General features: G+C 32.1%; 6 protein-coding genes across 6 annotated transcripts in view; 2 read left to right on the plus strand and 4 right to left on the minus strand.

The window, feature by feature from the left end:
- Positions 1-17,882, minus strand: part of LOC127153323 (adhesion G-protein coupled receptor D2) — a 109,346-nt gene extending 91,464 nt beyond the window's left edge. The window contains exons 1-19 of the mRNA XM_051094350.1: positions 17,756-17,882; positions 17,549-17,585; positions 17,375-17,402; positions 16,947-17,165; positions 16,221-16,859; positions 15,683-15,856; positions 13,446-13,516; positions 13,034-13,306; positions 12,808-12,919; positions 12,422-12,559; positions 9,605-9,707; positions 9,395-9,503; positions 8,987-9,036; positions 8,765-8,891; positions 6,373-6,476; positions 5,775-5,877; positions 3,424-3,577; positions 2,853-2,986; positions 762-877 (exon numbers count right to left, since the gene is read on the minus strand). Of these exons, the coding sequence (XP_050950307.1) occupies positions 762-877; positions 2,853-2,986; positions 3,424-3,577; positions 5,775-5,877; positions 6,373-6,476; positions 8,765-8,891; positions 8,987-9,036; positions 9,395-9,503; positions 9,605-9,707; positions 12,422-12,559; positions 12,808-12,919; positions 13,034-13,306; positions 13,446-13,516; positions 15,683-15,856; positions 16,221-16,859; positions 16,947-17,165; positions 17,375-17,402; positions 17,549-17,584 (2,690 nt within the window). The 5' untranslated portion in view covers position 17,585; positions 17,756-17,882. The remainder of the gene's footprint in view (positions 1-761; positions 878-2,852; positions 2,987-3,423; positions 3,578-5,774; positions 5,878-6,372; positions 6,477-8,764; positions 8,892-8,986; positions 9,037-9,394; positions 9,504-9,604; positions 9,708-12,421; positions 12,560-12,807; positions 12,920-13,033; positions 13,307-13,445; positions 13,517-15,682; positions 15,857-16,220; positions 16,860-16,946; positions 17,166-17,374; positions 17,403-17,548; positions 17,586-17,755) is intronic.
- Positions 17,883-20,263: 2,381 nt separating this feature from the next.
- Positions 20,264-48,637, minus strand: kif14 (kinesin family member 14). The gene is made up of 29 exons (XM_051095200.1): positions 47,501-48,637; positions 45,347-45,601; positions 45,151-45,238; positions 44,969-45,067; positions 44,806-44,858; positions 43,517-43,547; positions 43,312-43,419; positions 43,077-43,193; positions 42,784-42,902; positions 40,624-40,796; positions 40,091-40,238; positions 37,611-37,674; positions 37,280-37,464; positions 34,450-34,552; positions 34,197-34,351; positions 33,910-34,057; positions 33,678-33,830; positions 31,648-31,780; positions 31,458-31,551; positions 31,045-31,186; positions 28,344-28,447; positions 27,867-27,967; positions 25,415-25,648; positions 25,080-25,267; positions 23,242-23,394; positions 23,019-23,135; positions 22,815-22,880; positions 21,129-21,273; positions 20,264-21,041 (listed from the first exon to the last, which is right to left on the minus strand). The coding sequence occupies exons 1-29, from the start codon at positions 48,301-48,303 to the stop codon at positions 20,701-20,703; spliced, it is 4,620 nt and encodes a 1,539-aa protein (XP_050951157.1). The 5' UTR covers positions 48,304-48,637; the 3' UTR covers positions 20,264-20,700.
- Positions 48,638-50,544: 1,907 nt separating this feature from the next.
- On the minus strand, positions 50,545-59,759 carry ddx59 (DEAD (Asp-Glu-Ala-Asp) box polypeptide 59). The gene is made up of 7 exons (XM_051095201.1): positions 58,856-59,759; positions 55,293-55,475; positions 55,120-55,209; positions 53,200-53,451; positions 51,264-51,416; positions 50,988-51,116; positions 50,545-50,907 (listed from the first exon to the last, which is right to left on the minus strand). Exons 1-7 carry the CDS (start codon positions 59,597-59,599, stop codon positions 50,644-50,646), a joined length of 1,815 nt encoding a protein of 604 aa, XP_050951158.1. The 5' UTR covers positions 59,600-59,759; the 3' UTR covers positions 50,545-50,643.
- Positions 59,760-61,986: 2,227 nt separating this feature from the next.
- On the plus strand, positions 61,987-114,407 carry camsap2a (calmodulin regulated spectrin-associated protein family, member 2a). The gene is given in 20 exon segments (XM_051095311.1): positions 61,987-62,585; positions 73,324-73,583; positions 89,310-89,471; positions 91,318-91,401; positions 95,863-95,895; positions 96,176-96,317; positions 99,000-99,139; positions 102,617-102,707; positions 102,796-102,892; positions 103,384-103,421; positions 103,509-103,578; positions 103,669-105,618; positions 105,620-105,695; positions 106,715-106,851; positions 106,934-107,154; positions 107,539-107,605; positions 107,741-107,806; positions 108,830-108,948; positions 109,403-109,521; positions 110,325-114,407. Coding segments are annotated over 20 exon segments (4,317 nt in total). The 5' UTR covers positions 61,987-62,446; the 3' UTR covers positions 110,631-114,407.
- A 5,735-nt stretch (positions 114,408-120,142) lies between these two features.
- Positions 120,143-139,970, plus strand: si:ch211-129c21.1 (uncharacterized protein LOC563087 homolog). The gene is made up of 15 exons (XM_051095327.1): positions 120,143-120,291; positions 123,890-124,196; positions 129,106-129,251; positions 129,385-129,447; positions 129,558-129,656; positions 130,011-130,110; positions 130,200-130,310; positions 131,156-131,307; positions 131,391-131,563; positions 133,407-133,566; positions 135,063-135,285; positions 135,478-135,593; positions 136,228-136,391; positions 138,295-138,347; positions 139,126-139,970. The coding sequence occupies exons 2-15, from the start codon at positions 124,085-124,087 to the stop codon at positions 139,848-139,850; spliced, it is 2,397 nt and encodes a 798-aa protein (XP_050951284.1). The 5' UTR covers positions 120,143-120,291; positions 123,890-124,084; the 3' UTR covers positions 139,851-139,970.
- A 1,280-nt stretch (positions 139,971-141,250) lies between these two features.
- scamp4 (secretory carrier membrane protein 4) overlaps positions 141,251-144,179 on the minus strand; it is a 7,750-nt gene continuing 4,821 nt past the window's right edge. Inside the window, exons 6-7 of the mRNA XM_051095343.1 lie at positions 142,714-142,831; positions 141,251-142,639 (exon numbers count right to left, since the gene is read on the minus strand). Of these exons, the coding sequence (XP_050951300.1) occupies positions 142,457-142,639; positions 142,714-142,831 (301 nt within the window). The 3' untranslated portion in view covers positions 141,251-142,456. The remainder of the gene's footprint in view (positions 142,640-142,713; positions 142,832-144,179) is intronic.

Consider the following 144,179-nt stretch of genomic DNA (forward strand, 5'->3'; position numbering starts at 1 on the left):
CTGAAAGTGCAGAAAACACTTTATTTTAATACATTCGTGCACATATATGGCCGTCGACAGAGTTCGGGGTCATTCCCAGCACAACGGGAGCTGCTGCTTATTCTCACATTGTGACAATTTCCACGCTAAATCGCTTTTAATTCTGTTTAGTATAAAATTACCTCCCTATTCAGGTAACCGCTAAAGCGAACCAGCTGCCGGCCGAACGGGCCCTGCCAGGCGGAGGAAGCGTGTGTTTGATTTTCCTTGGATTCGACCACCGGCTTTCAAGAGTCACATTGATATTTTTTACACACGGGGGCCTCAGCGACTGATGCCGGAGGTCCAGACGCGTCGAAATGCCGGGTTACGTGTGGCAGCTTAATTTGCGTTGTGGTTATTTACGGTCTCAAGGAGAAGCTGATTCTATAAACCGACGTGTTTTTAAAAAACACATAACGCCAGGTTCCTGCAGTGACTGAGCTGTCTGAAAGTTTACTTTGAGAGGGAAAAAAAAAAAGGTCGGATCGTTCCATTAATGGGCTGAAAAACAAACAAAACATTTGATGTTGAAAGAGGCTGTAATGTGCAAATAGATCATTTTAATAGAAAGCCGAAATGACTGAGGATCAGTCGGACTCCACGGGCCGACGGGACCGGCGATCGCGAGCGCACAGCTGTGAAAGGGTGCCTCCATGTGGCGACTGAAGCGCTGAAGAGTGAGCTTGTGAGAAAGCGTACGGTTCCCGTGTCTAAATGTGAGAGGGAGAGAGATTTCCTACCTTATTTGTTCGGAGATTTGCTCTTCTGGGCTGGTGTTCAGAGTCATCATTAAAGATCTCCTCTTGGCTGTGGCGATGGTGATCACGACCACACGTGTCAGAATCATGATATTCACCTGAAACGATAAAAAATATAGAGAGAGATTTTATTATAAACATCAATATTAGAATCTATTAAAGGCATTATTATTATTATCAATATACACACACATGGAAGTGAATGTAAATAAAAGATAAAGAGTTACTACACGTGTGTGTAATGTCATTTTTTGTATTATATAAGAATACAAGATAAACTTAATACAAATGTGATATGTTTATGTAATAATTACTACATTATTATTATTATATAGCTTATATAGTAATGTAACAAAAATATAAATACTGACTGATAGATTGTTGTTGTTATTAAATATTAAATATACAGATATATGTAAGCACACATTTATAAATAAAATGTTACCACGTGTGTGTGTGTTGTCATTTTTCGTATTATATCAAAACACATAAAACAACTTTATAAAATATTATATATTAATGTTATAATTATTATATAGCTATATATGAACATAATAATACAATTATTAATGGTACTTTTTGTCATTCAAATTTTTAACTATATACCAAATATTAAAAAATATTGCATGTCGTAGCATTATTAAAAAATACAATAAATTTTAAAAAAAATGTTATATGATACGTTTTTGTACGAGTATTTATTTATTATTATTTTTTATTAAACACACATTTTTGTCATAAATTATTTATTTATTTATTACAAATAATAAATATACACATATATGTAAGTGCACATATATAAATGAATAAATAAAAATAACATTGCCACGTGTGTTTATGTATTTTTTGGATTACATAAAAATACATAAAACAATAATAATAAGAATAAAAAATACAAATGTTCTATATTATTGTAATAATTACTACATTATTACTATATAGCCTATATATATTAACATAACAATACAAATTATAAATAAAACTTTTTTGTCATTTAAATTGTTAACTGTATACCAAAAATAACACACTATATTATTCTAAAACTATTACACATTATAATATTATAAAACACACACACATGTACCTTTCATATTACATATTTTATACATGTTTGTATTTATTTTATTGTGTTTTTGTTTTGTTATTAAGCATACATAACAAAAGCTTTTTTATAATATGTTATTTATGTATTTATTTAAAAAACATGTTAGTGCACAAATAAAAAATAAAAATAATGTGTTGCCACATGTGTGTGTATTATGTCACTTTTTGTATTATATAAAAATACATAAAACAACATAAAGGTTATACAAATGCCATACATGAATGTAATAATTACTACATTATTATGATATAGCTTATATATTAACGTAATAATCTAAATTATAACACTTCTGTTGTAATTTATTTATTTTTTGTAATTGAGATTTTTAACTGTATATACCCAAAATAAGACACGATATTATTATAAAAAGATTGCATATTGTAACATAATAAAATAAAATGAAATATATGTGTTTTTAAAAAACATTGTATATATTTTCATGCATGTATTTATTTTATTTATATTATTAAGTACACACAACCAAAACTTTTTGTCATGTTATCTATTTACATATGTAATGTTGTTGTTATAAACATAAATATTAAATATATACATATATGTAAGTGCACATGTATAAAGGTTGCCACACATGTGAGTGTGTATTTTTTGCATTATATAAAAATACTTAAAACAATATAAACTTCATACAAATGTTACATATTAATGTATTAACTACTACATTATTATATAGCTTACATATTAACATTATCATAAATTATAATACTTTTTTGTAATTAAATTTGTAATTGCAGATACTAAAATAATAAAATAACATAGATAGATAGAAAGATAGATAGACAGATATAATACAAATTTTATATACGTTAAAGCATTAAACATGCTTTTGTTATTTTGTTTAAAAACATGCTTTTTTGCCATATATGTTTTATTCATTTATTCATTTCTTCTTCTTATTATTATTATTATTGTTATTATGAAAGACAATAATGACAGATGCAAAGACATACCATAATAATAAAGATGACTGGTCCTGCAAAGCCCCATATGACGCCGTTCTGAACACTGAGCCAGCAGTGGCCGTCCGCTGAGTAATTCCCAGAAGCAGAGGCCAGCGTGATGGTAACGATCAGCACAGGCAGACCTGTTAAACAACACATTTCTACATTACAGGTGTTGTTTTATAACCGAGCACATTTTTTTGAATGTGTGGCTTGTAAAGTATTTTTATTTCAATTAAATGGTTTGCGGTAACGGTGACACATTTTAAGGGTGACTTAAGCGTGTAGATACTTTGCTGTATAAGGTTGAATATAAATGTGACAGTTTACATGGCAGGTGTTGACCATCAGTGTTCAATTTTCTATCATTTGGATGTTAATTATAACTTTAGTTGTCCTTGTCTATTTTAAGAAAAAGCAGTGTAAATAAAACCATGAAGTACATAGGAATATTCAGTGCAACAATAAAGCACAAAGCCATCGAATCAACAGAAAACCTGCATTCCTGTACTCTTGAACCTAATCAATAACTGTGCAGTACAACAGATTGAAGAGGAGATTGTGGGCGGAGTCACATTACCCCAGCCAATCAGGTAGTAGTATTTCATGTGTCGGTCTTCGCTCAAATTAACGCTCACTACTTTGCTCCAGAGCAGCAGGCCCTCGACTAACATCCAGCTGAACGCTGCCATGAAGAACAGATGCATCAGAGCCGCCACAAGCATGCAGGCCACCTATGGGGCAAAGGTCAGAGAGCAGGCAGTCAGGGGTCAAAAGATCAAACAGCCACATAAACGTGGGCCGTACGTCAGCTTATCCAAAGCCAAATATGGTGACAACACTAACGTTGTTTTAAGACACTGTCAGACTGCTGCTATTAGGTTTGTTCTAGAAATAGACTGTGTTGTAATGTAATATTATAGTCCTAACAGCATTTAATAAAGCAATAAGCAACTAGAGGATGTGTGTTGCTTTGCTGTGGTTAAGAGGTGTTTTCAGACATTAGTAAAAATGTAGTAAAAACACTGTAACACATGACCTTGTATGGCATATGTTGATGTTAAACAGACTACTATGCATTAATATTATTAATACATCTATATCACAATTTCAATACACAATCTATTGTGTACAGCAGTGCTGTTTTTAACTAAAACTAATAAAAGATGTTTCAGGTAATAGAAATAAAACTGATGAATATTTAAACTTTAAACCTTAGAAAAAAGAAAAAAAAATAGACATAGCTTTGGCAACTAACTGAAAGTGAACTAAAATGAAAATGAATTACTATTGTGTATATTTTTTAAATGTATATATTGTTGTTGTTTTTTTATTTTAACACAGCAGTGTTGTTACCAAAGCTGAATCTATTATTATAAATAAATGTTTTAGGTAACTGAAAAAAAGTTTAAATACAATTAAAGAAATATTACATGAAAAACGTCTACTTAAAAATAAATAAATAAATAAATAAATGTTGCCTATAACTGAAATAAAAATAAATTACTATTACATAATTTTATTTATTAAATTAATTAATACACTTACACTAAATATTTTACATTTATTATATATACTGTATATATTATTATTTTTTTATTATTTACTATTAAATAAATAAATAAATATTACATGAAAACTAAAAGAAAAAATGGAAATGTTGCCTTCGCAAAAAAAAAAAAAAAAAAAAATGTTAAGTGTTGAAGTGCTAAATAACTAAACTAAAATAAAAATAAAGTAATCCTATAAAAAATAAACAGACTTAGCTTTGGCAACTAACTGAAATTGAATATCCTGAAGAACTGAAATTACTGAACTAAACTAACTATAACTAAAATAAAAATAAATTACTATTATATATATTTTTTAATAATTTAATTGTATTTTTATATTTATTTTATATACTGTGTATGCTATATTTAATATTAAAAAATATTAATTATAATATCATAAAAATATTCTTATGCATAGCAGTGCTGTTACCAACTAAATCTAAAAGCTAAATCTATAATTATTAAAAAAATGTTTTAGGTAATTGAGAAAAGTTGAAATAAAATTAAAGAAATATCACATGAAAAAACATCTACTTAAAAAATTAACATATAAATAAAAATGTAGCCTATAACTGAAATAAAAATAAATTAGTATTACATATTTTAATTTAAAAATTAATATACTTAAACTAAATATTTTATTTGCATTTTTTACATTTATTTTCTATACTGTATATATTATTATTTTATTATTAATTAATTGAATTACATTATTTACTACTAAATAAATAAATAAATATTACATGAAAAACAAAAAAACAGAAATGTTGCCTAAATTACTATTTATATATTTTATAATAGTTAAATTTGTTTTGTATTTATTTTAGATACTGTTTAAAAAATTACACCAGCTAAATTACCAACTAAAGCTAAAATAATTTTTAAAAAATGTTTTAGGCAACTAAAATAAAGTTGAAATAAAACTAAATAAATATTACATAAAAAACTTTAAAAAAAAAAAAAAAAGAAAAAAGAAAATTAAAAGATAACAATAATAACATTCACAATTAACTGAAATAAATATTTAAGTTGAAGTACTAACATAGCTAAAGCTATGTTAGCTATAGCTAAAAATAAATGAATCCTATACAGAAATATACATAAAAAAGCAATTTAAAAAACAGCAAACGCACATAACAAATTTAAAAACCAGAACTTAAACAAAAACTAAAATACTGGAAAAATAAAAATAATTCAAGCCAATTTAAAATATTAATAAATACTATAATCAAGCATACAAATAATTCTAAAATAACATACTAAAACAGCATCTAAATCATGAATTAATTACAATTAAAATATACCATTAAATGAAATAAACAACTACAGCCTAATTCTGTGTTTTATGCTTTCAAAAAAACAAAAACAAAAGACAGACCTTATTATGAACAGCAGAACCACTGCAGAGAAGGACAATTTGAGCACAAGTCAGAGACACAAAAAGATTCTTGTGGACTGAAGTCCGATCAGATTTCGGGATGCTGTTAAAACAAATAAACACTTTTAGTCATATGCATTTTTCGCCATCATTCAGACACATTTTGTGAATCTAACGGCAGGTGTTTATGAATGTTAAACTGTATTTTGGTAGCCCAAATGAAGTGTGTGTTGATTAGCAGCAAACAGGCCATCAATCTCTTAGAGCAATCAGCTTGGCTGATTAACCTCTCTTTGTGTGACCCTTCCCTTTAATTAACTCCCCTGTAATGTCACCATAAAACTTCAGCTTCGGCCTCATTTGGCGCAGAGCGCTAATTAGCCGATTAGTGGTTTTCAATACTTATTCAGCCTCACGACTGAGCGCTATTGACAGGCCGCGTGGTGCTGAGAGTCAAGCAAATGTTATGCTACGTCGTGACCCTTCTGAACTCGACGCTGGGAGTTAGACATCATAAAAAGCTAGCGATTTCCCCAACAGAAGCGCACGGCTCTTGTCATGCTGTCGGCGTGGTAGTGCATTGGTGAAAACCACTTACTCTAACACGGTAAACAGCATCAAGGTCACCACCAGTGCACAGAGAGACGCTCCGGATCCGATAAACGTCAGCTTCGTCAAAATGCTCTCCTCTTTAGCGCTCCACTGCGGGGAAAACACCCATCAAAACACAACGATCTCGTATTCCTAACGCTTCGTCTGTCTCTCAGTCTAACTGTCTGGAAATATACGTTAACTAGCGTGTGTATGAGGGTCGATGCCGTTACTGTGGTGGATGGTGATGAAGTGGCGCTTAGGCATTAATGTGAGATCACATTTGTTTCTTATGAAGTTCTACAGAGGAACTTCTCACATAATGATAAATACAAACCACAAAGGCTGCTGTTCAGGATCGCTTGCGTTTGTGAGCTAACACTGACCTCTATTGGACAGATTGTGTTATAACAGAAAATGTGATCAGTGAGGACAGTGTCTTTTTGTAAAAGGTAAAACGGCTAATTAACACTTTCCGGGCAATAACTTTAAGAATTTACATTTTGTACCATATTTATATTAGTATAAATAATACTGTATTTTGTAAATATTAGAATATGTATGTGTGTGTGATTACAACTAAAATAATAATAATTGTAATTTGTTTTATTTTTTTATTTATTATTATATTAATATTATATCAGTATAAATATTCTATAAAAATAAATAAATATATTATGTAATGCATTTAAGTAAACTGATATTTAATTTTTTGGATATTTTTCATAATATTTAATATATATATATATCATATATCCTTTATATACCATATTTTATAAATAAATTATGTATACTAATAAAATAAAATACTAATACTTATTATTGTTGTTGTTGTTGTTGTTGTTGACTTTTATTATTATTAACTACTAATTTATTAACTTATATTAAATATTTGTATCTATAAATAAATAAAATGCATATATTATGTAATGCAGTTATCTAAAATTATATTTTTTCATAATATTTAATACTATATTTTTATGAATAAATTATTTATACCAAAAATAAAAAAAAATAATAATACTTATTATTATTATTACTGTTATTGTTTAATTAATTTTATTATTAATTACTATTAATTTATTCACCAATATTAGGGTAAATATTTTTATCTATAAACAAAATAAATAAAAAGTATACATTATGTAATGCATTTAGCAAAAATTGTATTCAATTTTTTTCATAATATTTATTACCATATTTATATGAATAAATTATTTATTTTATTTTAAATTAAATTAATTGTATTATTATTATTATTATTATTATTATTATTATTATTACTATTTTTAATTTATTGATATTTATTTTACTATACGTATTTTATCTATAAAATGTATATATTTTAGACATTTTTTCATTATATTCTATATAATGTTCTATATAAATTATTATATTTATATTATATTATTTATATTATATATATATAATATTTATAATAAATAAAATATAATAAATAATGTATATAAATATATGGATATATGTAATGTGTGTACATAATAATAATTATTATTATAATTGTTGTTATTTTTGTTGAATTATTATTATTATCATTATTCTAACCAATAATTAGTGTTATATCACATTGTATCTTCTTATTCTACATTTATATTCATATATACAATTGTATACCATATTTCAATTGGTGTGTGTGTGTGTATTTGTTATATATACATGTATACATACATACACTACCAGTCAAAAGTTTTTGAACAGTAAGATTTTTAATGTTTTTAAAGAATTATAGAAATAAATACTTTTACTTAGCAAAGATGCTTTAAATTGATCAAGTTAAGATAAAGATTTTATAAATGATAAAGACATTTATCATGCTTCAAAATATTTCTATTTCAGATAAATGCTGTTCTTCTGAACTTTCTATTCATGAAAGAAACCTGAAAAAAATCTACTCCGCTGTATTCAACATAATAATAATAACAATAATAATAATAAATGTTTTTTGAACAGCAAATCAGCATATTAGAGTGATTTCCGAAGGATCGTGTGACACTGAAGACTGGAGTAATGATGCTGAAAATTCAGCTTTGAAATCACAGGAATAAATTAAATTTTAAAATATATTCAAATAGAAAACAGTTATTTAAAATAGTAAAAATATTTCACAATTTTAATGTTTTTGCTGTACTTTGAATCAAATAAATGCAGGCTTGGTGACCAGAAAAGACTTCTTTAAAAAACATGAAAAATCTTACTGTACAAAAACTTTGACTGGTAGTGTGTGTGTGTGTGTATATATATATATATATATATATATATATATATATATATATATATATATATATATATATATATACATAGTATAATAAACAAAATACATAAAATGTAAAAAATGTAAACAGATAAACAGAGTCTTGTTATATTTGAAAGTCTAAACATACCCTGTGCTCCATATAATTCATGAGGACAGCAAAATTGGTGGTGTGATTGCAAAAGCAGGAAGTGACTTCAGGAGCAGAAGGCAACACTCTGCACCCTTTATTGGACCAAGCACTGGCATGACCCGCCCTTTGGACATGAGACACTACATCAGACCCGAACAAGACACTGTAATATGACATAACATCTGTTAGCAGTTTTGTAACAGGATTACGTTCACTTACATGATATTCCAAAAGACACAGACAGGAGTCACTTGTCTGGAATACTCGATCTAAAGAAGAAAAAAGGAAAAATTATTATTCTTATACAACAATCACAGTTTTCTTTTATATTTTCTGTTTATTTTTTCACTTTGATTTTAATTAAACAGTATTTATTAGTCATTTTATTGTGTTTCTGTCATTTTTATTAGCTTTTTTATATAAATAGTTAATTATTATTACTTCATTTTCGTTTACACTAGTTACACTATAGTTACACTAAATGAAAATATAAAAAATACTTTTCCAGTTAACGTTTATTTTATTCCTATTTTTTATGGTTTTAGTTTTAGTTAATGATAATAACCCTGTATAGGAGGCTAATCGAAAGTATTCACTCCTTTAAACATTTTAAAAGAGTCTTTTTACCATAATCACAGATAGGGTGTACTGCACAGAGACAGGAACATTTTCTCCCCTGGAAACATCCCGCACCGTTGCTGAAATTACTGCTGTGGACAGCTGACCAGTGTGATGCCTGCAAATAAATGTAAAAAAAAATACAGTGTTACAATAGTGCATCATGACGGCAGTCAAATGTTAATATTGGTGTAGACAATTCATCAGGCTCATGCTAACCTCTTGTCCGCCTGTTGGTCAGCAAGGGTTTTCACCTCCAGCCTTGACAAGATGTCTAACAGGTTACTGTAGTAGGTATGAATGAGCATCACTTCCTTGTGGCCTGTCAAGTAATATTAGCAAACAGTTGCTTATTATTAAAATGACAGTTCACCCTAAAATGAAAATTACCCCATGATTTACTCATCCTCAAACCATCTTAGGTGTATATGACTTTATTCTTTCAGATGAATACATTCAAAGCTACAATAAAAAATGTCCTGGCTCTTCCAAGCTTTATAATGGCAGTGAATGGCTGTTGAGATTTTGAAGCCCAAAAAAGTGCATCCATCCATCATAAAAGTACTCCACATGGGTTAATAAAGGCTTTCTGAAGCAAATCAATGCATTTGTGTGAGAAAAATATCCATATTTAAAACTTTATAAACTGTAATCTCTAGCTAACTGACGTATACGTGTTCAGAGAGTGGTGTTCCAGCGGATGACGCTGGACGTAGGCATAGCGTTAGCTCTGGTGAGAAGTAATTAACGTGGAAAGGTAAAGGAGAGCAAAACAAATCACCAGTCACAAATTAGAAGTACAAAACGAGGATTTGTATAGAAAACTGCAGGAGGATTTTAATATAAACCAAGAGGAGACTGGTTTTCCTTTGCTTTCCTTTGTGAGCATAGCCTACGTACTGCATCATCCACTTCAATGCCACTCTTTCGTGACCATGCGTACAACAGTTAGCGGAATCTACGCTCTAATAAATGCTGGGTTAAAAACAACCCAACTTGGGTTATTTGGCAACCCAGCGCTGGGTAAATATTGGACAGAACACATGCTGGGTTATTTTGACCCAGCTGGTTGGGCTAAATGTTTTTACCAAACATGCTGGGTTGTTTTATTTAAGTCAACTATTGCTGACAACTACTGTAAAATCCAGCTGCTCTGAAATGAAAAAGGGAGATTGGATTATGACGCATGATCAGATGCACAAGAAACACATCAAAACTCCACACAAAACAAAAAAAAAATAACAAATCACAAAACATAAATGCAGAAGATAACAAAATGCAACAAAACTCCACACAAAACACAACAAAAACTAAACAAAAAGTAACATAAAACACAAAACAAAAATGTAAACGATAACAAAACACAACAAAAACAAAACAAAACGACACAACAAAAAAAACACAAAACAAAAAAGCAAAAGATAAACTTCACACAAAACACAACAAAAACAAAACTAAACTAAACAAAAATTAACATAAAACACAAAACAAAAATGTAAACGATAACAAAACACAACATAACAAAACGAAAAACAACAAAAAAACACAAAACAAAAAAGCAAAAGATAAACTTCACACAAAACACAAAAAAAAACAAACAAAGATAAACAAAACAAAATGCAAAAGTTAACAAAACACAACAAAAATGCAAAAGATAACAAAACACAATAAAAACTAAATTAAACAAAATGAAAAAAAAAAAAAAAAAAAACACAACAAAAATGCAAAAACAAAACAAAACCCAGCCTTTGGCAACCCAGCGCTGGGTAAATATTGGACAGAACACATGCTGGGTTATTTTGACCCAGCTGGTTGGGTTAAATGTTTTTACCAAACATGCTGGGTTATTTTTTTTAAGTCAACTATTGTTGACAACTACTGTAAAATTTATTATACTAATGGTATAAAATGGACTGAAACTTACAAAAACACACACAGAATTACTAGAGGCAAAAGCAATAATCAAAAGATAAACATTTATTATTAAGCAAGAACACGTGGACAAAAAAACAGACAAAATGAATTTATTTGGGTGAATACAGCATAGTTTACAATATTACATACATTTAAAGCATTTTAGACATAAAAAATGTAACACTTAAAAGTAGAAGTTTAATTTTAGTGTATTCAACCGTTCTCGTGCCGGTGTGTCGCCGAAATCGGTTCTGTTTGCCGAGGTATCTGCGAACTTCAGACCACGGCCTCACGTTTCACTTGTAGCTGAAAGATGCCGTGGCTGACTCCAAAATCTGCCCGTAAACAAACAGTACTGACATTAGAGAACATATTTTAACAGCAAACTGACATCTCGTTCTTTTGTTGCGTTGCATAAAATAATACAATTTACAGTACAGGAAAGACTTTATAAATGAAATAAAATGTATACAAACCTTTATTTGGCTAAAGAAGTGCACCAAATTGGTGGCGCTGAGAACCGCTTTCTTCTGTAGTGGACACAAAAAGCCTGCGTTCTGACTGTAACTCAGCAGCTGGGTTGAGACAGGCTCAACCCAGCAGTTGCTGGGTAGAAAAAAATAAATCTCCATTAAAAATGACCCAGCAACTTAGTTACAAAAAAACTACCTAGCACCTTTTTATTAAAAATAACACAATAAAATGACCCAACAAGTTGAACCCAGCATCTGGGTTTAAAAAATAACCCAGCACCTGGGTAAAAATATTAAAAATAACCCAATAAAATGACCCAACTGGCCATTTTTTAAATACAATTGCACTGATTCACTTCAGAAGGGGTTTATTAACCCCCATGCCATGTGGAGCATTTTTTATGATGGATGGATGCATTTTACGGGGCTGCAAAATTTCAACAGCCATTCACTGCCATTATAAAGCTTGGAAGACCCAGGACATTTTTAACATAACTCTAACTGTATTCATCTAAAAGAAGAAAGTCATATACATCTAGTACGGTTTGAGAGTGAGTAAATCATGGTGTAATATTCATTTTTGAGCGAACTATCCTTTTAAGATGTCTATAGAAATAAACAAACTACCCAAAAGCCCTTCTTAGCTCACCCAGAGAAAAGATTCTCTGCATTTCTGACTCTGGTATAAGGATCTCATCTTGGCTGCCGAACTGACCGCCGTGAATCGAGGGCTTGAACACACAACCGCAGGTCATCTGCGTCAGACTCCGGGGCTCCAGATGAATATCTGAGGAAGCAATTGATCTCATGACTCTCAGTATAATAAAAACTCATCACTGTTTGTATAGTTTTTATGGCGGGACAACCAAAATTGCCATTGCAAAATGGTAATAACTGCTTGAAAACAATGACAGACAGTTTATTTTTATTACTCTACCTTTTAAGAAAACAAATATTGACTCTAAAAGACGGATTTTTCAGAGGTCAGAGATGACACTACCTAGTTATGCTAATTAAGGGGAAAAAACACTGTACCCATGTTTTTTGTTGACATTGTGAAGCTTTTGCGCTCGTTCCAGAGAGCATCAGCCAGCGTACAAAGGAGCTTGTCAATGTTCTCCACCATTGTCAATGGTCCAAAGTGATTCTAAGAAAATACAGGAAACAGACACATAAACTTGACAGAAAAATCACCGCCTACTTTTCAGAGGATTTAGTTCTAGAAGAGCAGGTTAGGACCTATTTGAAACTCTCAACATACCCCTTGTGCAATCAAATCCTCCCATTGTTCGGCCATATCAGGGTTGATGAGCCTGCTGACCAGTTCTAAGCAATTGCGGATCAGAGATATGAAGACTTCAGTGGGAACGGCTATTTTATTGAGTTCAGTGGCCTTCTCGATAGTCTCTGTGAGGTATAGAAGATCAGAATGTGTGAGGATGTCTGCTTTGCTGTCCATAACTTTTAATATGGCACTCAAAAGGGATACATGACGAGTCAGATCATTCTCAGGGAGTAAGGTTGCATTTGTATCCTGTGAAGAAAGAGGAAGATAATGTAAGTTCAAGTCATTAGACAATGTCTATGTGTCAGTAGTGAATGTTTTTGGATCTTTGTAGTGTATGTTTATAGTGAATCTAATGAAAACCAGCCATGAGCTCTGTCTAACTCACAGGTTTGGAATGAATCTCATCACTGACTTGTGAGAAGAACGAGGTTCCAGGAAAACCAAAGTCCAGCTGCTCTGAAATGAAAAAGGAAGATTGGATTATGAAACATGGTCAGATGCACAAGAAACATAACAAAACTTCACACAAAACACAACAAAAACAAAACTAAACTAAACAAAAATTAACATAAAACACAAAACAAAAATGTAAAAGATAACAAAACAATACAACAACAAAATAAATAACAAAAAAAGCAAAAAAAAACTTCACACAAAACACAACAAAAACAAAATAAGACTAAACAAAATTAACATAAAACAAAACAAAATGTAAACGATAACAAAAACAAAAAAACAAAACAAAAAAGCAAAAGATAACTTCACACAAAACAACAAAACAACAAAACAAAAATTAACATAAAACAAAACAAAATGCAAAAGATAACAAAACACAACAAAACAAAATTAAACAACAAAAATGTGCAAAAGATAACAAAGCCAAAATTAATACGAACCAAAAATGCAAAAGATAACAAAACACAACAGTAACAAAACAACAAAACAAAAAATAACAAAGCACAAAACAAAAATGCTAAAGATAACAAAACACAAGAAAAAAAATGCACAAAACAAAACAAAAATAATCATAAAACACAAAACAAAAATGCTAAAGATAACTCAACAAGACACAAAATGGCAAAAACAAAACAACAAGCAGAACAAAACAGAAATGCAAAAGATAACAAAACTCCACATAAAACAACAAAATCAAAACAACACAACAAAATAACCAAACAAAAACAAAGATTCAAAAGGCAACAAAACACAACAAAACTTTACACAAAACACAACAAAAACAAAACAACAAAAATGAACATTAAACACAAAATAACATGCTACAGATAAAAAAAACACAACAGAAACAAAATGAAACAACAAAAAAAATAACAAAACACAACAAAAATGCAAAAGGTAACAAAACAACAAAACAAAAATTTACATAAAACACAAAACAAAAATGCAAAAAAAACATTGCACAAAACATTACAAAATAAACCCAAACCGAAACAACAACAAAATCACAAAACAAATAAAGATAGCAAACAAAAATTTACATAAAACACAAAACAAAAATGCTAAAGATAACAAAACAACAAAACTCCACACAAAATACAACAAAAACAACACAACAAAAAATAACATAAAACACAAAACAAAAATGCAAAATATAACAAAACTCGACACAAAACATCAATAAAAGAACAGAACAAAAAAAAACAAAACAAAACACAAAACAAAGATTTAAAAGATAACAAAACACAACAAAACTTCACACAAAACAAAAAGAAAACAACAAAACAAAAATTAATACAAAACAAAACAAAAATGCAAAAGAAAAAACACAACAAAATGCACACAAAATGCAACAAAAGCACAAAACAAAATTTAACATGAAACAAAGCAAAAATGCAAAAGATAACAAAACACAACAAAAGCAAAAAAAACAACAAAAAATAACATAAAAGCAAAAGCTAGCAAAATCAAAACAACAAAACACACAAACCAATAAAAGAGGGAGTCACTAGCTCTTAAAACACAATATATAGTGAATATATATATGCTTTACCTACAGATTTTCATATGAACAAACAGTGAATAAATAATGTCTCACAAACTAAAAGCATAATTCACAATAACGGTTCCTATTTAATTTTTAATAGGACATAACTAAAAAAAAAAAAAAAAAAAAAAAAAGACCACAGTAATATTCTAAACAATTCACTAAGAGAGCCTGATTCACACTGCAAGCTCACAAGCGTGTTCAGAGTTTGTTTAGCAAATTTTTTTGATGGCCTCAATTAAAAATACAGGTTCATAAGAATAATTTTCAATGAATCGTACACATGTTGTTGCATGCATTGTAAAGCACTGTGCATGCACTGTAAATCTTAAAATAATTTGCATAAAATAATTTGCATTCGCAACCTTTTACGCTGCAGTTTGGAGCACCGAAATGTCCTTATAATGATATATATATATATATTATTTATAATTATATAATTATGTATTTTAAATGCATGTAGCATTATCTATACATTTCTTTTATTTTTTAAAGCTGATATTTTTTATTTTTTAAGTCCCACCCTACATTTTATTTATTTTTTGCTAATCCGCTTTACTCAAGAAAAGATTAACGCACTACTTGCGTTACACTGGATCTTTAATAGAGCAGGTGATCACCTTTTGGGAAGAGGCAAACACTTCCTCTGTGTGTTGTACATGAGTCATTAATGGTTTTTCCACTTGTGGGGTCAAAGGTTACACAGGTCTTGTGAGAAAGGCTGGAAAAATTGTGATGCAAACTCAGATCCAACCCAGAAATGACAAGCTGGTCTTGTGGTCGGATTTTGGAACCTATTAAGAAATGAGAACAAAAACTAGTTTAGCAGAAAATTAATCTTTTGCAGCCAATTCATCTGTCTGGTGCCGAGCAGCCGGAAACCCAAGTTTGCTTCTAGTCTGCCAATTTGAAGACGTCATCATGAGTCATAGTTCTCAAGCTTTCCAAGTCTTTAAAGACCATGAGTCCTCTTTTCAGAAAAGAGTAAGGAACTCTAGATCCATGACTCATGTGATGAAGAATATATTATGAAGGGTGGGTCTCAGCATTACCACACAGATGAAATATTTACAACTGTCTCAGTGTCCAATCGCACTTGCGGGAGAGTGGATGTTATTATGCAAAGACGTGAGGGTGCAAAACCAGCACCGACTCTACCTTGACATGGCGAGCTTCCTCGGTTTGTCTGCAGGGACGTCTCTATTTCCAGTGAGGACTCGTTCCACTTGAAGAACAAACCAGAAGGGACTGGTGAGCAATGTTTTTCCATGCTTTGGATTTCAGAGTCGACCAGCAAACGATCCCACATGTACAGCTGCGTAACGTTTCCACAAAGCGCCTTGTCCCCACCGTAGCCTCCATAGGTGTCCTGGTCTTGTCCAATCATGAAAAGTCCATCGCCTCCAATGTGACTGGTCGAGTTGAGGTCAATTCCAGAACCCACAACCATTCCATCCACCCAGATGACCCACTTCCCGCTATTCCCGTCCCAACTCGTGCATATAAAGTGCCAGGCGGCATCATTGGGAAAGCCAGGTATGTATGAGCTGTTCAAACCATGCACCAACAATGCAAGCTGGACCGATTCGTTCCCAGTGATTCGCACTTGGAGTTGGAATTCTTTAATAAACAATTTAACGGCGTACGAGAAGACTGTGGAAAGTCCGCGGCAACTGGGATCAAGCTGGAGGTGAGCGCAAACCGTAAGCGCTTTCATTTTGGGGAAATTGTGGCGGAGGCGAGTCGATTTGCGGTGCGGACGCACTGGAAATTCCAATATGTATATGTCTGGAGGACCTGGAAAACAATCTGTAATGTTTATTAAAGAACGACATTGCCATTGTAGCAAATATTAGGCGTGCAGGGAATATAGTCGGTGCTCACCACGTTTTTGGAACTTGCGTGCACTTTCTATCCATACGGGTTGGGTGATATTTAGGGATCGTAGAAAAGTGTTCAGCTTTTGAATCTCTTCAGCGTTGGATACCATCACCAACGTCCCTGAACGCTGGAGGCAGAGGCTGCTGGCAACTTGCCACGGCTGTCGATCTGGCACGTATTCAGGGTAATAGTCATCATGCGTAAGCTGGGTTTTGCTCTCCGCTGTAAACACAGGAGTATTTTTGTTGACAAACGCAAATAGCCTTATACATTAAATCTGTCCATGTGATTTCAAACTCTCCTTTGGATTGAGTTACAGATCATATCTTTCATTTTAACATCTGTTAGTAAGAGGATTATAACATAAATCAGTCCTGCATGATTATCTGACATGTTTTATTTAATCAGTTACACTTTGAATAAGTGATTACCTTTTTCCATGCAGTGATGAATGAGGACCTTGGAAAAAAAAAGGTTTGTGATTATATAAAAATAATATTAATTCAATTCAAATAGGTATTTATTACATCATATGAGCATATCAAGTTATTTACATAAGGAAAACGTTAAATATTCAAATGTATTTTGTGTTATGGATTACTTACAATCACGTTGGAGCAAATAATTTTCAACAGATTCATCCTGCGGACAAAATACTTATTAAAAGTGACACAAATTGAACTTTTCATGAGGAAAATTGTTAAAAACGTTCAACGAAACAGTTCATAGAGCATTACTTCACTTCATCTCGAGCAGAAACGTCAAATATTTCATGAATGTGTATATAAAAACTGAATAAAACAGCCTATTACCTGATAATGAGGTAAAGTTATAGTCGGAGGTCATACATGTACTATTTTATCCCGAAGAGTGAAGTTTAGCAAACCGTTCAGCCGTTTTCCGTTAGAAGTGTTGTGAGGAACTCCTGAGTGAGATCATGAGCGGCAGCGCGCGCCTCCCGCTCTACAACAGAAAGCAGTTCCCGCCACTCCCCTCAGCATCAACACAACTTTTACATTTGCGTTTTTGTGGTCAGTTCTATATCTTTATAGATATAATATAGATAGATTATAGATATAATATCTTTGACTTTGAGTTTATGTCAATTTATTAAGTTTACAGTGTATAAAAAATCAATTTTTATTGGCCACAGTATGCCAAAACAGTGACAATAAACTAAAATAAGAAAAATTATGGAATTTTACATGTTACAGTATTGGCTTTTAGGATTTCAACACTATTTTAATAACTAATATTAATAATAAATAATCTTGTGAAGTCTAGGGTTATTATAGGAAACTAAAAGTAAAACCATAAATATTTTATATAAATGATATAATAGCAAAACATACACCAAAAAAATACAAACATATCCACCTTATTTTTGCATTAAGAGTGGCCATTTCTACATTTTATGGGTGTGGCTTCCGGTCTCCTCTGCATCCAGCTATTTTTAACTGTACAAAACAGCTTGTTTTGCTGCGTGATATTGCAGATTGGTGTGGCTTACCATATTATCTTGATGTATTATCTTAATTATGAACACACTGGTTTGCAGTGCAAACAGTTTTACCGTTTACTGCACATTGTTATTCTTCTCGTTGTTTCCCTATTGCCCTATAGGGGTTAATGAACTGGAAGATTTTCCCATAGGCTTAGTTTTATGTTGAAGATTACGAGTGTTGCCAAGTCTGTGTTTTTTTCCACGGAATTTGGGCTACTTTAAGACTGTTGCCGCGGGTCGTTTTTCATGTCTGCAAGTTGAAGCGACCCCAATAACGTGATATTTAGCCCCTGGAATGCGAATTTTACCAGGGAACACTGCCAAAAGCGTGTATTTTAGCCCCCAAAACAAGATTTTTACCAGGAGACCCCCCTCGAAACGCAATTGGGCTAGTTTTAGACTAGTTTTAAGCAGCAATTGGCCGGGCTTTGTTGTGACAATCTGGCAACCCTGGTCTGGCTTCCAGTCTCATTCGTGTCCAGCTATTTTTAGCTGTACAAAACAGCTCGTTTTGCTGCGTGATATTGCAGATTGGTGCGGCTTACCATATTATCTTGATGTATTATCTTAATTATGAACACACTGGTTTGCAGTGCAAACAGTTTTACCGTTTACTGCACATTGTTATCCTTCTCGTTCTTTCCCTATAGCAACTATTGAACCAGAAGTCTTGCTCATAGGCTTACTTCCACATTGAAAAATAAGGTGGATACCAGTGTTGCCAAGTCCGTGGTTTTCCTGCGGAATTGGGCTACTTAACACTATTGAATCGACTCAACATAATATTTAGTCCCTGGAATGCTAATTTTACCAGGGGAACCCTACCAAAAAACATGGATTTTACCTCCGTAATGCAATTTTTAACAGAGGACCCCCCTCAAAACACGATTGGGCTAGTTTTGAGTAGCAATTGTTGCGAGTTTTGACTTACAGACTTACTCGGTCCAGCTATTTTTAGCTGGATACCAGTGTTGCCAAGTCAGCGGTTTTCCCAAGGAATTGGGCTACTTAAATACGGTTGCTGCAGGTTGTTTTTCATGTTTGTGGGTTGAAGCGACTCCAATAATGATATTTAGCCCCCGGAATGTGAATTTCACCAGGGGGACCCCCTCAGAACGAAACTGGGCTACTTTTGAGTAGCAATCGGGCAGGTTTTATTGTGAAAATCTGGCAACCCCGATGGATACTCCATATTTTTTGACTGAATGTAACTTTTCACTGACATTAAATTAGACGCTTTAAATAGCAAATTCTGGTCATCAGAACACATGAAAATAATGTGTAATTTGATGGTAATTAAAGTATGGACCTATGATGTTGCAGTTACGTTGCCAGTAAGTCATGAAATTACTAAAGTATTAAGAATAAAGTACATATCAGGGATGTTTTTAGTTATCCTATGACCATAAGAGTTCGTACTGTCGACACTGTAAGTTCGTAATTTAATGGAAATGAAATTACAAGCATGATACGTCCTATTTACATTAGTAAGTCATGAAATTACTAAAAAGTACCAATAAATTACGTAACTGGTAAAATCAAATACAACATCATACAACACATCTGTCAAGAAACTGAAACAAAAAAAAAAAATACTATACAATGTGACTTTGTAAATTAACCGTTTTCCAATGGATTCCAGTTTTGACAGAGAAAAAAAATATTATTCTAACCCTTAAAAGAAAAAAAATATATATATATATATATATATATATATATATATATATATATATATATATATATATATATATATATATACATATATAAAAATGGAAAAGGCATGCAATGTGGAGTATGTTTAAACAGGACACCGGACTTCTTTTCCCAGTGAGTGTTTATTATTGAAAGTATAAATTAGTGTGGAACAATTACATGATCCAAAGTAAACGGCACTGCAAATGCTAAAAATCATGTCTCCATGCAAATGACATTGTGAAAATACCAGTACATCCAAGCCTGTGCAAAGGTTTCAAGTGCAAATATATATCCAGAAGAAGTATTTTCTGCATGAGTAATAAAAGACTTAGGTGCTTGATCACTTGCAAAATACACAGAAACCCCACTTCATAAGTTATACACTTAAGCCCTTCTTTAAAATCCTACAGTTAAATCTACAGGTCGTACAAAATAATGTAGGCCTGAATGAGTGCATACTGTAAATACATCAAAACGTGAGCCAACTTTAGCGTTAACCATTATATCAAATATAGTTATATACATAACTAGTACCCTTTCAGTCTGTGGCTATCCAAATCACACCCAGCGGGCATCTCTGGAACATGCGCTAATGCCTGAGGAAAGAGAATACACAACTTTAGGGACTGTTCGATTTCTGCTGCCATAACCTGGTTGAGCAAACTCTCTATCTGTGTCCAGCATCTTGATTCCGTCTGTGCTTTTATCAAACGCCGTTGTCAAAGCCTGCAGCGCTGAGTGCACTTGATCACGGGCAGCCATGATGTTCTTCTCACAGGGAAGCTGAAGACTGTCGGAACGTCTTCCAGCCATTTCGCGTGGAATGCCGTTGATGATATCATCAATCGTCTTGGACAGGAACTGTATGGTCGGACTAAGGCCAGGGTCGCTGCCCCTCCCTGTATTAGACATTAATAAAATGAAGTCATGTAACATATTTGTCACAGCTGTGAAGTGTGTTTCATATTGTGGAAAGAATGTTGTACCCTTTAGAGAGCGCAACAGAGACGAGTGGAGATCTTTGATCGCCTGGTTTAGCGTGAGAAGTTTAGCGGTGGTGTTCTGAATGGCACACAAGTCTGAGCCTTCATCGTCCTCTGAACGATCCTCAGCAGAACAGCCTGACCTCTCCTGTGAAAGAGCAGATGTACACACATCTATTAAAGGGAAAGTTCACAAAAAACCCTCAAACAAATCAAACAAAAACTAAACATAAAACAAATAAAAAAATAAAAAATAAAACAACCAAACTGGACCAAAACCACACCAAACCAAACCAACCCCCATCAAATAAAATGAAAAAAAAAAAAGCCTAACAAAAACTAAGTCTAAAGCTAAATCAAATAAACCCAGAAAAGACTTAACAAAAAAAGAAAAATGACATTAAAAAAACAAACCAAACCAAAAAAAAAAAAAAAATTACCCAAAGCAAAAAACTAAATAAAAACTAAACAAAACCAAACCACACCAAACCAAACACCCAAAACAGAATACTAAAAAAAAACTAAATACAAACAAGGCAAAACCAAAACAATACTACACCAAACCAAACAAAACCACTAAAACAGAAAAAAAAACAATAAAAACAAAACCACACCAAATCAAACAAAGCTCCAAAACAAAACCAAACAAAAACCAAACAAAACCCCCAAAGCAGAATATTAAGAAACTAAAAACTAAATAAAAACAAAAACAAAACCAAAGCAAAAACTAAACAAAACCACAACAAACCAAACAACCCCCAAAACAGAATATTAAAAACAAAAAACTAAATAAAAACTAAAAACCAAACCACACCAAACCCCCAAAAACAGAATATTGAAAACAAAAAACTAAATAAACAAAGAAATAATAAAAACAAAAATTGAAACAAAACCAAAGCAAGCAAAACCCCCAAAACAAAATATTAAAAACAAAAACCAACAAACCAAACCAACACCAAACACAACCCCCAAAACAGAATATTAAAAACAGAAAACGAAATAAAAACTAAACAAAACCAAACCTCCCAAAAACAGAATACTGAAAACAAAAAACTAAATAAACAAAACTACACACAAAAAAAACTAAATACAAACAAAAAACCCCCAAACAAATCAAAACCACACCAAAAAAAAAAAAAAAAGAATATTAAAAACAAAAACTAAAAAATGAAACAAAAGCAAGACCAAACCAAACAACCTCCCCACCAAAAAAAATAAAAATAAATAAAAACAAACAGAAAATAGAAATAAAAACCATACAAATATTAAATAAATACTAAATAATTTAATATAAATAAATATTTTAATTAAATATATACATATTTATTGTTGACTATCTGATTTGTTTTATACTAAAGGGTTTAGGTATGGTGGGTGGGTTTGAGGAATGAGTGAGCAGGTGGGATGCATCCATTTTTCCTTATCCCAGCATCCCATTCTCTTGCTGAACAATAACAACGAGCCTGTAGTTTGTGTATCGAAGATAACAGTTACAGCCACATTAAGGTGACAGATTACACTCCACTCAAACCATTTATTTCGTAAACAGCAGAACAACCCAAGACGTGCGATAAGACCGCTCAGGTTTGGCGTTTTACAAGCGCCATCCCCCTCAGTCATTGTTGGGCCAGTCATCAATCCAAAACATTTTACCCTCAGCAACAAACAACAGCTGTTTGTAAGGCGTACCGACAAACAGCAGCAAAAGTAGCTCTGCAGAGTGCTGGCCACATCCATCACGTTGGATTTCTGAATCTGTGAAATATATGATAAAGTCATATTAAAATATACATTTATATCTGTTATAAACATGTTATACATTCATTTACAGTATTAAATGAATCAAAAAATATTCCATTTTATTTATAAAGTGGATTATTTAAGAGAGGTTACCGGTATATTAGTAGATGAAAGATCTCGACGCATGTCTGTAGTGATCCTCTGACCTATGAGGAGAAGATCAGTCACGCTCTGACGCATCCCGTCCCGCAACGAATCCACAACTGACCTCTAAAGAGAAAGAAAATGGTGCTGAATTTTTGATTCGGACTGGTTTGTAATATTAAAACTACTATTGGGATGTAAACATCAGCTATTGCAAAAGAAATACACCCACGTTGTTTATGGTTTCTGAACTGTGTTCAGTCAAATGAAGATCTGTCCCATTCACTGCCGCCAGAAAACCGATGGTTTTGAGAACTGTGTTCATACACTCAGCAACCCTCCTCTGGGCCTCCGTTACCATGGAGGAGATCTCAGAGTCACAGCCCTAAAAGATCAGAACGCAGAAAGACCAACGCTCCTGTAAGGCTTTTACCAAACATTCCAAAGAAAAAAAAAAAAAAAAAAAAAAAAAGCAAAACCAAACAAACCCACAAAACACTAAAGCTAAATAAAAACAAATAAACAAAACAAGCAAGTTTTATTAAATAAACCCAATTATCATCAAAACATTTAAATGAAATATAAATATATTTTATATTTTTTACGTAATATATATACATTACGTAAATTAAATTAAAACGTAAATTAAATTAAATTAAAATAAATAAATATAAAAAAAATAATAATAATAAAAACTAGAAAAAAGCTACAAGAAACAAAAAAATAAAAACAAAAAAAAAAGAACACACAAAACCAAGTAAAAGCCTTCAAAACAGAACAGTACAAATAAAAAAAAAAAAACTACACAAATCAACATAATAATAATAATAATAATAACAGTAAATATTATTATTATTATTGAGTGTATTTACAACCTTTAGGCATTATATTTTCAATTATATAAATTGATTGATTGGTTTAAATTTGCCTACATGTAGTAGTAAAATGCATGTTAAGGATTTGCATATTTCCTAAATTTGATTTATTAATTAATTTTTTAAATAAATATTAAGGTATACGAGTGATTAACAAATGCATTTTACTACTACATACAGGAAAATTTAAACCACTCAATGTCTAAATGTTTGTAAATAATAATAATAATAATAATAATAATAATATCAAAAACAATAACAACAACGTTATTTAAATAAACACTTAAAATTAAAGAATTTATGATTATGATTATTATTATTATTAATCATTTGTATAATTTGTTTGTTTAAAGAACATATTATTATTATTATTATTATTATTATTATTATTAAGTGTATTTACCAACATACAGGCATTTCATTATATTTTTAAATTGATATAAACTGATGAGTACATGAGTATATTTTAATTACTTGTATAATATTTTGTACTAATTAATTATTTTTTAAAGAAATATTAAGGTGTGCAAGTGATATTATTAAATAATACTGATAATAAATAATTTAATTATAATTGTTTAATTTAAATATTATTATTATTACTATTATTATTATTATATTTCATTACTATTATTAATTAATATTTAAATAAATTAAACAATTAAAATGTATTCTTTTTTATTGTTATTGTTGTTGCTGTTCTTATTATTATTATTATTAGGTGTATTTACCAACATATAGACATTTCATTATATTTTTTATTTGATATAAACTGATTGAGTATGTTAATCATTTGTGTAATATTTGTTAATTTAGTTTATTAAGTAATGCTTTAAGAAATATTAAGGTATACAAGCAACTGACAAATGCATTTTACTACTACATACAGGTAAATTTAAACCACTTAATCAGTTTAAATTAAATTTTAAAAAAATCAATATAATAATGTCAAAATGTTGATAAATATACTCAATAATATTTCTGGTAATAGTAGTAGTATTGTAAATGCCTTTAATTAAATGTTTAATTACTCTAAATTGAAGAAACAATATTATTATTACTAATAAATAATGATTACATTAGTTTAGTTAAGGATATTACATTTTTATTTTTTCTATGGTCCCCCTACAGAGTTAAAAGCATCACATAAATGCAGCTGCCATTTTATTATTTGACTATGAACAGTAATGAGCACCTGAATGAGTAACTGAAGGTAGCCTCCGATTTTCTTGACCTCCGTCTTAAGCTCCTCAGCTCTCTGAGACACTGAATCAGAGCTGGGCTTAATGCTGGAGACCCAGTGCATAGTAATGAACACAGCTCTTTCAACAGCAGACGTGGCCTTCACTACATGAGTCTGGGCTTCAGTACTGCAGGCAAACACTGCTCACATACACACAAACAGAACGAAATGAAGCTCTTTGTGAGCGCTGTGATGACACAGGTCTTGTGCATTCATATCGAGCTGAATATTGACACTGATGAACGGCTGTGTTGATTTAGGTTTGTTAAAGACGCTCTGATGCTTACAGTTCTCCTGACTGTCGTCGTCAAGGTGCTCGTAGAGGTCTGCGATGGACCTCACGGCGCGGTGAACCGCCAGCAGATCTAGGGTAAGTTGGTCGGCCAAGCTTTCACTCTCCTCGGCCGATTGGCAGGACGAGCGCAGACGAGCAACGGCAGAGCCAATCAGATCTTTGCAGATGGCTGGGAGGGCGGAGTCAGAGGTGCTGGAGTGCAGGGAGAGCGGCTTGTTCATCAGCCCTAAAAAGACACAGGTTATCAAAGATATGTAACACTTTCTAAAAGGGAAAAAAAGTCATATTTCTTAGGTTGAAAAACAAAATCAAACAAGTCGGTTATTCTATTATTTATTATATTGGTATTATTTATGTACTATTATAGCATTTATTAATATTTTGAATGAGCTTTTATTTTTATATTTTATGTTTTTATTTTAATTTGTTTATGTTTTAGTAATTTTGTTAAAAAAAAAACTAAAAAACAAAACAAGTGAAATGTTACAAAAATTAAAATCTAAATAAAAAACAAAGCAAGTGAGATGTTACAAAAAACAAATCTCTAAACAAAAATCAAAAGCCAGATGTTACACAAAATAAAGCTAAACAAAAACAAAAGTGAGATGAGATGTTACACAAAAATAAAACTTAAACCAAGATGTAACTCTAAACAAAAACAAAACTCTAAATAAAAATAAAATAAGTGATGTTACAAAAAACTAAAAAACAAAAAAAGTGAGATGTTACACAAAAAAAACTGAACAAAAACAAAACAAGTGAGATGTTACACAAAAATAAAACTAAAAACAATGTTACACAAAAACTTAACTCTAAACAAAAATAAAACAACTGATGTTACAAAAAAAATAAAAAACAAAAGTGAGATGCTACACAAAAACAAAACTGAACAAAAACAAGTGAGATGTTACACAAAAATAACAAAAACAAGTGAGATGTTACACAAAAATAACTAAAAAACAAGTGAGATGTTACACAAAAATAACTAAAAAACAAAAGTGAGATGTTACACAAAAAAAGAACTAAACAAAACAAGATGTTACACAAAAACTTAACTCTAAACAAAAACAAAACTCTAAACAAAAATAAAATAAGTGATGTTACAAAAAGCTAAAAAACAAGTGAGATGTTGCACAAACAAAACTGAACAAAAACAAGTGAGATGTTACACAAAAATAAAACTAAACAAAAACAATACAAGTGAAATGTTACAAAAAACAAAACTCCAAACGAAAAGCAAAAGTGAGATGTTACACAAAAATAAAACTAAAAACAATGTTACACAAAAATTTAACTCAACAATAACAAAAATAAAACAAGTGATATTACAAAAAAACTAAAAAACAAAAGTGAGATGTTACACAAAAACAAAACTGAACAAAAACAAGTGAGATGTTACACAAAAATAACTAAAAAAAAACAAGATGTTGCACAAAAATAAAACTAAAAACAAGATGTTAAACAAAAACTTAACTCTAAACAAAAACAAAACTTTAAACAAAAATAAAACAAGCGATATGTTACAAAAAAACTAAAAAACAAAAGTGAGATGTTACACAAATAAAACTGAACAAAAACAAGTGAAATGTTACAAAAACAAAACTCTAAATGAAAAGCAAAAGTGAGATGTTACACAAAAATAACTAAAAACAAAACAAGATGTTACACAAAAACTTAACTCTAAACAAAAACAAAACTCTAAACAAAAATAAAACAAGTGATGTTACAAAAAAACTCTAAACAAAAACAAGTGCAATGTTACACAAAAACAAAACTGAACAAAAACAAGCGAGATGTTACACAAAAATAACTAAAAAAAAAAAACCAAAAGTGAGATGTTAGAAAAAAACAAAACTCTAAACAAAAATAAAACAAGTGAGATGTTACACAAAAAATAAAACCAAAAAGACAAAACAAGTGAAATATTACAAAAAACTAAACTCTAAACAAAAAAGTGAGATGTTACACAAAATATTTTATTTCAATAATTCAATTTTTTTCAATTACTGAATTTTTTTTTAATAGTTTTGAATTAAAAATAAACAACACTGGTTTGAAAATATTTCAAAAACTAGTGAGCTGCCTTTTGTCCTTAAGTCATTGTTTGGACCCCATTGACTTTCATTGTATTAAAACAAAATCTTATTCTGAAGAAAGTCTGAAGAAAGTCCTACAGGAGTGCATTTCCCAAAAGCAACTATGGTCGCAAGTTCTGTCGCTACCAATAGAATTATTCAATTCAATTTAAGTAACAACCATAGTTAGCTAACGATGCTCTTGGGAAACGTGCCCCAGGTTTGAAATGACATAACGGTGAGTAAATGATGACAGAAACATAATTTTTGAGTGAATTATCTCTTCAAAACTACTCATCTGAATGTTGCCAAAATCATTTAAAGAGTCAAAGATCCACATATATATTTACAATATAAAGGCTACTTTACCAGTGGGCTGTGAGGGAGCACAGTGCAGGCTTTGAATAGGGTGCACTCGGATCTCGTAGAGACGCCCAGAAATCCTCCTGCTCTTTAACAAACTTCTACTCCTGAGCCACAAAAAAAAAAAAAATTAAATAAATAAATCCTTCTTTAAAAGCCTGTTACATGATGTACAGTTCGAGTTGAACATCGTTTACTGCTTTTTCCAAGGACTGAAAGTCAAAAGGTGAAAAGCAAAGTAATATCTATGAGCTGTGTGTTGTAGAAGGGGTTTAATGTCATACGCTCAATAAAAATGGGTTAAATATGCTGCAGAAATGTTCTCTTTCATAGGGCTTGGTTTATAAGGGGAAAAATATCATCATGGTGGAACACAAGAACCAGTGTTGGGCATAAAGCATAATTCTGTTCTTTCGTTCCTCAACACAAAAGTACAAAGTGCAGCATCGTGGTCTGCATAAGAAGACTAATAAATTCAAATACCTTCTGCGAGAGAAAGACGAGGTTGAGGAAGAGGCAGATAGGTCTGGTTCCCACTCATCATTAGGGTCATAAAACACGTCGTCATCTTTAGAGGCGCTCTCCCCCTACAGCCAATAAACATCAGACTTGATTTAGCCGCAGATTCTTTTACGATAATAAGAGCAAGTGCCAATACTACATGCTTCCTGCTTTTACTGGGTAATTACAAGGAAATAAACAGGCTTCAAACAGCCTCATATATTATTGTGTTCAAACAACTAAGCTCTGCGTTAAATACTCAGTGCTTTGTTCAAATCAAGTGTGGCACAAAGCGTCCAATGTAAAGTAAAAACTACCCAAGAAAGAAAGAAAGAAAGAAAAAGCTAAACACTAATCAAAATAAAATCCCCATTTGCATATAATGTAAACGTTCTCGTTAAAATAGCATCTTTTTCTCATAAAAATGACATTTTCTTACAATAACAAGATGCCGTCAAAGCTACATATTTTCTCATGAAAACGTGATGTTATCTTGTTAAAACAGCATCTTTTTCTCATTAAAATGATGTTTTCTCATAATAACAAGATGTTACACTTACATATTTTCTTGTAATAATGCAATGTTAAAATTGCATATTTTCTCGTAATTAAGTGACGTTATCTTGTTAAAACGGCATCTTTTTCTCGTAATAACAAAACGTCGTTAAAACTACATGTTTTGTTTCTTACAACTCAATGTTATCTCTTTAAAACGGCATCATTTTCTCATTAAAATGATGTTTTCTTGTAACAACAAAATGTTGTTAAAACTACATATTTTCTTGTAATAACGTGATGTTATCTTGTTAAAACAGCATCTTTTTCTTGTTAAAATTACATTTTCTCGTAATAACCAGATGCTACAATTACATATTTTCTTGTAATAACGCAATGTTGTTAAAATGACATTTTCTCATAATAAAGCGATGTTATCTTGTTAAAACAGCATCTTTTTCTCATTAAAAATGACATTTTCTCGTAATAACAAGATATCGTTAAAATGACATTTTCTCGTAATAACAAAATGTCATTAAAACTACATATTTTGTTGTAATAACGCAATGTTATCTTAAAACACCATCTCTTTCTCGTTAAAATTGCGTTTTCTCGTAATAATGACATTTCATTAAAATGACGTTTTCTTGTAATAAGAAAATGTCAGTAAAACTACATATTTTCTTGTAATAACGTGATGTTATCTTGTTAAAACAGCATCTTTTTCTCGTTAAAATAACGCTTTGTCGTAATAACGAGATTTCGTTTAAATGACACGTTTTCTTGTGATAAAATGTCGTTAAAACGACATATTTTGTTGTAATAACGCAATGTTATCTTAAACCGGCATCTTTTTCTCGTTAAAATTGCGTTTTCTCGTAATAACGAGATTTTATTAAAATGACGTTTTCTTGTAATAAGAAAATGTCATTAAAACTACATATTTTGTTGTAATAACGCAATGTTATCTTAAAACGCCATCTCTTTCTCGTTAAAACTGCATTTTCTCGTAATAATGACATTTCATTAAAATGACGTTTTCTTGTAATAAGAAAATGTCATTAAAACTACATATTTTCTTGTAATAACGTGATGTTATCTTGTTAAAACAGCATCTTTTTCTCGTTAAAATAATGCTTTCTCGCAATAAAGAGATTTTTTTAAATGACACGTTTTCTTGTAATAACAAAATGTCGTTAAAACTACATATTTTCTTGTTATCTTGTTAAAACATCTTTTTCTCATTAAAATTAAATTTTCTCATAATTACGAGATGTTACAATTACATATTTTCTTGTAATAATGCAATGTTGTTAAAATGACATATTTTCTCGTAATAAAACGATGTTATCTTGTTAAAATGGCATCTTTTTCTCGTTAAAATGACATTCTCGTAATAACGAGATTTCTTTAAAATGACGTTTTCTTGTAATAACAAAATGTCATTAAAACTACATATTTTCTTGTAATAACGTGAAGTCATTTTATTAAAACAAAATTTTTTTCTCATTAAAAAAATAAAAAATAAAATAAAAATCACATTTTCTCGGAATAACACAATGTTGTTAAAACTACATATATTCTCATAATAACAACATGTTATCTTGTTAAAACAGCTTCTTTTTTGTTAAAATTACGTTTTCTCATAATAAGATGTCATTAAAATGACAATTACCTTGTTAAAACAACAAATTTTTTCTCATAATAAAAACATACGTCATAAAAACGATACATTTTTTCCTATTACAGAAGTTACATAAGGTTTCATTATGTGAGCGAGGCGACCGTCAGCGCTGCTGGTGTTGCCACAGTCCTGAGATAAATGAGGTTTCTTTTTAAAAAGAAATAAAGAGAAATGGTCTGATTTTTCTTTTCCTTTTTTGTTTAAGAATTGAAAAAACTTTTCAAGACATTACATCTTGTTATTATGAGAAAATATATTGTTAAAACAATATAACGTCATTCTTACAGCATAATTGAGTGGAAAAAAAAAAAATACATGTGGCAGCAATCTAGTTACTGCCAAAACCCAAATTTACACTATAGAGGGTATCACTTGTCACTATTTGACACTGCAACTGGTTCGGACACATTGTAATGGAATGTACTTGGCTACAAAACCGTCACCATGCAGCTCAAGCTGCAGGTTTACAGCTATTAACTAGGTGAACATCTTTTATTAAGCCACCTGTTCGAGCTCCCTCATGGCCGCCAAGTTGCTCTGGAACTTCTCCAGACTCCAGAAGGTGGAAATTCCCAGTTTGGTGTTCTGAACTTGGACCTGCAGTTGGGCGTCTCCACCCTCGCTCTCTTTATCGTTCGCCTCATGTCTGTTATAAAAACACAAATCCTGATTCCATCCTACACTTCAATGATTAACAATCCAGAATTTACAAATTACTCACTCATCAATAAATTGACTAAACTCCAGTCATTGGATAATTAGTGATTAATGGATAGGGATTTCATTTTTTTTTTTATAGATGCTAATTTCTTAATAATACATTTTGATTGGTTGATTCTATAGCAATGTTATTCTAGGACCATCAAAGAAACTGATCCAGGAACATTAAATCTGTTACACCCGCTAAATGAATGTACCTGCTGAAGACTGTGTGTTTCCTGAGTTCAGCACTGATTTTGTTTGCTTCTTCAATCATCAAAGACAGCTTCAAGGCATCCCACTGTGGGTAGGCTACAAACATTGAGCAAAAATATGGTGAATAACACACAATTAAGGACATTACTGATGGGAAACCCCATGTATTTTCAATTTAAAGTGTACATGTACCCGTTTTAGGGGCCTGGGTCATTTTAAGAGCACGTTTTCTCTCAATCTGAGCAAGATCTTCTGCGATCTTCCTCTTCTCGGCTTCAAGCGCCTCCACAATTTTAGCATGCCGGACATCATGATCAGCCAACGCCTATGGAAAAAATTTTTTTTTTTTTTTTTTTTTTTTTTTTTTAAACAAAGTCATCTTTTGTATAAACTTTGCTAAATAAAGCAAGTACAAAAGTACAAAAAAAAAACAAAATAATATAAGTATGACTAAAACACATAAATAATATACTTAAGCTATATATAAAAAATATATATATAACTAACTAAACTGACTAAACAATAAATAACAGCTAACTGAATAAATAAACTGAAAATATTCTTAATAATAATATATTTAAATATATCTAAAACTAAAGCTAAATTAACAAAAATAATATCTACACAAAACTAAGTAACTAAATAAATAAGTACGCCTAGTTAAACTAATATAATAACTAAAACTAAATAAATAGTATAACCAACTAACTAAATGTAAGATAAAGTAACTGAATAACTAAAATAAATAAATGACTAAACTAAATAAATATTACAACTATAACTACAGCTAGTTATAGTTAGCTAAATAAATAAAACAACTAAACGAATCTAACTAATAGACAAAGAAAACTAAATAAATAAATTGAAAATATTCTAAAAACATACCATAACTAAAACTAAAGATTTAATTAAATTAACAGAAAAAAATGATATAGATAAACCCAAGTAACTGAAAAAAAAATAACGAAACCTAACTGAATATATTATAACTAAAAATAAACGAACTAAACATAAGATTTAGTAACTAACTGAATAACTAAACTAAATAAATAAATATAAAAAAAAAAAAAATTATACACAAACCTAAGTAACTGAATAAATAACTAAATCTAACTGAATAAATATTATAACTAAAAATAAACTAACTAAACATAAGAATAAGTAACTAACTGAATAACTAAAACTAATTAATCTGCATAAATATTACAACTACATCTAAAGCTTAAATAACTAACTAAATAAAATAACCAAACGAACTATCTTCAAAAATTACATAACTAACTGAATAAATAAACTAAAAATATTTTGTATTATTATAACATAAAACTAAAGCTAAAATAATATAACCAACTAACTAAACATAAGATTAAATAACTAACTTAGCTAAAAATAAATAACTTAAAGTAAATATTACAACTAAAACTATACCAAAATTAACTAAATAAAGACCAACATAACCAAATGTTAATGTAATGTTAACATAATGTTAATTTAATGTTAATCAAACTAATCTACAAAATAATAAATAACTGAATAAATAAACTAAAAATATTCTGAATAAATATAACTAAAATTAAGCTAAGTAAATTAAAACTGGAAAAAAGATATAAATATACCTAAGTTTATTATAACCAAAACTAAATAAATAATATAACCAACTAACTAAAACGTAAGATTAAGTAACTAATTGAATAAAAAAAACTAAATAACTAAACTAAATTAACATTATAACTATAGTCAAATTTAAAAAAAAAAAAAACTAAACTAAGCAAAATTAATAAACTGTAACAAAATAAATAAATATCATATATAATTCTAAATCAATAATAATCTAATCCAATGACTTTTTTTTTTTCCAAATCAGTGACATTTTATGAATCACCAAGTACTACAGTCAGGGTTGCCAGGTTTTCACAACAAAACCTGCCCAATTTCTACTCAAAATTAGCCCAATCATGTTTTGGTGGGGGGGTTACCCTGGTAAAATTTGCATTCCAGTGGTTAAATATAATGGTAGTGGGGTCGCTTCCACCCACAGACATAAAAAAGTTGTGCCAACTATGTTAAAGTAGCCCAATTTTGCAGAAAAACCATAGACATGGCAACACTGACCACGGTTTCAGCTAAAAAACACATTTACTGTTCTACTAAAGGGAAAAAAAAGGTGAGTATGAACAGCAAATGTTAATTTTGGGGTGAACGATCAACTGGTCTTTATGTACCTGTCTAGTAGCCTGGGCCTCCACCTGCAGACGTCTCTTATGGGTGCTGACTTCCTGCTCCAGACGACTCTTTGCTGTCTGCAGTTGCTCGATCTGGCTGACAACCCTCTTTTTATCCAGCTCCTGCTCTCTCTTCCGTTCACTCTCCTCCTCCTGAGGAAGCATTTGATTAGACACAAGCATTTAGATTAACACAAGCGTCACTCCTTGACAATGACTGCTAACAGCTTACCAGCTCTCGCTCCAGAGCTTTGATCCTCTCCTCGTACTGACTCTTCTGCTCGCTGAGCTCTTTCTGTGCCATCTCTTTCGCCACCTGAATGCCCTGCATCATCTCCTCTTTGGCCTTCAACCGAGCCGCCTCGATCTCTGCTTCAAGTCTATGAAGGAAAATCGAGACTGGACCTCTCAACATTTTGTTGAATTAATGGTGGGCAATTTTACAGTTCTTTAGCATTTTTTCCTTTAAAAACAAGTAAAATTAGTTCCTGTAAAGGTAAATATTGGACTTGTACTCACTGAGCTCTCTGTGCTGACAGCAGCTCGTTTTTAGCAAACTCAAAGTCTTTCTGACCATCTCCACTGTTCCAACAGGACGCACGTTTCCCGCTCTGAACCTCAGCGGGGTGGTTGAACCGAAAGTAGTGATCTCCTCCAAGAATCACACGGTCTCCCTAAAACACAGAAGTCAAAAGTGAATAAAGTAAACAACTTTATGATTTATGTGGAGGTTCTCAAAACATTGCACAAGTTTTCATTTCAAGGAACTCACGTGGTGGAGAACAGTGCACTCAGACACAAGATGACCATTCACGAAAGTCTTGGCGTTTGGCATCGGTTTAATGCTGACGGTACCTTTCGCGCTTGAGATGACACTGAAAACGTAAATTGACATTGGAAAATGTATTGATCAATATTAGCCCTTGTTTGACCTTTTGGACATGTTTGTCCTTTTCAGTTGTGTTTTGTTTTTTTTTATCATTTTGCCTGTGTTATTGCCAGCTGCACAAAGTTTGGCACAGGTGTGTATTTTAATTGGAATTTTACTATTTCACTCCCATTTCCTTTAGTAAATCTATTTTGCACTGGGTACACAAAATTGCTCCTCTCAGGACTTTAAAGACAAAAAAAAATGTCCCCATTGAAACCCATTAAAACCTATATTTTAAATCACAGTGCCATTTAACTGTAAAATGATGTCATTTTTGTTAAGAGATGTTCATTCTGTTGGCAAGGCTTCAAAATTAAACCTTTTATCGTTTTTTACCAGATGGTGCCTTTTTTTCAGATTAGGCCAATAAAGCTATAGTTTTCTGCTTCTGCATATTATAGAGCAAATTGGATAAATAATGAAGCTATAATTGTGTGCGTGTGTGTGTTGGTATGGATGTCAGAGTGTGGTTTGTACGTGTGTTGTAAAAAATAAATAGTGTGTGTGTTCTAGTGAAAGTGAAAAGCTAGAGTTTAACATGTTTCATAAAATACATATATAAAAAAATATAGTTGATAACTTTTTTGGTTTCACCTTTTCTAAACTTCAAACTTTTTCTACTTCAACAATAATCTGCCATGGGTCTTCTTTAAAATGAGACCAAACTTAAGTCTGTGCTCCCTAGCCTCAAATTTTTATGACAGTTTTTTGACAAGGACATTTTTGTCCACTAAGGACCTCTGTGTAACTTTTTCTTTATTGACGTACCAGAGTAAGATATTTAATTGTTTGTGCACAACATCTGTGAGTTATCTCACAATTCTTGAAGACTTTTTTTCTCATAACCACGACATAAACTCGCAATTGTGAGATAAAAACTTTCAATTCTGACTTTTTTTTTTTTTTTCTGAATTTCATGGTATAAACTCACAATTGCGAGAAAAACGTGCAGTTCAGATTTTTTTTTGGTGCAAATACGAGTTTACATCTGTTCTGACTTTTTTGCATGCAGTTCTGCCTTTTTTTTCCTCAGAATTTCATGATATAAATGTTAAAAAGTTAAAACTCGCAGTTCTGATTTTTTTTTTTGCACAAATGTGAGTTTATCTCGCAATTCTGACTTTTTGTCTCAGAATTTCATGATATAAACTCGCAATTGCAAGATAAAATTCGCAGTTCTTTTTTTTTTTGCGCAAATGCGAGTTTATATCTTACAATTCGGACTTTTTTGCCTGCAATTTGGACTTTTTTTTCTCAGAATTGTGAGATATAACCTTGCAATCACGAGTTATAAAGTCCAACTTTGAGGGGAAAATAAAATAACTGATATGTTCTCTGATTGCACGAGTTTATAAAGTCAGAATTCTGAGAAGAAAAGTCACAATTGCGAGTTTATATCACGCAATTCTGACTTAATTTCTCAGAATTACGAAACTATATTTTGCGATTCTGACTTTATAACATGCAACTGTAAATTTATCTCACAATTCTGATAAAAAAAGTCAGAATTGTGAGATATAAACTTGCATTTGCGAGAAAACGTCCAAATTGTAAGATGGAAAAGTCGCAATTACCTTTTTTTATTTTCATAGTCATCGTCCATAACACACAAAAAAATAAATAAATAAATAAATAAATAAAAATCCTGTATGTCAGCAAATATGTAAGCATTTTTACTTTTTTGTGTTTTTGTGTCTGTTTTGTGTGATTTTTGAAGGTTAATTCTAATTACTCATTTATTGTCACTGTGTGGAAAAGTGCAACCAGCCCATCATTCAAAATATCTTCTTTTGTGTTCTTTGGAACAGTGTTATTTATATACTATTATTAGTATTTAGTAATCATTTAAAAACAGCTTTTATATAAATTAGCTGAATAATTTTTTTATATTTTGAGTTTTCATTTTTAGTTTATGTTTAAGTAAATTTGCTATATTTACGTTTCCGCCACTAAATAAGACAAAAAAAATGGTAATTGTGACACTTTATCTCACAATTATGACTTTTCTCGCAATTCTGATTTTAAAACTCCAAAAAAAAAAAAAAAAAAAAAAAAACGTATATGATTAAAAAATAAAAAGTTTTTATTCAGTGGTGGAAATGGGCTACCATAGTTATGTGCTTTTGTCACTTATTTTTTTCCCCCTCTTTATAGCTTTTTTCAGTTTTAGTTATTTTAGTTCTTCAATTTAACAAATTGTAGTTCTACGTCAGTTTGTTAGCTGCCAAGACAAAGTCTTGTTTTCATTTTTTTAAGTTTAGGTATTTCATCTAATATTAATTTTATTTCAGCTTTACTTTAGTAGTTTCACCCAAAAATGCAAATTCTGTCATAATTTACTCACCCTCATGTTGTTGCCAAACTTGTATGAATTTCTTTTTTCTACTGAACACAAAAGAAGATATTTTTGAAGAATGTTGACTTTCACGGTATTGAAAAAAATACTATGCAAGTCAATGGCTACCAGCAACTGTTTGGTTGCCAAAATTCTTTAAAATATCTTCTTTTGTGTTCAGCAGAAGAAACAACTCATACAGGTTTAAAACAACTGACAGAATGTGCATTTTTGGGTGAAAACTGTTCCTTTAAATGTACAAATCCAATCTTTTTTAACACAAAATGCCTCTTGAATGATGGAGTGGTAGTAGACTGCGGACGTGACCCATCTCACCAGTGCTCGTCAGCGATGAGAGCTCCAGACAGCTGGATGTCGTGGGCCGACTCAGACTTGAGCTTGCCGACCTTGGTCTCGCCCTCTTTAATCATGTACAGCAGCATCTCTGACAGCTGCGGATCCTCATTCAGGTTCACAAGGTTAGGCAGCCGATTATCCACTTTAAAGGTGACGCCGGCGCGCTGAACGAGGCACGGCGAATAAACAGACGAAGAAAGCGAAGAAGAAAGAGACAGAAAACGGCCGTGAAACACATTTGAAAAGCTCATCGATCCATCACATACACTGAAGTCTGACTGTTATTTGCAAGTGTGGGGCGAATCATTACCTGCAGCTCTTTGGTTTCGTCGCGTTTTCTTCTCTCCGCCTCTTCCAGTTTTTCTTTCCAAGTTCTGCACATATTGAACGACATAAAACCTTGATACGAAGTGAGTGTATGTAATTCAAAAACATTTGTCAAAGGACTATTCAATTTATTATGTGTGAAACATCTTGCACTAACTGCAAATGTGTGGCAAAGTTTTATATTACATTAAAATATTCAAAAATATGATATGCATTTATATATAGTTTGTATTTAATCAGATTTTTTTTTAAAAGAATAGAATAGTATAAAAAAAAACTAAATACAGCAACCTTATAAAATGAAATATTCCATGTATTCAGCACATAATATAAAAATAATTGGAATTGTAATAAAATCACTTTTCCGTCTGAACAGCTTTACTTTTCCACTGATGTCGGCATGATGTCACAGGCTGGGAAAACAGCCAAACATGTTTCAACCTTTCAACATCCTGCGAGCTGCGACCACAGCAAACTACACAGAAGTGGCCAGGAAATGTGTTTTCAGCTTTTTCTAGTCCAAAACCACCTTCCCTAACCGCAAACTAACCTGGCTATGGGCCTGCTGGCTTGCTTTTTAAAGGAATGAGAAACATCAGAAAGGTTAGGGTTTTATTTGAGACATGTTACTCCTGTATGCATCTGTGATTTTAGTAAATATTTAATATTGGTGTTATATTGGTGTTTCTTAAAACGTCTTGTTAAATTGGTTTATGTAAAGGTAAAGGATTATGATCATGATTTTATAACATCTTGCGTTCACTTACTGGAAAACAGAACATGAAACATGATTCATCTAAAAAGTTTTTTTTTTTTTTTTTTTTAACTACACTACTGTCTAAATGCTTGGGGTCTGTAAGATTTGTGGGGGGTTTTTGTTTTTGTTTTTTTTGAGGAGAAGTCTCTTATGACTTATAATGTTAATATAATTTAAAAATAACTACAGTCTTTTAATGTACATTAAAATGTAATTTATTTCTGTGATGCAAAACTGAATTTTCAGCAACATTACTTCAGTCTTCTGTAATTCACATGAAACACTGTTATTATCAATGTTAAAAACAATTGTGCTGCTTAATATTTTTGTGGAAACAGTGATACTTTTTTTTTTAGGATTCTTTGATGAATAAAAAGTTCAAAAGAACAGCATTTATTTAAAATAGAAATGTTATTAATGTATCTACTGTCAATTTTTAGTTATTTATTTATTTATAGCCACTTTTGGGGAATTTTGTACCCTTGCTGAATTTGTTTGTTTGTTTGTCTTTTTGTTAAATGCTGGCTAACCCCACTAAATAAATAAATAAAATACACAATTTACAATAATATATTAATTATTGCATATAACTATATTACGCATAATGAAAATAATAATATGAATATTTATAAAATAATACAGTTCTAAATTATAATAATGGATTATTATAATAATAATTATTATTAATATTATTCATAATATATAATACACAACAATATATATTATATTAATTATTGTTTATTAATTATTATTATTTATTATATATTTACAATAATTTATTATGCATTATGTACAATAATAATAACAATAGCTATAAATTCTACTAATAAATAACTTTATAACTTATAAATTATTAGTATTATTACTATTATTCATAATATATTTACAATAACATTTTAATTATTATTTATAATTATGATGATGATTATTATTATAGTTCTAAATTATAACAAATTATTTTTTTACAATAACATTCATTATGATAATTAAGTTATAAATTATAATATTTCTAAATAATGATAAATAATAAAAATAATTATTATTTTTACTGTTATTATTATATTATTGTTCATAATATATTTAAAATAGTATATTAATTATTAATATATTATGTATAATAATATTAATAATAGTTAAATTAATATAGTTATAAATTATAATAAAGTGTCACTTGATCAAATTATCAAATTATTATTTTTCTTTTCATAATATATTCACAATAATACATCAATCATGTATTCACATGTTATGTATAATTATAATAATAATAGTGTGCATTGCATTACTCATTAAACATGTATATTTATATAAATTAAATGATTTTATAAGTTATATTGTTGTTATTATATTTAACAATCATTTTTTTACATGTTTTAATTTAACTTAACAATAATAAAAATAAACATAATAATAATAGCAGTAACAATTCAGTCTATCACGTCATTTCAAAGCCAGTCCACGAAAAACTGATTTTGTAAAAGTTTGTAAAATAAATAAATAAATAAATATATATATAAGTAGATGTTAAAAGAAATAAAATTGTGTGTGTATATATATATATATATATATTATTTTTTATATATTATTTTTGAACATCTACTTTTTATTTATTTATTTATTTATTTATTTATTTATTTAGCACTTTCATTATTTTCGTTGTATAATGCGAGTCATAACCCTGAGCTCTGCAGTTTCTATCCACACACCTGTGGGCCTCGGCCATTTCATGCTCCTGTTGACAGAGTTTAGTCTTAAGAGAGGCGATCTCTTGCTGAAACAGTCGCATTTTCTCTGGCTCGATGCCTTGAGAGCTCATCTGAGCCGAACGCAGCTTCTCCACCTCTGCTTTCAGCTCTGGACACACAGATTCAGGAAGTTATGTCATACACATGCTTAACAAAATACAAACAAAATAAACTGTGTAAATAAAGTAATAACGTATAATACAATAATTGACGATAATACAATATAATACAATATGATGATGATGATAATAATAATAAATATTATTATTATTATTATTATTATTATTATTATTATTATAGACATTTTAATTACTGTCTGAGGCTGTACACAAAGAAAAAACTAATTACTAAGGGCGTCCCATTAGTGCACATTCTGTCCTCTAGAGGAGAGGTGTGGTGCAATGTTTCTTATAACACACCCTTGATAATTATGATGACAGCTGACAGAACATAAACACAGACAGACAGAATGAGGAGATGTAACCGCTACTGACCTCGGATCAGTTTGGCGTTGGTGTCCTCATTGACTTTGGCTATGTTGATAATCATACGGGCCTGATGGGCGTAGCGTAATGTGCTCAGGGTCTCTTCCATGTTACTGGCCGCAGGGCTCAGGGTGGCGATCATAGCTGTCTTGGAGTTCCCACCAAGGCTTTCCTTGAGTAACCTGAACACAAGAGGGAGCTGAAGCACCTCTGCTACTTTTGTCAGAAATAAATGTAGCATGCTGTGCCACATTTTATATGTAATGAAAATTAAATAAATGTTGCTGGCATTATTGTGCACAATTCTTCATTACACATTTGTTAGTGCCCAACCTTTCATTAAATTATTACTTTTTCCATTTTTATTTCAATTCATATTTTTTATATTAATAAATGTAATATTTTTAAAAAAATATTATTTCATTTTGAATGTTATTTTGCTGCAATTCTGAAACAATTTCCCCCTTTTTTGCTGAGTAGACAAAGGCCACACTGGTGTGATTATTATTATTATTATTATTATTATTATTATTTCAATTATATATTATTTCAACTATATGAACTAAATAATATGAATATAATTCTATTCCATTACTTTATTACATTAGAAAATCATTTTATCTTTGTATTTTGTATGTTTGTATTAATTTTCAGCTCTTCTTAAATTATTTTGCACTTTGAGTAAACAAACGTATGTACAGAAATTTGTTAAATGTATAGAAAACGCATAACATTTAATTATTATAAACAAAATAACAAAATAAAAAAATACCAACACAAAAAATTAAATAAAACAAAACAACTAAATAAAAAACAAAATCACAAAAATCACAAGCAAAAAAAAAAAAAAAAAACACCATAACAAAATAAAACAAATTAATTAAATTAAACAAATAAATGAAACAAAATAAAATAAACTTTAAAACTAATTAAAACAATGAAACACAATGACATAAAATAAAAAATAAATAAATAAATAAAATGAAAGCAAACAAACACCACAAAATAACAAAACAAAAAAACCTAAATAAAATAATCATGATATAACAAAAACAAAATAAAATAAAACAAAACAAAAAAAAAACAAAATAAAAAACCAACCCTCCCCACCCCCCCAAAAAAATAAATAAAATAAAACACAACAAAAATAACCAATAAATATATGAATAAAAAAAGTCATGAAACAAAATAAAACATTAAAAAACAAAATAGAAAAACAACACACAAAAAACAAAATTAATTTAAAAAACAAAACAAAAACAGAAAAACAACAACACCACAACAAAATAACAAAAACCACACACATATTTTTTTTTTTACATTGAAATATGTTAAATCTACATAAAATGTGTAATACAATTTTTTAATTATTATATTTATGCAATTACTTCTTATTCGATAAACATCATTACTGTTAATATAAATATAATTGTTATTTGTTTAAATTTCTATTTTTGTGTAATTTTCAGCACTTATAAAATTATTTTACACTTTGGAGTTAACGTATGATAAAATGTATAAAAATATGTTAAATGTATAAATATGTTATAAGTATAAAATATGTAAAATAATATTGACAATTTTTATATTAATGTGATTTCTTCTCTAATGCAATAAACATCATTACTGTTGTTTTTACATAAATTATTTATGTACTAATGTAACTACAAAAATGTTAAAATATAATTCTATTAATATTATTACTATTATTATTTTATTAGAAATGATTTAACATTTTTTATGTAATTTTCTGTACATTTTTTTTCGACTTTTGCTGAGTAAAGAAAGGCTACACTGACATAATAAAATAATATTAAGAAACAAAATAATTCTAATAATATGAATTTATCATTTTATAGTTTACTATAACAAATAGCATTTCATTTTTTTAAAATGAAACACTAAAGAACAAACAAAAAATAACTAGAGACAAAGAAAAAATATATTTCAATTTCTGTGACCTTACTAGGTATGAAGGGGGGAAGGGAATAAAAATAAATGAACTAAAATAATAAAAATCACACTAATAATTCCTTGACATCAAGGCCTTTGACTGACACTGCTGAAGTGGTGTTGTTTTTTTGTGTGTGTGTGTTTTTTTTTTTGTTTAACAAAACCGCAGTGAAATATAAGAATATGAAAAAAAATGCATAAGCAAAATCTCCTCACCATGTGAGCACTGACTCTCTGTAGGGGGTGAAGACTTTCTTTCGGCTCTGAGCCTGTTCTGACAGTGACGAGATCACCTTTCCCAGCGTCAGCAGAGACTTGTTGATACTCGCTCCCTCCTGGGAAAATTTTATATTTTCATATTACAAATATGTCAGATTTAAGATTTCATGATGTATTGCATTATTCAGTAAAGAACCTCAATTCAATTCACTCCTATTTAACGTGAACACAACAGAACAGTAAGCAGCAGAATGCACTGTGGTAAACAGAGCTACTGGATGCTGGATTACCCTGAGTCGGTCTCCACTGGTCTGGGCTGAAGTACAGCGCTCACTTCCTGCCAAATCCACCAGGTTTATCCGGCTGGTGATGCAGTGATCGTGCTCCTCTTCCTCCACAAACTCTGTCTGTGTGCATGAAAACACCATCATATGGCTGTAACTATCACAAATGTATTGTTAAATTTTTCACTTGTTGGCTGAGGTGAAAGCAGCGCATCATTGCAAATAAATCTGAGGGTCTTACTTTAGTTTGCGTCATGACCAGCGTGAAAACAGAGTGTGATCTGGAGCTTTTATCGTTCATGCCGGTGGCCGCCGTGGCTCTCTGTTTGTTACCAAGTGCAAGCCAAGTCTGTGAAGGTGGGGGAGGGAAAATTTGAGTTGTATTAATGGTGTGAACAAAAATAATATATGATGAATGTATAACGTGAATTGACACTTTAAACTACCTGAATGTCAGCATAAGATGTGACTACATTCCTGAAAAAGACGGCAGAGGTTAGTGAAGGGGAAATAAAATGTGAAAATAAAATAAAATAAAATAAAATAAAATAAAAATAAAATAAAATAAAATTCACAACACAACAAAACAGGCTAACCATATGTAAATAAATAAAACATAAAAAAAAAAAATAAAAACACAACATATATAAATAATACAATAAATAAATAAAATACAATCAAGACCAAAAAATATAATTAAAATAATTACACAACAAAACAGGCTAACCATAATAAATAAATAAAATAAATACAAAAATAAATGGATAAATAAATGTAAAAAACATAAAATAAAATAAAAAACACAACACAACAAAACAAGCTAACCAAAAATGAAGTAATGAAACAAAAAATAGAACATTAAAAAATAAATTAAAAAAACACAACATACAAAAAAAAAAAAAAAAAAAAAAAAAAAAAACACACAACACAAGACAACAAAATAACAAAAAAAAAAACATTTCATGAAATAACAACAAACAAAATAAAATAAAACAAAAACAACAAAATAAAAAACATAAAAATAAAAACAAAATAAAACAATAGAACACAATAAATAAATAAAACAAAACATAATGAAATAAAAAAACAACACAACAAAAACAGCAAAAATAACATTTCATGAAATAACAACAAAAACACCACAATAAAACAAAAAACCAACACAAAACATAACAAAACAAGACAAAATAAAAAACAAAAACAAACAAAAAAAACAACTAAATAAAACAAGCACAACAAAACTGAACAAAAATTAAATTAATTTTAAAAATTATTCAAACTAAATAAAACAAAAAAACATCAAATAAAAATCAAACCCAAAAAATAATAACATGAAATAAAACAAAAACAAAATAACAAAACAACATTTCATGAAATAACAAAAACAAAAAATAAAAATAAATAAACAAACAAAATTAAATAACAAAATAATTAAATAACAAAACACAAGCAAATTAAATAAAAACAAGACAAACAAAACAACACCTCAAAATAAAAAACAAAAACAAAATCATAAACAGACCATAAACTAAACGTAAATAACAAATAAATTAATTAAATAAAACATAAAAACTAAAGAAAAAAAAACAACAACAACACAACAAAACAAAACAAAACAGAATAAGCAAGTCAGCAAAATAAAAAACAAAAACAACACAACAAAACTAAACCAATAAATAAATAAATAAATAAATGACCATAGTAATAGTGGCATTTAAATGAAATGTTTGCTTACGTGGACAGGTCTGCAACATAAGGCCCGTAAACAGGATGTTCTCTCACACGCAGCTAGAAAAGACATGAAAAGGACTGATTGCTCAACAGATCAATAAGGAAGACAAAAGGAACGACAAGACATTTGTAGCATTTAATGTGTTTCCCTGTGTTGCTCCACTTACAGGCATTTTCTTCTGGTTTTGTTCGTCCTTTGCCACCAGCAAATCGTGGATTTTCTCATTGTACACCTCGAAATAGCTCATCTCCAGATGGCAGGATATCTTGAATGTACGCAAACTTGCATTTAGAACGGTTAAACAAGCTGTATTTATAATTCAATCATAAATTGTAATGGGACAGTAACCTCTTTGGTTTCACTTCTGGACAATCTTGAGAAAAGTTCCTCACAGAATCTGGGAATAACGCCAGCCTCCTCACCAAAACCCATCATACTAAAACACATCCAAAATAGCTTTTAAAGGTTATTGATCTGAATACTTAGATTTATAAAATTACATTAAAAAAAAAAAAAAAAAGTTTTAAAGAAAATTGTTACATACGTGTAGGACTTTCCAGAACCCGTTTGGCCGTATGCAAAAAGACACGTGTTAAATCCCTCAAATGCTCTCTCGAGCAAGGGCCGAGCCAGTTTTTCATAAACCATCTGCTGACTGGCAAAACTTGCATCCGATTCATTGATAGAGCAGAAAGAGAAGTCAAAGGTAAACGTGTAGTTTTGTTTAGTATCTGGATGTTGCACAACAGTTTCTTGGTTGTTCATGAAGATCACCTGACGGCTTTTCTCATTCTTCTCCCTGTGGACAAAAAAAATATATAAATAAATAGCGAAATTTAGTACAAATAAGTGGCACTGTGCACAATAATATTAAAACATAACAATATTAATTATAACTAAAATAAGCGGACTAAAAATAAATAAATAAATAAATAAATAAATAAATGAAACTACAGAAAACAAAAAATAAAAATAAAAATAATAATCAAAATCAAAAAATAAAAAACAAATCACAGGCTAAACAAAATAAATACATACATAAATAAATAAAGACATAACAAAACATATGAAACAAAATAAAATAAATAAATAAATAAATAAAAACACAACATTACGAAATTCATTCAAAACCAAAAAAATAAAATAAACTGAAATAAAACAAAAACCACACAAAAAAACAACACAACAAAATAACAAAACCAATACAACAAAATTAAATAACATTTTTCTAAATAACAACAAAAACTCTTGCTACAAACAAAAAAAGCTTTTAGTATGTGGCACTGTGCAGAATAATATTAAAATATAATGATGTTAATTAGATATTATATATAAAACCAATATTATAAAGTTACATTATTATTATTATAACTATTAATATTATTACATAATTACCATTCACCTCTAAAGGTTAAACTAAATAATAAAAAATATACATAAAGAAAAATTAAATAAAATAAATAATAAATAAACATGTAAAAAAAATAATTAAATATTTTCACATAAATAGTAGAAAATAGAGTATATTAAACAGAATATATCAGAATGGGTAACAGCGTTGATGATTAATGCATAACATTAATTTATTCATTTCCAAAACAATATTTCCCCCGAAAAAGTGAGAAAAATATTTGTTTATTTATATTTTTCTTTAAAATAAATTAAATAAAAGGGTTAAACAAATATGTGAAAAAAGGGGGAAAAAAGTTTATTTAGGATGTTTGTCCCGGTATCATTTCCTGGGAGTCACAGTTTTATTATTTTTTTTGTTTTGTTGTTTTTATTTATTTATTTAACAAAAGAGGAAATCATGCAGTACAGGGTTGCATAAAACCAATATTATGTTTGTTGCAATTCAAGTAAGTTAACAGATCAAATAAATACATAATAAACATACATTTATAACAAATATAAAGTATAACTATAAATAAAAATAAATAATATTTAGAAACAAATAAATAAAAATAGGTTATTGAACTATTACTATTATATTACTAAATGTTAAAAATATAAATATATATAAATCTAAATTTATAATAAATATAAAATAAATAGATATATAGATGGATGTAGATATATACATCTTTTGCAATTTCATTAATTTTTAATTAGGTTTTATACACTTAGACAGTCAACAAATTTAGTAACACATCTGTATACTAAAAATGGCCTCAACATGCCGCCAAAATAAAAAATTCAAATTTAAAGCAAAATAAATTAATAAAATGAAAATTACAACAGAACCCAAATACAGAAAAAAAGTAAATAAGTCAAACAACAAACTAACAAAACAAAACCAAAAATATATATAAAATTTAATAAAATAACAGCAAACAAAACAACATAAAAAAAACTAAACAACAAAACCACAAGACAACAAAATAAACAAAAAACAAAAGGATAAAATAAAATAAAAATCCACAAAATTAAAAAATACATGATGAAATAAAATAAAACAACAACAACAACAAAAAAATAAAACAACAGAATAATAATAAAACAGCAGAAACACAAGAAAACAAAATAAAAAATACATGCTGAAATAAAATAAAACAACAACAAAAAAAACACAAAATAAAACAACAGAATAATAATAAAACGGCAAAAACACAAGAAAACAAAATAAAAACAAACACAACAAAATAACAAATTAAAACACACACACAATATAAAATAAAAATTTCAAAACATTTCTTACCTTGTACTGAAAGGTCTAACTCGAACCGCAACAGTGACCGCACTGTTCTCCATCTTCAGCTCCTGAGGTTGTACAGCACTTGTTCTGCTCGCAGCTTCAAGAGCAACAGGTTCTTCAGCTGGTGCGGCTCTAGAAACACTGCTTCCTCCATGAGGTGTGGAGCTCATTAGGGCTGTAGGTCTCCTCACCTGTGCTGAGCATGATGCGGGTGTCATGTGCCTATTTAAACCACCCATCTGGACCTTCCCACTAGCTCCTCTTGCATTTTCACTGCTCATCTGTGGTGGCTTCTGTCTTCCAGGAGTCATGTGTTTGGTAGACGTGGGTCTAGATGCATCTTTACCAGCCAACCTCTCGAAGACGTCTCTCTTGACGCTCAATTTCTCAAACTGGGTTTTTCTTGTAGGCGTCGATACAGTTTTGCCTTCATCGTGGATGGCGCTGACCTTCTCAGAGCTTGTTTTCTGAGCGCTCCATGAGGTTTTCCCAGGTGTTTTGATGGTTTCGTGGGCCTCTCTTGCTGGGTTGGGTTCGGTCAGGACTTTGGGTCTGTTTATGGAGCCCGTTCTGGTCCTCCGCTGAAGGGTCAGCCGTTTTTCTCCACTTTGGTTCTCCTGTGTGGTTTCTTCATGGTGGTTTGCTCTGCTGCTGGGTTTTCTCTGAAGAGTGAGTCTGGCAGCAGAGGATGGTGTTTTAAATGTGTTTTCTCCACATTTTGTGAATGCTGAGATCACATAAGTCCTGTTTACTTCTTTGGTTTTGTTGAAAGATGATGTGCTCTCTCCTTCTCTTGATCCATCCATAATCGTACAGCTCCAAAACAAGACTTTTCACTATAAAATCGTCTTAAGACTGTCCCACATGTAACGTTACTTCAGTCCACAAACGTAATTGTTGTATAACGAATAACGTTACACCGAGGTGAATAACCTGTCAAATGACTTACAAATACATGTTTATGTAAACCCATAACTGACACTGACCTGCGAGTGTTGATATCCTGTTTAACAAACGGTTAAAAGCTTTTTTGTTTATGGTTTTATAAAACACAGTCCGTTCTTCCCGTTTACTACCGTTTCAACGGTAAGAGAGAAACAGACTGAACGCGTCAATAAAAACAACAAACTCCCAGTGTGAGCGGCGCCATACTGCCGCTCTAATTCAAACCGTGTAGGCGTGCTGTGATTGGTCCGCTCAGACTGACGCAATGGCGCGCAGTAACGCTTATCTACAGATAGATGGCAGTGTCTAATAGCTTTACATAGGTAAGCCAAGCCTCACAAGACCGAGTGATTTCATCCTAAAAAGGAGAAAGTGTGCACACCTATGTATTCGTATATTTATGAGGAAAATCAAGCCTGTTTATAGTAACATAAATACATTTTGCATTGTCATATTTTAGTCACAGTGAAGCACATTTTCATACCTAAATTTTTGTTTGTGAAATTATGTGTAATATGAAAAAATATATAATAAATAAAACTGAACATTATTTAGGATGTTTGTCTTACAACGTCGCGTGAAAACAGGTCAAAATGTGACATTTTTATTAAAAGTTTTTTTTTAATTTATGCGGTAACTTGGTCGTATAAAACATATATAATGTTTGTTGTAACTCTGTAATTCATATAAATTGTAAATCAAATAAAATCTATGTATATTATAATTTAATATTTAATGTGTGTGTGTGTGTGTGTGTAATGTATAATAAATCTGAATAAAATTAAATAAATAATGAGTCTGAATAAGTAAAAATAAATAAATAGAAGTAAATAAATTATATATAGATAATTGTATTATATAATAATATAATAAATGTAATATAATATACAAATCTAAATTAAATATATATTCTGAAAAAATATAATTATATGTATGTTCAATTATTTATTTATCACTTATTATTATTAATAAATCAGATTTATTTTAATTTATTAGATTTAATTAATTATTATTAATTTATAAATTATAATTGATTAATTAATTATTATCATATTATTATATTATTAAACTATTATTAATTATTATTTATTGATTCTTAATTATTTCTTATTATTTATATAGACATAAATACAAATAAATAAATGATATAGATGTATATAAATATAAAATATTATGTATTCCTAATATTTATTTTTTTTGTGTATTATTTATTAAATAAATCTTAAACAATTATGTTTTATATATGTGTGTGTATATATATATATATATATATATATATATAAAATATGTTGTATGTTATGTGTATTATTTATTAAATAAATCATAATTTATTATATATAATTAAAATAATAAAAAGTCATAAATACAAATATCAAATATACAACATATATATATATATATATATATACTACACATCCAAAACATCCATACATTGTGGTAAAATATGTTTTGCCTTTAATTTATGCTGATTTAATATATAATTTTAAATATGTTTAATAATAATAATAATAATAAACCATTATTTTTTGTAGCCTAATTTTCTTTTACTTCTATCATTACTTTAAAAATATTTATTTGAAAAACTCAATTTTTTATTTAGTTTCTTCTAATTTAGTTTATTTAAATGAACTTAAGTGTAGAAAATACTGAAACAATGTAAAAAATATATACATTATATATACACACACAATACATATACAAAACAATTTACTTAAATTTATGCTGATTTAAATAATAATAATAATAATAATAATAATAATAATAATAATAAACCTTAATTTTCTTTTTCTTCTATCATTAAAGACATTTTTTATTTTAAAATCTGTATTTTTTATTTAGTCTCTTCTAATTTAGTTTATTTAAATGAACTTCACTGTAAAAAAAAGTTGAAACAAAGAAAAAACATCAAAATATATATATATTATATATACACACAATACATATACAAAACATTTTATGTTATTATATTACTACATTATATTACATTACTAAATTATATGTACTGTCCTATAAACTGTAACATAAATGATTTTTTTTAAATACTTTTTCAATGACATTACTCATTTTTACCATGGGGGTTGATGTTATTATTGTGTGTGTAATTATCAGAAGGAACATTTTCTTCATTCATTCAAAGCATTTATTGAAAATACAAATTCCAAAGGAACCACAAAACATTTACAAATAAATATATTTGCTTGTTATTTCTTGGCAGATCGTTTGTCGTGTTTCCTGATGATGTCGATGAGGTTGCTCTTGGATGCGACGATGTCTTCTCCGTGGCTGCTCCTCTGTTTGGCTCGCCTCTGCTGCTCGTGCAGATGTGGGGAGTTGAGGAGCTGCGGCGGCAGGATGGAGCCCGTGGGTTTCACTCTGTTCACAATGTCCAGAAACAGCCGCTTGTTGTTGTTATTCATGAAGGTGATGGCGGTGCCTCTGTGGCCCAGTCGACCTGCTCGACCAATCTGAAACATTCACATAGTGTGTCATCATTACAGAAATGAAAAGCTTCAGTGTGTAAGTTCGTTTATGAAACACGTCATACCTGATGAACGTATTCATCCATGTTCGCTGGCATGTCAAAGTTCACTACCACCTTAACATTGACCAGGTCCAGGCCTCTACCCAGAATCCCAGTGCTGACCACCACTTCAAACTGGCCCTCGAGTAGACCCTTAAAAACAAAAACAATATTTATTCTATATTTATGTATTAATTAATTGACTGATTCACATTTTTAATGGCCAATAATTCAAAAATATTAAATATAAAAATACCAACTAATATAATATAATACAATATAATATAATTTTGTCATTACCTTTACAATTTTGTTGCGTTCCCACTGCATCTTGTCTGAGTGGATAGCGACTGCGTTTAACCCCATGACCTTTTGCACAGCTTCACACAGCAAATCGGCCCCAAGTTTGCAGTCCACAAACACAACTACTGGTGGCTGATAAAGCTTTCCGTCCTGTGAGCACATAAAATGTCATAATGTTGATAATATTCTAATGAAAACAAACCCAAAAATATAATATCAATTAAGTACAAACTGAACAATGTTAAAAAAAAAAAAGCATTTATTATGTGTTAATCATTCATTCATTCATTCATATTCCATTTCTGATTAACAGTTTATTTTTTTTTTATAATTGATTATAATATTAATTAAGGTGATTTTATAAATAATTATAATATTAATAAATTATTAATTCATTTGTATATATTTATCAATTATCATTTCATATTTCAATTATTCTAAAATATAAAATATATTTTTTGTTTATTTATTTTTATGAAAACATATTTATCATTTTTGATAACATTTTTAATTGTACTATTACATATTGTAGATTATGTTCTTATTTTATTATTTTTGTATACATTTATGATTTCATATTTATATTTTTTATAAAATACATTTCAAATGTTTTCATTCATATATATTTATCAATTATTATATTAAATATATTTGTATGACTTCATATTTATCAATTATGTTATTTCTAATTTCTAAATTATTAAACAATATTAATGAAGAATCACAGTAAATAATAAACATAATATTAATAAAGAATTGTATTTATTTAATAATTTATTTTTCATATGTATTTATTTAATTTTGTTTGTATTTATTAATTGATAAATGTATGATATATATCATAATATTATTATATTATAATATTATATATACACATTAATATTATATGTATATATATATATATATATATATATATATGTATGTATGTATTAAATAATATATATTTTTTCTTGTTTTATAATTGTTTTGTGAGTGTGTATTTCACATTAATGTTTAATAATGACAACTATTCTAAATTATTTAACACAATGTTGAGAATTACTGTAATATATAATTATCAATTATGTTAATGTTAATGAAGAATTTTTCGAAATGATTAAATATTATGTAAATAAATAATTGTATGTTTATTTAATCATTCATTTATATTTATTTTTTTTTTATATTTATGAATGCATATTTATTATGCATAGTTATTTCATATTTCTAATGGAAGATTATTCTAAAATGTAAAATATATATTACAGAATTATTAAATATTATAATTATATATTATAATATTATATTATATATAAATTACTATAATATATTTATTTATTCATTCATTCAAATATATTTATCAATTATGTTAATGTTAATGAAGTAGTATTCTAAATTCTTAAATATATTATTATTAATAAAGAATTGTATTTGTTTATTTAATCATTCAGTTTTTTCATATTTATTAGTTATATTATATTACTAATGGATGATTATTAAAATGTAAAATAAATATTATAGTATTAATATATATTATATAAATTACTATAATAGAATATTATTTCAAATTTTACTATTTATTTTAATTGGCAATGTGGTGGGAGCAGTAATTTTATTTCCAAAGCTTGAAATTTATAAATGCTCCATTTCCTGCTCTGTGTGTCTGGTAAGAGCCGTTGCTAGTTTTCCTGGAGCAAAGCCATTTGAGGACCCACCCATTTCCTCTGGAGAAGAGGGCAGAGATTGCCCTATAGACTTCCACTCCAACTGCATTTCTGTCAAAAAGTCAGTTGACAGCAGGCCACAGACGTATTTAGTCCAGCTTTTTCTATTCAAATCTGAATATTTTTTTTCTAAATCAACTTCCTGTTGTCCACAGATGAATCGTACATAATAACACCAAGATACAATAACACGAGTCCATGTTTGAACATGGTTTCTACAGTATACTTACATTTAAAATCTCAAAAAGCTTCTTTTTCTTTGACGGCTCCTCCACCCAGAGGACTATCTGGCGGACGTTGGCGCAGGGTTGGTTCTTCTGACCGATGGTAATGCTCACGGGGTCGCGGGTGAGACGGGCCGCTAGCTGTTCAGTTCCTGTGGGAATGGTGGCTGACGTCAGCAGCGTCTGATGCTCTTCAGGGACCTGCTCCAAAATTTCAAGAACCTGTTGCTGGAATCCCATCTTCAGCATGGTATCTGCCTTTGGAGTTTTTGGAAATTATATTAATTAATACACTGATATAAAATATAAATAATAAATAAAACACACAAAAAAACACTATGAATAAACAAATGTATTAATCAACAAATACAGAATTAAAACATAAATAAAACAAAAATAAAAAACAAGAAATAAATAGAATACAGTAAATACATGAATAAAACAAATAAATAAAAAACAATAAATACATATAATAAAAATTTCAATAAAATGTAATAAATAAACAATAAAACATAAAAAAACTTCATAAATCAATAAATGTATTAATTAATACATACATGAATAAAACAATAAATAAAACAAAATAAAAACTACAAATAAAATAGAAATACATAAATAAAACAATGAATAAATGAATAAATAAAAATAAATAGAGACAATAAATAAATAAAGACAAAATAAATAAAATGTAATAAACAAATAATAAAACATAAAAAACAAAGTGATAAATGTATTAATCAATAAATACATAAACAAAACAATAAATATAACAAAATTTAAAAAATAAAATATTAATACATGAACAAAACTATGAATGAATGAATTCATTAAAAGTAATAAAACAAATAAATAAATACAAAAAATAAATATAATAAATAAACTAATAAAATGTAATAAATTAATCATAAATAAAACGTGAAAAACATACATTTAATAATCAATAAATACATAAATAAAACAATAAATAAAACAAAATAAAATATAAAATTAAATAAATAAAATACTATACATACACGAATAAAACAATTAATGAATAAAAAAGTAAAGTAAAACAAATAAATAAATACATAAATAAATAAATAAACAAAACAATACATTAAAAGTAGTGTGTAAATAAAAAAGTAAATAAACAATGACTGACAAACAAACAACCAAATAAATACATAAATAACAATAAATGAATAAAACAATACATAAAATAGTCAATAAATAAAACAATAAATAAATAAAAATAATAAACAAAATCAATAAATGTACTAATCAATAAATGCATAAAACAATAAATAAAAATAAAAACAACAAATAAATAAAATAAATATATGAATAAAACAATGAATGAATAAAAAAGTAGTAAAACAAATACATAAATTAAAAAACAATAAATAAATAAAATCAATAAAATATACTGATATATAACAGCTATGTATTTATATAACAAATACATAGATAATAAATGAAGCATGAAAAACATTATAAATGTAATAATCCATAAATACACAAATAAAACAATAAATAATACAAATAAATAAAATATAACAAGTAAACGAATAAAACAATGAATGAATGAATAAAAATAATAAAACTAAAATTCCTAAATAAAAACAATAAATATAATAAATAAATTAATAAATTGTAATAAATATGTAAAAAAATAATAATTATTTAATAAATTAATTAATTAATAAAACAACATATAATATGTAGTAAATAAATAACACAATAAATAAATAAATAACAACACATGAGTGAAAGAATACACAAAATAGTCAATAAATAAACAATAAATAAAACAATAAATAATAAAAATAATAAATAAATAAATAAATAACAATAAACAAATGAAACAATACATAAAATATAGCAAATAAATGAATGAATAAATAAATAAATAAATAAATAAATAAATAAAACACAATCAGTCAATACCTCATCAACCACAACAGTCCTGACGTGATCCAGCTGTACAGCCTTCTGTTTCAGGATCTCAAGGATTCGTCCTGGAGTGGCTATTACTATCTGTAGAAAGCAAGCGCACACACATAAGGTGACGGTTTTTGATAAAAGCTCTTTACTGGCAAACATTACTAACAAACAGGTACCTTGATCTTCTGCTTGAGTCGATGCAGCTGAGGAGGTAAAGGCATCCCACCCACCAGAAGAGCAGTTCTCATGTTCGGCAGACCCATCACCAGCTCTTTCGTCTGCTTCTCTATCTGGATGGCCAGCTCTCTGGTCGGGGTCAGGATGAGACACGCAGGACAAGACGGAGAAGCAGTTTGGCTCTGGAAAATAATCGAAATATGCTTAAATTGTTTGTGGGAAGTTCAAAAATCATGCACAATAAAACAAAGAACAAATAAATAATACAATGAACCAATAGGAAAAATAACTTCATTAAATGTATTTATTTATTTACCATTAATTCCTGCTTATTTCCTATTTTATTCCTTATAAATATACATGTATATAAATATATAATAGTAAAAAATAAACTGTCAAAACATAAAGACTTAAGTCAAATGTTTGTAGCTAAAAATGAACCTTGATATGAAACTTTATTGTGACATTTCATGTGTCATTTGAATGTGAGTTTTATATACCAGTTCTCCTCATCTGAACTAAGCATTCTGTTGGTGAACCTTTCAGAGGAAGTGCAGTGGAATTATAGAGCAGTCCAAAATAGATCTGCTCTTCTGAATTACTCATACTGGCGGCGCACAGGAGAGCTCACACCATTCGAGGTAACAGCTGTTACCTTAAAAGAGTTCACAAATTTAAACAGAGACTGGATGGACTGGTTGTACAGTACAGTTCAACAATCTTGGGCCACTAATATTTTAACCAGCTAAAAAATGGTTTAAAGTCAGTTATTTCTATCTTTTGCTGTAGTGGGTCAGTAGGAAATACCAAACATTCTGTTTGCCATTAATTGTAATAATCCAGTGAGACTTTCGTTTGCACAAGGAGTCTGACAACAGCCAGTGCTCCACACAGAGATCTGATCTCACCATCATCCAGTCTGTCTGGAATGACATGAAGAAACAGAAAAACTGAGACAGACTAAATCCAGAAGTGGCAAGATGCTTCAAGAGACCTACCTGAAAAACTATGCACAAGTGCACCTAGGGCAAAAGCTAATTTAATAAAAAATAAAATAAAATAAAATAAAACAAAACAAATCCACAGCCTCAGATCTACAGCTGAAGTCAAAAGTTTTCATACACCTTGCAGAATCTGCAAAATGTTAATTATTTTACCAAAATAAGAGGGTTCATATATAATGCATGTTATTTTTTATTTAGTACTGCCATGAATAAGATATTTCACATAAAAGATGTGAACAACTATTACAGAAGGTTCAAACACTCACTGACGCTCCAAAAGGAAACACAATGCATTGAGAGCCGGGGGTGAAAACTTTTGAACAGAATGAAAATGTGTACATTTTTCTTATTTTGCCTAAATATAATTTTTTTTTTACATTTATTACTACCCTTCAGAAGCTACAGAAGATACATGTTTCCCAGAAGACAAAATAAGTTAAAGGGGTGCTATTAAGCTTTTTCACTTTTTGAATTTTAGATAGTGTGTGGTGTGTATCTTTGGGCATAAAAAAGGTTTACAAAGTTACAAATCTCAAAGTCCACTATATTTCGTTTTTAAAAAATCTCTTTTCAAGAACTACAACGAACAGCTCGGTTGGACTACAGCGTTTGTTTTTCGCATCCAATGATGTCACAATGTGGTCCATTAGATTATTATTAAATTAAATCCCGTCTACAGAAATTCGCAAACGATGCAGCACAGAGAGCCGTTTTGTGCAGTGCAGCGGGGTAAACACAAACATTGACATGGCCACCAAAGCCGTGATACAGGGGATCGAAACACATGCCAAAGCCGTGATCTGCTCCAGTTGCTGCGGCGTAGCCGTAACATGCTGCAGATGTGTGTGGTAAGAGATTTATTCATCATACAGTGTAGATAGCTTCACTTATAATGTGAGTGTTTTTTAAAATGCATAAACTTGCAGTAGAATAGGCTAGGCTGATCAGTGATGATGTTTTTTGATAATGTTAGGCTGCTTTTAGCCTTATGCTGGAGCTGTTTCGGGCAATGAAACTAAGTATGTAAAATAATTCAATAAATTTGCATGATAACATCATGTACTGGCGATCTCGCAGGCTGAGGATGGGACTCAACACTACTGTAGCGTATTATTTACTCACCCTCCATGCGTCCTAGGTGTATATGACTTCCTTCTGTCAGACGAATGCAATCAGAGTCTAGTAAAGTATAATGAAGTGCATCCATCCATAATAAAAAGTGCCTCACACGGCTCCTGGGAGTCTCCTGTAGCGAACTGATGCGTTTTTGTAAGAAAAATATCGATATTTAAAACGTAAGATTCACTATTAATCTAGCTTGTGCTAACTGCTTTGACAAGGGGCGTGGCTGTACTGAAACATAGTCTAAGCTGTTCGCCAATCGCAACGCACTGGGACAGCTAACCAGTCATAACACATTTCCTTTTTTCGGGAAGGCTGAGCTTCATTAAACCTGGAACTAATCGAGCCTTTAGTGCCAGGCTGGGTGAAAGGTATTGTAATAATGTAAATTATGTAAAAATAACGCGTTTTTTGAACCACCAAGCATGAGAGCATGTTCTAGTACACCCCCAAAACAAAATCAAAATTTCACTCCTCAGCTCTTAATGCATCGTTTTTTTCTTCTGGAGCATCAGAGAGTGTTTGAACCTTCTGTAATAGTTGCATACAAGTCCTTCAGTTGTCCTCAGTGTGAAAAGACAGATCTCAAAATCATACAGTGATTGCTGGAAAGGGTCCAAATACACAAAAATGCTGGAAAAACAAAGAATTTGTGGGACCTGAATGATTTTTCTGAAGAACAGCAGACAGTTTAACTGTTCAGGACAAACAAGGGACTCGAACAACTATCACCAAACAAAAAACACAGCTGTGGATCATTCAGGTAACAACACTTTATTAAGAATCAAGTGTATGTAAACTTAGGAACAGGGTCATTTCTATAAATTCACCTATTATTTTCTCTTGTGGACTATATGTAAACATCTTCTATGTGAAATATCTTACTAACGTCAGTACTAAATACAAAATAACATGCATTTTATATGATCCCTCTTATTTTGGTAAAATAATTCACATTTTGCAGATTCTGCAAGGTGTATTGATATTATTAGCAGATACAATAAATACAGTAGTGCTGTATGTGTCATTAATAAATACAAAAAGTACAATACTTTAGACAAGCGAATTTCATAAATCTAAAATTTAGGTTTGTCTCAGTAAAGGAAAATAATCGTACACACCTTTAATTCTTGCCAAATATACGTGAAGATAGACAAATATATCCTTTATAAAATCGTAATATTAATCATTTTGAAAATATATATTATGAACTGGTATAATCAGTATAATATCAACGTATAGAATTTAACAGATGAGAAAAAATGCACAACATTTGGTTACTGACAAATAGTTGAACTATTTGAACAAATATGAACAAATAGTTGAAAAAATGTATTATGTCATGTCATCCTTCATTACTTAAGACATTACTTTCTCAACTTTAACACTTTGTAATTAATCATAGCACTACTTAAGATGTTCAGCCCAATATTTACCTGGAGAGCATGCATGACCACCGGAAGAAGGAAGGCGACAGTCTTTCCAGAGCCTGTATCTGCAGTGGCGATCACATCTCTGCCTGTCAGACCAACAGGAACCATCTGCATCTGGATGGGAGTGGGAGCCTCATAGCCAGCCTTCTTCAGGTTGAGCCTGAGCGCTGTGGGAAAGTTACAGTGTTCAAACTCTACAATGGGTCTACAGACCTCAGTGCCAGCGGTCACTATCGCCAGCTCGGTTTTAACCCTCTGAACCTGCTCCTCAGTCAGTTCAGATATGAAAACATCCTCCTTGTAAGTGTAACTCTGCTCGGTGTCTGCAGAACTAGATCTCTCTGAACCCTCCTGGAGATCTTTAGAAAACACCTTCTCTCCAAAATCCAAGCACGTTTTAGCTAGATGACTGGCTTTACACTCGAGGCTACAGACATCGTTGTCTGTTTTGTCACAGATGTATTCTCCATATCGACCGCACATGATGCACACGGGCTCTCCTGGCTCTGGCCATCTCTGGTTCTTCTTGAAGGACTTCACTGGTTCCTCTTCTTCCTCTGCTTCTTCCGTCTCTATGTGAACGGGTTCCTCCTCTTTTTCTATATTTACAGTCTCATCTGGAGGACAGGTGTCAGGTGGAGCTGTTGAAACTGTGTCTTCGGGTGTCGCTTTGCTTCTTTTGGGGTTCTGCTGTTGCTGGTGGGACTCCGGGGCTCTCTTGAGCTTCAGCGATCTCGGCATAAACATTTTCTGCCCATTCACCACCTCGATATTAACTAAAAATATACGGGAAAAGGAAAACGTTGATTATATGTCCTTCCGGAAACGCTTTAAGTCACATATTTTAGATAAACTTCAGCTCTGTGAACGGAATCGTTTCCAAACGGTCGCGTAGATGTGACGTCATGTAAACACTAGGGTGAAGTCGGGTGTTGTAGTTTTTTAGTGAATTCAACTATTTGTCAGTAACCAAATGTTGTGCATTTTTTCTCGTCTGTTAAATTCTATACGTTGATATTATACTAATTATATCAGTTCATAATATATATTTTCAAAATGATTAATATTACGATTTTATAAAAGGATATATTTGTCTATCTTCACGTATATTTGGCAAGAATTAAAGGTGTGTACGATTATTTTCCTTTACTGAGACAAACCTAAATTTTAGATTTATGAAATTCACTTGTCTAAAGTATTGTAATTTTTGTATTTATTAATGGCACATACAGCACTACTGTATTTATTGTATCTGCTATTATTATTAATATAAGTTTAATAATAATAATAATAATAATAATATCACCACAAAAATCCCTGTTTTTGAGATCAGTACATGAGAACCTAATAGTCGATTATTTTATCATAGAGTAATTTTATTATGAATTATATTTTTCATATTTTATATTTTGGCGAACCACACATGGCAGATGAGGCAGTGGTAAAGTGGATATTGTATTTATTATTTAAACATAAATAAGTACATAAAAATAAACTATATCCAGAATTTATTTTAAAAAATAAATAAATAAAAAAATTAAGATAATAAAATAATTGAAAGAATTAGTAAATAAAAGTGAAAATGAATAATAATAAATGAAAAAAAAATAAATAAAAAAATAAATAATAAAATAAATAAATAAATAAATAAATAAATAATTTGAGAAAGGAAAATATAAATAATCTGTGAAAATATAAATAAAAATTTATAATAACCTAAAAATTTATTTTTCAGAGAAATTAGAAATAAATAAAGAAATTAAGAAATTAAGATAATAAAAAATTAATTGAAGAATAAGTAATAACGAATATTTTATATTTTGCTGAACCACACATGGGCAGATGGGGCAGCAGTAAAGTGTTAGATATTGTATTTATTAGTTAAATATAAACAAATACATAAAAACAAACTATACCCTGAATTTATAAAAATAAATAATAATAAATGAAAGATAAAAAAAAAATGATTTGATAAAAAATATAAACTATCTGCAATAAAATTTAATCTGAATTTAGTTTTAAATAAATAAATAAATACAGAAATGAAGATAATAAAATAAATTAAAGAATAATTACATAAAAGTGAAAAAGAATAAAAATAAATGTAAAAATAAATAAATAAATAATTTATTTATTTAAAAAAATAAATAAAAGAATAAATGATTTGATAAAAAATCTAAATGATTTGTGATAAAATTCAATCCTGAATTTATAAAAAAAATAAGATAATAAAAATTAAATAAAATATAAATAATTTGCTATAACATTTAATCAGAATCAAAATCAGAACAGCTTTATTGCCAAATACACTTACGCATACAACAAATTTGTTTTGGTGTCACAGGCTTCCAGTGCACAGAGACGACAACAACAACACAGAGAAAATAATATAAGTTGAGAATAAAAAAATACACATATATAAATATAAATAGACAAAAATTGCAATATAAGATTTAAGAAAATAAATAAATTGTATATACAGTTGTGCTACAGATGATAGAAAAAGAATAGAATAGAATAGAATAGAATAGAATAGAATAGAATAGAATAGAATAGAATGAGATGTCGGGATGTACTGAGATGTAGGTGGTAACAAATAAAGGTTATTGCACATATTTTTATTGCACTGAATTTAGATTGAAAAATAAAGAAAGAAATTAAGATAATATAAAATAATTGAAAGAATAAGTGTAAAGCATATGAAGTGAAAAGAATAAAAATAAATATAAAATACAGAAAATAATAAATAAAAAAGATAGTAAAAATAAATTCTGAATTAAATTGTATTACAAATGTTTGTTTTATCAAATTATTTATGCCTTTATTTATTTTCCTAATTTTACATTTGTTTATTTTTATCTATATATTTATTTATGCATTTATTTTATTTATTTATTCATACCCATAGACCAAACATTGCTCTTTTTAATGTCAGTGCCAACATTACACGCTGTGACTGTTAGTAATATGCAATGAATTACCTCACAACATTTTTTTATTATTATTATTTTATTTGTATTTACTTTCGCATACGCAGCATATTAATGAAATCTATCCTATAGAATGTCACCGGATCCAGTTTCCAGCACAGTCCCAATTTCTGCCAGTTTTGGGCCGTTGGCGTGTTGGGCGGAGCGCGCATGCGCAGAAGGTTCACTCTTACACACTGCTGCAGGGAGACCGCAGGACGCTGGATGAATAGAGGGAGAATAACCGTAAATATCCAGATGGGAATATGTGGGCAGAGCATGGCGACGTCCTGAAGAAGACAAAGACTTTTTAGGTAGCGACACCTCCAGCGCCTCTTCTAACTCGGGACATGAAGGATCAATAAAGAGAAAAACAACCGAATTCAAATGGGGTACCAGAATGGATGAAGCTCAATGGGCAGAACCCCACTTTTATTACCGGATCGGCCCGAAATAGACGTGAAAAGAAGCCCAGCCGAGTGTTTGAACTGCACCCTGACACATGTATGTTACAAAATCTGCTTTGTGAATGACAGAAAAAAGCTGAAGTCCGATTCGATGCGTTAAATTCCTTCGGAGAGATGTCATCGTCTTAAGTAGTGGATGTGACACTGCAGCTGTGAACATGGGAGATCTGACCGACTCCAGAGATCCGAAAAAGACTTTCATTGTCCCTGCCATCAAGTCTTTTGAGCATTATGATTTCAACAGAGCTAAAATCAGAGCCAGCCTCACATGGCTGGTGGCCAAAGCCTTTGGTACAGGTAGGTGGCGTGTTTCTCTTTCTCCACCATCATCTTTGTCTCTGGATTTGATTTCCAAAGTGTTGCACTGAATGCATTTGATAGCAAATATAAATAAAAATACGTGCATATAAAAAAAACAAGCCTACATTTTATATACCAATGCATTTTATAATGTAATATTCAGTGTTGATAAATGCATTTTTGTTCATGCAGATCCCTAAAATGAGGATGTTGTATTATATTATTACATCATGTTATTAATATTCAACAATATGTGACTTCATAAACAATCACGTTAAATAGCAGCTGTTTATTAATTATATACACTGCATAATGCTATAATATAAAATGTTTCCCAGCACTAACAAAACAAGCATGGTTTTTAGATATTGTAGTGGCTTGAAGTAACGTTACCATGTAAATACGAAGGTAAATAAACATGCTAATCATTCAGTATTATGGCGTTAGCATAATGGTTACCATTCAACTAATGTGTCAGAATGAGTGCTGTCAAACGATTAATTGCGATTAATCGCATCCGAAATAAGTTTTTGCTTACATATGTGTGTATACTGTGTATATTTATTATGTAAATACACATATAGTGTATATATTTCTTTAAAAAATACATGTATATGTTTATATTCATATAATTGATATTATATATAAATATTACATATAAATATATATATACATGCATGTGTGTGTATATATATATATATATATATATATACATAATAAATATACACAGTACACTCATATTATATAAATAAATAACTTGTATTTTGGATGCGATTAATCATTTGAGAGCACTAGTTAGAATCATTTTATAAACCATACACTTTACACAATATATACACAATGTTTTTGCATTCGTATGTGAAAATTAAAAAAGATCCTTGTGAAAACGAAGTACACTTTAGTGTATTTTTGCTTATTACATACTTTAAACTTAAAGGAGAAGTCCACTTCCAGAACAACAATTTTCAAATAATTTTCTCACCCCCTTGTCATCCAAGATGTTCATGTCTTTCTGTCCTCAGTCGTAAAAAAATTATGGTTTTTGAGGAAAACATTTCAGGATTTTTCTTCATATAATGGACTTCATTGGTGCCCTGATTTTGAACTTCCAAAATGCAGTTTAAATGCAGCTTCAAAGGGCTCTAAACGATCCCAGCTGAAGGAAGAAGGGTCTTATCTAGTGAAATGATTGGTCATATTGTTCAAAAAATAAAGATTTGTGTACTTTTTAAGCACAAAAGCTTGTGTAGCACAGGCTCTGGGATGTGCATCCACGGTCGTTCTTGAATGATTCGTTCATTTTTAACAAATCTTTAATGTGACTCGGGAAGAACGAGTCGTCTCGGGGAGGGATTCGTTCAGTCGCGCATGCGCAATAACATCCTATTAGGTTCTGTACTGGAGTTAGTTCACCTGTTTCGAGTCTTCAGGTTTTTCGAGTCATTTGTTCATCTTATGGGGCTGTCCCGTGATGCTGATTTTGCTAAAATTAACGAAATGACTCAAAAAAAGATTCGTTCATTTTGCTGAACAAGACTCAAAGGTCCGAGTCGGTAAAATGATCTGAACTTCCTTTTACTAATACGAATCACATCTTCGAATCACCACAAGTTCATCGTGTACATTCATGTGTACTCCAGCTCAAAAAGGTAGAGTATGTTGAAAAACTCCATGTTATTTTCTCCTACAATTTCAGAATCGTCCGGGATCGTTGTACCTTTTTGTTTGTGAACCGCGTTTGACTTGCACTTTCTTAGTCTCTGCGCGTTCGCTTTGTAAACACTGGGTCTGTAGTTCTGCCTACGTTCCGCGTGACCTTTCGACCTGATTCAATAGCACGTGGACGTGCATCCCAGCCTGTGCTACACGAGCTTTTGTGCTTAAAGTATACAAATTTTTATTTTCTGAAAAAAATGACTGATCGTTTCGCTAGATAAGACCCTTCTTGCTTCTTTAGAGCCCTTTGAAGCTGCTTTTAAACTACATTTTGAAAGTTCAAAATCGGGGCACCAATGAAGTCCATTATATGGAGAAAAGTGCTGAAATGTTTTTCTCAAAAACCATAATTTCTTCACGACTGAAGACAGAAAGACATGAACATCTTGGATGACAAGGGGGTGAGTACATTATTTGTGAATTGTTGTTCTGGAAGTCGACTTCTCCTTTAAGTGTGAACTGACTGTAATGTTTTCAGACACTCACCTGCATGTTATTTGTGATTAAATTCAATTATATTGTAGTTTAAATTTATATTAAAAGCAATTTGTTGAATTTTCTTTGAAATATGGTTAAATTTACTATATACAAGTGTGCTGACAAGCATTTATAGTAGTGCTGTCAAATCGATTAATCACGATTAATTAATCACGATTCAAGCATACTGTAATGGTTACCATCCAACTGATGTGTCATAAACATTTTTAAACATATGGTACACAATATATACACAATGTTTTTGCGTTTATATGTCAAACGGACCATTGTGAAAACAAAGTACACTAGCATATTTCTACAGAAATAACATACTTTAAAAGAATATACTTAAGTGTGAAGTGACTGTAATGTTTTCAGATGCTTCAGTACATTATTTGCGATTAAATTAGTTTATGAAACTTCTGTTAAAGTATGGTTAAAGATACTATATATGTGTGTGCTGACATGCATTTGTAGTAGTGCTATAGTAGTTAGTATAGTAGTATATAGTTTTTACATAATATGTGTGTGTGCGCTGTGTGCATGTTAGCCGTAATGGTTGCCATCCAATTAATGTGTCAGAAACATTTTTCAACATGATATACTTTATACAATATATACACAATGTTTTTGCGTTCATATGTCAAAACTAAATAAAAACATCCTTGTGAAAACAAAGTACACTTTACCATATTTTTACAGAAATAACATACTTTAAAAGAACATACTTAAGTATGAACTGACTAATGTTTTCAGATGTGCTGCCAAGCATTTATAGCAGTGCTGTCAAATCGATTAATCACGATTAATCGCATCCAAAATAAAAGTTTGTTTACATAATATGTGTCCTTAAATGTATACCTTAAATATATACATTCATGTTCATATACACACAACACATACATATATGTGACCCTGGACCACAAAACCAGTCTTAAGTCGCTGGGGTATATTTGTAGCAACAGCCAAAAATACATGGTTTGGGTCAAAATGATAGATTTTTCTTTTATGGCAAAAATCATTAGGAAATTAAGTAAAGATCATGTTCCATTAAGATATTTTGTAAAATTCCCACTGTAAATGTATGAAAACTTAATTTTTGATTAGTAATATACATTGTTAAGAACATTATTTGAAGAAATTTAAAGGTGATTTTCTCAATATTTAGATTTTTTTACACCCTCAGATTCCTGATTTTTAAATAGTTGTATCTCGGACAAATATTGTCCTGTCCTAACAAACAATACATCAATGAAAAGCTTATTTATTCAGCTTTCATATGATGTATAAATCTCAATTTTGAAAAAATGACCCTTACGACTGGTTTTGTGATCCTGGGTCACATATTATGCAAACACAACTTTTATTTTGGATGCGATTAATCGTGATTAATCGATTTGACAGCACTAATTTATAGTAACATAAAATATCCTTTAATGTCATTTCTGTTGCATATCATGTATTTAAATATATTTGCAGTTACAAATTGGTAATTATGAAGTTGGAATTTAGAATTGAAAGTATATAAACTTTATATGTAATATCCAATAAAATAGTACAGTTGAAATTATAATCAAGTACTTTACATCAAAACACAACACATCAAAATAAATGTACGTCATTAAAGCATGACAAAAGATTATTAAAGCATAATGATTTAAAATATGCTTTTAAGTAAAACTTTATTACAAAGTGGACTTTTTAAAAGTGTACTTAAGTGTGTTTTGAAACATGAAAGTACACTTAAGTGGCCTTTTATTTCATTAATAATACATTTTCTGCAAGTCCAGTTTTATATATATATATATATATATATATATATATAAATATATATGCACTACCGTTCAAAAGTTTGGGGTCAGTACATTTTTATTGTTTTTTTTTTTTTGTTTTTTTTAAGAAATTAATACTTTTATTCACCAAGGATGTATTAAGTTAAAATTAAAAGTTTATTAACAGTTAATAATAAATAATTTACACTGTTATAAAATATTTATATTTTGAATAAACACTGTACTTTTTAAACTTGTCATTCATGAAAGAATCCTGAAAAAAAAAAATCACAGGTTCCAAAAATTATTTGGCAGCACAACTGTTGATATTATCCAACATTGATCATTCTAATAATAAATCCACATATCAGAATGATTTCTGAAGGATCATGTGACACTTAAGACTGGAGTAACAGCTGATAAAAATTCAGCTTTTCATCACAGGAATAAATTCTATTTTAAAGTATGTTAAAATAAAAAACATTATTTTATATTGTAAAAACATTTTGCAATATTACTGTTTTTTTTTCTATATTTTTAATCAAATAAATGCAGCCTTGATGAGCATAAGAGACTTCTTTAAAGACTATTACAAGTCTTACTGACCCCAAACTTTTGAACGGTAGTATATATATATATATATATATATATATATTTATATATATATATATATATATATATATATATCAATAAACAAGAACCAAAGTGTGACAGATGAATCACAGAGTTCAAAAGTGTTTGTTGACACTGTGGTAAACAATGTGGCAAAATGAATCCTCTCCATTTCATCTTCACAGCTCGCTTTGTATCCTGAATGTGACCTTACGCTGCTCTTAAATGTAGTTCCATATTCACATTCGAACATATCGGTGCAATCTGAATTGACACTGACGTCCAGATTTATTCGACAGCTATTCGTTGAGCTGCATGTTTAATTTAACATCACAAACCCCTTGTAATTGGCTAACCGATGACCACCGGCCATCTGGTCTCCTTTAGGTCCTCTCATTAAAATGCGCAGTTAGGTCTTCAGGCCCGTGTGTAACGCAAATGACAACTCTTGCTGTCAGAGTGGTTATTGTTTAGCATCTTTGATTTAAAGTGACCTTAAACTCCCCGAACGCGGCCTTGAACTGCGGGGTGAGGATATGGTAATGTTCAGTAGGTTGACTGACAGGCCTTAAGGGTGTTATTGACCCGTTTGTTGACTTGTTTTAAGGTGTGACCTTAGGACAGATGATAGGACAACTGATAAAAGCCATCATTTCGCCATGCAAAGAATGATTATATCAACACATTTCAGATCATGGTAGTAATATTTAAAACATAATGTAGCAGGCTTTGAAAGTATGATGCCAGGAGGCTAGTTAAAATGAAATACGAGCGGTTGTTTGAATGAAAAGAGAGTAGTCAGCTTAAAGTTCATAAAAGCCTTTTCATTGATCCATTTCGGTCAGTTGGGAAAGATAGAGATAATGAGTAGTTCATTTAATGGCATGCACTCTATTTTAGGCATGTCTCTTCAATGCTAGCACATTGCTTTCTGAAAACCGACCGAGGATTTATTACTTATTTACTGTGAAAAATGCAGGCGTGAAATAAACTTCAAAGTGAGGAAAAGTTGATTTGGAAGCTCTCATTCACATAGAGAGAGCAGAAACATCACCAAACGCGCTATATAAAAGGCACAGATAAATATAATAGATTTATGTGAATAGTGTAAATTTAAGATGTTAAAACGGTATAAAATGTTCTGTAGCTTAATAAATAAATAAATAAATAAATAATTACTGTTTATAAATAAGCATCTATCTGATAATTAGATTATTATTATTATTATTATTATTATTATTAATTTAGTTGAGGCATCAGTATTGGTATTGGTGATACTGGCCTTCATTCATAGTACTTAGAATAAAATATAATTGAAAACATATTTAAATATGAAATATTTAAACTATTGTCTTTACCTTGTTTCCACATTAGGTTCTCTATTTAATGTTTTTAATCATAAACATTTCATCATATATATATAATTTGTAGTGCAAATATATTTGATAACATATTTGAACTTATATTTATGTTCCTAAAAACATTTTTAATTATATTTTTTAATTTAAATGTGCCAAAAATATATATTGTAAAATACGGTAAATAACAATATATATTTAAAAATCAGTTTTTTTTAACACATACTAACAACTAACAGATTACATCAAAAATGGCACGCAAACACTTCTGTGAATTTTGAAGCTTTTTGAAAATTAATTTTAAACATTTTCAATAATTAGTTTTTCAATTAAATGCACTAATACATAAATAAATAGAATGCAGTAAATAACAATATCTATTTTAAAAAAACATTTTTTATTTTTTTTACAAATAAATTGTAAAAAATTTAGTTATATGTAAAATATAAAATAATTATATATCAGTTTATTTCTATAAGGAAAATGCCATATGGTAAACATTCATTTGTAAGGCTTTTGATAATATGTGAACTTATATTTATGTACTTTAAAAACGAAATATTTTATTTTTTCAATTAAATGCACCAAAAAAAAAACATCAGTTTTCAACTGATTTGCAGAAAATAAACATCTACATATAAAATACGTAAAATAAATATTTAAATATAAAATATGTAAAATATTGTCTGCATGTTATTTCTAGATTAATTTAGAGAATCTGTGTGATTTTTATAAATCATAAACATATAATCATATATTTAATTGTATATATTTAGCAATCTATTTTATGAGGCAAAACATTCAAATGCCATTTCAAATTTTTTTTTTTAATTTGTAAGGCTTTTGATAATATATGTGAGCTTTTATTTATGCAAGTTAAAAAACAGTTATGTTTTTAGTTAAAATTTTTAATGAAATGCACCAAAATATATATTAAAAAAAATGCAACACAAACACAACACAAACACTTTTGTGAATTTTGAAGATGCAAATGAAGTGTTTAATCTTATTCACTTTTGAACCACTTGTCGAAAATGTGCATTTAAAGAGATGAATTACAAAGTGTGTTTAAAAACATAGGAATTAATTTTATCTCAGCAGCAAAAACACAGTGAATCCTCCTTATGATATTAGACATATTGTCAGGCTCTAAAGCACAGAATTTCAGCACCTGTGTATTTCCTCTCTCTCCATCTGTCTTTGATGAAGCTCGTGAGGAGCTCCTGGATACATACGTACGGCAGGGGAATCGATCGGCCTCCCTATTGTTGCCATGGCAACCGCGGCCCGGCTCGACACACTCATATTTTTGACTTACATCGTCAACGCCTTGTGCCTCTCATACCGTCAGTGTAATCTCTGATCTGTTGTTTTATCATATAGAACCATTTTAAAAGCTTTCGTGAAAGCTACTCATTAACGTTTAATGTGGTTTGTTGTTTTTGCGTATTGTAAATATCACAGTGATTCGCACAGAATGGTTCAAATCTGTTTTGCTGCTACACCAATCAAGTTTAATGGCGAAAATTGAAAGCATGTGCAGGTAATAAGCATACAAGCGTTCTCTCAAACTCTCACCCGTCTCCATAAATAGCTAAACATCTCGGTTCTCCATGGATACGGTGACCTCATTCGGATCTGTAAACCCATTTATTCTGTCGGCGTGTGAACCCGTGTTAATGATATTTTTGATTTTGTAGCTGTGTGGTAGACACCGTCTCGCTTCCTTTAAGGGCTTTCTCCTTTCCTTCATCTTCCCGGGTGAGAGTAAATTACACTTGCACAGAGGATCGGAAAACACCGAGCTTTAGCTATATTTAGCTGTCCTCAAGATGAAAACTACTTTGATCTTTGAAATTCTGAAGAAAAAAAAAAAAATCTCGCCCGCTCAGCTGTCTGCTATGATATAACAGAGTGAAGGTGTGATGAGTGCAGGAAATAATCAGTCCCACCAGGATTTCGCTGTATTTTTGTGATCAGATTTTGTAGAAGTAATTTCCAGAATTTTGTGGAATTTTCCTTTTTTTTAAATTTATCGTATTATGTATAACAGAAAAGCTTGTTTATCTTACCAAGTTCTGACACACAATCATGGATTTATTACATAAAAAGTGTCAACAGTTTAAAGTAGAACGCTACTTTTTGCAATTATTTTGTTTAAATTGTGAATTATACAGGATTTTTATCTGATAATAACCGATAAATAGGCAATACTATTTTGTCTAAAAAGAAAAAAAACTCAAATAAACTCAGCCTTTTTAATGCTTCAGGTGAACGTTGCACCTCTCATTCTTACCTGTTTCTTTTTTACACAAACATGTCAATAATTAAAGGAATACTGCATGTTTAGTTTTAAAAAAAAGTTTAAAAAAAAGCAGTGCAGTCCCTCCCAAAAAACTGGAGGGACTGATTGATATAATGAGTCTTTGTGTGCTTAGGTGTAATTACAAATGCTATATTTTTAGGTTATGGCCAATAACCGATAAATAACCGATATTACAACTCTATACTATTTTGTCTAATTAAATAATAAAAAATCACTCTTTTTAAATGTGAATTTTGCATGTTGCTTTATTACACAAGTGTGAGAACTAAAGAGACTGATTAATATGGTGAATATTATGCATTTTGAATGAAATACCACTGCTGATAAGCCAACAGCTATTTTTATGGTATGGCTATAAACCGATAAATAGCCGATATTACAATTCTATACTATTTTGTCTAAAAAAAAAAACTAATCTCACTCGTTTGCTTCAAGAGAATTGTGCACCTTATTTTCTCATTTATACATGTTTCTTTTTTACACAAACATGTTAATAACTCACAGGAATACGGCACTTTTTGCAATTATTTTGTGGTTAAATGGCCAATTATGCATTGCATTGTGTCTGTTATGATGAATCTTTGTGTATAGGTTTAATTACAAATGCTAATAAACCGAAAAATTGTATATTTTAATTTTAATCTTATGGCCAATAAACAATAATAGCCGTTATTACAGTTCTGTGCTATTTTTGTCTTAAAAAAAAAAAAAAAAAACTAAACTAAGGTTTTTTTTTTTTAAATGCTTGAAGTGAATTTATTTACTTCAACGTGTAAATAACTTAAAGTAGTATTGTCTTTGTGTGTTTAGATTTAAACACCAATGCTGATTAATATGATGAATCTTTATGTGTCCAAGTTTAGGTACAAATGCTATTAAACCGATAAATATTTTTATCTTATGGATAATAACCAACAATAGTCAATATTACAATTCTATGCTATTTTGTCTTTAAAAAAATTCATTCAGTATTTTTAAATGCTTCCAAGTTTTTTCACCTTACTTTCTCATTCATACCTGCTTCTTCATTACACAAATGTGTGAATAACTTAAAGTTGCCATTGTTTTACGATGGCAGAAAACTGAAGGGACTGATTAAGATGATGAATTTTTCTGTGTTTAGGTTTTCATTACAAATTCTAATAAGCTAATAAATATTTTTATGTTATGGCCAATAACTGGTAAAAAGACAATATTACAATTCTATTCTATTTTGGCCAAAAATAACAACTAAACTCAGTCTTTTTAAATGCTTCAAGTGAATTTTGCACCTTATTTTCTCATTCACACCTGTTTCTTTATTACACAAACGTGTTAATAACTTGAAGTAGTATGGCACATTTTGCGATTATTTTGTGGTTAAATGGTGAATTATACAGGATTGCAAAAAAATCCTGAAATGTTTTTATTGCGTTTATCGGCCAATAACCGATAATTAGCCAGTATTACAATTTTATACTTTTCCCCCCCAATAAAACCCTTGTACTTCATACTTTTCTCATTCATACTTGTTTATTTATTACACAAATGTGTGAATAATGTATTTTAATTTTATTTGTGGTAAAATGTCGAATTATACAGGATTGCAAAAGAAATCAGAATTTAGTTGATTTTGAATAGTGTTTTGTGATTGCTGAAGGGACTGAATAATGTGGTGAATCTTTTTGTGTTTATGTGTTTAGGTTTAATTTCAAATGCTAATAAACCGATATTTGTTTTTATGTTATGGCCGTAACCGATTAAATAGCTAATATTACCATTCTATACTATTTAAAAAGAAAAGGGAGAAAACACTAAACTTGCAGAAAAATGCAGAATTCTGTCAATTTTGCATTGAATTGATGAATTTTTATGTGTCTAGGTTTAATTACAAATGCTGATAATTTATTTTTATGTTATGGCCATTAACCGATAAATAGCCGATACTACAATTCTATACTATTTTGTATAAACAAATAGTAATAAAAAAAACACTAAAACCTAAAATAAATACTTAAAATACTTATTTTTTCATTCATGCATGTTTCTTTGTTACATAAACATGCCAGTAACCTAAAGTAGTACTGTGTTTTTTGCAGTTATTTTGAGGTTAAATTGCAAATCACGCAGGATTGCAAAAAAATGACTTTTTTGTTAATTTTGGAGGAACTGATTCATATGATGAATATTATGTATTTAGATTTAAACACCAGTGCCGATAAGCCAGTAACTATTTTACGTTATGGCCACAAAGCAATAAGTAGCCGATATTACAACACTAAATAAATAAATAAATACACAAACTACTTAAAAAACTAAACTAAAAACTAAATCAAACTTTTAAAAAAAGGTAATTTAGGCATCACATGATAATGTACTTGTAATATAAAAAATGGATATTTGTTTGACATTGCATTGAAGAGTGTTATTAAATGATTGTTTTAAAAGGCCAACATACAGCAAAGTAATTTACTTGTGGTTCTGTCGTCTTGCAGACAGTGTTCCAGAAGACCTGAACGAGCCTTTCTACAGGGACCAGTATGAGCAAGAGCACCTGAAGCCTCCAGTGGTGGGCCTTCTGCTGTCAGCTGAGCTGTACTGCCGAGCAGGAAGTCTGATTTTAAAAAGCGACGCCGTTAAACCTCTGCTGGGTCATGACGCCGTCATCCAGGCTCTGGCTCAGAAGGGCCTGTACGTCACCGACCAGGAGAGACTGGTGACCGAGAGAGACCTGCAAAAGAAACCCATTCAGATGGTGAGAGAACCTACTCATTCATACATAAATCACATACAGAAGTAAAATGTGTTTTGTATTGTCTTCAAGATCAGGATTGAATAGACATCTCGTATTTTCTCTCAGTCTGTGTCTTTTATCTTTGTCATTGTTTAATTAAAGATGTATTTCGGGCTCATAGCATCTGTTTTAAAGATATATAAAGAGTTCTGTTGTTGTGTGAGCGACTTCCTGTTGATATTTAATTACCGCGCCGCTGTTTGCTGTGCCTCTGGCTTCCTCATCCTCAACCGAACACATATCATCGCAAACAATCTCTGCGCTGCGTGAAGAACCATTTTGCATAGTGCCAATAATGATACTAGTTACTATATTCTCTGCACCCTGTAACGAATTGGTTATTTTTATTATATTAAATGATCACGTCACACTGCTGGTAGTTATTTTTCTACAAGTCCCCAAACTATTGTATCTGTATGTAGCCAGCAGCATAGCTGCACACCACTTGATCTCTACGAACCAATGAATGTTTCAGCACCTCAAACTCAGAGCCCACAAATCCTCATTAGCGTCAGAAAGCCGTCCATCTGTCTGCTCGGCTACAGTAAGCTGCCTGACTGCAAGATCTGTCAGTCTTCCCGTGCTCCACTTTAACCTGTTTAGCCTGGCGCTCTGGGGAGCGAGTGTATCAGCTTTGCGGCTGTTTCCGTTTTGAGAAAATACTGCAGTCATTGCATTATAAACTGAGTGTAGAAAGGTTTTATGCTACTGTTGAGTTATTATTGCTAGATTTCAACTCAGTGAATCCCCAGATCTCAGCTGAATTTATTGCTTTTCATCTAATAACATTGAAGTTTAACCCTACATTATGTTGGTGCTGTGGTGCAGTGGTTATGTTATTATGGATTGCACTGGCCTAATGGTTTTCAATTATTGGTAGTTCTGCCAGTTCTGAAATGTAATCTAAAATCGTTTTAGGGGTTTAAGCACGTAGTGCTAAAATCCTATTGTGATTGTAAGAATGGTCACGAATCAGCTATTTCCACTTAAAACTGATCATGCAGACCAAACCGTAAGTCGTAGAGACTTGAAACTTGGAGGGATGGTAGTACTCACACCGTCGACAACATCAGCAAGCCTTGCCCCAATTGGCCTGACTTGTTTTCAGAAAGAAGACATCAAATTTAAGTGAGTTTTTGCTTAGAACAAGCAAAATAATCTGCCAATGGGGTAAGCAAAATAATCTTATTTCAAGCTGGAAAAAAAAGATTATTTTGCTTACCCCATTGGCAGATTATTTTGCTTGTTTCAAGCAAAAACGTACGTAATTTTGACCTGTTTTTTCTGAAAATAAGACAAGAATTTTTGCTTGTCTAGAAAATCCTTCTTGATTTTAGAATTTTTAGATATTTTGGCTGGAAACAAGACAAAAAAATCTAAGAAAAGCATTTTTGTAGTGTAAAATGATGGTAATTATTAGTAAATAAAAATGATTAGATTAATTATATTGTATAATGAATAAATTAATTATTTAATATGTTTGTTTGTTTGTCAAAATCTGAAAATAAAGTTTCAGTTTATATTTGGGTAATAGGGTAGTTGAACTAAAGTGGCAAATAAAACTAGTCATAATATAAATTCTTTGAAAGTTGGCTTGTTGCTGATATTTCAGCTAAACAAATATCACAAATTGCTACTCTAGCGTTGTTTTTGTTCACGGTGGTGTTTTTTTTTTTTTTCTTATGACTTTCTTCTTTCAGACAAATACAACTGGAGTTATATTAAAAAATGTCCTGGCTTACTCTACACCTACATCCTACGTCATCCGCTAGAAAGCAACTCTCTCGTGAACGAGCATATGACAGTTAGTGGAAGCTAGAGATTATAGTTTATAAAGTTTTAAATAAGGATATTTTTCTTTACACAAACACATCAGTTCACTTCAGAAGGCCTTTATTAACCCACTGGAGGTGTGTGGAGTACTTTTTATGATGGATTTATGTACTTTATTGGACTTCAAAATCTCAACACCCATTCACTGCCATTATAAAGCTTGGAGGAGCCAGGACATGTTTTTAATATAGCTCTAATTGTATTCATCTGAAAGAAGAAAGTCATATACAACTAAGATAGCTTGAGAGTGAGTAAATCATGGTGTAATTTTCATTTTTAGGTGATCTGTCCTTTTAAGTAGCGGACTGCCAGTTATATTAAATGTATCAGTTACTGGTTATTGATATAACCCAAAATTTGTATTAAAAATGCTACTTTTAGAGTCAGTCTACGTAGCTTATCTCCTGTTTGTTGGCTTGAAGTTGATAGGACAGTGTTTTGGTTGTGATGACAGTGTCCTGCTGTTTTGCAGAAACTTCCTCACACATTGGTTTGACTGCACCAACTGAACGACTGCGGCGTTTTACCATCAATAATTCAGCTGGGCTTCTATTTTGGATGTGTGAGAGGCAAAACCTGTCAGAGTGTCGTGAGGTGATCACAGTTAAATCTGCTTGTGCATTGAAACGGTCTTGACAGTAACGTGCTTTATAATACAAGGGTTCAAAACAGTCATAATCTAAGTTTTAATTTTAGCTCTGACCTTTTTTGCTGCTGTACCTTTAAGACTACTGCATTTAACGTATGTAAATTACCTCTCTTGCGACTGGACGGTGATATGTCAATGTGTTCGTAACTCTGTCATCATAATGACATTGTTAGTTTGGATAAATGGGCTACATAGGAAGTTTTGGACATGTAATTCTTTAATTCAAATGTGTAAGGAAAATCTTTTGGAAAAATGTTGTTATTGCTTTATCATCTCTCTCCGTGTGTCTCTCTCTCTCTGCTGAGGAATTGTATTCGCTCCTGCAGCTGCCGCCCACCCACACACAACCCCGCATTCATTCTACATTATAGACTCACTCAGAAATACATACATATGCACACATACACAGCTCACACACTCACCCACATAGTCACGCCACAGTGAGAAAAAAATTATCATAATAGCCATTGTGTTCATGGGTTTTAATGCATTTTATGTCAGTCTAGTACTCAAGCAGATGGCATAAATGTGATACAACATGCAGAAAATATATGTATATATTTCATTTTAGCTTCTTCAGTCAAAAGTACAATGGCAACGCTCTAATATACAGCATTAAAGTTACATAAAATATAAGTGATGAGATTTTGCCCTCAACCAAAACTATTTGCTCTGGAGCAAATTGATTAATGAGACCAAAGAATTCCCGTTAGATTTACCCAAAATGTATATCTCATGTTAAACCACTATAGACACCAGAGCCAGTGGCAAATTCCAGAAGATCTGGCCCAGGTGAGGCTGCTCTTGGCGGGTTCATGAGCAAATTCAAATAGACGTTACCATTGTTTACAAACCACATGCTTAAAGATTCACCTAAAAACTCTTAAAACTTCATTGTGACATAAAAACAGTAATGTTTATAAAATTGTAGTGGATTTGGGTGTCCGCAATGACATTCGCTGTGAGAAATCCTGCAAACAGAGTGATACAAGCAGTGAAACGGTGGATGTGCTGTTATCACTAGAATATCACACTCCTCTCAACAATCTGATTCTAGAATCAGAAAGAACTGTTGTGTGTTTATTTTAGGGTTCGTACAGATACTGTAAAATGGAATTCCAGGATTTTCAAGGACTTTTCAAGCACTACTTTTTTGATTTTCAAGGACTTAAGTCAGAGATATCACTTGAGGTTTGATGTTTTCTACTGTTTAAGAAAAAGAAAAAAATTTGTGAAACCACTCCAAAATCCTGATCTGAAACAAATGATTTGCAATACGTGCTCCGATGTCTTGGATTGAATCAAATGTTTCGCGAACCATCATTTCAGATCAGGACTCGCAGATTGCCAATCGCAAAGTTCCTAAGTCAAATGATTTGCACACCCTCTTCGAAGTCCCGATCAAAATCAAATGATTCATTATTTGAAGTCCGGTTCAGGATCAAATGATTCGCAATACGTGATCTAACTGGTATGTTACGAAACGGAATAATTTTGCGATGCAAGTGTTGTTTCAAAAAACTCTGTTTCACCCATCACTACGTGCTTTTCAAAATCATTACGATTTCACATTTCAAATCGATTTAAAACAAATGATTTGCGATACGAATGATTTGTCAACCTGCACTGACTTCCCGATCTCAATAATGATCCGTGAACCATCATTTCAGATCAGGACTCAATCACAAAGTTCTGATCTACGTCAAATAAATTGCGAACTTTTTCAGAAGTCCCGATTGAAATCAAATGATTCGTGATTTGAAGTCCCGATCAGGATCAAATGATTCGCAATACGCGATCCATTTGGAATGCTTCGAAACAGTGAATCATTTTGCGACGCAAGGGTCGCGAATCATTCAATCGCAAAGTTCCGATCTAAGTCAAATGATTCGCGATTTGTAGTCCAGATCAGGGTCAAATGATTCGTGATTCGCGATACAAGTTCTGATTGGTACACTTCGAAACAGTGAATCATTTTGCGACTCAAGAGTTACTCATTTAAAGTTTTGAGAAGCTCCATTTCACCCATCACTACGTGCTTCATTACAAGCGATCTGAGACAAATGATTTGTGATACACACTTCAAAGTCCCGAATTGAAACAAATGATTTGCCAACCCACACCGACTTGCCGATCTCAATAATGATTTGCGAGCCATCATTTCAGATCAGGACTCAGAGCATGGATCGCCAATCACGAATCATTCAATCTCAAGGTTCCTAAGTCAGATGATTCGCAAAACCTCTCTGAAGTCCGGATATAAATCAAATGATTCATGATTTGAAGTCCCGATCGGGATCAGATGATTCGCGGATATGTGATCCGATTGGAATGCTACGAAACAGTGAATCATTTTGCGATGCAAGGGTTACTGATTCATAGTTTCAAAACGCTCTGTTTCACCCATCACTACGTGCTTTTCAAAATCATTACAAGCGATTTCAAACAAATGATTTGTGATACATGCTCTGAAATCCCGAATTGAATCAAATGATTTGTAAACCGGCACTAACTTTCCCATCTCAATAATGATTCATGAACCATCATTTCAGATCAGGACTCGGAGAACGGATCGCATTCAGTCGCAAAGTTCTGATCTAAGTCAAATGATTTGTGAACCCTTTCTGAGGTCCTGTTCTAAATCAGGATCAAATGACTCATGACACGTGATCGTGTGCATCGAACCAGTAAATCATTTTGCGACACAAGGGTTACTGATTCAGAGTTTCAAAAAGTTTCACCCATCAATACATACTTTTCAAAATCATTACAAGCAATCTGAAACAATTGATTCACGAGACACACTCCCAAGTCTCGATTTGAATCAAATGAGGTGTGAACCTGCAACAACTTTCTGATCTCAATAATGATTCGCAAACCAGCATTTCAGATCAGGACTCAGAGTGTGAGTTGCGAATCATTCTATCAGAGTTTTAAGAAGCTCCATTTCACTCATCAATACTTGGTTTGCAAAATTATTACAAGCGATCTGAGACAAATGATTTGCGATACACACTCCGAAGTCTCAAATTGAATCAAATGATTCACGAACCTGCACTGACTTTCTGATCTCAATAAAGATTCGCGAAGCATCATTTCAGATCAGGACTCGGAGCATGGATTGCAGATTGTGAATCATTCAAATTACAAAGCTCCGAAGTGAAATGATTCATGATTCATGATTTGTGATACACGATCTGATTGGAACACTTCGAAACAGTGAATCATTTTGCGATGCAAGGGTTACTGATTCAGAGATTTGAAAAACTCTGTTTCACCCATCACTACGTGCTTTTCAGAATAATTACAAGCGATGTCAAAATTCAAAAATGAATGGCTCTTTTAATTTGATCTGGTTTTTGCTAGTGAGTCACTTGAAATTAAGTCATAAGTTTGAATCAATCTGTGCGGTTCCAGCGTAAATAACTCACTCAATTGATTTGGTTCATACTACTACTGGTTCATACTACTGCTGGTTTTGCTTGATAATTTGATGACATTATTGATGACTTTTTTTTAAATTACTAATAGATGTGTGCTTATTTTAAGTTTTTTGGTAGGTAAAGACGTTGTATCTTCATGTTAGCACAAACTGCTCAGTCCACAGAGAATGAATTGTGCTTAATTAAGACTAATGAATGTTTTGACAAGTGTAAATTATAACAGCAGAGATGCAAGTGACATGACGCTATATCTGGTGCTGGCAGACAATGAGAGAGAGTCATATTTAGCGCTGTGGGCTCCTCAGGGATGGATGTTATTTACATACATGCGCGGTAGGGAACTGACAGTGTGACGGCACTGAGAACATTTTTATTTCCGGAGAAAAATGCTTGCTTGTTAGATTTATACAGAAAATGAACAGGGATACAATGCAGTCCAAGAACTCATATTTTATATGTAGTTCACATACAACTGCATGGCATTAACCTGAACTAAAGTTACTGCATTCGAGACATAGACTTCTGCATAATTCACAAACCAGCGGCATATGCACACTTGACCTACTTCCTATCTCTTGACATCAGTGCTTGATGATTGTGAATGGAGGCAGTACGTTTTGTTATTAGGTTTTGTAATTAGATTTTATTTGAGTAAATACTGTGTAATAATTATTAGTATAGGCCTACTGATGCAGGCTCCCAGGGCGCACATGGTGATTGGGTATTTCTTGCTTTTCCACTTTTTGAGGTTCTTCCTAATAAAATGGAGATCTTTATAAAAGATTATGGTGATTTATTGGGGTACTATATGTTTAATTCTTCTGTAATACTAAATATTATATTTGGATGCTTGATGAGTAATTGATAACTCATTTTCCATTGTGACTGAGCTATTCATTTACTTTTTGTAATTAGGTTCATGTATTTAGATTTGATTTGAGCAAATTTGATGCAGTAGTTGGTATTATACTGATGCAGGCTCCAAGGGTGCACATGGTGATTGGGTATTTTCTATTTTCCCACTTTTTGAGATTCTTCCCAATGAAATGAGAATTTCTACAAATTGTTGTGATTTATTGGGGAAATGTAAATTTGTCTTCTCTATAATATATTGGGCCAGATTTACTAAACAGGGCAAATTAGCGTAAGAGTGCAATTCCATAGGGGATGGGAAAATTCTGCATGTGATTTACTAACAATGCACACATTGAAGAACACAGACGCAGTTCCAATAGTAGCGCAAAATAGCGCCTGCTTTAAGACTTTTTTGGGGGGTTAAATAATGGTGCAAATACCAGTAATTTGATGAGCGCAAACGTTAGTAAATCGCATTGCGTGATTCATTCTAATACTCCCCTCCCAAAAATGTTGCATCTGAAACTCCTACAAATGCATATTCAGTAAGATCAGGTGCAAAAATAACTCTGTCCATCCACTCCTTTTCAGCGCTAACTCTTCATTACGCATCTTTAGTAAATCCAGTACTATTTTAATGCCAAAAGACGGTTTGCGCTGGCGCAAGCTGTTAGTAAATCTGGTAAATTTCAAAAGAGAATTGCAATTTCCTAGGGGAATGTACTTTTAATTCCTCTATAATATTAAATATTTTATTTGGATGCTTTATGGTAGGGCTGCGACAAAAATCAATGTATCGCGATTCGTGGACCGATTCTGAGTTTTTTCGAATGCATTGCGCTTCTCTCTTGGAATCGATTCTGAGCTTAACAGCAGAGGGCGCTCTAATCTAGTTTTTAACCGCAAACTCAAATGCTCATGATTTAGAGTGCAGAAGAGCGCTTGTGCATTCGGTTGAGTTACGTAGTTGCACCTCGGCTGCTTTTATGACATGAACTTAATGTAAACATAACCCACTGTGAACACCCTTGTAATTCGTTTCAACCTTTTTGAACTTTCTGAATGATTATTTTAGATTTAAGTGTGTGTATGGAACAGGACACAAGCAGAGTACGGCTGTTTCTAAAGCAAGCAGTGCCATCTGCTGTTCAAAACTAAGCTCAGAGTCGATTTGAAAGAGAATCACAATGCATTATGAAAATCTCAGAAGCGTTGCAGGCTCCAAGGGCGCACATGGTGATTGGGTATTTCCTACTTTCCCGCTTTTTAAGATTCTTCCTAATAAAATGAGCATCTCCACAAAACGTTGTTGTAATTTATATGTACATTTAACTTCTCTAGAATATTAAACATTACATTTGGATGCTCGATGGTAGCTAGTGTTCTTGTATCTTGGCATCAGTGCTTATCGATCATGAATGGAGGAAGTACTTATTGTTATTAGGTTCTTGTAAGTATTTAGATTTCATTTGAGAACATTCTGTGCAATAATTGTTACTGTGTTAATGCAGGCTTCTAGGGTGCACATGGTAATCCGGTATTTCCTGCTTTTCCGCATTTTAACATTTTTCCTAATGAAATGTGATTTTTTTCAAAAGAGAATTGCAGTCAGTGCTGATAGCCTTGTGGGCAGTGTGCAGACATGCAGCACCGTTGTGCTACGGGTGTCCCGAGTTCGAATCCCTACTTGAGGACCTTTCCTGATCCTGCCCACCCCCATTTCTCTCCAGTTTCGCTTCCTTTTAGTCCAATCATAATAAAAGCGAAGATTTTCCGAATACATCGTGTTTCTTTCAGGAATCGATTCTGAGCTTAGATTTTAACAGCAGATGGCACTCTAATGTAGTTTTTAGCACATTCAAATGCTCACGAAGAAGAGCACTTGTGCATTTGTTTGAGTCATATAATTGCACCTCAGCTCAGAATGCTTTTATGACACAAGATCAATATAAAAACTGTGAACTGAAGTATATTTCGCTTCAACCTTTTCTGATTTTATGAATGGTTATTTTAGGTTCGAGTTTAGGTTTGTAAGAGTACGGTTGTTTCTAAAGCTTGCAGTACCATCTGCTGTTAAAAACTAAGCTCAGAATCAATTCAAGAGAAAATCGCAATGCATTTGGAAAATCACAGAATTTATAAGAATTCTGTGTTATTCCGATGCAGGCTCCCCGGGTGCACATGGTGATTGGGTATTTCCTGCTTTTCTGCTTTTTGAGACTCTTCTCAAAATCGAACTTGCATTTCTTACATGAGCACTACTGCTCAATGCATAAATGCTATTCTTAGCTAACTGCTAAGCTCCTGTTTATTCCTTCAACTGCTTTCCATCAGTATTCCCACATATAATCCCCACAAACTCATCAATCAAATCCTAACATGGCGTGTCTCCACGAACACGGTCACGGTCAGGCTGAAACCCGTAGCTCTGCTCTGCAAGAGGCGCGGGCATCCCGGTCTGACGCTCCCCTCGCCCTGCTGCTCGTTCATGCTCTGTTGCCATAGCGATGCCCCGTAAAGGCGGGAGGCAGCGTGCTTGCAAGGTGGATCCATTAGTGCAAAGTGCAATTTAAATCCCAGAAAGCCAAGGTAAGAGTAATCTTCAAATTGAAGATTAAAAGGAAAGGTTGCACAAAGCTATATCAGCATTATTCAGGCCTTTTGCTTAGCTTGTGTCTTTCTTGGCTGGCAGCTATGATGTTTTTGTCTTCACCAATCAGACTCGGCAGATAAAATGTAACTCGGCATGACAGGAAATCACTTTCTCTTATCTTAAACATTAAATGCTTGCAATATTTGAAGTGTCTTTTGGTTTTGAAATGAGAATGTCTAAGCAGGTGTTTCACCAATAGAACTAGATGTGTTTTTGTGCGGGCGATTCAGTCTTGGAGTGGCGAGGGAGCCCCAGAGGAGTGTCTTCAGCCCGACTCCAACAAAAGACTGTTTACAAAGAGCCGTTTCTAACGTGTCAGTGCTGTTTTTTAGCGGTCAAGGCTGGTATGTCTCGTCAGCATTGTCCAGCCTTAAATTTAGGCCAAAGACCCGAAGAGTGGGATTCCTTGAGGTGACTGTGGGAAAGGAATTATTTGATCGGGTACGGCTTTAAATTGGGTATTTAATGAAAAAGTTTATTAAATCTTAAAGAAAATGTGTATTTAATTTTTATATTATGTCCCATCAGTATTACATGCCAAAGATTGGTTTAATTTACTGTTTTTGTTTGTAGGGATGCAAGTTTTTTTTTTTTTTTTTTTTTTTTTTTTAAATAAAAATTGTCCTTTCTTTCTTTCTTTTTCTTTCTTTCTTTCTTTCTTTCTTTCTTTCTTTCTTTCTTTCTTTCTTTCTTTTTCTTTCTTTATTTCTTTCTTTCTCTCTTTCTCTTTCTTTCGCTCTTTCTTTCCATCTTTCATTCTTTCATTAGTTTGTTTGTACGTGCGTTCGTTTGTTCTTTCTTTCTTTCACTCTTTCGTTCATTCTTTCATTCTGTTGTTTTGTCATTAGTTTGTATGTTTGTTCGCTTATTTCTTTCTCTTTTTCTTTTGTTCATTCTTTTATTCTGTTATTTTTGTTTTTGTTCTTTCTTTTGCTCATTTCGTTAATTTTTTTATTCTGTTGTTTGTTGTTTGTTCTTTTTCATTCTTTTATTTTGTCGCTTGTTTCTTTAGTTCTTTCCCTCTTTCGTTCATTCGTCCATTCTGTCGTTCGTTTGTTCTCTTTTCTTCTTTCTTTTGTTCTCTCGCTCTTTCGTTCATTCTTTTATTCTGTCGTTTGTTTTTTCATTCATTTCTTTTTTCGCATTCTGTCATTTGTTCTTTCATTCTTTTGTTCTTTCTTTCTTTCTTTCTTTCTTTCTTTCTTTAGTTCTTTCCCTCTTTCGTTCATTCTTCCATTCTGTCATCCGTTTGTTCTCTTTAGTTCTTTTGTTGTCTCGCTCTTTCATGCATTTTTTTATTCTGTCGTGCGTTATTTCTTTCTTTCTTTCTTTTGCTCTTTCGTTCATTCTTTCATTGTCGTTTGTTTGTCCTTTCTTTCGCATTCTTTCTTTTGTTCTTTCGTTCTGTCATTTATTCTTCAATTCTGTTGTTTGCTTGTTTGTTCTTTCCTTCTTTCATGTTCCTTATTTTGTTCTTTCGTTTTGTCATTCATTCTTCCATTCTGTCATTCAATTTTTCTTCTTTCTTTCTCTTATTCTTTCGCTCTTTCGTTCATTCCTTCATACTGTTGTTGTTCTTTGTTCGTTCTTTTCTTTCTCTTTCGCTCTTTTGTTCATTTTTTGATTTTGTCGATCTGTCGTGTTTTTGTTCGTTTGTTCTTTGTTTCGTTCATTTGTTTCATTCTGTTTGTTTGTTCTTTCTAATTCTTTTTTCTTTCATTCTGTCATTTGTTTTTGTTCGTTTAATCTATAGTTCTGTCATTCATTTGTTCTTCCTTTCTTCTTTCGATCTTTCGCTCAGTCTTTAATTCTGTTCGTTCTTTGTCCTTCTCATTCTTTTGTTCTTTCATTTGTTCGTTCATTCTTTCTGTTGTTCTTTCGCTCTTCGCTCTTTCGTTCATTCTTCCATTCTGTCATTCTGTCGTTCATTTGTTATTTCTTGTGTTCTTTCACACTTTCATTCTGTTGTTCTGTTGTCGTTTATTATTTTGTTCTGTCGTTCATTTGTTTATTCTTATGTTCTTTCTTTTGTTCTTTCACTCTTTTGTTCTATCGTTTGTTTTTTTGTTTGTTCTTTCGTTTTGTTTATTCTTTTATTCTGTCGTTCTATTGTTCATTTGTTCTTTCTTTCTCTCGTTCTTTCGTTTGTTCTTTCGTTTGTTCTTTCTTTCTTTCACACTCTAATCTTGCTTTGTATGTTTGTAGGGATGCACAGTCTGACGAAAACTTGATTACAGGTTCATTACATGATTACATATTAATATAACTATGCAATAAAAAATAACTTTTATTGTGTTTTTCACATTTATATTATTTTATAGTCATATATAACATTTTGGGGCACACAAGCAGCAAACATACTATACTTATTCAATTAAATGACAGTGTTTGCATTTAGATAATCACACTGAGCAACAATTGTGGTTTATTTCCATTAATTGTACAGCCAAACCCAGATATGAGTATTTCTGTGTGCATTCGTGATGCTGTGAAGAGCAATGACTGCTGCGAGTGGAAACACAGGGCAGTGCTTTATAAGAAATTCATTACAGGACAGTTTCTCCTTTCTGCAAGGACAGATAAATATGAAAACGTTGCTTTTGGACACATGGGCTTTGCATTATATAACAGCCTATTATTGCATTTGTGGACTGTGTTTGATTTTGATCTTCAACGGGAATGTGATTATAAATGCATGATTAGAAAATACAATCTGTGGAAAATTCAGAAAACATTTCATGGGTAAATTTCACTCCAGACATTGGTGATCACACGAGAAACGCAGGATCGAATCCAACCTGCAACATATGTCAGTCTCATTCCCTATCTTGCAATCCCAATAGAAAAGCTCAAAAATTAATAACCCAGTGAGCAGCTGATCTCTCTTTTGAAGATATTATGACCAGATCATCATCCCAAGCCAGAAGATCAAATCGCTGCGCACGCTCTTCAGACTGCAAAATGTTTAATCAATAAAAGGATTTATAAATGTAATCAGCTTAAACGAGAAGCCCAGCTCTTATGCAACAGACCGTCTTCTGCTTTTTCTTCCCGTGATGAGACGTGGGAGTGTCACAGCTCATGTGGAGAGGAAATCGGACCCACTCAAGTGAGAAAAATTGCTGACTGAACAGCATAACTCAGTGTCGCTGGAGTCCGTCAGAGCGAATCTTTCCATCGAGCTGCATTCATACACATCTGATGTGACAGAAAAGCTGCGCGGTGACATTCTGAACTACCTGTTCATCTTAACAGACTCTCAGATTTACAATGAAAGCGCAGTGGTAAGGAATATGTAAGATCTGCATTTAGAGCATTCAGCAAACAATGTTCATTCATGTGCTGAAAACATAGAATAAATTAACAATGACGGCAAATTGTCAGCAGGAAGGGCAGTCACATGAACACTGTTTATTAGATGTGCTCGACTCTTTTTGCAATGTTTTCTGATTTATTGTTTACTCACTGCGCACCAGTTTCTTTCACTGGGGTTTGGTTTCAGAGAAACAAAATCAATATCCGTCTTAAGTGTTTTATCTCCCTCTGTGCACACAAGGCTTTTAATAAGACAGCCACTGTTTAATTTGTGGTCGAAATGGGGGGGTTCATTTTTCAATTGCTTGTACCCAGAGGTTACGGTGACCGTGATGGAGATGATCCACTGATTTGTTTGTTTATTTTAAATGGAAAACTGAGGATGATGCTGAAAGCAGTATTAGACTATGTGGGAACACACTTCCTGTGTTTAAATTATGACTTTCTTCTTTCAGACAAATACAATCAGAGTTACACTACCGTTCAAAAGTTTGGGGTCAGTAAGACTTGTAATAGTCTTTAAAGAAGTCTCTTATGCTCATCAAGGCTGCATTTATTTGATTAAAAATATAGAAAAAAAACAGTAATATTGCAAAATGTTTTTACAATATAAAATAATGTTTTTATTTTAACATACTTTAAAATAGAATTTATTCCTGTGATGAAATGCTGAATTTTTATCAGCTGTTACTCCAGTCTTAAGTGTCACATGATCCTTCAGAAATCATTCTAATATGCGGATTTATTATTAGAATGATCAATGTTGGATAATATCAACAGTTGTGCTGCCAAATATTTTTTGGAACCTGTAATTTTTTTTTTCAGGATTCTTTCATGAATAACAAGTTTAAAAAGTACAGTGTTTATTCAAAATATAAATATTTTATAACAATGTAAGTTATTTATTATTACCTTTTAATAAACTTTTCATTATTAACTTAATACGTCCTTGGTGAATAAAAGTATTAATTTCTTAAAAAAAAAAGAAAAAAAAAAAGAAACAATAAAAATGTACTGACCCCAAACTTTTGAACAGTAGTGTATATTAAACAATGTCCTGGCTCTTTCAAGCTTTATAATGGCAGTGAATGGGTGTTAAGATTTTAAAGTCCAATAATATGCTATTATCCATCATAAAAAGTACTCCACATGGCTCCAGTGGGTAAATAAAGGCCTTCTGTAGCGAATCAATGCGTTTGTGTAAGCAAAATATGTGTGTGTACGACAGTTAGCGGAAGCTAGAAATTATGTTTTTAAATCTGGATATTTTTCTTACACAAACGCATCGATTCACTCCAGTAAACCTTTATTAACCTACGGAGCCATGTGGAGCACTTTTTATGATGGATGGATGCACTTTGTTGGGCTTCAAAATCTCAACAGCCATTCACTGCCATTATAAAGCTTTGAAGATTCAGGACATATTTTAATATAACTTCAAAGCCTGGTTCACAAATCAGTTGATTTAGATTGGAACTTTGTAGGGAGTTTGCAAATCTTTTGCTTTAGATTTAAACTTTATAGTGGATCACGAAACATTTGATTCAGATCGGGTTCATGAATAATTTGATTTTGGAAATCATTTTGCGAATTGAATGATCCAAATCAAATGATTTGCAATATGTAAAGTTCCGATCTAAGTCAAATGATTGAGTCCTGATCTGAAATGATGGTTCGCAAATCATTATTTAGATTGAGACTTCAAAGCGTGGATTGCGAATCATTTGAATTAGATCAGAACTTTGTAGGGTGTTCGCAAATCTTTTGCTTTAGAATTAAACTTCGGAGCGGATCGCGAATTATTTGATTTTGGAAATTATTTAGCAAATTTAATGATTCAAATCAAATGATTCACGATACACGAAGTTCCGAAGTCAAATGATACGCGATCCACGCTCTGCGACCTGGTCTGAAATGATGGTTCGCAAATCATTATTCAGATTGGGACTTCAAAACATGGATCGCTAATCTTCTTCTTTAGATCGAAACTTCGAAGCAGATCGCGAATCATTCGGTTCAGATCATCACTTGACTGCAGTATTGTGAATCTTTTGATTTTGGAATTCATTTTGTGAATTGAATGATCTAAATTAAACGATTCGCGATACACAAAGTTCCGATCTAAGTCAAATGATTGACACAGAGAGAAGAGAGGGGCGGGGCGAGCAGAGCTCATTTGCATTTAAAGGAACAACCCCTTAGAATGAGATGATTTTTGCAGAGCTCATTTTGACACGGTAAGAAGGGTGTTGTTTTACACTACCATTGAGAATTTTTAATCAAAGTATATTAGAGACTTTTCATTAAGACCCTAAAGAATCATATCAACTTGTGGAAAATGGGCATCCGATGACCCCTTTAAGAAACGTAACTCGTTTTACTAAAAGTGTAGTAAACTTTGTAATACTTTAGTAGTAATATTTCACGTGTTTCACTTTATTTTTGCTATTTTTATTAGTATATTTTTGTTGATCTATTTCTCTTTTTTTAGAATTTGAAAACATTGTTTGATAAGTCCTAAAAAAAAAAAAAAAAAAAAAAAAAGTCCTGGAATTTCATTTTACAGTGTACGAACCCTGAACACGAAATTGTAGTTTTTTGCAATCCACATCTGTATTTCAGTAAAAGTGTTTTTAGGGGAAGTCACACCTGTCAGTTCCGCTCGTCATGTGCGTGAGATAGTATATTTATAATGTCGAGGCCGAGAGGACGGGTCCCCCAGCAGGATCAGGATCAGGAGCGACTGTCCTATCTCAGGGAAGATTATCTCTAATTGGGTCGAACAACAGGGGAGCTATGCTGCCGTTTCCAGGGCAACAACCTCCAGAGACGAATGACTAACTGCCAACTGATGGAGTGACAATTGTCAGTATGTATATTCAGGAGAATGGGCCTGTGTCAGCAATTTAACAGCCTTTTTATTGTTGTGTGGTTCACAGAGCGCCCACCTGGCCATGATTGACACGTTGATGATGGCGTATACAGTAGAGACGGTGAGCGTGGAGAAGGTGATGGCCTGCATGCAGCAATACTCCACCGATTACCCGGACGGAGACGTGCCCTACGACACAGAGGATGCGGTCACCAGCTGGATGAATAAGGTATTTTTGTTCTTTTGAGTCAAACTTACCCATAATGCAACGCAAATACATGTGGTTGAAAGTATGATCTCCGAGGGCATCTTTGAGTGTCGGTGAAGGGGCGTCCCAGGACTTTTGTTTACATTCCCTTGCCGGCCAGCTGTACAGGCAGCCTAAATCAAGACAGTGCCATACATGTACACACACATGCTAAACAGGCCATGAGGGACTGCAGGGAAATTTTGGATTCTTTGTTGTCTTCCTGGCGTAATGATATTAAATGGACGTTCGAAGGAGTTTGCATGAGAGGTTTTGGTGCGTTTATGGTAATATTGAGTTTTGGATTTATTTTTAAAATTTGATCATCAATTAATGAATTACTGCTGCTGTAAACAATATAAGATTTGAATATTTACAACAAATCAGCACATATATTTCTAAAAATCCATTTAATTTGTAATATATAATTTTAATGTGTGTGTGTGTGTATGTGTTTCTTTTTTATTGTAATTGTTTTTTTTTTTTTTTTTTTTTAAATAATTTTTTAATTTTAAATGTTCATGATTTTATTGTAATTTTTTCATAATTTTACAAACCCTATAATATAGTGTAATATAAAATAATAATACAATTAGGGCCCTATGAAATGAATATTAGATTTTTTTTTTTTTTCCCTCAAATTGCATTTTGATTTTTTTTCATTATTTTTTCTAGATTCCACTTTATTTTTTATTTTTTTTATTTAACTATTAATCAAAAAGCATGTGTAATTATGAAACACATACAATTTAACAGCAATGTAACAAAAGTTAAACTTTGAAATACTATTTTTGTCAAATTCTGTATTTTCTATTAATTTTCTAAATTTAATTTTAATGGTTTCATTAAATTTTAACATTACGGGTCGTTAATTAATTGATTTAATTAAAAATATTTTTTTTTTATTATTTTATTTATTATTTTATTTTTTTTAAAAGAAATTCTGTGTTGTGTATTTACATTTTCTGGTAAATAAATTCTGTTAAATAATTTCTTTGGTAAATATTACAATAAAAAAATAATAATTTTAATAATAAAAAATGTAATAATTTTATTATTAGTAGTAGTAGTAGTAGTATTACTATCATTACATCAAGTAATACATTTTTGTCAGTTTATTCCATTTAAATTCCGTTTTTTTCTTTTAAATTTTTCTAGGTTCTGTTTTAATGGTTGAATTAACAAATCAAAAGCATGTCTAATTATGAAACAATTTAACAGCAATTTATTTAAAGTTTAACAAAAAAAAAAATATATATATATAAATATATATAATTATTTTATTTATTTTGTTTCTTTTTTCCCAGAAATACTGTGTTGTGTATTTACATTTTCTGATAAATAAATTCTGGTAAATAATTTATTTGCTAAATATTCCTAAAAAAAATATTTTAATAATATTTGAATAATAATTGTATTAGTAGTAGCAGTACTATCACTATCATTGCGTCAAGTAATATATTTCTGTAACAGTTTCGTCAAGTTGAACCAAACATTTATTTTGACAGGTTGCTGTGAAGATCTTTATGACGATACTTTTTCTCAAAAGAAACAGTAAAATGCTCATGAAGTGACTCTCAGAGCAATTCTAGAGATTGTTTATGTGTTCATGTCCTCATATATTGAGGTGGCAGAGGCTGAAAACACCACAAACGTTACGCACCCTTCAGTATGTATGTAGTAAATTAAACCTTTTATTCACACAGAGACATGCAGAACAAGCAGAATTCATTCAATTCATTTTTTCTGACTGGATTCCACAATTCTGTTCATGTTTTCCATCCAGTATGTAGAAGGTCAATAACTCCTGATTTATTCATATTTCAAGGTGAACGAATACTTGAAAGAAATCATAATGCAGGAGCAAAGGAGGACGGAGGCGCAGAACGCAGAGCCTGTTGAGAATCCAAAGGTAAGTGTGCACTTCCTGTTCTTGCTCTAAAGCAGCGATGATTCAAAAGTCACTTTCATCCGTAGGAGGAAGGTACAGAAAGTGTCAGAGAAGAAGATGGATTTTTGTCGTAATGAGCTCTTGTACGTTTCTGAAATCTGCTTAAAACAACAGTCTGCCCTTCAACTGCCAGCATGCCAGTGAAATTGCTATTTGTCACGTCACAAAACTCAAATATTTGTACAGATTGGTGTAAAACACTTGAATACTGTACTCTACAATACAAACCTGAATTACTTAAATACAGTGCTGATTCAGAATCCTGAATATAATATATATATATTATATTTATTTATTTAATATATATTTTTACAAATTATTTTGTAAAACAAAATAATAAAACAAGTAAAAAATGTAAATATAAATTAAAATAAATTGATAATTAATATTGTTAATATTATTTTTGAAATGTATTGTTATGTGTATGTTTAAAAATGAATACAAATATAATTAATAATTAATCTTATTAAAACATTTATTAATTGTCATTTTTATATTAATTAGTATGTCCTTTAAAGTTTGAATAAAAGCTAAACAGTATTAATATCAATATTTTTCAGCCTTTTAATTCACTATATATCTCTCATTGACGTGGATAAATAATAATAATTTTTATATTAATTTAGAATTTTTATGTAATATAATAATGTTAATGATAATGATTTTATTAGTTTTTGTTTATATTATTATTTATTAGTTATATATTTTTATTTATTTTTTAATAATAAATATAATAATAATAATAAAGTAATAATAACAATAATACTTTTTGTTATTTTACTGCCTGTGACCTAAAAAATGTACTTTCAGTTTTTTTTTTTTTTTAAATAATTTAACATTAGCATATTTTCAGCTGTCAGATGTTGACAATATTTTTAAGTGTTGTATTATTGTTTTTATTATTATTATTATTATTAGAAATTATAAACAGAATCTAACAATCTAGTCATAAATAATTCTCATTAATATTATTAATTATTTATTTTAAATATTATTTATTATATTTTAATTGTATGATCTAATTAATTATATGCTTTGTAAAATAGACCATTTAAAAAGACAGATTTGTGCGAAAGTAATTAAATGTCCAAGTTTTAAAATCCAATATTAAAATATTTAAAATGGTAAAAATACATTATTTATATTTTAATTGTATAGATGTATTTTTAGAGATGTGTATATATGTATGTGTGTGTATGTGTATATATATATATATATATATATATATATATATATATATATATATATATATATATGTATGTATATATATGTATGTATATTGTTATATTGTGTTTATTTTAGTAGTATTGTAATTATTATTATTATTATTATTATTATATGAATTTATTAATTATATTTATATTATTTAGGAGGTGGGGTATATATATTTGAATTATTTATTATTATCATATTAATTTATTATTAATAATAAATTGTTTACTTCATTTATTAAATTCATTTTTAATTATTCATTATTACTTTTAAAATTATATAAAAATATTTTAAGGGCTATATATTATTATTACATCATTATTCAGTGGATCAGATGACTACACGTATTCATTTTAAACCCTCTAGATCTGTTTGTCAGTTCAGATTCTGCATAAAGTTGCCTCAGATTTTCCTGTCTGAATGTTTGCCAAGTTGACCTGAGTTCACAGGATGTGACAGTTGTCGTGTTTTATAACATGTTGCTGTGTTGAGGGTATTTCTGACTTTGCTGAATCACAGTCTTGCGGCGGGACGGCAGCATCCCGACGTGGACCTCCTGCCAGGCTGATGCAGCAGCAAAATGTTTGCTGATTCATGTTTTAACGCTTCACACTCCATCTTCCTGTCCCTGTGTGACAGTGCATTTGGCAAACATGATGGGTGACGTCAGCCTCACCTTGTTTTACCTCCTCTGGGAGGGAACGGAGAGCTGTACGCTTCTGTACACAGCGTCCTTGTTTAAACCCCTAGTGACTGCAGCCTCTGCCAACATCCCAGCACTACTTTTGAAGGATTTTATTTTGTTTTTGTTTTTGTTCCTCCCAGAATTCCATCAGTAATGTCATAATCTGAGTGTAATGTGCAGAGTCATCACACAGAAGTGTGTTGGGCGTCTGTCAGAGTTGGGCCCGGGCTGTCCTGGGGTCGTGGCTGGGCTGGGCATGTGACGCTAATGAGAGCAGTCAGTTCTCAGAGGCGCTGCTGACTGCCGGCTGTGTGCGACAGGCAGTGTGGACACAATCAGTGGCGAGGAGGAATGTCAGTCGCTTACACAACACTATAAACATCCTGAAACAGTCAGCATGGCATGAAGCGGCCAGACTGACACATAAACACACCAGATGATTGCAGATATGGATACTCTATGCATGTGTGTTCTGGTATATATGCTTCATGAGCATACAAATGTGTATAATGGCAGGTTCTACAATGTAAACATGGTTTATGAGGACACTTCTAAAAGTTAAGAAAAAAAAAAACAAAACACTTAAGCTTAAAAAACATGTTTTTTGAAACTCAAAATTGCCAGTATAAAAAATATATATATATATATATATAATTCTGTTGATATTATTTGGGAGGAGGGGTGTATATATTTTATGTATTATTAGCATTATGTATTTAAATTATTTGTTATTTATTTATTATAATTATTAAAGTATATTATTTATTATTATTATTATTATTATTATTATTATTATTATTATTATTATTATTATTATTATTATTATTATTTTCATTTATAATTTTTCTTATTAATTTATAATGTTATTTAAAATCGTATAAAAGTGTTTTTAGGGGTATATATACAGTTGTCTTGTGTGTGTGTGTGTGTGTGTGTGTGTGTGTGTGTGTGTGTGTGTGTGTGTGTGTGTGTGTGTGTGCGCATGTAAATTATAAATAATCCATACGAAAGTTAATACAAATGTGTATGTGTATTATATCAGTAAATTTATTATTATTATTATTATTATTATTATTATTATATTTGGCGAGAGTGTATATATTTTATTTATTATTATTATTAGTAGTAGTAGTATTAATTAATATATTATATAATTTCGTATTATTTATAATATTTATTATTAATTATTAATTTATATTGTTATTTAAAAGTATATGAAAGAGTTTTTAGGGGTATATATATTATCTTGTACGTGTGTAAATTATAAATGTATGTAAAAGTTAATTTTAAAAATGTGTATTATTTTCATTTATTATTATTATTTATTTGGGAGGAGGGGTTTTATATATATATATATATATATATATATATATATTATTTATTTGTTTATTATTTGTATTATTTATTTACATATTATATATTATATTAGTATTTGTATTTATTTATTATTATTATTATGTTTATTTATAATATGTATTATTAATAATTAATTTCTTTTTTTTTTAATTGTATAAAAGTATTTTTAGGGGTATATATTTTTATATTGTATGTATTTTTGTGTGTGTGTTGTGATTATTATTATTTTTGTTATTATTATTATATTAATTTATTATTTATATAATATACCAAAAACTGTGTTTTATTATTATTATTATTATTATTATTATTATTATTATTATTGTATTTAATTACATTTAATATATTTTATTTTTATTATTATAATATTTATTTATTATTAATTACTCATTTAATTTTTTTAAATTGTAAAAAAAAAATAATATTACTAATGATTAATAACATTATTATATCATTGTATATATATTTATAAATACAAATATAATGATTCATCTTATGAAAACATTTATTAATTATCATTTTATATTAAACAGTATGTACATGTATATTTGACTAATATAACAATAAATAATTACAATATTTTCATAGTTTAGAAATAATAAAATATACTCAAGCTCACACTTGTTTCTAGTCTTAATCCACTGGCAAATGACTAATCCTGTAACTTTTTACAGTCTTCTCAGGGCATTCTGGGTAAAAATGCATTCATATTGTGATTCACAAGGTTTAATGTCTCTTAGATCAGAGAGCATCAGTTTTCCCTTCTTCAGTTTGGACCCCTACAGTTATTTCGGCACGCTTTTGATGATACGCTTCTTCTTTTCCAGTCTTTTAAGCCTCAAAAAGTTGAGAAAAGCTTAAAACTGCGAACATGGCAGGAACCAGTCGAGCACACCGTGTCCTAACCAGGCCTTAGTGATTCAGTGAAAATTCAAAAGTATTGTGGATTTTTGTGTTATTCATATAGAAAGAGTTGTATTTGTTGTAGAACTGCTTCCAGAGTTTGACTGTTTATCTGCCGAGTGTTTTCTTGTAATCCGGTTTCTAGTAAAGACGGTATCGTCACACTTAATCTGATGTGGACGTAAACAGCTGATTAGGTTGAATAATCTCTGTTGCTGACGTAACTGCTCTTTCTTCTCTCTCATTCATTCTCTGACTGGCTGAAGTCTCCAACCAAGTGGTACATGAAGCTGGTTCCTGTAAGTGTGACTGTGAAACGCCTTCTTTCATCCTGGCATCTTCCATCTCGTGGCTTCGTCGTGTTTCTGTTGCCATGACGACGCTTTCACATTGTCCTCCTCAGCTTCATTAACTGTTGACAGAGAAATATTTCTATTAGGCTGAGTCAAAAAATAGATTTTATGTTACCATCCACATCCATGTGTTGTTTTTCAGTGCTTTTCCATACGTTGGTCAGTTGTTGAATGTGTGTGTGTGTTTTGCTCTACCGAATGGGTTGTTTATGTGTGTTTGCTGCAGGCGCGTTATAGGAAGGAGCAGGTTCTGCCCAAGATGGTGCCGTGGATCCCCCCGGTGGACAACCTCCTGAAGGACAGCACAGATGGCTGTGCCCTCGCCGCCCTGCTGCACTTTTACTGCCCCGCCATCGTCCACCTGGGAGGTACACAAACCTGCCAAAGCCTCTACATTACTGCACACAAAATAATAGGCCAGATTCAGAGGGAATAGTGTGTGGGAGTTGTTGAATCAAAAGGAACCATATTTATGATATGCTAAATCCAGATTTATTGTAATATCATGACAATGGATGATATATTCATGGAGATGTTTTTTTTTTTTTTTTTTTTTTTTTTTTTGTGCACAATATTTTGAATAAATAAATAAATAAATAAATAATATTATTTATATATATATATATATATATATATATATATATATATAAATGTAGTATTAAATATTTTTAATAAAAGAATATTTAAATATTTTAGAATATACAGTATGCACATTTATTGAAAGCATTTCATGAAACTATCATCAGATATAATGTTTATTACTTTTATATTTTTGTATTGTTAAATTATTTAATAATACATTGTGTTAATAATATATTGTTAGTATTATAATATATTAGTGTTGTTATATTATTATAATATATTATTAATAGTATTTCTATTTTTAAATGTTTTTCTATATTTTCAGAATATTATACAAGAGACAGTGGACGAATGTTTTTTATGAAAGAAAGCAATATTCACATTGTGTATTTTTAATATTTTATATTAAATGATAGTACTAATAAGATTATTATTTTATATCGTTTTAACAGTATTTTAAAAATATTTTAGAATATACAATAAGCAGATTTTTTTTATAACATTTAAAAACAGTATCGTCAAATATAATGTTTATTGCTTGAGATTTTTTTATTGTTAAATAATTTAATAATACAGTGTTAGTAATTATAAAAATATTATACAAGAGAAAATACTATTAATATTGTGTATACTTTTCATATTTTTAATTATGTAAAAATTATAGTACTAATAAGTTTCATATTTTTTCACAATATTAAAATTTTTTTTAGAATATAAATATATTAATATAAGTATTATCATATACAATATTTTTTCAAAATATTCTACAAGAAACAGTAGACAAATGTTTAAAATAAAAAACAATGTATTATTTTAATATTTTATATTAATAAATATTATTAGATTTCTATTTTTCCACAGTATTTTTAAAATATTATACAAGCAACAGTAGACAAAATGGTTTTCAAAGAAAGCAATATCTGTAACAATATTGTGTATTATTTTAATATTTTATATTACTAAAAATAGTACTAATAAGTTTAATATTATTTCTTTTCACAATACTTACAATATACAATAAGCACGTATTTTATAACATTTAAAAAATAATATTAAGTATAATGTTAACTTTTTGTTTTTTGTATTATTAAATGATTGAATAATACATTGTATTTATATTAATATGTGTAATATTATTGTTTCTGTTTTTCCACAATTTTTAAAATATTGTACAAGAGACCGTAGACAAATGTTTTTTATTAAAAAACACAATATTCACAATATTATCTATTATTTTAACATATCTATATTATTAAAAATTATAGTACTAATAAAAGTTTATTAGTATTTTTTTGTTTTTTTCACATTATTTTAACATTTTATTAAAAAAGCAATATTAAATATAATGTGTATTACTTTTATATTTTTTGTATTGTTAATGTTTTAATAATATGTTGTATTAATATTAAGTATTATTATACGTATATTATTATATTTCTATTTTTTTACAACATTTTCAAAATATTATACAAAAATGGCAACAATAGTGCATAATATATTATGAAAATAAAAACAATAGCACTAATAAAATGTTCATATTATTTTTTAATTTCTTTTTTCATAATATTTTAAAATATTATACAAGATACAATTGATTTTTTTTTTTTTTTTTTTTTTTTAATTTTATAAAAAGCAATATCCACAATAATAGTGTGTTATTTTAATATTATTAAAAAAAAACTGTAGTAATCATACAGGTATAATATTATTATATTTATATTTTTTTCCTCAATATTTAAAAAATATTATGCAATATTTTATGTTGTTGGAGCCCAGACAAATGTTTTGTTTCATAACATTTCACAACAAAACCATACAACATTAAAATCAAGGGGGAAAAATATAATTTAAATATAATCCCTAAATATAATCAGAAGTTATATTGGGATTTGTTATGTAAGAGACTCACGAGGTGTGCACATGTATGCAAAGCCTACAAAATCTTATACCAGTTGACAAACTGTAAAATATAACAAATTGGTGACAAACACAGACCTAGCCTATTTTTTGAAGTAGCCTATAAACTTCCTCCTCTTTGTTTTACTCATATGCATTTACACCTCTGAAACGTTGAGATTGGATCATTGAAAGGAAACAAACTTGTGACTTACATATAATATTATTTTTCATAATATATTCCATTCTGCTTTGAAATAGTGAATACAATAGTCTTCAACTACTCATTTACAAATCCTAAACATTTAAGTGACTTTAATCATCCTGAACTCCCAGTTAATCTAATCACAGTGATGAAAAGCTGATTCTCCACCTAGCTGTGAAATCAAATGATGGATGCAATTACATTTCCAAATCTCCAAAGGCAAACGTGAATCATGTGACTGTCATTTACGACTCCATGATTAATGGGCTTCTCTGTGATTGGTTGAGTCCTTGTCAAATCTGCCAAATAGGCCGGATGATCTGTCTCGGTGATTAGTGTAGCACTTCGAATCGTCTTTGATTTGCAGACATTTGCCTGAAAGAGACCATGTCGCTGGCAGACAGTCTGTACAACCTGCAGCTCATCCAGGACTTCTGCAAGGAGCACTTGAACCACTGCTGCCACTTCAATCTGGAGGACATGCTCTACGCTCATTCGTCCATCAAAGTAAGCCTTGCATCTACATTTGCTTTCATTTAGAAGAGTTTTACAGCTTGATGCCATTCCTCAAGTTCCTTGCCTTGATGTTTCATTGGTTGATGCGTTGATAACTGCAGGACAAGGTTTGTCAAATTTCTTAGGCCATGACATATGCGATTGGGCGGGATGCTGTTATTTGGAGCCCTAGTCTCACAATAGCCTGTGGGAGTTGGCTATATTCTTGTTAAAAAGCCAAAAAGCGTGAGGCTTGCCTTCAAACGCCGGTGCTTAAACCAGCCTACCGATGGAAGAAGGTTCTCTGGAAACTAGTGCCGTTGACTAAAACAGCACTAAAATCACATTAAAATGCTTGGAAGATATTTAAATATAGGAATCGTGGTTTGCTTGATAAGCTATTGTGGAAGATCTCAAGAGTCTTATTTTTTGCTTTTATTCGGTGGTTTGCAATGTGAAATACCTTCAGTTGTGAGATTTTTATATTTTTCCAGCCCCATGTCATCCAAGATGTTTGTGTTTATTCAGTAAAAAAAAAAAAAAAATTAAGGTTTTTGAGGAAAACATTCCAGGATTTTTCTCCATGTAGTGGACTTCAATGGGGATCAGTGGGTTGAAGGTCCAAAGTGTAGTTTCAACGCAGCTTCAAAGGGCTCTACACGATCCCAAACGAGGAATAAGGGTCTTATCTAGCGAAACGATTGGTCATTTTCTAAATAAAATAAAAATTTATATACTTTTTAACTACATGTAATCACGCGCGGTTAGTTCTTCGTCCGTGTATTTCGGTTCAAAAAGGAAGTGTAGGGAGAAAAACTCCATCTCATGTTCTCCTCAAACTTCAAAATCATCCAACATCGTTGTTTTTCCTTTTTTTTGTATAGAAACTATGCAAGTTCGCTTTGTAAACACTGGGTCGATACTTCTACCTATGTCATGCGTGACTTTTCCAACGTGATTACTTAAGGCGTGAAGTCCAGTTAGTGCAAGATGAGCATTTGTGGTTAAAAAGTATATAAATTAGTATTTTTCTTAGAAAATGACCAATCGTTTTGATAGATAAGACCCTTATTTCTCATCTGGGATCATGTAGAGCTCTTTAAAGCTGCAGTGAAACTGCAATTTGGACCTTTAACTTGTTGATCCCCATTGGAGTCCAGTATATTGAGAAAAATCCTAGAATGTTTTCCTCAAAGACCTTCATTTCTTTTCGACTGAAGAAAGAAAGACCTGAACATCTTGGGGTGTACATAGGGGTTAGTAAATTATCAGGAAATTTTCGTTCTGGAAGTGAACAAATCCTTTAAGAATTGGAAAAATGTTGTTTTGTGAGCTAGATATCGTCAAACTGAAGATCTTTACCTTCGGACTACTTTGTAAGTTCGGACTCTTGGGATCAGATGGAAGTGAAGACCCTTTTTTTTTTTTTCGCTCTGAATGTTATGTCTTCATGTCTTTGATGTCGGTCCTCTCTGGAATGGAGAGAAAGAACATCTGCTGGCAAGGTTTTTCGGTCATGTTGACCGAGAATCCTTTGGTTCTTCTAGAGATGTTGATGGAACAGACATTTCTGCCAGTGCTGTTGAACTCCATGAACCAAAACGGTTGGTTTCATTGTCTGTGGAAAGAATGTACAGATGTATTTTGGCATTTCATGGTTAGGATGTGGAAACCTAGCCACACTTATTAAACCACAAAAACCTTAGAAACTCTAAACATAGAGCAATGCTACTGGTTCCACCTGGTTTTTGTTTAAACTCTTATTGCAAAAATGGAAGCAAAATCTAACAGCGTGTTGGGTTTTATTAGCACCTAACAGCCTCTGGTTAGAGGACATGAGCAGCGTCTGATACGGTGCCAGACTTCAGAGCTGAATCTCAGAAATATGAGTAGAATTGGGAGCAGGTCACTGAGCTGTAACCTTGACCCAGTTTCTGTCAGAGCTAATCTAATCCCAGCTGCTTCCTTTTATTAAAATGTTCAGCGTGGTTAGCACATGTGCTTCATGCGCTGAGATGCAGGTTTGAATCTGGACTGTACTGTGACCTGATCTCATTCCCATCATCATTATTTCCGGTCTGCTTTCAACTGTATAGTAAAAAGTTCTAAAAATCTTCAAGTTAAAAAGACAGTTGACTCAAAAATGAAAATTCTGTCATTAATTACTCAACCTCATGTCATTTTGTTCATCTTCAGAACACAAATTAAGATATTTTTGATTATTTTTTTTTACCGATGTCCTTACTACCTTTCTGGGCCTTGAACATGGTAGTTGTGTTGCTGTCTATGCAGGGTCAGAATCAGATTTAATCAAAAATATCTTAATTTGTGTTCCGAAGATGAACCGTCTTATGGGTTTGGAACAACATGAGGGTGAATAATTAATGAAAGAATTTTTATTTTTGGGTGAAATATCCCTTTAAAGAATTAGCATTCGGGTCAGGAAGCATGATTCATTTTTTAACATTATTTTTAATGCAGTTATTTGTAATAAATTAACACTTTAAATTGACGTCCCTAATTAAAAGCAACATTTTTATTCTCTATACCTACAGATAAGCTTTTCAATAATACATTCACGCCTTCTGTGTGAATAAGTACGTAGACAGGCAGATGGGGGAGAGGGCGCATGTGCCAAACACCATCTGGGTGCAAACACGCGCCTGCTCCGGCTCTCTCAAACACTTAATACAAATGTGGACCCCTTTATTTATTGCCATTACCAGTGGTAGATTGGAGTTCATGATATTACATAAAATCAGTGAGGTTTTATACAAGTTTCACCATGGAGTATTTTAATTAACTGACAGTAGGTGGCTTTGCCTTTGTTAATTTGCTAGTACGTGACAATGTTATTATATTAAGGCTGTTGCAAGGTTAACAATTGATGCCTTGGATTATATGAATAAATCAATTAATCATTAGGTTATATGGAGTAGATGTGGCTTTGAAGGTCTTGCGCTACTCTAGGTAATAAAGAGAGCAAGGACTCTTTGTTGAAAGTCAATTAAAATGCTGAGGTAATGTCTTCTGGGAGTGGCCTCAGATAATTGCTGCGGTTACCCTGTGCTTTTACACTGCTAGATGTAAATTCTGCTGAGTGGGAATAGTGTATCAGAGGCATTTTTCATCATGTCAGGTACCCTCTATAAATTCAAGGTCATGGATTCTGTAGACATGTTATAAAGATGTTCATAGCGCAAAAAGACTGTGTGCATTATTGGAGCAAACAGAAAAGCTATATGGTACAATATAAACTCCCTCAGCATTCCTTATATATATTCTATATAATTATATTTGAAGGGAAAGGGCACTCGTGTCTCCAGGTGGTGTCCGTTCATGCACTACCAGGATTTAGAGAATTGCAGAGACATCTTGTGGAAGAGAAGGAATATTACACATCAAGCCTTAGTCAAGCTTGCAAATTATTTATTGAGGGGAAAAAACATGCAATGCAAGTTAATGTGTTTGTTTGTTTGTTTTTACCAGAATAACTATCTTGTGTTTATGGCTGAGCTCTTCTGGTGGTTTGAGGTTGTTAAGCCGCCATTTGTCCAGCCTCAGGTGCTGGACACCGAAGGTAAATTAATATTTCAATGCATTTCCTAGAAATATTAGTCAATGGTGTTTACATTTATGTACCAACACATTTGTGTTGTCATTTATAGCACCAGCTCCTTCACTGAAAAATCTGCCATCTGTGCCCATCTCAAAAGTCACAAAGAGAAGTTTTATGGAAAGACCTCCTAGTCCAGACAGACCAAGGTATAGCAAACGTCTCTTTTATCGAAAGATTCCCACTTGCGCTTTTTTCATTGGTTTTCAACTCTGGCCCTCAAGGTCCACTTTACTGCAGAGTTTACCTCCAACCTTGATCAACTCACCTGCCAGTAACTTTATAGTAAACCCGAAGACCTTCATTAGCTTGTTCAGGTGTGTTTGATTAGGGTTGGAGCTTGAGAAGCCCTGCTTTATTCGCTTTGAATGCCTGTAGCACATGGGTGTCCAAACCCGGTCCTCCAGTGTCCTGCAGAGTTTAGCTCCAACTTGCCTCAACACACCTGCCTGGAAGTTTTGTAGCATGCTTGGTAGAACCTTGATTAACTGGTTCAGGTGTGTTCAATTAGGGTCTGAGCTAAACTCTGTAGGACAGTGGCCCTTAAGGACCGAGTTTGGAGGCCCTTGCTGTAGCAGTTGAAATTCAAATGCAAAATTGGATGAATATTCATTTTTTTTTTATGTTCATGTCTTCCAAGTCTCCCTCTCCGACCTCAACCACAGACTTCAGGCTCAGGTAAAGTTAACAGGCCTTAAAAATGTTTTTGATAACAACTGTGAAATGCACCCAGTACCATATAAGTTATACATGTGTGCTGTACAGGTGAGATCAAGAGATCAACCTCAATGTCATTTGTGGAAAGCTTCATGGGTACTTGGCCCAAAGAGAAGAAGTAAGTTCAAGTCCATCTCATTATTGAGAATTAAAGAAATAGAGCTTGAAACTATATGCCGTCGGATACCATCCTCTCTTCTTTCGGCAGGTCTGCTGCTCAGGGAGTGTCCTTTGAAATCCCATTTGATAAAGAGAGCACCAATCAAACACCTACTGGCCGAGGGATGACTCGCTCTGTCAGCACTGAAGGTTTTGGTTTCAAAATGCCCCACGGCACTAGGGGCATCAAGAGAAACTTGTCCTTTCAGCCTGTCAATGGCAAGAACATGGGCATTGAGGAGGAAGGCTGTCCGGATAGCCTGTCAGGAAATCAAAATGGCCGTCTAAATGGCTCAGGGCCACCTAGCATCGAAGAAGCCCTTGAGATCATCCACAACTCTGAGAAGAAATCTCAGAGCCCCAGGGCTCATGCACCCAGTGAGGGCTTCTTTCTTCACCTCCAGAATAAAAGTGAATTGAACCCTGAAGCAAAGGATGGCGAGCTAGACTCAGTTTCAGAAACGTCCAAAGGGGTTGCTAGCACGTCCACCACTGAAGTAGACACTGGCATCCATGTGCGGACGGAGGACATCCAAGAGACCCTAGATGAGGACTCATCCCTTAGGGATTGTACTGTCAGTATGGAGCTTGATACAGATCACGACTTTGAGGCAAGAGCTTGCCATAGCCAGGGCTCTACAAGCCCATGTCCCAGCAGCCTAAGCAGCAAGTCCCCTGCTGGAAGCACCCCTGCTTTTACCCCTGGGATTAAGATGACCAGCTTTGCTGAGCAGAAATTCCGTAAACTGAATCCAAACGTGGAGACCAAAGGTGCTGCTTCCCAAAGCACAACACCAGACGGTTCAGATCTTGGCATTCCTCACTCTGTTTCCTGGGCTCCTTCACCTGAGGTCAGCCCTGCACATCAGCCATCCAAGGACCCGGCCCAGGCCATGGCTGCAGAAATGGTGCAGCTGCGCATGAGACTTGAAGAGAAGCGTCGAGCCATTGAGGCTCAGAAGAAGAAAGTAGAGGCAGCTTTTACCAGACACCGTCAGAAGATGGGACGCAGTGCTTTCCTCACAGTTGTCAAGAGGAAAGGAATAGATGGTACCTCACCTTCTCAAGAGAACACTCCTAGTTCAGAGGGAAGCAAGACACCAGCGGAGACACCTCAGCCCGCCAAGTCTCCGGTGAAGTCTGCGGGTGAGGATGGTACCTCCGAGGCGGACCTGATGGAATACACACGCTCCATTGAGAAGCTCAATGCTTCCTTGAGCTTCCTGCAGAGTGAGATGCAGCGGCTGGCCCAGCAGCAGGAGGTAATCATGCAGATGCGGGAGCAACAGGCTTGGGTGGTGTCGCCACATCAACCTTCACCACAAAAGCAGGTGCGAGAGCTCAGAGGGAGTGGGGCACGCTCTTCTGGGTCTCCTTCACCTGCAGATTCTCCTAGAGCTACACACCGTTCCCCTACAAACCTTAAGAGGAAGTCTGCTTCTTTCCATTCCAAGACGCCAAGGACACCCAGACCCAGTGAGCTAAAGATCACTCCCTTCAATCGAGTCCTGACCGTTCCACAGTCAGTGGACAGCATACCACGCCTGAGAAGGTTCTCCCCATCCCAGTCCGTGTCCTGCTCATTTTCTTATTTGGGAAGCGAGAAGAAACCACCATCAGGAGCTGAAGCCACGGACAAGGAGATAGAACAAGGCCTTGAGTCATTGTCCATTGAATGTTCCTCTGGGACCATCACCTCCCCAACCAAAGAGGCTGTAACTCAAGATGCTGACTTCATGTCAGCCAAGGAGCCAGAAGATATGGGAGAGGACAGCAAGAAGGAAAACGAACCAACTGAAGAAAGAGAACAACTGAAGAAGCCAACAAATGAGATTAAGCCAGCAGTAGAATCTAGTGTGTCAGAAGTTTTGTCGCAGGTCGTAATGGAGACCGTTATTGTCACTCCCACCGAGCCAGTTGACGTCGCCAATCAGACCAATAAAAATTTGATTGAGGTTCCACTGTCGATTCTCAAGCCCCTGGAAGGACAAGCGTTGGAAAGAGGAAGGCGAGAAGGAGACTTCAGGGGAAAATCTGGACAATGAGCATAAAATGTGCTGTGGATTCTTCTTCAAGGTAGATATGAGTGTCAGAGGATCCTTGTCTTAATCGGTAGATTAAGGAAGCTTGGAATGCTACGGCAAGCGTCACTATTGCTATGGCTTACTCTTAGCAGTTTGAATTAGCAGTTTAAACCTTTGTTAATCTTCAGAACACAAATTAAGATATTTTTGATGAAATCCAAGAGCTTTCTGACCCTGACGGTTAAACCAATGATGTCAAATTGACTATTTTAACTATGTCCTTACTACCTTTCTGTGTCTTGAATATGGTAGTACTGTTGCCATCTATGCAGGGTCAGAAAGCTCTCTGATTTCATCAAAAATATCTTAATTTGTGTTCCGAAGATGAACGAAGGTCTTACAGGTGACATGTGGGTGAGTAATTAATGACAGAATTTTCATTTTTGGGTGAACTATCCCTAATGTTTAAATTTTGGTGTGATCAAATCTTCCAGAGCATCTTAGACCATTTGGTCTAAGAACTTGAATGCTACCTTAAACTATGTGGTTTAGAGAAGATATTACTTTTTATATCGACTTTATTGCAGGCTATGTTGTCTTGGGGCAGTAAGCAACCATTTGGAGAACCTTAGCAATGCTCTTGCAATTTGTTATGTTTTTGTTATGTATTCGTTAACAATGCACTAGCAACTATCCAAAACACTTCAGCATTTTTTTTAAGAAATTTTAAAAATCTAGCTATTAAGGGCCAAAGTTATAACCCAAAATGGTGTATTATCACAGGGAAATGCGGCGTGACTATAATATATAAAATTATTTTTAGTCACAGAAGGAGGTTAGCTTGGGACAGATCCCTAGAAAATGCAGCTGTTTGATCTAGGTCAGAAAACTAAGTCAAATAAATAATTTATTGCATGGTGTTAGTGTTCTGCAGGGAGTCTGAGCAGTGTAGCGTATATCGAGCGCATCCAGACTGCTCACATCAACATCATTATATTGCCTACAGATTCCTTGTTCAGATACTTGATAGACTTGAACATGTCCATTCTGATAATGTGTTTGCATTATAAGGATGATATGAAGGAAGAGGACAGCATGGCCATGAAGCGAGCAGCGCTTCTGGAGAAAAGGCTGAGGCGAGAACGGGAGACCCAGCAGAGGAAACAACAGCTGGAGGCGGAGCTTGAACAAAAGAAAGAAGAGGCCAGGTAACACCCACCCCAGGTGTCAATCACTAAATCAAAACTCCTCCCTCTCATTCTTAATTCCAATATCTGTCTTTTTCCACAGACTGAAGGCAGAGGAAGACCGCATGAAGAAGGAAGAAGACAAAGCCCGGCGGGAATTTATCAAACAAGAGTACCTGAGGAGAAAACAGCTGAAGCTTATGGAGGACATGGACACGCTTGTCAAACCGCGGCCTGCGGGGGCCAAACAGAGGAAACCACGGCCCAAGTCCATCCACAGAGATGTGATGGAGTCCCCCAGGACTCCTGTCAGGGCCACGGCAGGTAAAGGGCGCCACCTCCTGGCAAAGCCCGGCACTGCACGCTTTGTGCTACTCCTGTCCAGCTCACTGCATCCCACTGTATTTTCTTCTAACAAGTACTCTACAACTTCTCTTGCTTTAAATATCTACTCTAACAAATTTCCAACTAACTAAAGGACTCTCCCTAAACTAATTTAAACTGATTTAACCAATCTGGCTGGCACTCTTTTGTGTGTGTTTACACAGTTTGAAGGAGTTAGAGAGACTGTTAGCAATTTAATTGCAGAGAGCTGTACTTCTACGAGGGTAACACAAAGTTTGGCGGGCTTGCTGTTGTCTTGTGTAACTGTGGGTCCTGTCCCGTTTTGTGTTTTGCATCCAGGTTCACGACCTCGTGTTTTTTCAGTGTCCAGCCTTTCTCTGGCATCTCTTGGAGATAATGACAGTGTCAGCTCGGATAAGAAAACGCAAAGGTAAGAAGCACTTCAAGCAGTCGGTAGAATGAGAATATGTTTACTTCCTGTAGCTTTACTATGCAATACTAACCCAGTGTCCTTTGAATTCTCTGTATTTTTTCCTTCGTATTCTTGAATGTTCTTGCTTCTTAGAAGCAATAGCTTAGCATCTGGCAGTCTTTTCTTCTTTTTGAGCTCTCCTCGTGTGAGAAGTAGAAGGTCAGTCGTAGTCGGATAAGACTCTTTGCGCTTCCATCTTCTGTTCAAGAAGAACATCTTGTTTTGCTTTGAGTTTGGCAGCAACACGAGGAATGATCCCCCATCTTTGAACAATAAAGATGGCTACTATAGTTCACCCATCACAGCTTTTTTTGTTTAATTTTGTCATTATTAAACAAGTTAATTTTTAAGGTCACTAACCTTCACACTCGCACTGAATGGCACTGAAACTTCAAAACACAAAAGTAAAGATCTGCACTTCACACTCTTGTGAGAGGCTTGTTTAAAGTCTCCCCTTTTTTCAATTAAACTTAATACATGTTGCTGGTCTTAACATACATTTAAAATTCTGTTGCTTTCTCAGATACTTCACATAAAGAATATATTATTTTTGTTGTTTCATTTGATACTGACTCAAAGGAAATAAAAAAAAAAAAACATCCAAAAACCATTTATGATTAATAGCTTTAAAGGATTTGTTCACTTCCAGAATAAAAATTTCCTGATAATTTACTTACACCCATGTCATCCAAGATGTTTATGTCTTTCTTTCTTTCTTCAGTCGCAAAGAAATTAAGATTTTTGCGGAAAAGATTTCAGGATTTTTCTCCATATAGTGGGCTTCATTGGGGATCAGTAGGTTAAGAGTCTGAAATTGCAGTTTCAATGCAGCTTCAAAGGGCTCTACACGACCCCAGCTGAGGAATAAGGGTCTTATCTAGCGAAATGTTTGGTCATTTTCTAAAACTGCAATTTGGTCCTTCAACCCGTTGATCCCCACAGGATTGGAGAAAAATCCTGGAATGTTTTCCACAAAAACCTTAATTTCTCTTCGACTGAAAAAAGAAAGTCATGAACATCTTGGATGACATGGGGGTGAGTAAATTACCAGCAAATGTTTACTCTGAAAGTGAACTAATCCTTTAATTCAGTCACTTCTTGATTTTGCATGAGAGCAGTTGTTGTTTCAGCAGTATCAGAATCTGATGGATTGCAGGACTCAGTTTTTCCATGTCATTACAGTAGGCCTGACTCAGCAGACGGTTGCCTTTCGCCCACTCGCTCCAGCAGCCGTAACGGAGAGAAAGACTGGGAGAATGGCTCAACCACATCCTCACTGACGTCCAACACCGAATACACAGGTTAAAATACTAAAATGTTTCACAATATTTAGCGTCTGCATCTCCATCTCCAGTCCACAAGAGGGAGCCTCTATATTAGTTCTGTTCTGTAAGTCATTATCAAATATGGCCCACAAGATCCACTTTCCTGCAGAGTTTAGCTCTAACCCTAATCAAACACATCTGAGCATGCTAATCAGTGTCTTCAAGATCATTAGAAAATCACAGGTAGGTGAGTTTGATCAGGGTTGGAGCTAAACTCTGGCATTGGCCCTCCAGGACAAAATTTGAGGATCCCTGATATAAGCGTTTCTAATTGCCCAACCATATTAAACATAATTAAATTTTAATGTATAAAACATGCTCAGAACTTCAGTTTACAGCTCCCTGTAGAGGACTGGAGGGTGTTTAGCAAACTCCAAAGATACAACTTTTATATGACATTTATAATGCCATTTCTATTTGTTTAACGCAGGTCCTAAATTATATAAGGAGCCCAGTGCAAAGTCAAACAAGCATATAATTCAGAATGCTTTGGCGCATTGCTGTTTGGCTGGCAAAGTCAATGAGGGACAGAAAAACAAGATTTTGGAGGTAAGCATGTACATTTTGCAATTTTTACTACTGTATTTGACTTTTGTATTTAGTTGCAAAGAAATTAAGGTTTTTGAGGAAAACATCTAGGATTTTTCTCCATATAGTGGACTTCAGTGGGGATCAACAGGTTGAAGGTCCAAATTGCAGTTTCAATGAGGCTTCAAAGGGCTCTACATGATCCCAGCCAAAGAATAGGGGTCTTATCTAGCAAAACAAGTATCATTTTTTACGAAAAATACAAATTTATATACTTTCTAACCACAAATGCTCGTCTTGCAGTAGCTCGACATTACGTATTATGTAATCACATTGGAAATGTCACATGTGATGTAGGCGGAAGTACTGACCCAGTGTTTACAAAGTGAATGTGCAAAGAAAGTCAAATGCCCTTTACAAAAAAAGGTAAAACAACGATGTTGGACCATTTTGAAGTCGGAGGATAAAACAAGACCTACCCTGCGTTTTCGAACTAAAGTACACAGACGAAGAACTAACCATGCGTGATCTTTCCAGCGTGATTATTTGTTATAGATGCGCATCGCAGAGATGAGCATTTGTGGTTAAAAAGTATATAAATTTCTATTTTTTCTAGTTAAGACTCTTATTTCTCGTCTGTAGAGCCCTTTGAAGCTGCACTGAAACTGCAATTTTGACCTTCAACCCTTTGATTCCCATTTAAGTCCAGTATATTGAGAAAAATCCTGGAATGTTTTCCTCAAAAACCTTCTTTTCTTTTCAACTGAAGTATAAAAATGAACATATAATATGTTTTATTCATTACATCTATTTGTTTTCTCCAGGAAATGGAGAAATCAGGGGCTAACAACTTCCTGATCCTATTCCGGGATTCCGGTTGCCAGTTCCGCTCGCTCTACACCTACAGCCCCGACACGGAGGAGATCAGTAAGTTGTCCGGCATCGGTCCCAAAAACATCTCGCGCAAGATGATCGACGGCCTCTACAAGTACAACTCAGACAGGAAGCAGTTCAGCCAAATTCCAGCTAAAACCATGTCGGCAAACGTCGACGCCATCACGATCCACAGCCACCTGTGGCAGACCAAAAAACCAGGAACGCCGAAGAAAGTAGCGGCCGTGAAGTCCTAGTGTTTCCCGACGCCGGATGTAATCTCAATGCACTTGTACATAATCGAATACTACAACATTTTTACACTCTTCCGTCAGTTGTCGTTCGGACACACAAGATTGCGAAAAATATGCACAACTGGAATGTAAAACTCTATGGGGTGGCGAATGGATCAAACAGCTAAGACTGTGTTGTTTTATTGCACCGCGTACGTGTCGTTTTTATTTAAATGTGCCAAAAAAAGGAAAATAATGAAAAGTTGTTGTCATGGATGACTTGTTATTTTAATTTGGTACACTAAAGCACTGAATGTTCTTAGTTTGTACAGAAATCGCGCACATATGTTGACGTGTGGCCTTTTTGTCTATATTTTAATCTTGTTTTTATTTGGTTTATTTTTTACGACTGTCCTGATATGATTGTACGGCTGCTTATGGAAAGGTTCTCACATGCATAGCTTGTGATCATAACGGTTTAGTACTGTAAGGGAATTCTGTCATATCTAGTATACATTAACCGGCGTGCTAATGTGCAGTGAGTGGTTTAGTTTGCAGGCCGAACCCACTTCTGATGGGTTTTAACATTATCTAATGGCATTGATTCACAGCAGGATTGTGAATTCCTTTCATTCCGTTCCTGTAGGTGTTTTTGCTTTTTATATATATATTTTGGGGTCCGACTGATGGAAATATTCAGCATAATGATCTATTTAATCAATATTTATCTTTCATAAAAGGTCTTAAGAGACTAGGGGTTTGAAAACCAAACTTTCTGTTGGTGCGATTAAAAAAAAACAGGCAGATTATCCTTGACTGAATTGTTTGAATGATATTTCCATGGATGAAGATGAGTAGTATCATGTGCTGGAGTAATAATCATTTTCAAAATACTTTTGTACTGTATGCTTGTGGTGACTGATCTTAAGTATTTCCCCATCCCGGGTCACGCAAAAGTATTAAAAGCAGTTTGCCAAATTATGTATTTTAACGGATTGTTGGAGCCATTTCCGTGTTTTGCGACTGAGGGCTAAATCGTTTGATTGGTAAATTATTTTAAATAATAAAAATAGTTTTTTGACTTGTTTGTAAGGGATTAAGACATGCCGCATTTTGTAAGCCTGGAGTCTGTGTGACATTTTAAGATGTTACGAATATCGGTCTGTTAGCATTCCCCCTTAAGGTACAATGATATTATTAAAATTTTGGTAAAAATGACATTTCGTTGGCAAAAAGGTCCATTGGTTACAGTAGCTGAGTTTCCATTACCCTTCAAATTGCCCAAACTAGAAAAATACAAAAAATACTGCAAATTGAAAATACTTCAATTTCTCAAAAACTCCCTTCTATCGTAAACAAGTATTTATGATTGCACAAGGTGTTTTTTTGTTTTTTTTTAGGCAAAACGTAAAAAATTATGTTTTACTCCCATAATATCAGTTAATGGAAACGCCTCCGTTTTGCAATAGTTTTTCATCGACATTAATAAAATATCGCAAAAGTTTTCCGCAAATCTGTAACGGAACAAAACGATCCATCGTTTTGGTAAAAATATTATATTTTGTTGGCAAAAAGGTCCATTGGTAACAGTAGCTGCATTTCCATTACCCATCAAATTGCGCAAATTGAAATAGTGAATTGAAAATACGCCCAATGGAAACATGTCAATTTTGCAAAAACTCCCATATATTGCAAAAAAGTTTTTACGATTGCATGAGGTGGTTTTTCAGTAAGTTCAAAAAAGGAATATTTCGCAAAACTGCAATTTAAATTACATTTTCTTCTTGAAGTTTTTTCGCATTTACAGGTCAACTGGCATACGGAAAAATCACATGAACATTCTTTAACATACTATAACCTCCAAGAAACACCTCATACATGGCCGCTCAAAAGTATAATGGGTGAAAACGTTTCACGTTTTAGTCGCATAACATCGGTTAATGGAAACGCTGCCATATTGCAATCGTGTTTTAGCGAGATTTATAAAAATAAAGATTGGTCTTATCTAGTGAAACGATCTGTCATTTTGATGAAAATGTGACAATCTGTTGGAAAGAAAGGTCCATTCATAACAGTAGCTGCGTTTCCATTACCCTTCAAATTTCACAAATTGAATCACGTCAATTTCGCGAAAACTCCCATATATCACAAAAAAGTGGAAAACACTTTGCAGTAGCCATTTTGCAGTAGTTTTTTTATCCGCATTTATAAAATATCGCAAATGTTATGTGCAAATCTGCAATGAAATGGTGTTATCTAGCGAAATGATCTGTCATTTTGGTGAAAATATGACATTTAGTTGGCAAAAAGCTCTGTTGGTAACAGTAGCTGGGTTTCCAATAACCTTTAAGTTGCGCAAATTGAAATTGCAACCTGAAAAAAATACGTCAATTTGACAAAAACTCATATACTCAAAAAACTCTTTAATATACTATAACCTCCAAGAAACACAGCATATGTGGCCACTCACAAATATAAGGGTAAAAAATTAAGTTTTAGTTGCATAACATAAGTTAATGGAAACACTGCCATTTCACAATAGTTTTTTTATCGACATTTATAAAATCTCGCAAAATTTATGTGCAAATCTGTAATTGAATTGTCTTATTTAGCAAAATGATCTGTCATTTTGGTGAAAATATGACGTTTTGTTGGCAAAAAGGTCCATTGCTAACAGTAGCTGCATTTTCATTACCCTTAAAATTGCGTAAACTGAAATTGCGAATTGAAAATACGTCAATTTCACAAAAACTCCCATCTATCACAAACACATTTTTTACGATAGCATGAGGTGGTTTTTCGGGCAATTCGAAAAAGGAATATTTTGCAAAACTTCAATGGAAATAGTTTTTTTTTTTTTTTTTTTTTTTCGCATTTACAGGTCAACTCGTGTACGAAAAAAATCACACGATCACTCTTTAATATACTATAACCTCCAAGAAACACCCCGTACATGCCCCCTCACAAGTATAAGCAGTAAAAAATAGTTTTAGTCGCATAACATCGGTTAATGGAAACGCTGCCATTTCGCAATCGTTTTTTATCGATATAAAATATTGCAAAAGTTTTGTGCAAATCTGTATTGAAATGGTCTTATCTAGTGAAACGGACATTTTTGCACAAAGTTTTGTGCAAATCTGTAATGGAAATGCACCTAGTGTAGCAATGAAGAAGTCGCTGTCAATCCAAACAGATTTTTGTTGGTTAAAGCGCAAAATTTTGGTGAATCCGTTGCGAAATCTGCAAGCGAAATTTCCAGTAATAAAAAATGACTCCGCAAAACTCGCCAAACTACGGTAGCTAAATGTGACTGCACCTTCAATCATTTTAAGGCAGAATGTGGCTGTATACGGGTAGAGGCTTTATTGCCTAACGAAAAAACGGCCTTTCTTTTGTGCCCTTTATTTCAGTAGGAGTTGTAAAAAATTGGTGCTTGCCTCTCGAAACATAAACTTGCACACCTGTTCTCCCATTCAAAGATTTCTTGAGTAGTTTGAGTGATGTGTCAGTGTTTGGAATGGAAATATGTGCACAGCCCTGAATACACAGTAGCTGACATCTTATATCCATTAGAATGGTACTACTGGAAACAAATGGTATTTCGAGCCACAAACGAAGGTTATTTAACTGTAAATGAGCACGATAGAAAACTGTACAGTGTGTGTTCTCTAATCTCTCCAGCACGTCTCTCTCTCTATTTTATTTTCTTTCAGGCGCTGTGCTGTCATATTGTTCAAAGTAACATGTTCGATTTCAATTGCATTCAATAAATTTCGCATGGCCTCATGTGCAGCCTGCTGACTGTTGTCTGACATTTATGAACTTCTCATGAAATTTCATTAATATGTGCAACAATGTAAACTACACTTCTTGACTCAAGATAGCATGTCTGTAACTCAAGAAGTATTACAGATTTCTTAATATCCTTTTAGATTCTGGTTCTTAAGAAACTTTTCTTTTGGCATCTTCACTTTAAAAGGCCCTCAATGGTTCAATCTCAGACATATGGAAATCTTAATAGGGCTCCATAGGTAAACTGGACAATTGTACAGTAAATAAGCTTTCAATTGACGTATGGTTTGTTAGTATAGGACAGTATTTGGCCGAAATACAACTATTTGAAAATCTGGAATCTGAGGGTGCAAAAAAAATCTAAATATTGAGAAAATCACCTTAGCAATGCATATTACTAATCAAAAATAAAGTTTTGATATATCTATGGTAGGAAATTTACAAAATACCTTAATAAAACATGATCTTTACTTAATATCCTAATGATTTTTGGCATAAAAGAAAAATCGATCATTTTGACCCATACAATGTATTGTTGGCTATTGTACTACAAATATACCCGTGCTACTTAAGACTGGTTTTGTGGTCCAGGGTCACAAATGTAGGTAACTTTGCATAGAGCTGATACTTTTTTCTTTCAAAGAGGAATATCTAAAGAAGAAATAATGTTTAAACTAGAAATTTATCTTGTGACCAATTGCATAACAGAACTTACCTGAGTGCCGTAAAAAGTTTGCATGCCTGTAACTCTAAAACTATTCAAGATATGTTATTATCCTTCTAGATTATCATTCTTGAACTTTCAGTTTAAGAAATAACAGAACTTTCAGTTTAAGAATGGTAAATGGCTCATTTACCTCAGATCTTGAAAATAACTTAAAGGAAACAAAAACGTACAAACTGTGAACTTTGTGTGAACAATTAAGTGCATTCCATGACAAAGACTGTGTCACTGAGTAAGTATTTTGAATAATGTTAAAATCATTTAATCAGTAATAATATGATTGTGCACTTATGTATTCCGTTGCAGTGCATTTAAAGGAAAAGTTCACTTCCAGAACAATTCACATATAATGTACTCACCCCCTTGTCATCCAAGATGTTCATGTCTTTCTTTCTTCAGTCGTAAAGAAATTATGTTTTTTGAGGAAAGCATTTCAGGATTTTTCTCCATTAAACGGACTGATATGGTGCCCAGAGTTTGAACTTCCAAAATGCAGTTTAAATGCGGCTTCAAACAATCCCAAATGTTGTTGTAAATGATCCCAGCCAAGGAAGAAGGGTCTTATCTAGCCAAATGATCGGTTATTTTCATTAAAAAAATACAATTTAAATACTTAATATTCTCAAACACTCATCTTGTCTTGCTCTCTCTGAACTCTGTGTATTCTGGCTCAAGTCAGTTAGGGTATGTCGAAAAACTCCAATCGTATTTTTTCTCTAAACTTCCAAAATCATTTCAAAATCATCCTACATCACTGCAGAAGTACCGGCAGTCTTTGCAAAGTGAACATGCAAAGAAGATCAAATACCCTTAACAAAAAAGGTAAAACAGCGATATAGGACGATTTTGATGAGATTGGAGTTTTTCAACATACCCTAACTGTCGTGAACCGGAAAAAAACAGAGGTCGAGAAGAGCAAGACGAGACAAGCGTTTGACATTAAAAGGTATATAAATTGTATTATTTTTATGAAAATAAGCGATTGTTTCGCTAGATAAGACCCTTCTTCCTCGGCTGGGATCGTTTACAACCGCATTTGGGATAGCCTGAAACCGCATTTAAACTGGATTTTGAAAGTTCAAACTCGGGGCACCATATCAGTCCATTATATGGAGAAAAATCCTAAAATGTTTCCCTCAAAAACTTCTTTATGACTGAAGACAGACATGAACATCTTGGATGACAAGGGAGTGAGTACATTATCTGTAAATCTTTGTTCTGGAAGTGGACTTCTCCTTTAAACCTGCCAACAGAGTATTTTCATGACGCGTCATCAGTCGGCCATATTGGCAGCACTGAACGTAAACGATGCCACTGAACCAAATGAAACTTGCATATTTTGCTAACTATTGCTGCTGAAAATGGTTGATTATCGTCATGATTTAGGTGTACTAATTGGTCAGACTGGGAAAAAAATTTGGAGTACTTAAATTTTGGAGTACCAAAAGTTAAAACAAATTAAGGAGGAGAGTGCAAAAAACTGTCTGAGGAACAAAAGGCATTTGTGATTAGCCAAACTGAACCAGGATTTCCAGGGCAAAAATCTTGACAAAATTTGTGATTGCTCTTATCATTTCCAGTCAGGCAGGTGAAATACTAGGCTAATATCTTAATTAATACTACTTGTATCTTTACCACCTATTAACTTTAGTTTGTCAAAATATTGTGCCCCTTCTTGCTTACTAAGTCCTTATATGATTTATGGCTGTGGATTGGAGTAACTGACCAAATTATGACAAGCGCAAACCCTCTATAAAATATTTTAGTAATTTGAGATAATTTCAAGTTCTCAAAATTGACCAATTAAAGAATCACTCTTGAATATTTATGTCTATATGTCGTGTCAAGAGAAAATATTAAAAACTCTCATGCAGATCTATAAATACTGAAGTAATCTAAGATGTTTGAAGGCAACGTTGTTGTTGTTCTTTTTAACTTTATAAGCATCAGTGATTCATAACTTACAAATGAGTATTTCATAACACTAAAATGGTTTAATCTGAATCCATAATAGCCTTAATGGAAGCGACAATGGCTTTTTTACCTCAGATCTTAAAAATAACTTAAAGGAAACAAAAACATTCAGACAGTGAACTCTGTGTGAACAATCAAGTGTATTCCATGACAAAGACTATATTAGTCACTGAGTAAGTATTTTGAATAATGTTAAAATCATTTAATCAGTAATAATATGATTGTGTACGTATTTCATTGCAGAGCGTTTACAGAGCCTGCTAAAAGAGTGTTTTCATGACGCGTCATTCAGCCATATTGCTGGCACTGAACGTAAACAATGCTACTAAACTGAATGTACCTCGAATATTTTGCTGATTATTGCTGATGAAAATGGTTAATTGTTGTCATGTTTTGGGCTGTACTAATCGATCGGAGCGGGAAAAACATTTGGGGGCTACTATAGTCAGGGTTGCCATTGTTGTCAGAGCCATTGAAAAACAGAGCTGAGTCTAGCTTTGAACTCGCCAGCGTAGCCGCCACACGGTCACGTGATTCACGGAGCTCTACAAACAAACCAACGTTGACTGCACATTTGAATATGTTTTAGTAGGATAGAGACGACAGCTTCACTATACATGTATTTGTATTTGCAGCAATTTTTGGTAAACATCACAGCACATTATGCATTGATTTTTACATCGATAAAATTTACAGTATAATTTTATTCTGGAGAGTGATGGAGAGGCAACCCTTACGAAAACTGAACATGGTTTTACTACAAATACAACCAAAAAAAACATGTTTTTTCTTGTATTTAACTCTCAGGTATTGCTTACCTGTAATGTGACCATACAGCTTAACTATTTTTCAGTTAAATAAATGTTCTGTATTATTTTATATTTCTATTACTTATAGTGTAGTATTTAGGGTTAAATAGAGAAAAGGGTTTTAAATTCAAATGCAAAAAGGCAAATAAGAGTCATCTTGTGGTCTGAAAAAAAAATCATTTTCAATTTTAATGCCATGGTTTACCCACTAGGTACCTGTATGGCTCTTTACTAAATATGCATGTATTTAGAATATTGCAGGTCATACCCGCTTACTTAATTTTAAGTTTTTCATTTGAATAAATATTTAGAAATGATTAAACACTATATTTTTAAATGTAAAATTTAAAAAGTTAATAACTTACATCCTTTTTTTTTTTTTAAATAATACTCGTATAAGTACACACAATGAATGAAAGCAAATACTGCATTTAAACCAAGTTTAAAATGGTGCTAAAAAAACATTCAGCTGCATTTTTATCCCTCTTCAGTGTTGGGAAGGTTACTTTGGAAATGTTTTGGAAATAATTAAGTAGTAGTACTAGTTTGTTAGTTATCTTATAATCCATTACAATGTACAAAAAATAAAAAATAAAAAATGACAGCAGCTGCGTTTGTATGAAACAATAGAGCAAGTCCACGATACCAGGATGACAGAATTAAGAAATTGTCCACATAATATTGAATTAAGCTTTAATATTTTATTAGCTAACCAAACGCAAAGCTTCCACCAAGAAAATTTATCAAGCATATAGCACTGACTTAAGTTGTCCCGAAAGAGTCTGAGCTGTGTAATAATTTAATTTAAAGCACAGCCACCACAAATTCAGACTTTTTTTTTAACTTATATTTTTGGGCTTCTTGTGCCTTTTATTGCGATAGGACAGTAGAGAGATGACAAGAAAGAGCTGGGAGGAGAGAGGGGAGCGGGATCGGCAAAGGACCTCGAGACGGGAATCGAACTCGGGTCACCGTGAGTGCAGTTGCGCTATATGTCATAACAAGATCATAACATAAATAACACCATAACAAGAAATAGTTTAATAGCTATGATACTGGGTTTAAAATCAAATGTTTGCATAGTTATGACAGAAAACACTAGCATCTAACAATGCCTTGGAAAAAACAATCTTAAAAAATAAAGTTTATGCATAAACCCAAATAGGAAATAAAACAGTTACAGAATAAGCATGTGTCCTATTCTGTGTCCTAAACTCCTGAAACATTGGAGTCTCATTTTAGAGCAGTCAGTGCAATTTAAAAGAAGTAAATTAAATCTGTAAGTGGGGGTGGGTGTGTGAAAAAATTCAGATGTAATCCCCTGTGTAATCACTGGCATTTTTCAAAAGTAACTAATTTAATTACATATTTTTCTCAGTAACTGTAACTAATTACAATTACATTTATTTTGTAATTAAATTACGTAATTCCGTTACATGTAACTTACTCCCCAACAATGATCCCCTTATATGTATAGTATATACATATAAATAGATATGGAGATCGACCCCCCCCCCCAGCCCAACCCCCCCACTTCACAACAAAACAAAAAAATCTCACTCCAAGCTGAACTTAGAAGTTGGCAACCCTGCTATAGATTGCTATAGTAAAGGTGTTTGGAGGCAATATTGTTGTTGTTTTTAACGTTTCTTCTTGAATTTTTAACACGCAAAGCATCACGCAAAGCATCAGTTCATAATACAATGAATCATAATACTAAAAAGGTTTAATTTGACTTTATGACTCTAATAACCTTAATGACATCAACAATGGCCTCAGAATTTACCTCAGAGCTTAAAAAGGAAACAAAAACGTTCAAACTGTGAACTATTTGTGAACAATTAAATGTATTCCATGACAAAGACTGTATCAGTCACTGAGTAAGTATTTTGATTAAAATTAAAATCGTTTAATCAGCAATAATTTGATTGTGTAACGTTACTCACATATGTCGCTGCAGTGCGTCAACGGAAAAGCCCGCCAATGCGCCATTCGAATGCCGGTAACGTATAATACATTTTAAATTCACATTTTACATTTTAAAATAATTTAAAATCATATTTTTTTGAATATTCATTAATGTATATTTACATTCTGTCATTCTAAGACACACTTAAATACAAAAATCAAACATAAAAAGTACCAAATGAAATACCGTAATTACGCAGCTTATCGTCGATACTATAACATCTGATATTTTACGAAGCAGCTGACAGACAGGTGATTCACAATACAATACACATGTGATTAACGACCGGAAGGTGTGGGATGGGTTTCGCACAAGCAAGCACCCAAGTAGGACCGTACTTTGCTCTCCATGCGACATGCTGCTTGACTATACGACAGACATTTATTCAGCCATTCAGGAGCATTTCTGACATCTCCGGTGAGTTGATTTATTTTTGGGCGAGTTGTAATAATATTGGTTTAGCCTTATTGTAGAATGAAAGACGTAAACACTTAATTTAGCGATAGTCTTTCTGTAAAGGTGTATTAGCATGTGTGTTCAGGGTTTACTGTGAAACCATGTGTATTATGTTCACTTCGACATCACTTTACTTAGACTAAATGTATTGGTCAAGAGAAAAATGAATGAAAGGAGAAACGACAGCTAAATAGATGCTTAAAGTACAATGTGTATTATGTTTAAAATGTTTCAGAAATGTAGATACTTTAAGGGTGCTTTATGCTGGTCATGTTGCTGGTCAAGGATCAAAACATACCTACCAGCATATGCTGTTTTTTTCACCAGGGTTTGGAGACATTTTTTAGATCTAAATGACGTTAGATTTAAGTATCAAACCAAACTGCATTTTAAATAACTAATCTGAAGCAATTTAAGTGATAAAACAATTACATATGGTTTAGAATGAGTGTTGAAGTATTAGCTTTGTGGTTGTTTATTATAGTTAACATGATGAAATTCACCTTTGGCTACTTAAATGGGACACTTGTGAGGATTTGAGATGCACTCAAAATGAACTTCATACATGCACTAATAATAAGTAGTTGAGTAAATGTAATTGCAAAAGTGATTCGGAAAAGCAGCATTCCCAAAACTTTCGGGGGCCATTGTAATGTGTGACATATCACACTTAAAGCACTGAGATAAACTCAACAGCTCCTCAAGTCTTGCTCTGACTTGCCCGAACGCTAGAAGGAAATGCCGCTTTTTCACGCCCATCTGTTTACCCAAGTCTTCATGTGATGCACTTACTCACTTACTTGCACTTTTAGTCTGAAGGTAGTTTTTTACTGTCTTGGTTTGCGAGATGTTTGCTGTAGTAGTGGTACAATTGCATTTTTGCTGTTGTTGTTCTACAAAGAGGTTTAAGCTTTAACTGATGCACGCCACCTCCAGGATTCACAATAATAAAGCGTTTTTGTTTTAGTGATTTGAATGAACAAAGGCCTAACCCCACGAACTGGGTGTGTTTTTCCAACGTAAAAGTGTTTCGCAATATGTGTCACTGGAGAGCTGTAGGTTAATGAATCACTAGAGTGTTCCTTCAACCTGAACCACTTGAATATTAACCATTACTTAAAGGTGTAATTAAAAAGGCCTAAATTTATACATGAAGCTGGAATTACCAGTTGTGCAAAGTAAAAGTATGACATAACATTTTAATTGATTTTCTAGATTAACTTTTGAGATGCATGCAAGGTGTCAGGGGGGTCAATAGATGAGCTCTCACTGATATCATTTCCTGTTTCTTTTTTCTTTTTTTGTGCATGCATCACTTTGGATTTGGCAAAATCATAGAAGAGCTGCATTTAAGTAATTGTATTTACAAATTGAATCAAAATTTTATGATGTAATATATTCATATATTTTTAGTAATTTTATTTAATAAAAAATCAAATTAGTGTCTTGATTTAAAAAAAAATGTAAAAATTATAATCATTATTATTTTTGATTATTATAATCATTATAATCATTATTATTGGTTTATAGTTAATTCTACAGACTGTAATTATTATAGACCATTTCGCTAGATGTAAACAACACTGGTCCAGAAGCACTTCCTGTCTTTTTTTTTTTATTTTTTTTTTATTTCACATATACAAATACATCTTAAAGGTGCTAATGTAACATTTTCATCCAGTCAAATGTTATGTTGGATGTATTTTTTTGTGATGTTTGTGTAAAGTTTAAAAAAAAAAGAAACAGGAAGTGTATCGGGACCGGTATGTTTACATCTGACGAAATGGTCTATAGTTGTATTTAATACAAAAAATTAATTGGTGCACTGATTTATTATTCAAAGCCTTTTTTAAAAATATGAACTTTATTATTAGTTTATGGTTAGTGCTACAGGTTGTTATATATCACTTAGTATAATATTTTTTATAATTTTATTTAAAAAAATATTAGTGCATTTTATTATTATTTAAAACCTTTTTAAAAATTATAAAAATTATTATTAGTTTATAGTTATTATTAGTAATATAGTCTAAGTAAATGTATTTACAAATTGAATCTAAATTTTATGGTGTAATATATTTATAATAATTTTTATAGTTTTATTTAATAAAAAAATTGGTCACTTGATTTATTATTATTTGTTTTAAATATTAACTTTATTATTAGTTTATGGTTAATGCTTCACATTGTTATATATCCTTTAGTATATATCCCATTGATTTATTATTCAAAACCTTTTTTAAAAAATTATTAGTTTATGGTTAATGCTACAGATTGTTATCACTTAGGTAGCTGTAACTGTATTATTTTACAGTTAGTGTTAGTATATAAATGTAATTGTATATAAGTTGAATGACCATATTTACTACTGTATGTACAATTTTCACAAAAAAAAAAAAAAACTATGGAAAAATATTGGAAGTGCCTTAATTATTTTTTTTTAAATAATATTTTAAAATAATAAATAAATAAATAAATAAATTACTTTTATAATAATTAAAAAAATATTATTAATAAATAAATGAATAAAATGTATGTATTTTATTTAAAAAACAGTTAATGTTACTGTTATTTATCAGTTGCCAAGTATGCAAATCGTGGATCTGTTTGAAACTGTTCAAGTGTACCAGCCCGTGAGAAAGTGATCAGTTGGGAGAGGCTTGTCTCATAAAGTCCTAACTCAGCAATGATTCGATTGATGAACTCACTCTTTGAAGGCATGAGTAACAGCAAACCTGTCTGCAGTGAACTAAATGATTCATTTGATTTGTCCTCAAGGCTTGTACTTAACTAACCAGTATATCTGTTTTGATTAGGCAAAACAGAAAAATCAAGAATGCTTATTTTGTTGCACAAGCAAACACTCATATTTTCCTCATAAAATAACTCTTATATTGCCTTATTTTACTTGCTATTTCCTTCTATTTCCCATGCTATTTTACAGTTTTAGGCTATTATGACTTGATCTTGAACTTTTGGTCGTTGCTCAACCGAACGTGCAGTCAAAAGCATCTCCTCTAAATGTAAACATTTCAAACATGTCAAACGTTCCTGAATTATCACACACGGCCTCACGCGAACACGCAGCACTGTTTAGGCTGCTCGTTTTTACCCTCAGGCATCAACAATTTCAGGTATCCTTGCACCCCAATCTATACATGTCTCAGCCTGCCTCATTATTTAGGTGCTTGCACATATCCAGCCCAAACTGAGTGCGAACGCAACCCGGGTTTCTTGTTTTCAACGTTTGGAAAACACAGATTGCTGTGATCTGTCAGTGTGCTGCCTTGGTGCAACAACAATGAGTCACCGTTAAATTCCTGGTTTTAAATACAGTATTGCGAAGACTGTTTAGGTAAAGCAGCTTTGAGTTGAAGTGTTTACTGAGGGATAAGATGAAGTGGAAGGTTTAGTTTTCTATTGTCACGCTTCATTCGAAGTCTACGGTTCAGTGCAGTTCATGCAGGAACAGGTTTTCAGGTGAATCTTCATGTTTGGGAACAGAAGTAGGATCAAATAAATGTGTGATCTTAGTTCAATGGTGTTTTTTGTTCTACAGATGTAGATGGGACGGCAGACATTCAGCTTCCAGCATCATGGACTGCCACATTCGGCAACGGAAACACTCAAGCGATAAACGTATATGTTGGATAAGGATGCCTACATAACCAGGCTACCATGGAAAACATGATTTAAAAGCGGATTTTCTTTATTGAAGTAGTTTTTTCAGGTTTTTTTTTTTAGGAGCAGAACCATGTATTCTCCTCTCTTGTTCTTCATTGTCCTCAATGGCATCTTCCTGGCATATGCCTACAGTGGATGGAGCAAGTTGAATAGCATCCCACGAAGAACTATTCAGTATGAAGGTAAGATTAATCTTTAAGTTTATAACCGTGCATAACTGTGAGCTAAATATTAGCATCTAGTTTAGTACTCAACCCTGTTACCTGCATTATTGTAAGAATGTATGATCAAAAACAGAAATATTTTGCTTTATGGAAAATATGTAGTTTTTAGAACTGCTAGTTTATTAAGAATAATTGGTACAAAACTAGTACCTTATGAGTTTAAGTTTCATTTGCAACCCCGTTACTTGCGACTTTCGATATGAAGGTAAGATTCATCTTCATCAAGTTTGTAGCTGTGCATAACTATGAGCTAAATATTAACATCTACTTTGGTACTCAACCCTGTTACCTGCGTTATTGTAAGAATGTATGATCAAAAACAGAAATATTTTGCTTTATGGAAAATATGTAGTTTTTAGAACTGCTAGTTTATTAAGAATAATTGGTACAAAACTAGTACCTTACGAGTTTAAGTTTCATTTGCAACCCTGTTACTTGCGACTTTCAGTATGAAGGTAAGATTCATCTTCATTGAGTTTGTAGTTGTGCATAACTGTGAGCTAAATATTATCATGTAGTTCAGTCTTCAACCCTGTTACCTACATTATTGTAAGAATGAATGATCAAACAAATATGTAGTTTTTATATAACTGCTAGTTTAAGAACAATATTTGGTCTTCCTGGCATATGCCTACAGTAGATGGAGCAATTTGAATAGCATCCCACGAAAAAACTATTTAGTATGAAGGTAGGATTAATCTTTAAGTTTATAACTGTGCATAACTGTGAGCAAAATATTAGCATCTAGTTTAGTTCTCAACCCTGTTACCTACGTTTTTGTAAGAATGTATGATCACACAAATATTTTTCTATATGGAAAATATGTAGTTTTTGTAGAACAGCTAGTTTATTAAGAATATTGGGTACCAAAATAGTACCTTCTGAGTATTGGTTTAATTTGCAACCCTGTTACTTACAACTTTTAATATTAAGGTAAGATTACTCTGCATTGAGTTTATAACTGTTTATAACTTTGAGCTAAAAAATTAGCATGTAGTTCGGTCTTCAATGCTGTTACTTACATTATTGTAAGAATGTATGATCAAAGACTAATGATTTGCTTTATGGGAATATGTAGTTTCCATATAACTGCTAGTTTATCAAGAATATTTGGTACCAAACTAGTATCTTCTGAGTATTAGTTTAATTTTAATTTACTTGCAACTTTTAATAGGAAGGCAAGATTATAAGTTGAGTTTATAACTGCATAACTGTGAGCTAAATATTAGCATTAGCATATGCAAATCACAATTTTGACAGTCTTTATCAAAATAATATTCAATTCATTGTTGTAAAAACTTAATGACCAAAAACCTACAAAATATTTAAACATTTCTTATATTTTGTGTGCAAGTTGTAACCCTGTTACCACATGATTTTCCCCTATTACCAAAAATATAAAATTGCTTAACATTGTAGCATATTTTGGTCACTTTCTATGCCATGATAGGAATACAATTCAATAATTTTTTTTTTACACAAATTGTATTGAGTGCATTCATCCAGTTCAGTCTTCAACCCTGTTACCTAAGAATAAATGATCTAACAAATATTTTACTTTAGAAAAAAAACATTCATTTTTCAGGTAACTGCTAGTTTATCAAGAATATTTGGTACTAAACTACTTAATTTGCAACCCTGTTACTTGCAACGCATTCTAGCATATTTATTTATTGTATAAACTTATTCTGTGAACATGCTTATTGCTAGGAAATTGAAAAAAAAAATCACAAATATTATAGTAGTTTGATTTTTATCATGTTGGTTACAGGGTTTGAAAAATTTCAATCATAGAAAATGAATGGAAAGAAAAAAACTCATATTGTGTACATGTAATATGTTTAATATTTAATTTGACCTCTTAAACAGCTTCCAATGATTATGCACATCCTTTCATTGCTTTTTTTTTTTAACTCTAAAAACTGTTTGAACCGTAATCATAGAAGATCTCCACCCTGAGAGCAAATGAACAATTTCAATTGTTGCAAAATAGTTCTTGGTTATAATGCTTCAATGACAAATAGTTAGATAGTTTTCAACCCTGTTACCTAAGTTAGTGTAAGAATAAAGGATCAATTACATATTTTGCTTAGTTTTCATGTAACTGCGAGAATATCAAGAATACTTGGTACTAAACTACTTAATTTGCATCCCTGTTACTTGCAACACATTCTAGCATATTTATTTATTTATTGTATACACTTGTTATTTTATAAGCATGCTTATTACTAGAAAATTGAACAAAATCACAAATCTTTTAGTATTTCAAATGTTGGTAACAGGATTGAAAAATGTTAATCCCCATAGAAAATGAATGGAAATAAAATTACTTGCATATTGTTTACAAATCTATTTAATATTTACTTGTTGACCTCCTGAATTTAATGATCAAACTGATTACAAAGATTAAGCACCTCCTTTTATTGCATTTTTGTTAAGTTTAACTCCGTTTGAACCCTGATCATAAAACCATCTCCACCCTGAAAGCAAGTGAACAATTTTAATTGTTACAATGAAATTCTGGATTATAATGCTTCAATGACCAATAGATAAGGCATTGTTATTCAAAGTTAAAAGTACTTAACATTTAGACACCCAAGAAATAACGTCTTTTGGTCACTTTCTACATCATGATAGGAAGACAGTGTAAAAATGTAATTCAGTTTTCTGAATTAGTGTTGAGTACATTCATCCAGTTCACTCTTCAATCTTGTTACCGTAAATTAGCGTAAGAATAAACGATCAAACAAATATTTTGCTTTACGAAGAATATTTGTTTTTCATGTAAGTGCTAGTTAATCAAGTGCTAAACTACTTAATTTGCAACCATTACTTGCAACACATTCTAGTATATCTATATTTTGTCTATTTATTGATTGATTGACTGATTAATTGAATAAACTTATTTTATAATTATGATAAATGAAATAAATCACAAATATTTTTTGTATTTTGATTTTTGACATGTCCCAAATGTTGGTAACAGGGTGGAAAATTTCAGTCCCCATAGAAAATGAATGGAAATAAAACTACATGCATATCGTTTACAAATATATTTAATATTTACTTTGACCTCCTGAAATTGATCAAACTACTTCCAATGATTAAGCACCTCCTTTTATTGCATTTTATATTAAGTTTAACTCTATTTGAACCCTGATCATAGAACATCTCCACCCTGAAAACAAATGAACAATTTTATTGTTGCAATGTAATTCTTGATTATAATGCTTCAATGACCAATAGATAAGGCATTGTTATTCAAAGTTAAAAGTACTTAACATTTAGACACCCAAGAAATAACATCTTTTGGTCACTTTCTACATCATGATAGGAAGACAGTGTAAAAATGTAATTCAGTTTTCTAAATTGTTTACACTAATTGTAGTGTTGAGTACATTCATCCAGTTGAGTCTTCAACCCTGTTACCTAAGTTAGTGTAAGAATAAAGGATCAAATAAATATTTTGCTTTATGGAACTGTATGTAACTGCGAGAATATCAAGAATACTTGGTACTAATCTACTTAATTTGCAACCCTGTTACTTGCAACACATTCTAGCATATTTATTTATTGAATGCACTTGTAGTTTTACAAGCATGCTTGTGACTAGAATATTGAACAAAATTACAAATATTTTAATATTTTGATTTTTGACATGTCAAATGTTGTCTTTTGGTCACTTTCTACACCATAGGAAGACATTTTAAAAATGTAATTCAGTTTTCTTAATTTTTTACACAAATTCTAGTATTGAGTACATTCATCCAGTTCAGTCTTCAACCCTGTTACCGTAAGTTAGTGTAAGAATAAAGGATTAAATAAATATTTTTCTTTATGAAAAATATTTAGTTTTCATGTAACTGCGGGAATATCAAGAATACTTGGTACTAAACTACTTAATTTGCAACCCTGTTACTTGCAACACATTCTAGCATATTTATTTATTTATTTATTTATTTATTTATTGTATACTCTTATTTTATAAGCATGCTTATTACTAGAAAATTTAACAAAATCACAAATATTTTAGTATTTTGATTTCTGACATGTCTCAAATGTTGGTAACAGGATTGAAAAATGTTAAAAATAAAAAAATGAATGAAAATAAAACTACTTGCGTATTGTTTACAAATCTATTTCATATTTACTTTGACCTCCTGAATTTAATGATCAAACTGCTTCCAAAGATTAAGCACCTCCTTTTATTGCATTTTTGTTAAGTTTAAATCTGTTTGAACCCTGATCATAAAACCATCTCCACCCTGAAAGGAACATTTTTAATTGTTACAATAAAATTCTTGATTATAATGCTTCAGTGACCAATAGATAAGGTATTGTTATTCAGTGTTAAAAGTCCTTAACATTTTGACACCCAAAAAACATCTTTTGGCCACTTTCTACACCATGATAGGAAGACAATTTAAAAAATGTAATTCTGTTTTCTTAATATTTACACAAATTGTAAATATAAATTGTACGTATAAACATGCTTATTGCTAGAAAATTGCAAAAATCACAAATATTTTTGAATTTTTTTTTTTCTTTACATGTCCCAGATATTGGTAACAGGGTTGAAAGTTTCAATCCACATAGAAAATGAATGGAAATAAAACTACTCCCATATTGTTTACAAATATATTTGATATTTACTTTGACCTCCTGAAGTTGATGACCAAACAGCTTCCAATGATTAAGTACATTCTTTCATTGCAAAATTTTTTTAAGTTTAACTCTATTTGAACACCTCCACCCTGAGAGCAAATGTACAATTTCCATTGTTGCAATGCAATTCTTGGTTATGATACTTCAGTGACAAATGGATAAGGCATTGTTATTCAGTGTGCATGTATGTTTTTGTCCTTAGACAACCATGTGATCACATTTAAAGAGAAAGGTGTTTGGAATTACTCCACAATGCTGATACGGGAAGATCTGGGTTTACTGGTGTTGGGGGCAAGAGAGGCCGTCTACGCCCTTGACATCAATGATGTCTCCATTGCCAAAGCTAAGGTGCCGGTTTGGTTTCCTTTCCTTTATCTCTTGTATATACAATAGATATACAATACAATACAACAGAATTCTTTGACCCTGTTTAAAAATGGCATGTCTGTATAGCCTGTATTGATTTCTCTCCACCCATCAGGTGCTTTGGAAAGTTACAGAGGAGAAACAAAAGGAGTGCACCTCTAAAGGAAAACATCCTGATGTGAGTAAACATCTCTGTAACCGCCACACATGGTCATTGGCACACAAGCACATGCGTATACTTTGAACAAAGAAAACAATTTGATCAATCTGATTAATTTATCTTTTCAGATCGACTGTCGTAACTACGTACGGATGCTGCATCAAATGAACGATGGTGTGATGTACGTGTGCGGGACAAATGCCTTTAGCCCCACCTGTGATTTCATAGTAAGTGATATGAACAGAAAACAATTTGTTTTAATGTTTTTTTATTTTTTTTGCATATTTTTATATTTAGAATTTTATACAATTTTCATTTAATAATTAAAAATAGTAAATATGTATGTTTTTGTCATGAAATAATATTAAAAAATATAAATACAAAATTAAATAATTGTTTCTAAAACAAAAAAAAAATGGTTTTTACATTTTTGTCATTGTTTTCACTGTTTGCATCTCATAATCTATCAACTTCTTCCTGGTATGTGTGAGATTAGGTTTCATGTAATCAATCAGGTGCTAGTGTCATACTTTTAAAAAAACAAGATAACAAAATACCTTGTGTTCATTGTGTTTGAACAGACGTATGGTGATGGGGAGTTGAAACTGGAGGGAAGGCAGGAAGACGGGAGGGGGAAATGTCCTTTCGATCCATTTCAGAGAACCTCTTCCATCATGGTTGGTATGTATGTATTTCTTGCAGTTATTTTTAATTAATATGAATATTAATATATAGATAGAATGTTTATTTAGTTTCCTTTTGTGCCACAGATCAAGACTTGTATTCTGCCACTTCCTTAAACTTTCTGGGTTCGGAGCCGGTCATTCTCCGCACCTCTTCCACTACACTGCGGACAGTGTTTAAGAGCTCTTGGCTCAATGGTATGTCAAATGTTTCATCTAGAAAGGCTATTTGACCCTTTGCTGGGAGTTTGATTGACAGGCGATCTGACCAATCATAATGCGAATCTGTCATTTTGTCCAACAGACAAACCAGAAAGGAGAGTAGATTAACATGTGTATTGACATCTTTCTGAGGTTGAAACAATATACCTTCTGATGTTCATTCGTGTTTATTTTGTGCTATAACTAGTAATAAGGAAGAGATGATCAGTTTACATGCCGCTTGAACTAAATGAAGTAACGAAGGGGGCAGGCCTTTGTGAGGGGTCAGTTACAGGCTTTTATTAGTAAATTAATGAAAGGCTTTGTGTAAATAGCCTATTTTATATGTAGTTTTAATAACAGAACATGCCATATCCATTATATAATTTGATATCATTTGTGACCCTGGACCACAAAACCAGTCATAAGTATATTTGTTGCAATAGCCAAAAATACATTATATGGGTTAGGATATTAAGTAAAGATCATGTTCCATGAAGATATTTAGTAAACTTCCTACCGTAAATTCATCAAAACTTAATTTTTCATTAGTAATATGCACTAAGAACTTCATTTGGACTTTAAATGCGATTTTCTCAATATTTCGATTTTTTTTTTTTTTTTTTTTTTTTTTTTTTTCTTTCACCCTCAGATGTTCAAATAGTTGTATCTCTGCCAAATATTGTCCTGTCCTAACAAACCATACATCAATGGAAGCTTATTTATGCTTTTAGATGATTTATAAATCAATTAAAAAAAATGTACCCTTACGACTGGTTTTGTGGTCCAGGGTCACATTTAAGTTTAAAGATTGTTTCATGACATTTTTCTTCCCACTCCAGAGCCAAACTTCGTCTACATGGACGTGGTCCCAGAAAGCGAGGACAGTGTTGAGGGTGACGATGACAAGGTCTACATGTTTTTCAGTGAGAACGCTGTTGAGTATGATTTCTACAACAAGCTTGTGGTGTCGCGTGTTGCCAGAGTCTGCAAGGTAGCATTTCACTGATTCCGTTTACCTTAGTATATTTAGCTCTGATAATTTAAAGATGGTTTATTTAATTCCCTATTCTACAGGGTGATATGGGTGGTCAAAGAACCCTTCAGAGGAAATGGACCTCTTTCTTGAAGGCTCGTCTGGACTGCTCTGTCCCTGAGCCCAGCCTGCCCTACGTCATACAGGACGTCTTTCATGTCCGCCACAAGAAATGGAGGAAGAGTGTCTTTTACGCTGTCTTCACCTCTCAGTCGTAAGTTTGGTCTTTTTTTTGCACATTTTGTGTCTGAATTCACTCATTTGTTCAGTTATTCACTATATACTATATTCACAGTGTAGTGTAGCCAAATAGTTCACTACAGAGAGTAAAGGTGCAATTACATTAGTGTAAACAATAACAACTAAAATAACAAAAACTACAAAATTACTAAAAATGTTAACGAAAAATACAAAAAATTAATAAATACAAACTTATATGTACATATGTACGTATGTGTATATATATAGTATGTATGTATAGATAGATAGATAGATAGATGGATATTATGAAAGCCAATTTCCATAATAAAAAAGATAATTGCATCTTGCAGTTCTGAGGTTTTTTTTTTTTCAGAACTGTCATAAACTCGCAATTGTGAGTTACAGTCATAATTGTGAGATATGTGCAATTCTGAGAAAAAAATTATAGAATTGTGAGGAAAAAAGTTTGCAAAAGAAAATTGGAATTGTGTGATACAAACTCACAATTGCGAGAAAAGAAAATCAGAATCAACATATAAACCCGCAAATGCAAGAAAAAGTAAGAATTGCGAGATACAAACTAGCAATTGTGAGAAGAAAGTCAGAATTGTGACACAAACTCAGCAATTGTGAGGAAAAAAAAACAGAAATGTGAGATACAAACTTGCAGTTGCAAGAAAAAAAGTCATAATTGAGATATAAACCCGCAATTGCAAGAAAAAGTCAGATTTGTGAGATACAAACTCGCAACTACTGGAAAAGTAGTTTTTTTTTTTTCAGTGGTGAAAATGGGCTTCCATAATATATAGGGTTGGGGCCATTCATGAATTGAATTGAGAATGAATAGAAAATTCCAATTCACTTCCTGGAATGGAATTGGAATTGGAATTGCATGCAGCTGACAGGAAATGGAATTGGAATTGAATTGGAATGTCAGGAAACAGAATTGAAATCAAATAAATTCCACTAAATTTCACTTGAGATATTTAGGCCTGAGAGATGCAATCCTAGCGATGCCAAATTTCAGGAAATTATGATAATTCAATGCAATAAAAAGTGAATGAAGTACATGAATGAACATGACTCATTTTTTTTGTGAGTTGAGACATATATTATGTGGTAATCATATATTGAATGTATAGTACATCCAGAAACTTATCACCACTGTCATTCAATTATTAATTCATAATGTACAGTTCTCATTTTTATTTACTTGCATTTGATCAACTCTATTTCATACATTACTTGGTATTTGTAAAGCATCATAAATAAAGTTCAAATGTATGTCTCTAAATGCAATCACAAATAAATGCTCAGAAACAGCAATAAACGGAATTCAGTGGAATTTCCCTGAATTAAATTCCACTTCCTGTAATTCCAATTCAATTCCAACTCTGTTTCCTGTAATTGTTGTTGAATTCCAATTCCAATTCCATTTCCTTCTTTGAATTGTCTCAAGGATACTAAAATAACACTGATTTGGACAGTTAATGTCAATTATATGATTGTCATAAAAGGGGGAACAATCCATTTTAATTCCATTTTGAATTGCCAGTAAACGTTTTTTAATCTGATTTCAAACACATATGAATGCAATGTGAATTGTGAAAACTGGATGAGTTTTATTGGTGTATCTCATCTGCACTTCAGTACACATTAATATAACTCACTGTCAGATAGCTGCAGTTTATGATGTAGGTCTGACTAGGTCAAGGATATGAGTCACATGCTATATAGATCTGTTTAATGGTAGCACTGATGATTAAAGGATTGTCTGGCTCTTTCCTCCAGTTTAGTCACAGTTCTGATACTGTATTTTTAGCCTATAAAAGATGATGATCTGTTCGTGTATGCAGGAGCTCAACGGATCAGTCTTCGGCGGTATGTGCGTATAATGTGACTGATATCAGCGAGGTGTTCTCACGTGGCAAATTTAAGACAGAGGTGACGGTGGAAATGTCTGATGTAAAGTGGGTCATGTACAATGGAGAACTTCCTGTCCCTCGACCAGGAGCTGTGAGTGGTTTTAGTGGTCTTACATAGTATTACAGCAGATGTGATTTGTTATTTGTTAAACTGTACTGTGTACTTGTATCTGATATTTATATATATGGGTCATTGACACATAAGGATTTTTGACAGGCCAATTTTAAAATGCAAAAAATAATAATAACCATAGTGATTGTTCAAACATTTAGAATGTTGTGTACACACAATTTCATATTAAATTTAAAATTAATTGATTTTAGTGTGTTTTCATTCAGATAATTTGGTCGTAGCCTTAAAAAATGTCATGTGGTGCGACCATGATTTATATTAAAATTATTTAATTCCCTTAACACGCTTAACATTTTTTTTTTAGATGTTCTCAGTAATTAAAGCTTTTAGAAACAAAGTATTTGCATTTCTTTTGAGTTTTTGTAAATAATGATCTCATATTTTTGTTGATTTCACAGTTGCCTTCTTCAATGTAATTACCAGACTTATTTTTCCTGTAAATTGCATAAAACTTAAAAAGGTTTTAAAAATTCCATTCACTTAAGCAGTGATTCATATTTCAACCACAGAAATTAGATATTTTATTTTTAATTTAATACAGTTATTGCTATTATTGGTTGCACCACATGATGAGTGGTCGCACCAAATGATATTTGGTTGCACCACATGATATTTCAAATTCAGTCAATTTACAAGCAAAAATTTCAACATCTAAACAAAACAAGCTAACTTCCCACAAAGCGTCACTATGAAATTTATAATAAAAATGAATACTTGTAGAAATAACTTAATATTCATAGTATTTTTTTTGAGTTCATACCACATGATATCCAAATGCGATAACTATATTCCAGCCGTTAAAAAGTTTTTTTTTTTTCAAATTTGAAATAGTTACAAACGTGCTTGATGCTTCCATGGGTCAGTGGCAAATTGCTATATGATGCACAGTCCTATCTTAAAATAAATTTCAACATAAAGTCCCAAAATGGTAGTTTCACATGATATTGAATAAAATAAAAAATAATCATCCGACAAACTTTGTTTGCATATTATGGTGGAAAAATAAATACAAATGCCTTGCCATTTTATACTGGATTACAAAACACTTTGGAAGTCATGCCAAATAGTAAAGGAAATTAAATTAAATTAAATTTAGTGTAATTTTAAAGACATTTCCAAAACAACAGTTATAGCTGGACGGTTACACCACATGATATTTTGACATTTTGAATAACAGAAAAATTACAAATAACAAATCTTTTTTTTCAGAAGTTAAACTGGGTCCATGCAGAGGAGAGGTACTTTATATATGACATCTTTTTAATGTGTTTAAACCTATTTTTACTAAAAAAAAAATGTTCTCAAACCGAATATTTAGGCATCACGCCATTGACCCATATATGATTGAAATATCATATCATTCGGTGCGACCACTCATCATATTTGTATTATTATTATATATTTTTTCTGAACAAATCTATCTTATTTTGATCTGCCACTGCTTATTTTTGCAGTGTATCAACAACGCAGCGAGGAGTTCAGGAATAATGCGGTCGCTGGACCTCCCTGATAAAACCCTACAGTTCATCCGAGACCGTCCCCTAATGGACGACGCCGTCCGTCCAATCACAGGCAAGCCCCTGCTGCTCAAGAGGGGCCCGCTGTTGACCCGTCTCGTCGTAGACGATGTAACTGCATCGGATGGACAATCCTATCCTGTGATGTTTATCGGCACAGGTGAGACTCCCGTTCGCCTCTAGGGCAGAACAGTTTTTTACTGTCAGTTAAGAGGGTGTGTGTATAAACAGTCGTTCACAAGAATGTTAATTGTACTTTGGACTGAGCCGTTTAAATTACAGCCTATTGAATTTGTTGTTTTAACGTTGAAAAGCTGCATATAGATTATGTTTTTGTACTGTTGTCCATCAGAAAACGGTTATGTGCAGAAAGCAGTGAACTATGATGGAGAAATGCACATTATTGAAGAAGTAAAACTGTTTGAGAACGCCGAGCCAATTGACGTCCTAAGGCTTCACCAGAATCAGGTATGCAAATTTGGGACTGACTTGGTGTAAATTAAAGAGAGAGTTCACCCAAAAATAAAAATTCGGTCATTAATTACTCACCCTCATGTCGTTCCAAACCCATAAGACCTTCGTTCATCTTTGGAACACAAATTAAGATATTTTTTTATTAAATCTGAGAGCTTTCTGACCCTGCATAGACCGCAATGCAACTGACATGTTCAAGGCTCAGAAAGGTAGTAAGGAGATTATTAAAATAATCCATGTGACATCAGTGGTTCAACCGTAATATTATGAAGCTACAAGAATACTTTTTGTGCACAAAGAAAAACAAAAATAACGTCTTTATTTAATTTCTTCTTTTCCGTGTCAGTCTGTGTGCTTTTGATTCACTTAGAAGAACTGGTTAGTTGTTGGACTACATGATCACGTTTGCTTTTGTTTCCTTAAAGACACTCACGTTTAGTTGAATAAAAGCTTAAACAAAATTATAACGGATTAAGTAATGAGTCATTTTCATATAATTACATTATAATTATTTTTGTAATGCCTCAAATTGCCAGTTGTTAGAAAGACAAAGTGAAGGAATATTTAGTTCCATGTTCATCACGAAAAATTGCTTGAATAAGCATGAGTTGTTTTGTTTTTTGTCCAGTTGTATGCTGGCTCCGCGTCAGGGGTTGTTCAGATGCCGGTTAGCAACTGCAGTCGTTATTCGTCCTGTCTGGACTGTCTGCTGGCCAGAGACCCTTATTGTGGCTGGGACGTCCCAGCTCAGCGGTGCTCTAGAGTTGCCACATCACCTGAAGATGTAAAAAGGTAAAGTACAATCCCATATCAAGGGGATAAAAAAGGCCAAAAATTGTATTTTCATAACGTTTTGGAATATTTGTCCACTCCCCAAATTTGTCACTACCGGAACATAGCAATATATAATTTAATAAGAAGGGTTATATTTTGCTTACATCTTTCTTGTAAATATATATATTTTTCTATTTTATTAAAAAGTTTTCAGAGCTAAAACAATAACAATTCTAACTTTAACAACACTTCAAGTGTGATTTATGAGATTTGTTGTTTGAATCCAGTTTTTTTTTTTGTAAATAGCAAATAGTTGATCATGGAATTGACAAAACATCCCATGTTTTATGACAGCACATTTTCAGCAATGACAATAGTGTTTGGGAGCGACCACATCACATTACAGATTTTTAACTCTCCTACTAAAACAGTACTGTAACATACTAAAATACTAAACATTTGCATAACTGTACTAAAATTTTGGTTATTTCCGCCAAATAAAATTATGTGTTCCCTTTTGTCACTACCAAAACAATGACGACTTGTTACACTAGTGAGTGACAGTTTTAGGGGATAACACCCAAAAAAAACAAAGATGTCACTACCTAAACTTCACCAAATGTTTCGGTTGTGACTGTTTTGGTAGTGACACCAAAAAAAAACAAGGATGTCACTACTGAAACTTCACTACATTTTTCGTTTTGTAGTGTTTTGGTAGTGACAATTTTAGATACTCAAAGATGCTAATCAGCACATGGTTAGCTAGCACAGTTCTAACCAGTCATACACATATAAAAACTAAATTGTTATGTTGTTAAATGTTGTTCTGTAGTGACGTTCTTTAATGATACGCATAGATTTCAGACTTTTGAACACATTTACATCAAAATGATGGGCCTATCTACTCACACCTTGTAACTATGAGAGAGCATGACCCATAAATATTTCCTGATCATAAATGTAGGGGTGTAGTTAATGTGTAGTGACATGAAAAATGCGAGACACTTTTTTTTTTTTTTTTTTTTTCCAACATGCATTTTCATAATTTACAAATATACAAATATATATGTTTAAACAACATTTAAAAAAAAAAAAAAAAAAAGATATTAAAACAACAATGAAATAAAATACAAAAATACTTTCAGTATTGTTTTCATAAGTTGAAATTTAGGGGTTAGAGTTCAGGACAGCCGCCTCCCAATTGCAAGAACCCACTAAATGATGATTTTATATATATTAAGCTTACTGATATTTTAAATATTACTGTGTGTTTCAATAGGTAATAAAAGTATCTTAGCAAACATCTAAGATTTCAATACTAATGCTTTTAAATGTGTGTTTTTGGTTGTGGGACAGGCCTGTGTGTAATCAAACACATAGGAAAACATTCATGACAGTTTTGTTTTTGTTCTGTATCCCCTACTCTGCTGCCAGACTGAAGCGCACACGCCACCAACTGGACAGGGTTGAGAATTACAGCTACAATTTACAGTAGATCACCCTCAGTGTAATCTGTCAAAATGACGGACGGCCTTCAGATTTTTCCGTCACAGATTTAAAAAAAAAAAAATTCTGTCAGTGACGGAGAATTATCAGTTAACGCAACCTCTGAGATATATATATATATATAAAACATATACACACACTTACCTTCATATCATTCCAAACCTACATGACTTTCTTTTTCCGGGGAACACGGGAGGAGATTTTTCACAGAATGTTCATACTGCTCCTTTTCCATACAACCAGTGCATATAGTGACCAAACTGATATTTTGTCTGTAATTAAATGTAAATATTTAGATATTTAACTTAATTATTTGTTTAACCACTGTTTTGCATATCTAAAATCTACTGGACTATATATAAGTGTGTATAAACAACATATACTGACAGTTAACATCAAAATTTTTGCATTTCAGCAATCTAATACAAAGTCTAAAGGACGGGGATGCCACTCGATGCCCAACAACAGGTATTTATCATCTTTTTTTTGATTAAACATTAAAGACTTGTGTGGCTTAATATAACAAATCATGTCTCTTACTGAAATTTGTGGTAGAAAACCCATGATTTGCGTTATTTAAAAAATCCACATTATTTTATACATATTTTGGACTATGCAGGCGCATTATTTTTGAAGATGTGAAATGGTTGCACTCAGTGAGCTACTGGTGATAACTTTTACTATTTTTTTACCGCTACACAACCCGCAAAATAAAATACTGATACAATGTGCACAGCTACTGAAAGAGCTTACAGGTGGCAATGGATATAAGTGAAGGCTTAAACCAAACGCTGTACTATCGATTTTCCCCACTAAGAGTCAAAACGCCCCCGGATATCGAGTGATACCCCTGCTGAAAAACTCCTTCAGTGGCTGCAGCATCATGACAAGTGTTGGCATGTTTACATCCTGCCAGGATGGCATCTAGCGTTTCTCTCGTCTCTGCTGTTTGTAAGCTCTTTCAGTAGCTGTGGACGTGGTTCTTTAGGAAGTTTTATTCGTCCACAGGCATTTTCCCATTCTTTTCTCCTCTTCTTATCGCTAGAAAAACAGTGAAGGCTTGTGTTGCTTGTCCGGTCACCCTTCGACTGAAAATTACAAGCAAAAGCTGCACAATGTTGCATTGTATCAGTATTTTATTTTCAGAAGTGTGTTTTGGTAAAAATAATTGCGTCAGTAGTTCTCCGAGTGCAACCATTTCACATCATGTGAGCTATTCCCATTTAACATGTTTTTCCCTTGTCAGCTCCTTTAGAACCAAAGATACGCACCCTCATTCTGGGAAACAACATAAGGTTGCTGTGTCATCCAGACTCGAACTTGGCTCAGGTCAACTGGAACTTTGCTGGAAAGCCGCTCCTCTACTCAAGCAGGAAGTATACAATTTATAATGACGGCATCCTTATTTACAATGCCTCAATTGCTGATGCCGGACTCTACACCTGTGCGTCAGTTGAGCGGGCGAAGGGGAAAGACTACACCCAGACGCTGGCTGTTTATGACTTGCGTGAACAATCAGCAGTAGTCGTGACAGATAAGATTAAGACCACATTGAGATTCCTTCCAGAAAGCTATACGCCATCATCAGATTTGCATAAACCTGAAGATCCTTCATTGTATTTAAAAAATCAGAGCAGTGATAGTAAATGGATAGTAATGCAAGTGGTGTTGGCTGTTCTGTCTGTTATGATGGCATGTCTGCTGATCTGGAACCTGTATATGGGACACATCTCTCCATTTATGTGCTGTGGGAGACAACCAGTCAAAAGCCCCAGGAGGGAAAGCCTTCCAAAGAGGGAATACATGCACACAGAAAATGATGCTGTGGACAGTAAACAGCAAACGGTCATGTTGTGTCTCACAACGAACAGTGATCTAGAAGCACCTAGCTTCCACAGGAATACCACTAATGGGGATATGCCAATGGACGTTCAGATTTTTAAATACATTACGGACGAGTCTGAGATTTAAGATTTTTTTTTGTGTGCGTGATCATTTTGTATAATTTTTATACTTATTTATTTTTCAGTAATAATAAAAAATTAAAAAATGTTTTTTCTTTTATGCAAAATTAGTTTAACATGCAATGTAAGCAGATTTAGAAAAAAATAAATTAAAAGAATTTTTATTATTTATTATTATATTATTATTATATTCACATCATGTGAGCTATATTATTTATTATTTATTAAAAATGTATACTTTTTTTTTTTTTTTCTTTTTTTTTTGTTATTCAGAAAAGCAAAGTTTGAATTCTCACTTAAAGGGATAGTTCATCCAAAAATGAAAATGACCCCATGATTTACTCTAGATGTATATGAATACAATTAGAGTTTCAGATGAATACAATTAGTTACATTAAAATGTCCTGGCTCTTCCAAGCTTTATAATGGAAGTGAATGGGTGTTGAGATTTTGTAGTCCAAAAAAGTGCATCCATCCATCATAAAAAGTACTCCACATGGCTCCAGGGGGTTAATAAAGGCCTTCTAAAGTGAATCGATGTGTTTGTGTAGGAAAATATATCCATATTTAAAACTTTATTAGCCATAAGGCATAGCGTAAGCTCCAGTGAGAATATGCTACACTGTAAAAAAATAAATAAATAAATAAATAATGTGGCTTCAACTTAAAATAATTTATTACCTGGCTGCCTTCAAATTTTAAGTTTAGTCAACACAAATATCACTTAGTACAACTTAACATTTCAAGTCAACTAATCTTATTTGAGGTGATTAAACTTAAAATCTTAACGCAGCCAGGTAACAATTAATTTTAAGTTGACTCAACATTTTTTTTTACTCTCGTGGGAACCAAATTTGGTTTACAGCAAAGGAAAACCAGTCTCCTATTGACTTATATCGAAATCCTCTGACATTCTTCTTAACAAATCCTCATTTTGATCTTCTAATTCGTGACTGGTGTTTTGTTTTGCGCTCTCCACTGCGCTTCTACGTTCGTCTGCATCCTACGTCATCCATTGGAATGCCATTTTCTTGTAAATGCACATACGACAGTTAGCGAGGCTAGAGATTACAGGTTATAAAGTTTTTAATATGGACATTTTTGTTATACAAACGCATCTATTTAATTCAGAAGGCCTTTATTAACATCTCGGAGCTGTGTGGAGTACGTTTTATGATGGACGGATGCACTTTTTTGGGCTTTGAAATCTCAACAGCCATTCACTGCCATTATAAATCTTTGAAGAGCCAGGACTTTTTTTAATATAACTCTGACTGTATTTAGCTGAAAGAAGAAAGTCATATATATCTAGAATAGCTTGAGGGTGAATAAATCAGGGGCTAATTTTTATTTTTGGGTGAACTGCCACTGTAATACTACGCTAGTACATAGTCAGAAGCAGGGAGCGACTACAATAAAAGCAGCTTTAGTCTGAAAAGGAATGTTTTTATTGAAATAAAGGTAGGAAGAGAGCCATTCTGGTCACATTATAGATACAGGATTGTTAAATACTTTGGCTACACGAGGTCAGTCATAAAACGTTTCAAAATCAGCCTCCTTTGGCTCGGTGGAGGGAGATCTTAAACGAAAAGTACTAAAGATCAAGTCACATTTTTATAATGAGCGCCTCACTTTTGTAAACACAATGCTTCCATACGAAGCATGATGATTACTGAAATGAAACAAGGAATAAATGCAAAGCAATACATATTTAGAAGCCAGTATTAAAAATAGCATAGGATGAAGAGATGCAGCACTTGAGGGAAACTTGAAAGCTACTGGTTTATACATGCTTCATTTGCATGAAGATTTAAGGCGGTCTTCATTTTCGAAGAAACAGAAAAGAGCAGGCACACAATGTGTTTGCAAGAAACATTCTCAGTCATAGATCTTAAAAAATCTGCAATGCATTGCTGCAGTGTATAAAAGGGTGTGTCATATGCAAATCATACCGTTTACAAAGACATGCTTGGAAATCTTAAAAGCGAAACAATGAACTGAAGTTTGAAATGAATCGCAGAAGCACTGAACTAGAAATGTCAGACCGGGTTTTGCGAGGTAAATCGAAAAGCTGCCATGACTTTGACGAAACATGCGTTTTCCTCCTAAAAATCACCTTCCCTAAAACGGTAATGTGATTGTATGCGAAACACGATTCATTGATTTTGATATGCAACTGATTTCATTCTGAAACAAGTCAATGGAATGCTAAGAAAAATTAAGGCTCAAATGAACTGAGATGAATTCATCAACATAGTGTCCTTTTTTGCTATTTTTATACTAATGGTCCACCATTTTCCTGTCAGTTTGCGAGTAGTGTGTGTTGAGACGGTCTTTAAAGGAGCAGTTTGCTGGGTCGGAATTTGCACCCAGAAACATAGTTTGATTTTCGATCGTCATTCACATTCAAAAAATCTATTCTTTTTGACTCAAAACAACTAATTTGGTTTATATACATTCTTTAGGGAGTGATTTACCATTAGAGCTTTAAAAAACAAAAATCAAAGTAACTATTCACAAGTCCGAGATGTGGGAACATCCCGCTGCAAACTGCCCCTTTAATGTTAAGACAACCAGTGGTGCTCTGGCTCCATCTGTAGTTCAGAAAAGGCATCACCAGGGTCCGCTCACGGGGTAATTGGGCACAGCGGCTGGATACTGGGGCAGGCTGGGCCCGGTTTCGGAGATTGCGTTAAATCCGGCTTCTCTCACAGGGGCGCTCTTCCACACGCCCGTGCTCCATTCTTCCTGCGCTCGCTGAAAACTGCCTCCTCCACCGCGATACAGTCGATGAACCTTTTATGGGACAAACTGAGGTCACAAATTGCTCGTTTTGATTCAAGGGTTGTGTGTGTATGTGCAAATCATACCTTGATGAGAATGAACACCATTAGAACTGTATCTATGGTGAAGAGCAGAGTACAGATGAGCATGAATATAGCCGAGACTACATTCGTGCCGAAAAACATCACTGTGGCAATCCAACCACTGCAGAAAAAGAAAAATATAGTAAGCTGGCATCAATGGAAGTATTAAAATGACCACTCAAAAAAAGAAAAGTCGGCACTCTTGTGAAATTGTTGAATAAAATCGTTTTCTTTGCACACTAAAAGTATTATCGTAGCTTCATCACATTACGGTTGAACCACTGATGATTATGGACTATTTTAACAATGTCCTTACTACCTTTCTGGGCCTTGAACGTGTCAGTTGCATTGCTGTCTATGCAGGCTCAGAAAGCTTGTGGATTTCATCAAAGTATCTTAATTTGTGTTCTGAAGATAAATGAAGATCTCACAAGTTTGGAACGACATGAGGGTGAGTAATTAATGACAGGATTTTCATTTTTGTGCGAACTATCCCTTTAAGACACTAGGCTGAATTTGGAACAATAAATTTGGTCTCTCTTATGTGATAAACTGTATTGGAGAAAAAGTCTAAAGTTAACTAACACAGTGACTGAGTATTTTTTTTTTTTTTTTTCATAAAAGTTGTTCAGGAAACCCAAACCTGATCGTAACCTAGTTACTTTAAATAGGCTATGAGAATCAGATGAGAAGAGCTATGCTGCAAACTAGAGTAACAGACCAACAGACAAAAAGTTCACTTCAAACACGACAAAAATGGGCGTCAATAAATTTTACTGTAAAAACAGTGTAAAGTGAAAGAATGAGGGCAATCTAATCCATTATGTCTTGTTTTAAACCTGTGTGAGTTTCTTTCTTCTGTTGAACACAAAAGAAGATATTTTGAAGAATGTTGGTAACCAAACAGTTGACGGTAGCCATTGACTTCCATAGTATTTTTGTCATACTATGAAGGTTTCATACTATGAACTATTCCTGTATGGCATGTGACCCTCTTTAAACTTAATTTATAAACTATATTATTTTCTTGAAGGGATAGTTCACCCAAAAATGAAAATTACCCCATGATTTCTTCACACTCAAGCCATTCTAGGTGTATATGACTTTCTTCTTTCAGGCAAATACATTCAGAGTTATATTAAAAAAAATGTCCTGGCTCTTCCAAGCTTTAGAATGGCCCTGAATGGGTGTTGAGATTTTGACACCCAAAAAGTGTGCCACACAGCCCCGGGGGGTTAATAAAGGCCTTCTGAAGCAAATCGATGCGTTTATGTAAGAAAAATATCCATATTTAAACCTCTGCTAGCTTCCGCTGACTGTCATACACGTTCACGAGAGTGGCATTTCAGCGGATGACGCAGACAAACGCGAAAGCGCAGAGGACGTAACAAAACAAAACACCAATCATGAATTAGAAGTACAAAACGAGGAGTTGTAAAGAAAAATGTTGAAGGATTGCTGGAATGCCA

This window comes from Labeo rohita, chromosome 22 (assembly GCF_022985175.1).
Source record: "Labeo rohita strain BAU-BD-2019 chromosome 22, IGBB_LRoh.1.0, whole genome shotgun sequence".
NCBI lineage: Eukaryota > Metazoa > Chordata > Actinopteri > Cypriniformes > Cyprinidae > Labeo > Labeo rohita.

Bases quoted from the DNA above. Each gene is read 5' to 3' on its own strand.
- kif14 (XM_051095200.1), bottom strand. From the start codon at position 48,303: ATGGATGGATCAAGAGAAGGAGAGAGCACATCATCTTTCAACAAAACC. The intron at 44,859-44,968 runs GTAAGTGGAGCA...TGTCTTTTCTAG, and splicing joins AAAACCAGAAGAAAATGCCT to CTGCGTGTGAGAGAACATCC. The intron at 31,187-31,457 runs GTACATTCATTT...TTTTTATAACAG, and splicing joins AAACACACAGTCTTCAGCAG to ACATGAGGCGAACGATAAAG.
- ddx59 (XM_051095201.1), bottom strand. From the start codon at position 59,599: ATGTTTATGCCGAGATCGCTGAAGCTCAAGAGAGCCCCGGAGTCCCAC. The intron at 55,210-55,292 runs GTACCTGTTTGT...TGCTTTCTACAG, and splicing joins GACTCAAGCAGAAGATCAAG to ATAGTAATAGCCACTCCAGG. The intron at 53,452-55,119 runs GTATTGACTGAT...AAAACTCCAAAG, and splicing joins GGACTGTTGTGGTTGATGAG to GCAGATACCATGCTGAAGAT.
- si:ch211-129c21.1 (XM_051095327.1), top strand. From the start codon at position 124,085: ATGTATTCTCCTCTCTTGTTCTTCATTGTCCTCAATGGCATCTTCCTG. The intron at 135,286-135,477 runs GTGAGACTCCCG...GTTGTCCATCAG, and splicing joins TGTGATGTTTATCGGCACAG to AAAACGGTTATGTGCAGAAA. The intron at 135,594-136,227 runs GTATGCAAATTT...TTTTTTGTCCAG, and splicing joins TAAGGCTTCACCAGAATCAG to TTGTATGCTGGCTCCGCGTC.